At 38.8% G+C, this 144,179-nt stretch overlaps 1 protein-coding gene and 1 pseudogene across 2 annotated transcripts; one reads left to right on the top strand and one right to left on the bottom strand.

Moving 5' to 3' along the window:
- Positions 1–53,553: 53,553 nt before the first annotated feature.
- LOC127667729 (etoposide-induced protein 2.4-like) lies at positions 53,554–54,203 on the bottom strand (annotated as a pseudogene).
- An 18,034-nt stretch (positions 54,204–72,237) lies between these two features.
- On the top strand, positions 72,238–122,007 carry LOC127683380 (probable alcohol sulfotransferase). 2 transcript variants are annotated; one of them, XM_052180580.1, is made up of 6 exons: positions 72,238–72,373; positions 73,413–73,621; positions 77,176–77,298; positions 108,214–108,312; positions 116,981–117,158; positions 121,895–122,007. In XM_052180580.1, the coding sequence occupies exons 1-6, from the start codon at positions 72,238–72,240 to the stop codon at positions 122,005–122,007; spliced, it is 858 nt and encodes a 285-aa protein (XP_052036540.1). The 2 variants fall into 2 exon arrangements, with proteins under 2 accessions (XP_052036540.1, XP_052036548.1); XM_052180588.1 differs by lacking the exons at positions 108,214–108,312; positions 116,981–117,158 and adding an exon at positions 91,591–91,607 and having other exon boundaries at positions 77,176–77,285.
- The last annotated feature ends 22,172 nt before the right edge of the window (positions 122,008–144,179 follow it).

The following is a 144,179-nucleotide window of genomic DNA, read 5'->3' as shown; positions in this document are numbered from 1 at the left end:
CTGGTAAGGACCCAAGTCAGGTAAGACTGATTCTGAATTGTAAATGGGAGGTTAGGGCTTTGATCCTCATTCATTTTAGGTGATGAATAAAGTGTTTGGTATATCATCATTTAAAATGATGAGATTTGTGTGTGTGTTCCATTCAGTCCAAAAAAAGTGGGCAAGGGTTATCATCTATTACACCAGAACAATGATAGTGGACCCTGAGGCAGACTCTGCCATTGATCTCTCTATATTGGTAAGATATAGAAGTGGGAGAGTGGTGAGAATAAACAGAAGAAATAACACCAAGCGATTAAGTCATGTATGTAGAAGAGAGGACAGTGACTGGTAGATCTACCAAGAACCTTGTGAGGAAATTGAGTCTGAAAACTCAAGACACCAAAAAGCAACATCATGGTGGCTTGGGAATGGATATTTCCTGTGTGAAAAAAAGAACTGATCATTGGGTAATTATTAGGTGGCTGACATTAAAAGCACAATGACACAAAAAATCCAAAAGCAGTGGAAATACAGCAAAAAACAACCAGAGAGTAACTCAGAAAAGGAAGCTAGAGAAACATCCATTGACAAATGAGCACACAAACACAAATGCAAGTGTGTGGGGCAAACAACAAAAGGAATTGATTTACCTCAGAAAGAAGTACTCAGTCATACACTACAGTATATATGAATCCCAATAAAAATGAATTAAATTAAATGATGAAGTCTCAGAGGGCAGATGCTATGTTTATATAACTGTAGACTACATCTGTGATATTCAAATTAATTCCACCAGAATATAGAATGATGGTGGCCCAGGGCTGGAGATGATATTCCATTGGCAGGTTGCTGTTTACTGACTACAGGATGTCAGTTTTGCAAAATGAATTCTAGAATATGTTATGTGAATATGCTTTTTATTTATATCACGTGAAATTTTTGAACACCACAAGTCTGTGTGCTTGAAAATGGGCAGCATTCAAAATTGTATAGGCAGTTATTCTACTTGATGCTTTTCCACAAAAACTGTTGAAGGAGTGACAGTCACTTTTCTTTTTCATCCAGGAACAAACTGGCTGATTGAGATTGTCTGCTTGATTCATACCAAGGGAGATCCCAAGTGGATTCAATCTGTGCCCATCTGGGACTGATCACCCTGGCAAGAGACTGAGAATAGATATCCTGTAATAATCAATAAGGAAGGACTATAGCTTATGACCTCTAATCTTCCCATCCAACTTTTCTCCAAGTCTCTCTTCAGTTCAACGGCCAAGGTCAGTGTCCAGTGGTTGTGATTTTCTTTGACCAAATCCTCTTTGAAATTATATTACCCCAACAGTTCTTGGAGATCTTCCGGAAATGTGAAGGTGGGATTCTCATGCACAAATTATGCTGATATTTTCCCACATCAGATTATATTAGAGTATCAGAACATGAAACATCACACATTGATCCTGGGCAGTTTTTTTAACATTCTCTGAAATATTTACTAATTTGTCTTATTGCTTATAGTATACATTATTTCCAATTTAATTTCAAAGGATTCAAATATTTTTTCTGTTTTTGACCTTTTCTTTATTTACTTTTCAAATGTTATCCCCTTTCAATATTCTGCCTCCCCCTGCTCACTAACCCACTCACCCAGCCCCAATGACCTCAAATGACATTTCCGTTCCCTGTGGCAATGAGCCTTCACATGTCCAAGTGCCTCTCTTTTCATTGGTATCTTACCAGATCATTCTCTGCTATACATGTGGCTGGAGCAATGGGTCCATCCACATGCACTCTTTTGTTGGTGGTTAAATCCCTGGAAGATCTAGGGATACTGGTTAGTTCATATTATTTTCTTCCATGGGGCTGGAAATTCCTACATCTTCTTGGGTCCGCTCTCTAGCTCTTCAACTTGGGAGCCTGTACTCAATTCAATGATCGGCTGACAGCATCCCGTTCTGTATTTTTCAGGTACTTCCAGGGCCTCTCAGGAAACAGCTATATCAGGCTCTTGTCAGGTAAAAATTGTTGGAATCTACAATAGTGTCTGGGTTTCCTAACTGTACATTGTAAGGATCCCTAGGTGAGTCATTGTTTTTAATAGATAGGTAGTATTACATTGTGTGAATGTACCACATTTTCTGTATCCATTACTCAGTTGATACTTTCTTTATTTATATTTGAAATGTTATGCCCTTTCTACATTTCTCCACCAAAACGTCCTTATTACATCCCCACTTGCCCTGGTCACTAACCTGCCCATTCCTGCTTCCCTGTCCGAGCATTCTCCAACATTGGGGCAACAAGCCTTCTCAGAGCAATGGCCTCTCCTCCCATTGATATCCAACAAGGCCATCCTCAGCTACACATGCACCTGGATTCATGGGTCCCTCCCTGGGTACTTTTTAGTTAGTGGTTTAGTATGTGGGAAATCTGAGAGTACTAGTTGGGTCATATTGTTCTTCCTCCTATGGGATTACAAACCCATTGAGCTCCTTGGGTCCTTTCCCTAGCTCCCCACTGGGGACCCTGTGCTCAGTCCAATGGCTGAGCATATCCACCTCTGTATTTGTCAGAAACTTTCACAGCCCATCAGGAGACAACGATAACAAGCTCCTGTCAGCAAGAACTTGTTGGCATCCACAATAGGGTCTGGGATTGATAACTACATATGGGGTATATCACCAGGTGGGGTAGTATTTGTATGACCTTTCCTTCAGTCTCTTCTCCACAATTTGTCTCTGTTTCTCTGCCCATGAGAATTTTGTTCCCCATTGTAAGAGAGAATTAAGTATCCACACTTTGGTCTTCCTTCTTTTGAGCTTCATGTGGTCTGTAAACTGTATCTTGGGTATTCCAAGATTCTGAGGTAATATCCAATTTTCAATGAGTGCATATCATGTATGTTCTTTTGTGATTGGTTTACCTCATGAAGCATGAACTATATTCTAGTTCCATCCATTGGCCTTAATATTTTATTTTATTTTATTGAATATAATCTTCATTTATCTTTCAAATGCTAAAACCAGTTTTCCCCCTCCCAGAAAACCCCCAAAGCCCCCTCCCACCCCCAATCTCCAAGTATGTTACCCTCCACCCATCCCACTCCCACCTCCTGACCACTTAAATTGTCCTTTGTTGGGGCATATATTGAGCCTTTACTGGACCAAGGACCACTTCCTCTCACTGATGCCTTACAAGGTATTCCTCTGCTACATTTTTGGCTGGAACCACGTGTACACCTTGGATGACAATTTAGTCCCTGGGAGTCCTCAGGCATCTGGGTGGCTGACAACATTGTTCTTCCCATGGTGTGCAAACACCCTCAGCTCCACTGGACCACCCTCCAACTCCTCCACTTGGGATCACACGCACACTCCAATGTTTGGCTATTACCATCTGCCTCTGTATGTGTAGGGCTCCAGCAGGGCCACTCTGGAAACAACTATGACATGCTCCTTTTGGTATGGACTTCCACGGGAAGCTCAAGAAGAAGGACTGAATTGGGGGGTGCTTTGGTTTCTCTGAGAAAGGGAACAAAATACTCACAGGACCAATAAAGGAGACAAAGTGTGGAACAGAATCTGAAGTAAAGGGCAACCAGATACTGCCCTACCTGGGGACTCATCCTAAAACCAGTTGACTAAGAATTTCATAAATTCATTGTTTGTAATATCTGAGTGAAATGTCATTGGGTAAATGTATCAAATTTTCTGTATCCATAAGTCTGTTGAGGGACATCTGGGTTCTTTCCAGCTTCTAGCTACTATAAATAAGGTTGCTATGAACACAGTGGAACATGTGTCCTTATTACATGTTGGAGCATCTTCTGGGTATATGCCCAGGAGTAGTATAGCTGGGTTATCAAGTAGTATTATGTCCAGTTTTCTGAGGAACCATAAAACTTATTTCCAGAGCGGTTGTACCAGCTTAAAATTCTACCAGCAATGGAGGAGTGCTCCTCTTTCTCCACATCCTCACCAGCATCTACAGTCACCTGAGTTTTTTATCTTAACAATTCTGACTGGTGTGTGGTAAAATCTCAAGGCTGTTTTGATTTGCATTTCCATAGTGACTAAGGATGTTGAACATTTCTTTAGTTGTTTCTCAATCATTTGTTATTCTCCAGCTGTAATTTGTTTAGCCCTTTACCCTAATTTTAATAGGTTTATTTGGATCTCTGGAGTCTAACTTATTGAGTTCTTTGTAGATATTGGATATTAGCCTTCTGTTGGATGAGGGCAATATCTTTGGCAAAGATCTTTTCCCAATCCATTGGTTTCTTCTTTGTTCTATTGACAATGTTCTTTGCCTTACAGAAGCTTTGCAATTTTATGAGGTACCATTAGTTGATCCTTGATGTTTGAGCATAAGCCATTGGTGTTCATTTCAGGAAGTATTCCCCTGTACCCATGTTTTTGAGGTGTTTCCCTACTTTGTCTTCTATTAGACTCAGTATATATGGTTTTATGTGGTGGTCATTGATTCACTTGGACTTGAGCTCTGTACAGGGAGAATACAATGAATCAAGCTGCATTCTACTACATGTTGACTGAGAGTTGAAACATCACCATTTGTTGAAAATGCTGTCTTTTAACCACTGGGTTGTTTTAGCTCCTTTGTCAAAAATCAAGTTATCATAGGTATATCAGTTCATTTCTAGGCCTTAAATTCTATGCCATTGGTCTACCTGCATGTCACTGTACCTATAGCATGCAGTTTTTATCACTGTTGCTCTATAGTACAGCTTGAGATCATGGATGGTGATTCCTCCAGATATTCTTTTATTGATGAGAATAGTTTTCACCATCCTGTGTTTATGTTATTTCAAATGAATATGAGAATTTCTCTTTATAACTACATTGAGAATTGAGTGGAAATTTTGTTGAAACTATAGATTGCTTTGGATGATGGGCATTTTTATTATATTAATCCTGTCAATCCATGAGCATAGGAGATCTTACCATCTTCTGAGATCTTCAGTTTCTTTCCACAGAGACTTGACATTGTAGTACAGACCTTTCACTTGTTTCGTTAGAATCACACCAGGATAATTTATATTGTTTGTGACGATTGTAAAGAGTGCTGTTTCCATGATTTCTCTATCAGCTCATTTATCCATTATCCATTGAGTATAGGAAGGTTCCTGATTTGTTTGGGGTAATTTTATATACAACCACTTTGTGCAAGTTGTTTATCAGTTTTAGGAATTCTCTGGTAGAATTTTTGGGGTCATTTAAGGATACTACCATATCATCTCCAAATTGTGATATTTTGAATTTTTCTCTCAAAGTTGTATCCCTTTGACATCCTTTTGCTGTCTAATTACTCTAGCTAGATAGAACTTCAAGTATTATACAGAATATAAAGGGAGGCAGAGTGTAGCATTTTCTAATCCCTGATTTTAGTGGGACAGTTTTAAGTTTCTCTCCATTAACTTTGATATTGGCTACTGGTTTGCTGTATATTGATTTTACTATGTTTAGTTGTGGGCCTTGAATTCCTGAGCTTTGTTGGAAGTTACTATGTAAATTTGATTTGTCATGGAATATCTTGGTTTCTCCATCTATGATAGTAGAGATTTTTCTGGGTATAGTAGTCTGGACTGGCACTTGTCTTCTCTTTGGGTCTGTATAAGATATGCCTAGGATCTTAAAAAGTCTTTAATATGTTTCTTAATTTCTTCCTTGACCAAGATATTATTGAGTAAAGAATTGTTTAGCTTCTATGTGTATGTGTGTTTTCTGTTGTTTCTGTTGTTATTGAAGACCAGCCTTATCCCTTGTTTATTTGATTCATGTATAGTATTGCTTCAATCTTCCTGATTTTGCTGGGGCCTGTTTTCTTACTGAATATATGGACAATTTTGGAGAACTTGCCATGACTTGTTGAGAAGAAGATATACTCATTTGTTTTAGGAAGAAATGTCCTATTGATATATGTTAACTTCATTTGATTTATAACTTCTGGTAGTTTCACTGTGTCTCTTTAGTTTCTGTGTCCATTTTCTATCCATTGATTAGAGTGGAGTGCAATAGTCTCCCATGATTGCTATGTGAGGTGCAATAAATATTTTGAGGTTTATTCAAGTTTCTTTTATGAATGTGGGTGACCTTGCATTTGGAGCATAGATGTTCAAAATTGAGAATTCATCTTGTCAATTTTTTTTCTTTTATGAGTAGTAAGTCTCCTTATCTTTTTTGATAACTTTTGGTTGAAAGTCAATTTTACTTGGTTTTTTACTGATTATTCCAACTGGATGCTTGGGACAGTGTGCTTGGAAAAATGTTTTCCAACGTTTTACCCTGAGATAGTGCCTGTCTTTGTCACAGAGGTGTGCTTCTTGTAAACAACAAAATGCTGGGTCCTGTTTCTGAATGTCCTGTTTCTGGTTCTAGTATGTTACTCTAGGTCTGTTTGTTGGATAAATGATACCATTGATATTAAGTGATTTTAAGGAATATTCATTGTTGCTTCCTGTTATTTTTGTTGTTAGAGGTAAATAATGCTTATGTGGCTATCTTCTTTTAGTTTTGCTGAGGAATTACTTTCTTAATTTTTCTAGGGTGTAGTTTTCCTCCTTGTGTTGGACTTTTCCATGTATTATACTTTGTAGGGCAGGATTTGGGGGAAATTACTATGTAAATTTGATTTGTCATGGAATATCTTGGTTTCTCCATCTATGATAGTAGAGATTTTTCTGGGTATAGTAGTCTGGACTGGAACTTGTTTTCTCTTTGGGTCTGTATGAAATATGCCTGGGATCTTGTAGCTTTGATGGTCTCTGGAGAGAAGTCTAGTGTAATTCTGATAAGTCTGCCTTTTTGTGTTACTTAACCATTTTCTCTTGCTGCTTTTAATTTTATTTCTTTGCTTGGTGCATTTGATGAAGTTTTCTCTTCAATCTCTTGTATTGTGTTGGTGATGCTTGCATCTATGACTCCTGGTCCCTTTCCTTGGTTTTCTATGTCCAGGGTTGTCTCCCTTTGAGATTTCTTTATTGTTTTGATTTGTAATTTTAGATCCTGGATGGTTTTGTTCAATTGCTTCACCTGTATACCTGTGCTCTCCTGTATTTCTTTAAGGGATTTATTTATGTCCTTCTTAAAGTTCTCTATCATTGTAATGAGATGTGATTTTAAATTATAGTCTTGCTTTTCTGTTGTGATGGGTTATCCACGACTTTCTGTGGTGGTAAACCTTGGTTCTGATGATACCTAGTAGCGTTGGTTACTTTTGCTTATGTTCTTGTCCTTGCCTCCCATCATCTGGATATCTCTGGTGTTAGCTGGTCTTGCAGTTTTTGACTGTGGCTTGTTCCTCCTGTGTGTTAGAACTCCTGAGAGACACCCTCTTACTGGGATAAATTTGGGTATGGATATCTATGGTTCGGAGTCAGCTCAGAGGCACAGACAGAAATTGGAAGGATACTGTTCCTCGTTCTTCCTTGGTTCCTGTGAACTAATAGCTTTGTGAGGATACCTTTGAGCAGAAGTGGTGCTCTCACCTGTGCAATCGGGTGTATCAGCACTCTAGGGAAACCAACTCTCTCCTGGTGAGACTAGGGTGTGAAGAGTTGTACACCGGGGTCAGTTCCTGTCTACAAACTGAAACCAGAAGGGTGACTCATATTTTAAATAATATTTTGAGATAGGAACTCACTGCATAGTATTTAAATACTGCTGAGACGTGTCACTAGTCTCACCTGTGAATTTCAAAGTTGTGTTCTGTCTATCTCTGAGCTACTTCCTGTTCTTCACTAGGGAAAATCTGGCAATTGCTGTTCTGCTTAGCCATGCTCCTCAGGATATCATTAGTATATTCTAGGCAGTTGGTTTTAATTGTGAGACCATTGCATTCACGATATCTTAGCATACATATATTTGTTTTTTGTTTATTTATATTGATTATTATATTTTTTAATTTTAGATATGTTTTATTTTTTTACTTTTAACTTTTGAGGACACAACTCTATTATATTCTTCTCTTTCCTTACTCCAAACTATTGATGTATCAGTCATAAACTCTTTTTAATTCATGGTTTGATTTGTTTTCTTTCATTGGTGAAATGTGTATTATTCTTCAGTACATAAATTGCTCAGACTATATCATATTACTTGTATTAATATTTTGAGTTCTTTGTATACATTGAATATTAGCCTTCTATCAGATATAGGGATGATGAAAATTGTTTCCCAATTTTTTTGGTTGCCGTTTTGTCCTTTTGACAGTGTCCTTTTCCTTACAGAAACTTTGTAATTTATGAGGTCCCATTTGACAATTCTTGATCTTAGAGCATAAGCTATTGGTGTTCTATTCAGGAACTTTTCCCGTGTACCCAATTCCTCAAGAGTCTTTCCCAGTTTCTGTTCTATTAGTTTCAGTGTGTCTGGTTTTACGTGGAGGTCCTTGAACCACTTGGAGTTGAGTTTAGTACAAGGAGATAAGAATGGATCAATTTGCATTCTTCTGTATGTTGACCTCCAGTTGAAGCAGCACCATTTGTTGAAAAGGCTATCTTCTTTCCACTGGATGTTTTCTGCTCCTTCCTCAAAGATCAAGTGTCCATAGGTGTGTGGATTCATTTCTGGGTCTTATTCTATTCTCTTGGTCCACTTGCCTGTCACTGTGCCAATACCATGCAGTTTTTATCACTATCGCTCTGTAGTAAAGTTTAAGGTCTGGGAAACTGATTTCCCCAGAAGTTCTTTTACTGTTGAGAATAGTTTTAACTATCCTGGGTTTTTTGTTATTCTAGATGAATTTGAGAATTGGTCTATCTAATTCTATGAAGAACTGAATTGGGATTTTGATGGGGATTGTGTTGAATCTGTAGATTGCTTTTCGCGAGATCACCATTTTAACTATATTAATCCTGCCAATCGAGGAGCATGGAAATATTTTCCATTTTCTGAGGTCTTCTTCGATTTCCTTCTTCAGAGACCTGAAGTTCTTGTCGTATAGATCTTTCACTTGTTTTGTTAGAGACACACCAAGATACTTTATGTTGTTTGTGGCTATTGTGAAGGGTATCATTTCCCTAATTTCTTTCTCAGTCTGCTTATTCTTTGATTATAGGAAGGCTACTGATTTCCTTGAGTTGATTTTGTAACCAGACACTTTGCTGAAGTTGTTTAACAGTTGTAGGAGCTCTCTGGTAGAGTTTTTTTGTGTGTCACTTAAGTATACTATCATATCATCTGCAAATAGTGATAGTCTAACTTATTTCTTTCCAATTTCTATCCCTTTGACCGCCTAATGTTGTCTAATTGCTCTAGCTAGGATTTCAAGCACTATATTAAAATGATATATGGAGAGGGGGCAGCCTTGTCTAGTCCCTGATTTCAGTGGGATTGCTTCAAGTTTCTCTCCAATTAGCTTGATGTTGGTTACCGATTTGCTGTATATTGCTTTTACCATGTGTAGATATGGACCTTGAATTCCTGTACTTTCCGAGACTTTTAGCATGAAAGGATGCTGAATTTTGTCAAATGCTTTTTCAGCATCTAATGAAATGACCATGTGGTTTTTCCTTTGAATTTGTTTATGTAGTGGATAGCTTTGATGGATTTCCATATATTGAACCATCCCTACATCCCTGGGATGAAGACTACCTGATTATGGTGGATGATCATTTTGGTGTGTGCTTGGATTCAGTGGACAAGAATTTTATTGAGTATTTTTGCATCGATATTCATCGAAATTGATCAGAAGTTCTCTTTCTTTGTTGGATCTTTGTGTACTTTTGGTATCAGTGTAATTGTGGTTTGTAGAATGAGGTGGGTAGTGTTCCTTCTGTTTCTATTTTGTGGAATAGTTTGAAGAGTATTGGTGTTAAGTCTTCTTTGAAGGTCTGATAGAATTCTGCACTAAAACCATCTGGTCCTGTGCTGGTTTTGGTTGGAATGCTTTCTATGACCCCTTCTAATTCTTTAGGGGTTATGAGACTGTTTAGATGATCTATTTGATCCTGACTGAACTTTGGTATTTGGTATCTGTCTAAGAAATTGTCCATTTCCTCCCGATTCTCCAGTTCTGTTGAGTATAGGCTTTTGTAGTAGGATCTAATAATGTTATGAATTTCCTCCGTTTCTGTTGTTATATCTCCCTTTTAATTTCTTTTTTTTTTCAATTTTTTTATTTAACATTTTTATTTTCTATATTCTTTGTTTACATTCCAAATGATTTCCCCTTTCTAAAATCCCCCCTCCCCATATGTCCCATAAACCTTCTTCTCTCCATCCATTCTCCAATTAACTCCCTCCTTTTTCTCTGTCCTTATATTCCCCTCCAATGCTAGATCAATCCTTTCCAGGATCAGGACCCTCTCCATACTTCTTCATGGGAGTCCTTTGTTTTTTTGTTTTGTTTTGTATTAAAACTATTTTTTTTTATTTTTATTGATATATTTTTTATATATATTTCAAATGATTTCCCCTTTTCTGGGTGGGAAATGCAAATCAAAACAACCCTGAGATTTCACCTCACACCAGTCAGAATGGCTAAGGTCAAAAACTCAGGAGACAGCAGGTGCTGGCGAGGATGTGGAGAAAGAGGAACACTCTTCCACTGCTGGTGGGATTGCAAGATGGTGCAACCACTTTGGAAATCAGTATGGCGGTTCCTCAGAAAACTGGGCATGTCACTTCCTGAGGACCCTGTTATACCACTCCTGGGCATATATCCAGAGGATTCTTCAGCATGCAATCAGGACACATGCTCCACTATGTTTATAGCAGCCCTATTTGTAGTAGCCAGAACCTGGAAAGAACCCAGGTGTCCTTCAATGGAGGAATGGATACAAAAAATGTGGTATATTTGCACAATTGTGTACTATTCAGCCATTAGAAACAATGAATTCATGAAATTCTTAGACAAATGGATGGAGCTGGAAAACATCATACTAAGTGAGGTAACCCAATCTCAAAAGATCAATCATGGTATGCACTCACTGATAAGTGGATATTAGCCTAGACACTTTGAATACCCAGGACATAATCCACAAATTAAATGATGTCCAAAAAGAATGTAGGAGTGGCCCCTGGTTCTGGAAAGACTCAGTGCAAGAGTATAGGGGAATTCCAGAACAGGGAAATGGGAAGGGGTGGGTGGAAGAACAGGGGGACGGAAGAGGGCTTATGGGACTTGTGGGGAGTGGGTATCCCTTTTCATTTCTAATTTTGTTAATTTGGATACTGTCCTGTACCCTTTGGTTAGTCTGGCTAAGGGTTTATCTACCTTGTTGATTTTTATCAAAGAACCACATCCTGGTTTTGTTGCTTCTTTGTATGGTTCTTTGTTTCTACTTGATTGATTTCTGCCCTCAGTTTAATGATTTCCTGTCTTCTCCTCCTGGTCGAATTAGTTTCTTTTTGTTTCAGGGCTTTCAGTTGTGCCATTAAATATCTTGTATATGCTCTCTCCATTTTTCTTTTTGGAGGCACTCAGGGCTATGAGTTTTCCTCTTACCAATCCTTTCATTGTGTCCCATAGATTTGGATATGTTGTGCCTTCATTTTCATAAAAGTCTGAAAAGTCTTTGATTTCTTCCTTTATTTCTTCCTTGACCAAGGTATCATTGAGTAGAGTATCATAGAGTTTCCATGTATATTTGGGCTTTCTGTTGTCTTTGCTGCTATTGAAGACAACTTTTAGTCCATAGTGATCTGATAGGAGGTATGGGATTATTTCAATCTTCTTATATTTGTTGAGGTCTGTCTTGTTACCAATAGTATGATCGATTTTGGAGAAGGTACCATGAGGTGCTGGGAAAAACGTTATATTCTTTTGCTTTGGGATGAAATGTTTTATATATATATATATATATATATATATTTAATATATAAATATTAAATCCTATTGGTCCAAAGCTTCAATTAGTTTAACTGTATCCCTGTTTAGTTTGTTTTCCTCATCGGCCCATTGAGGAGAGTGGGGTGTTGAAGTCACCCACCTTTTTGTGTTAGGTGCAATGTTAGCTTTGAGCTTTAGTAAAGTTTCGTTTACGAATGTCTTTGTTTCTCCATCTATGTGATTTTAGTGTTTTGCTCAATATAGTAGTCTTGGCTGGCATTTGTGTTCTCTTAGAGTCTGTATGAGATCTTCCCAGGATCTTCTAGCTTTCATTGTCTCTGGTGAGATGTCTGGTGTAATTCTGATAGGTCTTCCTTTATATGTTACTTGGCCTTTTTATCTTACTGCCTTTAATATTTTTTCTTTGTTTAGTACATTTTGGGTCTTGATTATTATGTAACCAGAGGTATTTCTGTTCTGGTCCAGTCTGTTTGGAGTTCCGTAGGCTTCTTGTATTTTCATAGGCATCTCTCTCTTTAGGTTAGGGAAGTTTTCTTCCATAATTTTGTTGAAGATATTTGCTGGCTCTTTCAGTTGTAAATCTTCACTTTCATATATACCTGTAATCCTTAGGTTTGGTCTTCTCATTGTGTCCTGGATTTCCTGGATTGTTATGGGTTACAAGCTTTTTGCATTTTGCCTTTTTTTTTAACTGTTGCATCCATGGTTTCTATAGTATCTTCAGCATCTGACATTCTTTCTTCTATCTCTTGTATTCTCTTGCTCATATTTGCATCTATGGCCCCTGATTTCTTCCCAAGGTTTTCTATCTCCAAAGTTGTCTCCTCTTGCAATTTCTTAGTTGTTTCTACTTCTGTTTTTAGATCCTGGATGGTTTTCCTTAGCTCCTACACTTGCTTGTTTGCATTTTCCTATAATTCTTTAACAGAATTTTGTGTTTCCTCTTTCAAGACTTCTGCCTGTTGACCAAAGTTCTCCTGTATTTCTTTAAGTGATTTTTGCATTTCTTCCTTATTGGCTTTTTTTTTTTTTTGAGCCATATTCTCCTGTTTTTCTTTAAATGATTTTTGTGTTTCCCTTGTAATAACTTCTAATTTTTGATCTGTTTCTCCTGAATTTCTATAAGAGATTTATTTATATCCTTCATGTGTTCCTCTAACAGCATCATGACCATTGATTTTAAATTCAAATCTTGTTTTTCTGGTGTGCTGGGTTATCCAGGACTTGCTGTTTTTGTAGAATTGGGTTCTGATGCTGCCATATTGCCTTGATTTCTGTTAGTAATGTTCCTATGTTTGCTTTTGCCATCTAGTTCTCACTGGTCTTAGTTGGTCTTGTTGTCACTGGCTGGTGCGTCAACTTCCTGTGAGCCTATAAGGCTTTTTTTGCAACACTGGTTGACTGGGTTTCCCCTGGCACAGACTGCTGATGTGCTTCCCTCCTCTTGTGTGCCTTTGGAGCTCTACTGTGTCCTTTTTTCTTTTAATTTTAAATATTTTTTTTTCTTTTTCTTATTGATATATTTTTATTTACATTTCAAATGATTTCCCCTTTTTTGGGTCCCCACTCCCCACAAGTCACATAAGCCCTCTTCCCTCCCCCTGTTCCTCAATCTACTCCTTCCTTCTTCCCTGTTCTGGAATTCCCCTATACTCTTGCACTGAGTCTTATAGAACCAGGGGCCACTCCTCCATTCTTTTTGGACATCATTTAATTTGTGGATTATGTCTTGGGTATTCAAAGTTTCTAGGCTAATATCCACTTATCAGTGAGTGCATACCATGATTGATCTTTTGAGACTGGGCTACCTCACTTAGTATGATGTTTTCCAGCTCCATCCATTTGTCTAAGAATTTCATGAATTCATTGTTTCTAAGTCTGAATAGTACTCCATTGTGTAAGTATACCACAATTTTTGTATCCATTCCTCCATTGAAGGACACCTGGGTTCTTTCCAGGTTCTGGTTACTACAAATAGGGCTGCTATGAACATAGTGGAACATGTGTCCTTATTGCATGCTGAAGAATCCTCTGGATATATGCCCAGGAGTGGTATAACAGGGTCCTCAGGAAGTGTCATGCCCAGTTTTCTGAGGAACCGCCAAAGTGGTTGCACCATCTTGCAATTCCACCAGCAGTGGAGGAGTATTCCTCTTTCTCCACATCCTCGCCAACACCTGCTGTCTCCTGAGTTTTTGACCTTAGCCATTCTGACTGGTGTGAGGTGAAATCTCAGGGTTCTTTTGATTTGCATTTCCCTAATGATTAATGATGTTGAACATTTCTTAAGGTGTTTCTCGGCCCTCCGAAGTTCTTCATGTGAAAATTCTTTGTTTAGCTCCGTACCCCACTTTTTAATGGGGTTATTTGATCTCTGGGTTCTACCTTCTTGACTTCTTTGTATATATTAGATAATAACCCTCTGTCGGATTTAGGGTTGGTGAAGATCCTTTCCCAATCTGTTCCTCTCCTCTCAATGTCCACCTCCCACACCTCCTTTCTCTACACCCCTCTCCTCTGAGAAGGGGTAGAGGCCACCTAGGTATCTCTCCACCATGATCCATCAATTCTCTGTAGGTCTTGGTGCATCCTCTCATACTCTGGCCAAACAAGGCTGCCCAGGTAGGGGAATGGGATTCAGAAACAGGCAACAGATTCAGGGACAGCCCCAGCTCTAGTTGTTTTGAGACCAGTATAAAGACCAAGCTGCATTTCTGCTACATATGTCCAGGGGTCCTAAGTTGAGCTCATGGTAACTTTTTGGTTGATGGTTCATTCTCTGAGTGTGCCCAAATGTCTAGGTGAATTGATACTGTTATTGTTCATCTGAAGTTCTTATCCACTTTGGGTCACTAGTCCTTCCCCCCAACTCTTCCACAAGACACCCAGAGCTCTATCTAAACTTTGACTGTGAATTTTTACATCTGTTTTAGTCAGCTGATAGGTGGGGCCTCTCAAAGTACACTTGATCTAGGCTCTTGTCTACAAGCATATCAGAATACCGGTAGCAGTGTCATGGGTTGTTTCTTGCCCATGGTGTGTATCTCAATTTAGGCCACTCTTTGATTGTCCATTCTTTCCATCTCGGCTCCATCTTTGTCCCTTCACATCTTGTAAGTAGGACATATTTGTGGCCAAAGGTTTGTGGGTAGTTTGCTGTCATTATCTCTACACTGGAAGGCCTACCTGGCTACATGAGGTGGTACTTCAGACTCCATATCCCCTACTGTTAAGAGTCTGAGTTTCACCCCCATAGCCTCCCTGGAGCCTTCCCCACCTCATGTTGATTCCATCAGAAGTTCCTTTATTGTTGAGAATACTTTTTCCTATCCTGGAATTTTGATATTCCAGATAAAATTGGAAATTGTTCATTCTAACTCTAGGAAGAATTGAGTTGGAATTTTGATAGGGATTGCAGAGAAAGTGTAGATTGCTATAGGCAAGATGGCCATTTCTACTATTTTATCCCTGCCAATCCAACAGCATGGAAGATCATCCCATCTTCTGAGATCTTCAATTTCTATATTCAGTAACATGATGTTCTTGTTATACAGATCTTTCACTTGCTTAGTTAGAGTCACATCAAATTATCTTATATTACTTGTGGCTATTGTGAAGGGTGTCATTTCCCTAATTTCTTTCTCAGCCTCTTTATCCTTTGAGTATAGGAAAACTACTGATTTGCTTGAGTTAATTTTATTTCCACCACATTGCTGAAGTTGTTTACCAGGTTTAGGAGTTCTCTCGTGGAAGTTTTGGGGTACACAACCATACCATGTGTAAATTGTGATAGTTTGACTTCTTCCTTTCTAGTTAGAATCCTTTGACCTCCTTATTTTGTCTAATTTCCCTAGGTATAACTTCAGGTACTATATTGAATGAATAAAGAGTAGGGGCAGCATTACCGAGTCCCTGATTTTAGTGGTATTGCTTCAAGTTTCTCTTTATTTAGTTTAATGTTGGCTACTGGTTTGCTTTCTGTTGCTTTGACAAACCTGGAACCCAAGGACACAAAGGAATATTTCCTAAATAGAACACCAATAATTTATGGTCTAAAATCAAGAATTGAGAAATGGGAGCTCAAAAAGCTGCAAATCTTCTTTAAGACAAAGGACACTGTCAATAGGACAAAACAACAGCAAACAACAGATTGGGAAAAGTTCTTTACCAATACTACATCCAGTAGAGGGCTAATATCTAATATATCCAAAGAACTCATGAAGTTAGACTACAGAGAACCAAAAAAACCTATTAAAAATGGGGTACAGAATTAAACGAAGAATTCTCAACTGAGGAATACCAAATGATTGAGAAACACCTAAAGAAATATTCAACATCCTTAATCATCAAGGAAATGCATATCATAACAACCATGAGGTTCAACCTCACACCAGTCAGAATGGACAGTATCAAAAATCCAGGGGACAGCAAATGCTGGAGAGGATGTGAAGAAAGAGGAAAACTCCTCCATTTCTGGTGTGACTTCAATCTGGTAAAACCACTCTGGAAAACAGTTTGTCAGTTCCTCAGAAAATTGGACATAGCACTAACTGAGGACCTAGCTATACGACCCATGAGCATATACACAGAAGATACTCCAACATGTAATAAGGACACATGCTCCACTATGTCCATAGCAGCCTTATTTATAATAGCCAGAAGCTGGAAAGAACTCAGATGTCCATCAACAGAGGCATAGATACAGAAAATATGATACATTTACACAACAGAGTACTCAGCTATTAAAACTAATGAATCCATGAAATTCTTAAGCAAATGGATGGAAATAGCAAATATCATTCTGATTGAGGTAACCGAGTCACAAAATAAAACACATTGTATGCAATTGATGATAAGTGGTTATTAGACCAAAAGCTCAGAAAAAACAGTATATAACTCACAGACCACATAAAGCTCAAGATGAAGGATGGCCAAACTGTGAATACTTTGATCCTTATTGGAATGTGGAACAAAACACCCATGTCTCATTGCCAACCAATGGAATGAGAATAGGGTCCCCAATGGAGCAGCTCCAGAGAGAAACAAAGGAGCTGAAGAAATTTGCAGCTCTGCAAAAGGAATAATATTATGTACCAACCAGTACCCACAGCAGTCCCAGGGATTAAAGCACCAACCAAAGAGTAGACATGGAGGGACCCATGACTCCAGCTACATATGTAGAAGAGGACCATTTCAGACATCAATGAAGGGAGAGGACACTGGTCTTGTGAAAGTTGGACTCCACAGAATACTGGAATGCAAGTCAGGAAATTGGTGCGGAGAGGAGTGAGAAGCTGGAGGAGAGATGGGATAGGGGTTTTTCGATGGGGTAAAACAGAAATGGGTTGACATTTGAAATGTAAATAAAGCAAATATCTTTTAAAAAATCTCAGTATACTTAGGGACTGTATCAACACACACATGCAAACACATAGCACTATGGAGATGAGGCAGGATCATCTAAAATTCAGGGTCTGTATGTTCTGCAAAGCAATTCTAAGTTTAACATTGGTTTTTTGAGACACTGTCTCTAATCTTTTCTCTTCCACGAAATGAAACACCAGCCTCTGTCTTTTAGGGACCAGAGATCAGCCACATTGCAAGCCCACTCAATATATAAATGTGTGTGAGTATGTCCTCCCTTTGCTCCATTACCTTTTATTTTCCAAACTGCATTCATGCTGTCTCATTTGCTGATGCCTTTTCTACACATTTCTTTTTCTCATCCCCCATCTATAAATCCCTTCTTTGCATCTGTTCTCTCAGAGTTCTAGGCTTATCATCCTCATTTCTGTTTCATCTTCTTTTAGGATGCAAGGGAAACCATAAAGAAGATCTGTGACTTCCTAGGGAAAAATTAGGGCCAGATGAGATGGAACTGGTCCTCAAGCACAGTTCCTTCCAAGTCATGAAAGAAAAGAACAGGTCCAATTTTAGTCTCACCTCAAACGATTTAGTGACTAATGGCTTGAACCTCATGCAAAAAGGTAAAGAGATTGTATGCAACCAGAATATGTCAGACCATGTGAAAGACTTGTTGTGCCAATGAATCTCTAAGAAATTGCTGACAATGTACTGAGAACCACTGTTCATCACTGATAACTTCTCACAGACATTACAGGGGAATGATTTTATAGACAAGATGGGGGCTTCAGATACCCTGAAAAGTATATTTATTCTGAGAGATATTTTGGGATTGGAGATGGTCATATCCAATAACTTTAATGAAAAATTAGGAAAATAGTCATGTTACTATGAGGCATTGTAAAGTTCCCTGTATCATAATCCTCAACTCTAAAATATAAAAATAAGTGTAATGATGAAGAACAAAGATACTTCTCAGATAATAACCATAGATTCACAAAAAATACATTAACAGCAGGGAAAGATGCTGAACTTGTGAAGATTGTTGCCATATAATAGGCCAAGAGTAGACTCCCAAAAGGACTAAAATTTTCTCTAGTTTTAAAATCGTATAATACTTGTTAAGCTATGTTAATATTACTTTTGCTTCATGACTCCTCTCTTCTTTCAGAATTATATCTCCTAGAAGAGAAATTACAGTCCTCTCTATTTCTGTGCCACCTCTCTAATCGGGAAGCAGATTATCTGTGTGGTTTCATAGCTGTACAGTTAAGGATTGACTTTGCCAAAATGAATCAGAACTTGTGCCTCACCCAGATCTGATTAGGTAATGATATGTTAGATGGAACTGAAAGGGTCAGTCATCAGATATTTAACAATGAATAAAAACATGGGTATAAATGAATGCAGTCAAGAGCTATGGGTTTAATATCCTTTTACCCATAATTTAAATGTTTCAGCCTTTACCTTCAGCCCTCCTCAGCTCCAGAATGTGATACTTAAATAGTAACAATATACGGATATCGGGAGTTTTCACAGATGAAATGAAGTTAAGATAGTTACTAGATTGTATTTATTCTAATACTGTTAGTATCCTCATAATAAGAAATTTTGACTCAGATATAAGCATAATGATATGTCACCAATAACAAAAAGAGATTTGGAATCTAGATACTAAAGGCCAAGGCATCTGGAATAATACACTGCTGCTGCCAGATACCCTCAGACTCCTGTACTACAGACTTTGTGGAGAAATATTTCTCTGCCCTAGAAATGAAGGTCTCACCTAAGAAAAATGGTCCATTCTTAGATTTCCTATAATGAATCAGAATTTGGCAGAGGTAAAAAAGTATATAAACATAAAGTATATCATTAAATACGTAAAGGAATGAAGTAGTTCTGTTAATAGCAAAAGGATATGGAATGTGACAAGAAACAGTATTAGCAGAGACACATCAGAGCAGATGGAATAAAATTTAAACAAAATTCTATGAGGACAATTATTGTTTATGCTTTTGCAGTAAGATTGTTATAGAATTAGACCACATTTAGATTGATTCTCCTCAAAATACACATACAATTTGACATGTAGCATACATGATAGGAGGAATACATACATACATACATACATACATGCATACATACATACAGTAATTATAATCTTGTTCTGTCAAAACACTTGATAAGACTTCATTAGAGTTTGTATTTTAATTACCCTACTGATTATATGTAGCATAGGTATTTTGCATTTGAAGAAAATTTTTATTCATGGGGATTGTTTTTCTTATACTAGTATGACACATATCTAGTAAGTCATGTACCTCTGTAAACCAGTTCACTGTTGGAGGACACAAACTTCATTACCCTCTTGCTTCACTACCTCCTTATAAAGGGTGATTAAAGAGATGTCCAGAAACAATTTTTAAAGGAAAAGTATATAAAGACAATATTTGTCTTCTTAATCCCTCTATCAGATTGGTGCCGTTTTTGAATCACAAAGGATGAGAAATTCAAAAATAAATGCTAAAACCAATTTCATTATTTACCATTAGATAACCTAGTACCCTAAATCATAAAACATTAAAAAGCTGTATTAAGTGTTAGACTTGTCTTTAGCCAGGAGGAACCCATTACACCCATTTTCCCATATCCCTTAATGGTTACTATCTTCATACACAAGTAAAATATCTTGTATTGCCCCTAGAGAACTGCTTTGTCAGCTTTACCCCAGAGACACAATCATTCAAGTTGATAAGATGACTCTGGTTTTAACTTCCAAGTAATAATTTTCCAAATGCAATTGCTGTAGTCATTGTAATTCCATAGTTAGACAGCGCAGGAAATGCACACTACAGAGATGTTCACCCTCATTCAGCCACTCTTTGGTTGATAAGATATTTATAAAGGCAATTCCAGAAACTCTGTAACCTTATGAGGTCCCATTTGTCAATTCTTGCTCTTAGAGCATACGCTATTGGTGTTCTGTTCAGAAACTTTCTCCCTGTACCGATGTCCTCAAGGGTCTTCCCCAGTTTCTTTTCTATTAGCTTCAGAGTGTCTGGCTTTATGTGGAGGTCCTTGATCCATTTGGATTTGAGCTTAGTACAAGGAGACAAGGATGGATCAATTCGCATTCTTCTGCATGCTGACCTCCAGTTGAACCAGCACCATTTGTTGAAAAGGCTATCTTTTTTCCATTGGATGTTTTCAGCCTCTTTGTCGAGGATCAAGTGGCCATAGGTGTGTGGGTTCATTTCTGGATCTTCAATCCTGTTCCATTGATCCTCCTGCCTGTCACTGTACCAATACCATGCAGTTTTTAACACTATTGCTCTGTAGTATTGCTTGAGGTCAGGGATACTGATTCCCCCAGATTTTCTTTTGTTGCTGAGAATAGTTTTAGCTATCCTGGGTTTTTTGTTGTTCCAGATGAATTTGATAATTGCTCTTTCTAACTCTGTGAAGAATTGAGTTGGGATTTTGATGGGTATTGCATTGAATCTGTATAGTGCTTTAGGCAAAATGGCCATTTTAACTATATTGATTCTACCGATCCATGAGCATGGGAGGTTTTCCCATTTTTTGAGGTCTTCTTCCATTTCCTTCTTCAGAGTCTTGAAGTTCTTGCCATACAGATCTTTTGCATGTTTGGTAAGAGTCACCCCAAGATACTTTATACTGTTTGTGGCTATTGTGAAGGGGGTCATTTCCCTAATTTCTTTCTCAGCCTGCTTATCCTTTGAGTATAGGAAGGCCACTGATTTGCTTGAGTTGATTTTGTAACCTGCCACTTTGCTGAAGTTGTTTATCAGCTGTAGGAGCTCTCTAGTGGAGTTCTTTGGGTCACTTAGGTAGACGATCATGTCGTCTGCAAATAATGATAGTTTGACTTCCTCCTTTCCAATTTGTATCCCTTTGACCTCCTTATGTTGTCGAATTGCCCGAGCTAGTACCTCAAGTACAATATTGAAAAGATAAGGAGAAAGGGGGCAGCCTTGTCTGGTCCCTGATTTCAGTGGGATTGCTTCAAGTTTCTCTCCGTTTAGTTTGATGCTGGCTACCGGTTTGCTGTATATTGCTTTTACTATGTTTAGGTATGGGCCTTGAATTCCTGTTCTCTCCAAGACTTTAAGCATGAAAGGATGCTGAATTTTGAATCATGGTATGCACTCACTAATAAGTGGTTATTAACCTAGAAAACTGGAATACCCAAAACATAATCCACACATCAAATGAGATACAAGAAGAAAGCAGGAGTGGTCCCTGGTTCTGGAAAGACTCAGTGAAACAGTATTTGGCAAAACCAGAACGGGGAACTGGGAAGGGGTGGGAGGGAGGACAGGGGAAGAGAAGGGGGCTTACGGGACTTTCGGGGAGTGGGGGGGGGCTAGAAAAGGGGAAATCATTTGAAATGTAAATAAATTATATCAAATAAAAAAAAAATAAAAAAAAAAAAGGCAATTCCACAATCAAGACATGTGCAGAAAATATCTTCTGGCAAACCTCAAAAGTCCCAGCCCTCATTATTTCACAGTGTATGTTTACTGGTCACAGTACTTGGGCCATTAATCATTTCCACTGGTATCTTCAGAAGATGTTAATCAGAGGCACAAAGGGAAGATGATCTAAGGACAGAGGAAGAAGCTACCACCTGTAGGCAAAAAAAGCTTACAAAGACCTGGACAACACCCAGGTGTAAGACCTCCAGTCTTAAGAACTATGAGGAAGTTTCTTTTCTTTTTTTAATATTTTTTCTATTTTAATAGTTATTTGCTTTATTGACATTTTTAATCTCTTTTTCCATGTGTCCCCTCTGAAAACCCCCAATCCTGTACCCCTCCCCGTGCCTCTTTCAGGGTTCTCCCCTACCCATTCCTTCCTTCCCACCCTGGCATTCCCATACACTGGGGCATAAAAGCACTATGTTAGGGTTAGCCTGCCCTCTGACACATAAGAGTTTGGAAAGACTTGGAAAGTAGGAATGAAAATAAATGTACTTCTACAAGATGCACAGAATTTTGACATAGGTGAATTAGATCTCCACTTGTGTACCTCCAAAGATGTGGTTTTCTCAGATGGACTGATTTATTTCATTGAGAAGCCATATCGAATTTGTTGAGTTTCTTTTTTTTTATTCGATATATTTTTTATTTACATTTCAAATGATTTCCCCTTTCCTAGCCCCCCCCACTCCCCGAAAGTCCCGTAAGCCCCCTTCTCTCCCCCTGTCCTCCCACCCACCCCTTCCCACTTCCCCGTTCTGGTTTTGCTGAATACTGTTTCACTGAGTCTTTCCAGAACAAGGGGCTTCTCTTCCTTTCTTCTTGTACCTCATTTGATGTGTAGATTATGTTTTGGGTATTCCGGGTTTCTAGGTTAATATCCACTTATTAGTGAGTGCATACCATGATTCACCTTTTGAGTCTGGGTTACCTCACTTAGTATGATGTTCTCTAGCTCCATCCATTTGCCTAAGAATTTCATGAATTCATTGTTTCTAATGGCTCTTGTAGTTCAACCTATATCAAGATCCAGGTATATTGTGGAAAACAATTAGAAAACATGTTATAATTAGGAAGAAAATAAGGAACCTGAGAGTAATAGTGGATATTGATAGGTACCCATATTTTTAGATGACACTTTTATATTTATATCAATTAAAGATATATTATTTGAATATACTGTATCATTGGTTTGCATTTTATGAATTCTTTATATTTTCTTTAATGTAGCCATCAAGGAATTAAAATTAACTTATGTGATGATACAGAAGAAAGTAATGTGATAAAAAAGCATGACTTCTATTGACAATCTCTTTGGATTCAAATACACATTCATCACTATCACACTGGGTAATATCTCAAAGAGTAATTTTTCTCCATCAGCAAAATAACAGCATTGCCTATACCTATCTCATGTATTCACAAATTCATTAAAAATTAACCCACACTCAGTATGTCCTATATGTCTGGCACTCTTTGCAAAATGAACCATTTAGTAATTTCAGAAACACCTTCTTTTCAAATATATTAGATGCAAATTCTGTGTCTATGTTCAATCAGAAATGCATGGAATACATCACAGTGCCACTGCTAGCACATAAAGCAAGGATGGGGCCTGCTGAGAGGTAAAGGGAGGAAAGATATAAAAAGAAGTTTACAGTGTCATTAATAAGGAGACAAGGAAAAAGATTAATTATATGAAATATATTAGCCCTCTGGGGTGAAGGAAGACACAACGCACCATGAACAGTTGGACAATTTTTAAGTCTCAAACTAAAGACCATCAGGAATGGAGTGGTGAAAACCAATGTATGGTCAGAGGAGACAGTGCTAACAAAGGACAGGGGCTAAAATTATACAGATCATCATGCACCACAAAATACCATGCCTGAGTGAAACAAAAATTCTGCAATGTTCTCAGCTGGGAGTGGCTGGATCCCATGTATCTAATGGGAAGATCATGACAACTGAAATGCTGCTCAAACTGTGTGTATCTTCAATCAGATATCTTCAACCTACACACACATAAGTACAATCTATTATAAGATATTAATTAAAAGTTGCTAGCCTGTAGTGAAGAACTTCTAGAACTAAATACTAAAATATAGACAGAACAATTAAAGTCTGTTTGGATCATTGAGATGATGAACATGATTGAGTTGGATAGTTTGATGGGAACATGTTTGTTTGATGGGAAGCAGGAATAATCTGATTATATAAAAAGTCAAGCCAGTGTTGCTGCCGTTAGACTGTCTAGCATAAAGGATGGGAGTCGAAAAGGTATCCCGGCCCATGGGACCTAGTTATTCTTAGACCCGAGGTAACCCAAGCCTGTAAAAGAAACTAGCAGGACAAAGGAGGAGACCAAGCATTAGGAGTTTATGTCAATGTCTGTTTATTAACAGGAAGAAGGCCTAATTTTAAGCCCTCTGTAAGGAGAGATAAGGAGGGGCTTCAGGAGAATGATTTAGGACACCAAAGAAAGGGAGGACATCTGGTGCAGATGATGGCTACAGGCTGGCAGAGGCTGGAGGCATCATCTGCACCAGAACTTGGGAGGTATTGTAGGGGAGGACAATAATATCAGGATCGTTGCCAAAAAGCCTAAGGGCAGTTTCCCTACCAAGGCGCAGGATATGTGCCACCAGCTGGGGAGAGGTGGGCAGCACTCTAGAGGGAGAGGCCGGCAGATGGACCCAAAACAGGGGTTTAAGTTGCCACAGAAGGCCAGTGGGAGAAAAGGGAGTAGGTAAAACAAGAAACTGAAGAGGTAAATCTGGGGAGAAATACCCAATGTTCTGTTCATTTATAGCCTGTTCTACCTTGGCTAATGACATTTTAAATGAGTCTTTTGGGAGAGGATCTTGTTAGGAAACAACTCAAAGCCCCAAAACAAATGAGGGGGTGGATCTGAACCTTTTCGGGGGGGGGGATATTTGGAGTCCTTGACTCTAGAGTGCATTAATGAGTTCCTGACCAGCATAATATAATTGACCCTCATCTGGCCCTGCAATAAGTATATCATCTGTGTAATGTATAATGCATAGATCAGGATAAGATGTCCTGAAGGGATCAATTGTTTGAGCCACATATTTTTGGCAGAGGGTGGGACTGTTGGCCATGCCTTGAGGGAGAACTTTCCACTGAAAACAGGGGGAGGGTCCTATACAATTAACTATGGGAAGGCTAAACACAAAGCGTTTGCAGTCTTCAGGGTGGAGAGGGATAGAAAAGAAGCAATCTTTTAAATCAATGACTAATTTGGCATGTCCCCTGGGAATAGCCACTGGGGAGGGGAGTCCAGATTGTAGGGCCCCATGGGTATCATAGTCTTATTTACTGCTCAAAGATCTTGCAGTACCCCCCACTTGCCATTTCGTTTTCGATTGACAAATATGGGGGTATTCCAGGGCGACATTGAAGGCTCAATATGTCCAGCTGCCAGCTGTTCCTGTACTAACTCCACGGCTGCGGACAATTTTTTAGAAGGGAGGGACCATTGGTCAATCCAGACAGGAGACTCATCTTTCCAGGTGATCTTATCTGCCTGGCATGCAGGGGGATCAATGCCCCTTATGAAAAATGAGTATTGTAACCTAGGCCTGTGTGATCCATTTTGGGAGCGGTAGATACTGGCATGGATCTCCCCTGTCCATTTTTGCCTAATCCCTGTCCAGGGAGAGAGCCCTGGGAGAGCATCTGTTGAGCAATAACTTCATTGGGACCACACATAAGGACTTTCATTTTATAGTGAATGTCTCTTCCCCAGAGGTTAACAGGTAGACCAGAGACCACAAGGGCTGAGTAGAGCCAGTATTTCCCTCATTGTCCTCCCAGGCCAGCAGCTGTGAGCTCTGGAGAGTATTTTTTGATTGTCCAATCCCTTGCAGATGGGTCAGAGAGGCTTGTAAAGGCCAAGCAGGGAGGCCAGGCACTTTGCGAGATTACAGTCGAATCAGTGCCCTCGAAGCTTTTACCACTTATCTTAAGGGTAAGTATAGGATCATCTCTGGTGATTGCCTGGACCCTGGAAAGGTCTGAGGAACCTGGCTGAGAGGGGCCATGTTGTGTGCCTATCACCGGGTCGGAGATATCTAGGGGTAAAGGCAGGTCTTGTACCAGGTGTTGCCCTTGAAAAACTGATACTGGACCCAGAGGGGCACTGACCAAGATCTTTATCTCTCTGGTGTAATCATTATCTACCAGAGAGGGGTGAACTGTAAGTCCCTTTAGTGTGGTAGAGGCATGCCCCAAAATTAGAAAATAAGTATGAGGTGGAGGGGGGCCATAGAGCCCTGTGGAAAGAATTTGAACACTGTCCTCAGGTGTTAATATTGAGTCGGTGGAGGCGTGCAAATCCATTGCTGTGCTTCCTGGGGTTGCTCTGCAAAGGCTAGAGACTGATCTGGCTGCTGGCTGCTCCCTGTGGCTGGAAGGAATGAGGGGGGACCTGGGCTGGCCCCTTAGGGCCCCTGAGGGGGAAGCAGAGAATTCCCTGAGATATCTGTTTGGGATCAGCACGTATTGGCCCAATGTTTGCCCTTTTTACAACATGGGCAGAGGGTATCAGGCTGTGTAGGCTGGGCAGTGGAGCCCGCAGGGGGCTAAGGAATATTAATAGAGGGGGCCACAGTGGGACACTGTCTGGCGAAGTGTCCAAATTGACTGCACTTAAAGCAGCCATTCTGAAGGTTGGTATGTTGGCGGGCTGCACCCACTGCAAGCTGAATAGCTTGTGATACCTTATGAGTGAAATTATCTACATCACATCACGACAAAGACGAATCATTTCATTAAGATCTTTATCTTTAACTTTGCCACGTAACACAGCCTTACATGCCGAATTGGCATTCTCATAAGCCAGCTGCTTAATAAGTTTATTGTCTGTTTCCTCATGACCCAGGGTTCTTTCAGCAGCATCTAGTAGGCGTCTTACACACTCGCTATAATCTTCTTGAGCTCCCTGTATAATTTTGGTCAGGGGTGTAATAACTGAGCCTTTGGCTGGAATGGCCTGCCAGGCACTGAGAGCGGCACTAGCTGTCTGTGCCAGGAGGCCTATGGGAAAGCACGGCTGGCGAGTCTCAGTGTATTTTCCCTGGCCACTAAGTTTCTCAAAAGACCAGGTCACAGAGGGTGATCGAGGGGATTTTTGGTTGAGAGCTGCTGTAGACTGGCAGTGGTCGAGAAAATCAGATTTCTATGATAAGAATTGTCCGCGTGTTAGGACAGATTGAACCACTCATATGCATTCTCCGGGAAGCAAATACCCTCCTCTTGGAATTGACTCAAGAACAGAGAGGGTAAAAGGAGCATTAGGCCCATAGGTCCTACCTGCTATATTGAGTTCTCGTAAGATTTTAAAGTGTAATCTATGGAACTCTCCTTGCTCAGCGGGTGCCCACACCTCCCCTTCAGTTTTGCTCTCTTCCTAGCCCTCCACCTCCTCTTCACTGCCTGATTCAGCAGGAGGTAAATTTCGGAGAACTGCAGCGGCCCCGGCAGGGGGTCCTCCGAAGTGGAGGTGGGAAAATTAGGAGCCCCTACAGAACAGGTGATGACAGGAAAAGCTAGGGTTTTAGATTTCAGGCCCTGAGGAGTTTTCCTTTTAACATTACCCGGAGCTGTGGCTAAGTTTTCATCTTTAAGGCTGCTCCAGACCTCTTTAAAGCCACTTGGGACTGCTGCTGGAGGAGCAAGCAGAGTCTCCTTAAAGGAGACCTGCAATGATGCAAGTTCTGCAGAGAGCTGAGTAAACTGCTTGTGGAGGTGTAAAACTTCTTGTAATTCTGCAACCTGGGATGCAAGTTTGTCCCTGGCCTCCATAAGGGTAGCAACTGACAGGGATGGAGGGGGCAGGGAATGGGTGTGCAGATTTGTGGCATATAAGGGGGTGGGCAACATGGAGGGCCTGGAGCAAATGGCAGTCAGTCGGACTTAATGATAACAAGCTGCTTCCTCCTCCTTGGTGACTGTATTCTCAAGATCTAAAGGCTCTTCATTGTAGGGTCTCTTAAAGACTGGATTAATGAATGGCATATCAGAAGGGGATGGATCCCACAGGAGCAGAGGATAAAGAGAAGTCACAGGACCTCTTGGCGGGGACTCAGACCTGTCTCTAATAGCCAAGGAAGGTTTTGAAGAATTCTTTTTAGCTGAAAGCAAGGTCATTGAAGCTGCCACAGACAAAGGGCAGAGGCAATACTCAGTGACCCACAAAAGTTGTTGTCTGACAGGGTCCTCATTTGCACTCTCTATTACATCACGAATGAGTCCCCAGTAAGAAAAAAATGTGTCAGGAACAGCATCTCAGGGCCCTGCCTCATCAATTTTTCATTAGTTCTCAACCTACTCTTTGTCATTTTTTACAGTGGACCTCTGGTCCATCTATAATAAACCAAGGGCATGCCTGATCTATGAAAATAAAAAAAAAAATTCTCAAATCCTTTTTTTTAAACTCGAACTCCTCTTTCCCTGAGGAAGCTTTCAGGTCTCTAATGAAGACCGCTTCCTTAGACAAAGTATGGCCCATTTCTTACGGGACAGAAATGAAAACTTACTGAAGGAAGCCTTCTCTCATAAGCGGTGAGAGTTCTTTCCTCCCAATGACTTCTTTGCTGTGGCAGCCTTCTCCTTGGAATGTCCATCCCGCGAAGGTCCGTACCTTGAGTACCACGTTGAGGCACCATTTATCCTGGCCCACGGGAACTAGTTATTCTTAGACCCAAGGGGAACCCAAGCCTGTAAAAGAAACGAGCAGGACAAAGGAGGAGACCAAGCATTAGGAGTTTATGTCAAGGTCTGTTTATTAACGGGAAGGTCTAGTTTTAAGCACACTGTAAGGAGAGATAAGGAGGGGCTGCAGGAGAGTGACTTAGGGCACCGAAAAAAGGGAGGACATCTGGTGGGGATGCTGGCGACAGGCTGGCAGAGGCTAGAGGCATCTTATGGCCTTTCTGGAATGCTGGTTCTTCTCTAACAACCTCAGGTGTTTTTCTAAGATAAGAACCAGTTAGTTCTTACAATTATCCTTGTAAAAGAGGCTTCTAACAAGGGATCAGCAAAAGGGGACTCTTAAAGTGGAGGCTGTGAAAAGCCTGGTTTCCCGCAGTTTGGTCTCCTACAAAAAGGTGGGACATAATTTCCACAGAGGGAGAAGTCTATATATATATGATTTCAGGGCTTAAGAAAGTTTATACAGAAAATAAGAAGTTGATTTATTAAGTGTGTGGTATGAGTATATGATGTGAGGAGCTAAAGGAGTGTTATGACCATTATTAATCCACCTATGCACCTGTTTCACATTCTCCAGGCACAACTTGGGACTGGAAGAATCACTTCACAGTGGCCCAAGCTGAAGCCTTCGATAAAATATTTCAGGAGAAAATGGCTGGTTTCCCTCCAGGGATGTTCCCATGGCAATAATTTTTCAAAACTTTTAACTATCATGTGAACACTGATATTTATGTTCTTATTGTTCTATATCTGAACAACTGAATGTGGTCATAGAATAAATCCTGTTGTAGAATTGTGAGGGTGATTTTTTTCAAAGAGTTACTAAGGTGAGTAGCTGCAACAGTAGTGGTGGTAGTGGTTGTGGTGGTGGTGATGTGTATACCTTTCTGTAGTGCCTTCAAAGGCCAGAAGAGTGCATTGATTCTGAGGGACCTGCAGTTTCATGTAGCTGAAAACTTTCTGCTTTGTGTCTTAGGAATTGATCTCAGGTACTCTACTTAAGAAATCCAGTACTACTAATATCTCTCCATCCTTGAGGGTCATCTCTTCAGCCTAGAATCATGTTTTGAGTCATCAAATATTTACTACTTTTATTACTGTTTTGTTATGTTTTATCAGCAAATTTCAATTTACTTCATAAAATTCCAGCTCTAAAACTTTTTATTTTCCTTTAAATTAGTCGTTTATTTAGGAATTTGTTAACTAGGATTGGGCATAACAAAAGTATCTAAATGTGACGCTATGGAAATTAAATAAGTGTTACTCAGTGTTTATGTATTTATCATACTTTGCACGAATAGCAGCTTAATTATTTGTGAAGAAGCATGTATGTATATTCTTTTTATGGATATTTTCTTTTCATTTCAAATGTTTTCCCTTTCCAGGTTCCCCCCTTCAGAATTCCTCTAAGACATGCCCCTCTCCATGCCTCTACACAAGTGCTCCCACACCCACCCACCCACTCCAGTCTTCTGACCCTTGCATTCTCCTACACTGGGACATGGAACACTTTCAGGCCCAATGGCCTCTCTTCCCACTGATGCCAAAAAGATCACCTTATACCACACATGCAGCCTGAGCCATGGTTCCTTCTGTGTGTACCCTTTGGTTGGTGGTCCAGTCCCTGGAAGCTCCAGGGGTTTTTCCTTTTGACACTTTTGCTCCCTCCATGGGGCTTAAACCTCCCCCTCAGCATCTTCAGTGCCTTCTACAATTCCTCCATCTGGGACCCAGTGCTCGGTCCACTGGCTGTCTACAAGCATTCACCTCTTTATGTGGCAGGCTCTGTTAAAGCTTCTCAGAAGACAGCTATATCAGGCTCCGTCAGCATGCACTTTCCTATATCCACAATATCTTCCATTTTGGACACTGTATATGGGATTGCTAATATCCAAGTATCAGTGATTGTATGCCATGTGCATTCTTTTGTGACTGATGTACCTCACTCAGGATAATATTTTCTAGATATATCCAATTGTCTGTCAATTTTATGAAGACATTGTTTTTAATAGATGGGTAGTATTATTAGATTGTGTAAATGTACCACATTTTCTCTATCCATGACTGTTAGTATTTTCTTTATTTACATATCACATGTTATGCCCTTTCCTAATTTTCCCATCAAAACCTCCATATCCCATCCCCACTTGCCCTGGTCACTAACCCAACCACTCCCACTTTCCTGTCCTTACATTCCCCTACCTTAGGGCAACAAGCCTTCACAAACCAAAGGCTTCTCCTCTCATTGATATCCAGTAAGGTCATCCTCTGCTACACATGCAGCTGGAGCCATGGATCCCTCCATAGGTACTCTTTGGTTAGTGGTTTAGTACGTGGGAGCTCTGGGAGTACTTGTTGGGTCATATTTTTGTTCCTCTTATGGTGCTACAAGCCAATTCAGCTCCTTGTTTCCTTTCTCTAGCTCCCCCACTGGGGACTCTATGCTCAGTCCAATTTTGGCTGAGATCATTCACCTCTGTATTTGTCAGGAACTGGCAGAACCTCTCTGGAGACAGCTGTATTAGGCTCCTGTCAGCAAGAACTTGTTGGCATCTACAATAATGTCTGGGATTGCTAACTCTATATGGGATAGATTCGGTGGGCCAGTATCTGTATGGCCTTTCCTTCAATCTCTGCTCCATATTTGTCTCCATTTCTCTGACCATGTGAATTTTGTTCCCCTTTATAAAGAGACGAAAGTAGCCACACTTTGGTCATACTTCTTTTGAGCTTCATGTGGTCTGGGAATTATATCTTGGGTATTCCAAGATTCTGAGCTAATATCCAATTTTCAGTGAGTGCATATCATATGTGTTCTTTTATGATTGAGTTACCTCACTCAGTATGATATTTTTTAGTTACACCCTTAGACTTAAGATTTTTTTATATTATTGAGTATAATCTTCATTTACATTTCAACTGCTAAAACATTTCCCAGTTTCCCCCCTCTTGCAAAACCTGCAACCCCTCCTCCCACCCCTTACCTCTACCCAACCCATATCTACCTCCCCCACCCTTGATTTCCCTTTGTTGGGGCATCTATTGAGCCTTTACTTGACCAAGGACCACTCCTCCAACTGATGCCTGACAAGGCATTTCTCTGCCACATTTTTGGCTAAAACCATGTATACCCTTTGGTTGATGGTTTACTCCCAGGGAGTCCAGGGACATCTGGGTGGCCAACATCTTTGTTCTTACCATGGGGCTATAAACCCTTCAGCTCATTAGGACTATCCCCCAACTCCTCCATTGGGGATCCCATGCCCAGTACAATGGTTGCTTACTACCATCTGCCTCTGTATGTGTAAGGCTCTGGCAGGGCCCCACCAAAGACAACCATAACATGCTCTTTTTGGAATGCACTTCCACAGGAAGCTCAAGGAGAAGGAGGACTGATTTGGGTGTACTTTGGTTCCTCTGAGACAGGGAACAAAATACTCACAGGAGCAATAAAGTAGACAAAGTATGGAGCAGAGACTAAAGTAAAGGCCACCCAGAGACTCTGTGTCCTGGGGATTCATCCTATAAACAGTTGCCTAAGGAATTCATAAATTCTTTGTTTGTAATAGCTGAGTAAAACATCATTATGTAACTGTACCACATTTTCTGTATCCTTGAGTCTGTTGAGGGACATCTGGGTTCTTTCCTGCTTCTATTATAAATAGAAGCTGACCAATATAAATAAGGCTGCTATGAACATACTGGAGCATGTGCCCTTATTACATGTTGGAGCAACTTCTGTGTATATGCCCAGGTATAGTATAGCTAGGTCCTCAGGTAGTATCACTTCCAATTTTCTGGGGAAACACAAAACTTATTTCCAGAGTGGTTGTACCAGCTTGCAATTCTACGAGCAATGGAGGAGTGCTCCTCTTTCTCCACATCCTCACCAGCATCTGCAGTCACCTGAGTTTTTCATCTTAGCTATTCTGACTGGTGTGCAGTAGAATCTAAGGGTGGTTTTGATTTGCATTTCCCTAGTGACTGAGGATGTTGAACAATTCTTCAGGTTTTTTGCAATCATTTGGTATTCCTCAGTTGAGCTTTGTATAGTTCTGTATACCATTTTTGATAGTGTTATTTCGTTCTCTGGAATCTAACTTCTTGAGTTCTTTGTATATATTGGTTATTGGCCATTTGTTGGATGTAGGATTGGCAAAGATATTTTTCCAAACACTTTCTGTTTTGTTCTATTGATAGTGTCCTTTGCCTTATAGAATCTTTGCAATTTTATGAAGTCCCATTAGTTGATTCTTGATGTTTGAGCATAAGCCATTGGTGTTCAGTTCAGAAACTTTTCTCCTTTACCCAAGTTTTTGAGGTATTTCCCAAATTTCTCTTCTATTAGATTCAGTATATATGGTTTTATATAGTGGTCCTTGATTTACTTGGATTTGACATTTATAAAGGGAGACAAGAATGAATCAAATTGGATTCTACTACGTGTTGACTGAGAGTTGAACCAGCACCATTTGTTGAAAATGCTGTGTTTTTTCTACTGGATTCTTTTAACACCTTTGTCAAAGATCAAGTTACTATATGTGAATGGATTCAATTTTGGGCCTTTACTTCTATTCCATTGATATGCTTGCCTATCACAGTACGTATACCATACAGTTTTTATCACTATTTATCACTCTAGTACAGCTTGAGATCTAGGATGGTGATTCCTCCTCCTATGCTATTTTTAATGATTTTTTTATTTTCTATATTCATTGTTTACATTTCAAATGATTTCCCATTTCCTAGATCCCCCCTCCCCATAAGTCCCATAAGCCCTCTTCCCTCTGCCTGTTCCCCAATCAACCCCATCCCACTTCTCTGCCCTGGTAATCCCATACATTGCTGCATGGAGCCATTCCAGAACCAGGGTCATTTTCTTTCTTCTTCTTGGGAATGAATTGATATGTGAATTGTGTCTTGGGTATTCAGAGCTTCTGAACTGGAAAATATTAAGTGAGGTAAACCAATCACAAAAGAACACTCATGGAATGCAGTCAATGATAAGTGGATATTAGTCTAGCTATTCTTTTATTGTTGAGAATAGTTTTTGGTATCCTGGATTTTTGTTATTCCAAAGTAATATGAGAATTTTTCTTTCTAACTCTATGAAGAATTGAGTGGTAATTTTGATAGAGATTGCATTGAATCTGTAGATTGCTTTTGGATGATGGCCACTTTTATTATATTAACCCTGTCAATCCATGAGCATAGAAGATCTTACCATCTTCTGAGATCTTCTTCACTTTCTTCAAGTTGTTCACAACAGGATATTTTATATTGTTTGTAATTATTGTGAAGGGTGTTTGACATCAGTGGGAGAGGATGTACCTAGTCATAAAGAGATTTGATGTACCAGCGGCAGGGGGAATAAACAGGGAACCTCCATTCTCTCAGAGGAGAAAGGGAAAGAGATGCGGGAAGACTGTTGAAAAGGCAACAAGGGAGTGACCAGGATGTAAAGTAAAGTAATTAATTTTAAAAAAGAAAAAATCAACAAAAATTTCATAGCTTCTTTTCATTGTCATTATATATTACATGTGTTCAGGGGGGGAGGGAGGGAGGGAGAGATTCTTAATTACGTGAGTACACTTTGTTCAGTCTATATAATGTCACTTCTATGCTTTAAGGGCTCACCATTTGGTATGGATAATCAATTGGTATGCTTTTCCCTAATGAATATTATTCCTCACGATCTTAGTATTCCTTAGTTGCCTATACGTTTGAGATATCATGAGATTTTCCTTATAAATGCTTGCATGTCTATTGGGCAGCTATGATACTTTAAAGTGCCCAAAAGAATATTAGGCTCACATACAAAATGAAGTGCTGGACAGAAGTATCAGTGCACTGCCTGCTGTTCCAGGGGATCTGGGTTCAGTTTTCAGCATGAACAAGGTGGCTTATCACCCCTCAGTCCCTGGTTCCTCTGTATCTACAAAACACACACAAGGTGCAAAGACATATATCTAGGCAATGCCCACATACATATAAAATAACTAAATCTAATAAAAAATATAGGGGCTGTAGGGATGGGCCAGTATTAAGATTCATTACTACTCTTGCCAAAGACACTACAGGTTTGACTTGCAGAATCTACATAGTGGCTCAAAACCGTGTGTCCCAGGGGATGTTGTGACTTCTTCTGGTGTCTGAGGGCACAGATCAAACACATGGAGTGTAAATATATCACACAGATGCACAGGCAGGCAGGGTGGTAGGGAGGCAGGTAGGCAGGCTTGAAATTGATGAAGGTTATAGGCATTTAAATAGCAAACATTGTGAAGTTAAGTTTGGCAGTGTGAATAAAACTTGTAAGAGATGTCGTCTTTGCTTTTCCTTTCTAAACTTAGATTTTGAATGCAGGGTGCATAAATGCTGTGCTAGTTAAATATGGATGAGACATATCACTGGTCTCACCATTGAATTTCAGACAGGTGTTCTACCTATCTCTGAGCTACTTCTCCTTCTTCACTGGGGGAAATCTGGCAGCTGCTCATCTGCTTAGCCACACTCTTCAGGACCTCATTATAATATTCTAGACAGGTGGTTTTAAACACAGGACCTTTACATTTTCTCTATCTTAACGTATACATATTTGTTTTTGTTTGTTTATATTGGTTATTTTATTTTTTAATTTTAGGTAAGTTTTACTTTTTTAGTTTTAACTTTTGAGAACACATGTGTGCCACTTTCTTCTTTTTCATCAGTCCAAACCCTCTGTGTACTGGTCTTAAACTCTTTCAAATTCCTGGCTTTGTTTTCTTTGATTGTTGAACCATATATATTTTTCCTTAGCACATACTTTGCTCAGTCTCTATCGTGTTACTTGTATTTATATTTTTTCGAGACTGACAATTTGAAATTAGCTAGCCAACTATTTTGATCATTTCCTGGGGGAAAACCACGTCTCCCACTCTCACAATTCCTTCCGTGTCTGGAGTTCTAAGGTTGAAGTCTCATGAGTTTTTACTTTACATGTTAGCATGCCTAATGGTATTTCTTTTGTTTAGTTATATTATTGAGACTTCTTCATGGATGTAGCATCTCTGACATTACTAGGAAATAACAATCCCACAGCAAATTTACTGACCATCTGGACTTTGCCCAATTTCTTCCCCTTTTCACACAATGATACCTGAGCCTTATATGCAGGAGTTGCTGTGTAGATATATGTGTTGGGTCAGGGCAGAGAAACTCTGCATTTTGATTGTTTAGGACTCTCTGTAATGGTATCAGTCTGTGGTAAGAAGTTTCCTTGAAGAATGAACAGTGCACTTATTGGAATAGATAGTGTAGCTAAAGATTATGTCCATTTAGAAAACACAAAAGTGTAAGTTTTTCTCCAAGATCTATGACTTCATGACCACTGGGTAAATGGCTATGTTTTCAGTATAATGCATGGTTTCTCCCTTGAGGTGTAACCCAATTAGAGGGCTGGTGATTCACACCAACTTATACATGCTACTATACCCATAAAGCTACCATGCCAGGCTTATCACTGTCGTAGTTTGTAAGTGTCAAAGCTCAATAGGAGTGTTGCTTACTTCTCTTTTTTGGAAGATCATGTGGCTATGTCTGATATTATAGAAGCTACTCCTTAGGAAAGGTTTTCAAATTAGCTTGTGTCCTCTTGGCCTGTGTCTGTACTGCATGATGTCTTCTAAAATGAGGTTTCACTTTCAAACCTGAGCAAAGTGGTGCCATTAAGGGCAAACAGCTTCAGCAGTTGTAGAATTGGCTTTGAAAACCATGACCAACAATCAACACCTTGCCTGCTGTTAGGATTTTATCAGATTCTCTATGACATTTTAAGGGAGCATTGATCACCAAGATAGGCCATTTTCCTTTTAACTACACACATATATGTGTTATAGGTTGAAAGTTTGCATTGTGTTTCCACAACATATTTAGCTATTCTTATAATCTCTCTTTCTTTAACCATATATATTTTTCACAACTTTTGCCTTCAAAGTAGTCATACCCTGACAAATTTATTAACTTTAATTTAAAAGACGTATAAATACTCATGAAATAATGATACATTTTGACACATTTCCATTGCAGGGAAAATGTTTCTCTGTAATTTTAAATTCTTCTTCTGAGAAAACATATCAGTATTTCTGGAGAGTCTCATAAAATTTAAAAATATCAATATTTTAAACATACTTCCAACATTCCTCATGCTCTGTTCACACAATTAACCTGTTTACGGAATAAAATATAATAAGATTATGCTTAGAGATTAGTACAGAGAAAGCTTAGAGGTTAGTAGTGTTTATTATTCTTCCAGAGGACCCATGTACAATACCTATCACCCAAATTGGGAAGTTCATAAGCATCTGTATCATCTATTAGAAGGGATATGAGGTCGTCTGCCATCTTTGTGCTCCTTCACTCATGTACACATACCTATTTCATATGCCTCTTTTACAATGTTGTGATATTTCAGAAATAGCCAGATCTGGTAGCACATTCCTTTTATCCCAGAACTCAGAAGTCTGATGTAGGATCTCTGTCAGTCCAAGACTGTCTTGCATATTTAAGCCCAATATGCAAACCATATTGGCATATATAAGCATATCAATATATACATATACATAAAATGTAGGGAGAAGAGAATGAGTCAAGTTGCATTCTATTACAGGGCAACTGAGAGTTGAACCAGTTATGAGGTCTAAAAGAATACAAAGATACACAACTATAACATATATGCAGAGGTCCTAGGTCAGAGACATGCAGGTTTCCTGATAGTGGGTTCAATCGTTCAGGCTCCATGAACCCCGAAAAGTCCGGGTTCATTCATTTCATGGGTTTTCTTGTGGGATCCTCTCTCTCTTTAATCCCTTACTCCCTGGCTTCCATGTAAAATTCAACAAGCTGTACCCGATGTTTCCCTGTGGGTTTCTGCATCTGTTTCCATCAGTTGCTGTTCAGAGCCTCTCTGAAGGTGATCAACAAGCATAGCACAATACTGTTTGAAATCATTGTGATGTTGTTTGGTTTTACTCTAGGGCTCTGGGACATCAAGCATCAAGTTATTGGCACTCCAGGAAATTCCAAGAATTGGCTTCCTCTCATGGCATAGGTCTTAAGCTGGTATAGTCATTTTGGCCACTATCAATGTGGCCACTCCTATTCTGTGCCACCTTTAACCTAGCACATCTTACAGACAGGACAAAATTTAAGCCAAAAGTTTTGTGGTTGAGTTGGTGTCCCAATACCTCCAAGGGGAATCTTAGCTGTTTTCGGTCCTGTGTTCCACATTACTAGGAATCTTAATTAGGTTCCCCCTAATAGATTCCTGAGAATTTTCATTGTCCTAGGAGTCTTCTGTTCCCCCAAAATGCCCTAACATTTCAGATATCCCAGCTAGTACTCTCTCCCTATATCCTTCCCCTTCACTCAGATCAATATATGCCCCCAGTCTACCCGGGCTATCTGTTCTACTTTCCCTTCCTGAAAAGATTCACATGTACCTGCCTTGAGCCCTTAGTCTCTCTGGATCTGGGAATTTCCCATGATTCTCTTTTACTTTATGGCTAAAGCATTTCTGGGGCTAGGTTACTTCACTCAGGATGAGTTTCCTAGTTTCACTCATTTGACTGAAATGTTCATATTATGTTTTAACAGCTGAGTAAAACTTCACTATATAAATACACCACATTTTGCTTAACTATTCTTCTAATGAAGGACATCCAAGTTCTTTCCCAGTTCTGGTGATCATGAATAAAGATGCTATGAACATAGATGAGCAAGTGTCCATGTAGTATGGTAGTGAATCATTGTGGTAGGATGGATCATCCTTTAAGTATAAGCCCATACTATATAGAGATTAGGTGCAGCTAGGTCTAAAGGTAGGTAAATTTTCAATTTTCTGAAAAAATGCTATTTTGATTTGCAAAGTAGCTACACAAGTTTGTGCTCCCAATCACCAGCAATGGAGGAATTCTCCTTACTCTACATGCTTGCCAGCATGAGCTGCCACTGGAATTTTTGACCTTAGCAATACTAACAAGTATAAAATGAAGTCTCAGAGTCATATTGATATGCACTTCCCCTATGGCTAAGAATGTTGAAAATTTCTTCAAGTGCTTCTTATTTATTTCAAAATCCACTGTTGAGAATTCTCTGTTTAGGTCTATAAACCATTGTTAAATTAGATTGTTTGGCTTGTTGATGTCTGGTTTCTTGGGTTTTCTATATTGTTTGAAAATCAGTCCTCTGTCACATATGGACTGCCATTTTGTTCTTTTGATGGTATCCTTTTCCTAACATAAGCTTTTAAGTTTCAGAAGATAATATTTATTAATTATTTATCTAAGCACAAGAATTATTGGTGATCTGTTCAGGATGTTGTGTCTGGTGCCAATGCATTCAATGCTATTTCTACTTTCTATTTTATTGGAATTAGTGTGTCTGGTTTTATGTTGAAGTAGCTACATGATTAGACACATTCCCTCCCACTGCAGCAAAACAAGGCATTCCTCAACTACATATGTGCTAGGGGCATCATACCATCCTCTGTATGCAATTCGTTAGTAGCTTAGTCTCTGGGAGCTCCCAGGTGTCAATGTCAGTTGTCATTGCTTTTTTCTATGGGGTGGCAATCCCCTCTGATTCCTTCAGTTCTTCCCATAACTTTTCCATAGAAGTCCCTGAACTCAGACCAATGCTTCCGTTTGTTTGTGTGTGTGTTTCTTTGTGTGTGGGTTTCTTTGTGTATGTGTTTGTTTTTTATAAAAGTCTTTCATTTGCTTTATTAAGTTAACCTCAAGATAAGCTTTGAGGCAATTGTGAAAGATACTATTTCCCCAATTCTTTCTTAGTCCATTTGGACACTTAGGCAAATAGATAGAACTAGAAAATATCATATTGAGTGAGGTAACACACCCACAAAACAATAAAAGAGGATATTCACTCCCTGAGAAGTGGATATTAGCACAGAATATGCAAGGTATAATTCAGAGATCACACAAATCTCAAGGAGAAGCAAGGCCAAAGTGTGGATACTTTGGTCCTTCTTAGAAGCCAGAACAAAGTATCCATGAGAGGAGATACAGACAAAAAGTATGGAACAGAGACTGAAGCAAACACAATCCAGAGACTGACCTACTGGGAATCCATCCCATTTACAGTTACCAAACCCAGACATATTGTGGAAGCCAATAAGTCCTTCCTGACTGGACTCTGATATAGCTGTCTCCTGAGAAGCCCTGCTAGTACCTGACATATACAGAGGGAGATGCTCACAGCCAATGAGTGAACTGAGAAAAGGGTCCCCAATGAAGGACCTAGAGGAAGGACCCAAAGAGCTGAAGGGTTTTGTAGCCCCATAAGAGGAACAACAATATGAACCAACCAGTCCTTCCAGACCTTGGACTTAATCACCAGCCAAAGAGTACACATGGAAGAACCCATGGCTCTAGTCACATGTGTACCAGGGGATGGGCTTATTGGACATCAATGAAAAAAGAGTCCCTTGGATCTGAGAAGGCTCATTGCCCTAGTATAGGGGAATTTCAGGATAGGGAAATGGGAGAGGTTGTTGTAATGAGCACGAAGAGGAGGGGTGGGATAGGGATTTTTCAGAGGAGAAATGAGTGAAGTGGATAATATTTGAATGATAATTTAAGAAAATATCTAATAAAAAAGAAAGGGAAAATCTTTTGTATTTCTGTGTTCCATTTGAACCATTCTAGATTAATGTAAGGGTTTATCAGATTTACATGTTTCCTAGAGAATTTTGAAGGGTTTTCTTTATATGAAGTCATATCATGTGAGCATAAAGACACTTTGACTTCTTTCTTTACTATTTATATTCCCATGCTCTGCATAAGTTATTACTCTAGATAAAAGTTCAAGTATTATAAATAGTAGATATATAGAGTATACAGCCTTGTTTTGTTCCTAATTTTAGTGGAAATGCTTTGACTTTCTCTCCATTAAGGTTGATGTTTGATGTGAGCTTACTGTTAATTTCCATCATTATATTGGTATATGTCCTTTTGTATCCCTCACCTTTCTAGAAATTTTATGAAGGGATGTTGTGTGTTGTCAAAACCCTTACCCAGTTAATGAATTGATCCTTGTGGTTTGTTTGACTTTCAGTCTGTTTACAGAGTGATTTGACAATGTTCATCAATGTATTTTGAACTATCCCTGCATTTCTGGGATGAAGAATCCAGGATCACAGTGGATGACTTTTCATATCTTCTTGAGTTTAGTTTGCAAGTATTTTGTTGAGAATTTTTGCATTTCTGTTAATAAGGAAAATTTATGTCTGACTTTCTATCTTTGTGGCACCTTTATGTTCTTTGTGTATTTGTGTAATTATGGCCTTATAAAAATAAATAGGCCAGATTACTTCAGATTCTATTTTGCAGAATAATTTAAGGAGTATTGGTGTCAATTCTCCTTTGAAAATCTGATATATTTCTGCAAAAATATATCTCTGGCACTGAAGTTTAATATTTACTTGGGATGCTTTTAATTACTGCTTCTTTTTCAGTAGGGGTATATACACAGAGCTATTGTCATGCCAGATAATTATAAGCAGACAGAAGATATCCATTTCCCTCTTTTGTAATTCTCATTTGAAATAATAAGACAAGCCAATGATGTACTTTTAGTGAACGATAGACTTGTACATAATGATTTATCCTAAATTAGGGAGGTGGTATTTTTATGCTTTCCTAGATGGAGATTGAACCCAGCAATTTGTGCTTGCTAAACAAATGCTTATGAAAAAGCTTTCTCTCCAGTATCCCAAATCAGGAGCAGAATTTGGGACAGTAAACTACCCAGTGAAAACACAGCTCTGTACCTATTCACTGTACAGATTGCACTCTCTCTGTAATCATTTCCAGCTTGTGGGGATCTGGGAACACTGACTCACACCAGCTTTCATCCAGACACCTGGATTCAGAGTGACACTGATATAGTTAATTGACACTTCAGGTCATATTTGCATATTCCTGTAGAAACCTCCCTTCAGACTGCCACAGTAGCTATACTCTCACCAGCAAAGAATAAGAGTTCCTTTTCCTTGATGTTTGGATCAGAATTTGTTGTGCTTTGTGTTGACCATCATGACTGGAGTGAGATGGCCTTACAAAGAAGTTTTAATGTGCATCTCTATGACAATTTTATGTGTTACACTGATGGTCTTGTGTCACTTATCTAGGACCACCCTCTAGAAAAGACACAGTGCCTCCTAGGTTTGGTTAAACTTCACTCCACATCCGATGATGTCTGCAGTGTCATCCCATGGACAGACATGTCCAAAACAAAGGGTCATCTGTAGCAATTAGCCTATACTTTCAATAATAGCTTCCCCTGAACTCCCTTTTGGGCCCTAGTCCTATCACATAGTGTCAACATTTACTTGCTCTTGATGACCTCTCCATGCTTTCAAAACCAGTACACATTGGTGACACTTAAACCAAGTTTGACTGCCAACAGGAGATAAAACATTTACTACTTCTGAAACAAAGATTCCATGTGCTAACTTTGAGGAAAAACTTTCCCAAATATTTTATTTTAATGATTCTTGTCTCCTCTTAATAAATGTTAATTATTTCAGCTTCAGTTAACCTGTATCAAATGCTCCAAGAATACAATGTTTTCATATCAATTTTCCTGGTATCTTGCTGAGCCTCTTTTTTTTCCAGAAATATAAATTTATGTATGTATATATGTATGTATGTATGTGTGTATGTATGTATGTATGTATGTATGTATGTATGTATGTATGTATTCACTTTACATCCAGCTCATTGACTGACCCCTGGTCACCATCTCCCAAAACACTTCCTCCATACCCCTCTCTTCAGTGGTGTGGGGCCTCCTGGGTATCATCCCCACTCTTGCATTTCAAGTCTCTGTGAGGATTCACACTTTCCTACGGAGACCAGACAAGTCAACCCTGCTATAAAAATATATCCCATGTAAAAGTAACAGCCTTTGGGATAGCTCCCATTGTAGTTGTTGAGGACCCACATGAAGGTCAAGATGCACATCTGCTACATCTGTGTGGGGAGGCATATATCCAGCCTATGTATGATCTTTGTTTGGTGCATCTAGCAGCCAGAGTTCTCTCAATTCACAGAACGTATAGATAGTATCTATATAATGGTATAATTGATTATGAGGCCTTACAGTCTATAGTACAACTCCCCAGCAATGATCAGCCGTGAAAGGGAAGTCTAAGAATCTAGTACTTGCTCATTTCCATGATGGTAATTGTTTTAGCTGGTCTTCCATAAAGTAGATTCCAACTGATGTGCTACAAGTAGTTCCGGGCAGGTGAACAAGAGTAAATCTTTCTTCTTCCAAAGTCCTTATGTAGGTATCCAGCAGAAGGTGTGTCTCAGATTAAAGGTGTGTACCATGACACCAGAATTTGGGGCTTGATTTGCTCCAGGCTGATATTAAACTCATTGCCCTAATCTCTAAGAATTAAAGGCATGTCTTCTTACCTTGTCTGGGTCTAAGTTTTCAAAGTCATAGTGCCTTAGGTTCTCCAAGATCCATGTCAGAAGCCTGCATCTTCCAGTCTTAAGATCTGGATCATAGGTGAGCCCTTCATTTCTGTATTGTTGTTCAAGTATTTCATTAAGTACCAGATGTACTTAAGTTGACAACCAACAATACCCATTGCAATATACCCTTTGTCTACTTGACACAAATAATAACTCATGTTCACATGAAAGAATTACCAGGTCATGAACACTCCTACCACGATATAAGTGTTCCTTATACAATAACAAACACACTTGTACATTTATAATGGAGCGATGTCCCTTGGGAACATTCTTTTAGTATCTCAACTTAAATATTGATTGATGTTAATGAAATTGGAAGAGAAAACAATTAGATATAGAAATGTGTTCTTAACAAAAAAAAAAAACAGAAACATATTTCCTTATGATCCTTATTTCTGAAACTGGTCAGGTAACCTTAGATGGTATGTATAAATACCTTCCTCTATTTCCCATTCTGTATCTCCTCCAACCTCTGCAAGTACCTCAGCATGTCTTGACTCATTTCCTGGATGGGTGACTCATAATTTCATTCCTGATTGGTCTGTGACCTTAGTCATCCTGTTTGCATCAGGCTGTTGTAGCTTCACATTGACTTTAATCACAGAACATGGCAGTACTAAGAGATGCCCTAAGGGATATTCTGCACTCCAGACATATTAATTCTTATCTCCATTGTGGAGAAGTAATCCAAATTTCCCATGGTAATCTGGATCTATCAGCCCTCCTAACACTGTAATTACTTTCTTAGACTGTTGATTTAGGGGTATTAATATCCCAAAATGACAAGTGGGGAATTCTGAGCTTCCAGGTCAAAGAAGTGAGCATGCCCCCTTTTGGAACCAAAATTTCTAGTCCAACAGAAGCTGTATTATAGGGACAGGAAGCAAAAACTTTCCTAAAAGAACACTAGGATTGATAATGAATGGAATTTTCCCCTTCCCTCCTCTTGAATCCTGGACCTGTGGATCCTGGCTATGTGAGAAACTGTACCATATATCAGATGCTGATTCAAATCATATGCTGTCTTCTGTAGAACTCTATCCCAGCCTTCTATGGTACTCCTGTGGAGGGCAAGGTTCCTTACCAGTAACAGTTCCTCTCTGTGATGAGCTGCTAAAAGCTTAATCTGTAGCCTCCCCTTTAAGAAATAAAGAGATCCTCCTGGATGAAGAGCTGACAAGCTCCTGACCTTTGGTAGCTAGAGAGCTGAGTTTTCTGAGAATATAAACAAAGTATTAATGAACAAACTGACCAAGCTGTTCTGACCAAGACAGGACAAAATAAAAGTAACAGTTCCCTGAAGCACTTTCCTGCCCCTCCCACTACTGGGTCCTGAGGAAAACCACAAACTGTCAACAATATTGCTACCAAGGTTCACTCTTAACCTGTAAATTTAAAAATATATTACTCATAGTAATCCACCCCTCACTTGCAAAGAGAATATAAAAAATGTATGCTTTCTTTGTTCATGGTTGACTCTCCCTGTGAGGAGCAGCAACCTCACATACATAAAACAATAAACCTGATGCTTTTGCATCAATCTTTCATCAAGTTCTGTGCTTAGAGATTGCTTGCCTGTGCACAGACCCTGAAGGGGTCTGTTGAGTTACAACATTTGGTGCATTGACCAGGAATTGTACTCCCTCAGACTCACAATTGGCGAGGAGATTGGTTTCAAGCAGCTTGAGCATATCTATGTTGTGCATTGTTCCCTGTTTCGTTTTCAGTTCTGTTTTATGTTGTCTGCTCATTTCTGTTTTGCATTGTCTGTATTTTTGTTTTTGTTTTTTACTTTATATTTTACTTTATTTTTTATTCAATATATTCTTTGTTTACATTTCAGTGATTTACCCTTTCCAGGGTTCACCTCGCTAAAAATCCCGTATGCCCTCTTCTCTCCCCCTGTTTCCAACTAACCACTTCCCACTTACCTGTCCTGGTATTCCCCTACACTGTAGCATGGATCCTTTCTAGAACCAGGGGCCTCTCTTTCCTTCTTCTTGGGCTGTATTTGTATTTGCTGTTTGTGTTCAATAAAAGGTTATAAGTTTCAAGGGAAATGTGTCTGGTGATCTCAGATGATATCCATCTGGGTGGTCACTGTAAGCACCTTGAAAGGCTTATAGCAGTGTCAGACAATTGTGCAGGTAACATCACACCACAAGAATCTGGAGGTGCTATACACTTGTCTGGGATCTCAGGATAGGTGCATCTGGGTGATAGCTACTGGGTGGTTGGTAATGTGAGCGGCTTACAACCATGATGGGCAGACGTGCCAGGGACATCACAGGCCACAGGAAGCTGGAGAAGACTGCAGCATCCCACTGGGAAGTGGGATCAGAAATGGCCCTTCTCTATCTGGAGGCAGCTAGGGTTCAGCAGCTGCCATTTGGTCCTGGTACTGAGAGTATCAGGTTTCAGTGGAAATCGTGTGTACAACACTCTGTTTTGATTTTGTCTGGCCTATCTGTTCTCTATAGTATTGTTGTGATTTCTGTTTGAATGAGACAATTTTGACCTCCATGACTGTACTGTTGACTATTGGAAGAATGTTAAGGCTAGGGCTTAAAATTTGTCTGTTGCAGTAAAAAAGAGAAAGTGAGAGGCTCTGTGTTCCTTGTAGTGGCTGTCCTTCCAGACTGGATGTCTACCTCAGGGTTCTTTATGATTGGACAAATAGTGGAAATTAAAGACAAGATTAGCCTATATTGTTGTCTAGAAGGACCTGGTCTGTTTTCCCCCTCCATGGTCTCGCCCTTTTGTTTCACTTTCAGATTTAGAACTGCAAAGGGTTTGTGCTGTGAAAACAGAGAAGACTGTTTTGTCTCCTGGGGATACAGACTTCTACTTCTTGAACTCTCCCCCTCCCTATCCATCTGCTTTCATCCAGGTGGCAGCAGGAGCAGCTGGAGCAGTTGCTTCAGAGCCCACAGCACATGTTCTTCCCACAAGTGCTCACAAGGGGCCAGAATCCAGTGTGGTTAGAGAGCAGGGCCCTGCAGCCAGGACAAAGAGTAAGCAGGCTGGGACTTCTGATTCCATCCAAGATCCCGTCATTTTACACCTCCAGGTCCATATCACTAAGAAAATCAAGGAAGCTAGGAAGAATGTGCCCAGACCAGATATGAGTCACTTCCTTCTGTTAATGAGATAGATGCTGGAATCCTCCATCGGATTAGGGAGCACCTGAAGGTCTATTGCTAGGCTCTAATGGTGGGTCACAGAGAAGCAGCACAACAACCCATTATTTTGTCTAAGTTAAGAGAAACAGACCAAAAGGTGACTTAGTCACCCTCAACGTTTCTAGAACTCTTGATGGAGGCGTTCCATCAGTTTACCCCCCACAAGCCCACAGGAGAGAAGCATAAAGCTACTGTTACTGTAGGCTTCCTAGACCCGTCATCCAGAGATATTAAAAGGAAGCTGAAAAAGTTGGAAGAGTTACAGAATCAAATGTTGAGAGAACTAGTACAAGGGGCTGTGAAAGTGTATTATGATAAAGAAACAGAAGAAGAAGAAAAAGAGGAAAGATAGCAAAAAGAGCAGGAAGCTACAAAAGAAAAAAAGACAAGAGGAAGAGGAGGTTAGTAAATTAAGGAGACAAAAGAGACAAGAAAGTAATCTTCATAAGATCTTGGCCACTGTGGTAGAGGAAACTAGGAAGCCATGAGGATTTAATAAGGCAGTACAAGGCAAAAGAGAAGAGTACCTGGCTAAGGATCCGTGTGCTTACCGCAATGAGAGAAGACACTGAAAAAAAAATGAATATTCTAATGTGCCCAAGAAGAGAGTCCCATGCACCAGAGTAACTTCAAAGAGCAGAGATATGGAAAAGATTCTAGAAAGATTCTTAGCTCAAGAATGTTTCTGCTACACATGGCTTTTTGTAGTGAAAATGGTAGATATGTAGAGAGGAATTCACAGATGAAGAAGGAGATAAAGAGTTATATCTTGAACATGAGAGAGACAGAGAGAGAGAGAGAGAGAGAGAGAGAGAGAGAGAGAGAGAGAGAGTTTCAGAAAAGTAGTTGTTTTGTGTCTGGAATGTTATATCAAAAGGAGGAAAATAGTTAAATATTATCTGTTTATCTGCTGGCAGTCCACCTTTGATTTAGATTAACTTATTTAAAAGACAGTCTCAATTTGCACAGCAGAAACAGGTAAGTTAGCCTGTACTGTGGCTTGGAGTCAACTGCAGCATGAGAAGCCCTGCTCAGAGCTGATTATCTACACAAGAAGCTCTAAAAGGGGCCAGCAGCTCTTCAACATCTTTGGTAAGAGAGCGGATGTCTGTTTTTTTCCTAGAAAAACCTCTATGATAGTGTTTTGGGGTTCAGCAAGTAGCAAAGTGCTTTTCTCTTGAAATTACAGTTAAAAATTTAACTCTTATCTGGTTTAAATAAATATTTCACTTTTGCTTCTGACTGGATTTTACAGTATACAAATATCCTGCATGTCTTAGTCATAGAATATTGACTTATAATTTACTGAATATGATTAAATATTTGTGTCATTGGTAATAGAAAGTTAGGGTAAAATTGGAAACTCAGGGCTGGAGTTATTCTCAAGAACAAGTGACATAAGACAACCCAGAAAAACAGGTATGTAAAGACACTTCTAAATTGAGACAATATTTTATGTAATTCTTTTCCTGGAAACTAGACTTATAAAAAATAAAATTTAGAGCAATCTCTCCTTGCTAATACATTAAAAGCTGTATTGTCATTCATTCATATGTTATAACTGGCAGTCAAACTATGTATGTGAAAATAATACTCTTGATAATTGATTTTACAGAAAATAGATTATTTAAAATTAAGTTTTGTTCTTCCAAATTATGGGAATGTTCTAATATTGACGAAGAAACTTAAAAATGTAGTTAAACTGCCAATGTTCCATTAGATGCAGTTAACAAGTCAATCATAAGCTCAAGATTTTAAGTCATCCATATTTCTAATCAAGTGAATCACTTATATCATAGACAAATTGTGGCACAGAAAATACAAATACTTTATTTCCTTTAGATGATTAATGACTCACCTTAAGCTTGCCACAGGAGAATTTAAACCTCTGTTTGATAGTCTCAAGAAAATGTAACTCCTAATCCTCTGGACAATTAACTGATGAGGGATAAAATACCTTTTGCAGAAATGTCAGTCGTTGACTGTTTCACAGCAGTCCTTTGGCAGAAGAGACCACTAATGTAAATCCATCTTTCTTCATCTCCAAGTTAAGTTTTAACACCCTATTATGAGTGTGTGTTTCTATTTTATTCATTGGTCAGGAGAGCAATTACATTGGTTATTGCAGAATGCTGATATTTGGCCTATTACATAGCAAGTGTTTTAGACATGTTTGATGGTCATTTTTCCTAGAACAAGATATTGTAAAACAGACCCATGGAAGTTTAAAACACTATTTTTATGAAATAAAAGAGTAGAGAACCCTATCCCTGTACACCACAAAATTTTTAGAAATTTAATGCCAAGGAACTCTGAGTGTGGGGAAGAGGTTATGCTTGTGTTTTATCTGCAGGATACTGAGGAGTGCGCTAGCTGCCAGAGTGGTTAATGAGATATGCTGATCATTGAATGTTCAGGGTCCTTGACACCTTTACACACCTCCTCCTAATGCTGTCATTACAGACATCTACAGACACAACATTCCTCTGCAAAATTTTCGATATTTTCTGAACATTTCAGAAGAGAGAAATATGCATTCCCTTTGTAGTCTGCCTTTCCCTGACTACCTCTGAGGTGGCAGGTGGATCATTGGGATATTCCATTGTAATCACCAATAAGTTAGCTAAACAATTTCAATTAGCTATAGAGGCTTCCGCTAAAACTTTGGCTTCTCTGCAAGGGCAAATAACTTCACTTGCCCAGGTTGCCTTGCAGAATTGCCATGCCTTAGACCTTCTCACAACAGAGAAGGGTAGAACCTGCCTTTTTCTTATGGAAGAATGTTGCTATTATGATAATGAATCTGGCCTAATAGAATTACAGGTGAATAAACTCCATAAGCTGAGAGATGGTCATCAGAGATAGAAATTTTCTAGAGCTGCTACTGATTGGTGGCATGTTTTCCTTCCTGGTGCTCCTTGTTGGACCTTTGCTTGTGTATAGGATTCATTAGACAACTAGTTGACTTTGTGGTATTGAGAACCATACCGGAACATTATTATCAACTTGATTTGGATGATAGAGGCCTGCCTGAGCCATTCGATGACATTGCCCCCATGTGGATGCATAGAAACTCAGATCTATGCACACTGGTTCAGCATAGCATGAACTCAGTGTGGGCACCTGAAAGGGGTGTAAGGCAAAGCACTGCAAGGGGAGGACCCAATTGTCTGCTTCTGAGTCCCCCGTGAAGCATACCTGATTTACATAGGTGTTGGTGTTGGTCATTGGGTCAATATACACTATGTGGGGGGTCTCCCAAGATAGGCTCTGCCTCCTTTCTCCAAAAGACACCAAGATCCACCTAAGATGTGGGAAGTACAATCCTCTGTTCCCCATGAGACGAATCAGGTCCATGTTCCCCCATCTGGATAAAACACCCTCGTGCATCAACAAGACTTGTAGATATGCACTTGCTCACCAGCCTCACAAAAATTAAAAGAGGAAATGCCAGAAGCCAAACTGACCTTGCTTTCCATTTCACCTCTGCATTTGTAAGGCTCTGGCATGGCCTCTCAGTACAGAGCTATATCAGCCTCCTTTCAGCAAGCATTTCTTAGCATCGGCATTAGTGTTAGAGTTTGGTGACAGTCTCTCAGATGTATTTCCAGGTAGGAGAGTCTCGACAGCCTTTCCTTCAGTCTCTGTTCTGCACTTATTCTCCATATTTGTTCCTGTGAGTATTTTGTTCCATTTTCTAAGAAGGACCAAGGAAGCGAGTTTTATGTGGTCTGTGAATTATATCTTGAGTGTTCAGAACTTCTGGGCTAATATCCAGTTATGAGTGAGTGCATATGATGAGTGTTCATTTGAAATTGGATCTGCACTCACGATGATATTTTCTAGTTCCATCCAATGGCCTAATAATTTCATGAATTCATCGTTTCTTTGATTTTTTATTGAAAAAGGAAGTAAAAACATATTATGATAAAATTGAAGATTTACATGGAAAATATTTCTAACAAAATTGAAAAAACATAAAGGAAAACACATTAAAATTGACAATTTTTATGAAAAATTAAAGAGTAAAATAGTAAATATGTAAACAATTTTAAATGAAAAAGAAAGTAGAAACATTTCATGATAGAATTAGAGATTTGTGTAGAAAATATTTCTGGTAAAATTGTAGAAAAATTAGAATAACCTGTTAAAATTGAAGATTATCATGAAAAATTACACAGACAAGATAGTAGGTATAAAATATATCTAAGTTGATTGAAAGTGGAATTATAAACATTTTCTGATAAAATTGAAGATTTTTTAAGGAAAAGATTTCTGATAAAATTGAAGAAATACTTAAAAAAACTTTAAAATTGACTATTTCATGGAAAAATATACAGTTAACATGGTAGACAAAAATATGTGTAATATTGAAAGTGGAATTGAAAACATCTTATGATAAGATTGAAGATCTATATGGAAAATATTTCTGATAAAATTCAAGAAATATATAGAAAAATTTGTTAAAATTGACAATTTCATGGAAAATAATGCAGATAAAATGGTAGGCATAAAATAATTCTACATTACTTGAAAGTGGAATTATAAGAATTTTGCCTTAGAACTTCATGAATTCATAGAGTTTAATACATGAGTAGTAAATGTTTGTGTAAATGTACCACATTTTTCAGTATCATTTCTGCTATTGAAGGACATCTGGGTTCTTTCCAGGTACAGGCTAATATGAATAAGGCTGGTATGAACATAATGAAGCATGTGTTCTAATTACATGTTGGAACATGTTTGGGGTATAGATCTAGTAGTTGTATAGGTGGATCCTCAGGTAGTAAAATGTCAAATTTTCTGAGGAAGCTCCAGACTGATTTCCAGACCAGTTGTAAAAGCTTGCAATCCCACCAATAGAAGAAGATGGTTCCTCTTTCTCCAAATCCTTGCCAGCATCTGCTGTCACCTGAGTTTTTGATTTTAGCCATTCTGACTGGTGTGAAAAGTAAACTCAGGGTTCTTTTGACTTTCATTTCCCTGATGACTAAGGCTGTTGAACATTTCTTTAGGTGCTTCTCAGAAATTCATTATTCCTCAGTTGAAAATTCTTTTTTTAGCACTGTATCCCATTTTTTTAAATGATAAAATATATTTATTTTCAGTTAAATGCATTTATATAATCACTTTGTGCTTTGTCTGGCAATCGGAAATATACAGCTTTGTTTGTAATTCAATAGCATTCTTTAGCAGTATAAAGCCTTGTGAACACTCTCCTCTAAAGACATCACATCCTTTCCAGTGTATGAAAGGCCATTATTTCTCCAGAACAAAAAAGGCAAATTCATTAGTCTGAGCCTATTACCCTTAAGTTAAACATTTTTCCTCACTTGGATTTCTTGTACGTCCCACATACTTGATATTATCCTGATCTCATGAAAATCAAACTGGTCAGTTGCAGATGCTTGCAATGATTTTGAAATAACAAATAACCAATTTTCAGAAATGTTATAATCTAATTATAATAAATTTGGTTTTTAAAATTTTTTATCTGATATTTTCTTTATTTGTATTTCAAATGTTATCCTATTTCCCGGTTTACACTTTGAAAACACCCTTATTCCATCCCCCTTTCCCTTGCTTCTATGGGGGTGTTACCCCAACCAACCACCCACTCCTGTTTCCCCATCCTGGCATTCCTCTACACTGGAGCATCAAATCTTGAGAGGGCCAATGGCCTCTCTTCCCGTTGATAAGGTCATCCTCTGCTACATATGCGGCTGGAGTTATGGGTCCCACCATGCACTCTTTGATTGGTGATTTAGTCCCTGGGAGCTTGGGGGGGGGGGGTCTGGTTGGTCTATATTGTTGTTCCTCAAAAAATTAGACTCTTAAGAACCAAAAAGCTATTTGGTTCTTAAGAGTCTAATTTTTTGAGTTCTTTGTATTTATTGGATATTAGCCCTTCATCAGATGTAGTCTTGGCAAACATCCTTTCCCAATCTGTTGATTACCATTTTGACCCAGGCACGTATAGGCCTGTGACTCAAACTGAACATGCAGGCCATGAGAACAGGTCACTGATGTGGCAGAATATATAGGTAAACACTTGGCCATAGTGCACCTTTTCCATTTACCAGACTGTTGGCAGTATGTGGGAAGATCCCTTAAAATATACATTCAAAGGTATCGAAGTACACATTGGGGAGTTATTGGATTATTCATACTGGCACCCTGCGGATAATTCACTAACTAAAAATTTCAGTCATGCTAGAGGCCTAAATCTTCATGAATTCCCACTAGCAACAACACAGTAAGTCCCAAAGATACTGTCAAACTTCCCTATCCTAGGCAGAGGTGTTTCTTAAAGGGCTGCAAGAGCTCTAAGAGGGAGGGGAGCAAGAGAAGCCTTCTAGGGGTATGGTCACTCAAGAGTTGGTGTCCTATCTCATATGTCAGCTGGGAGGCTGGTCATAAGGACCATTGGCTGTGAAATGTCCACAACTAAGTTCCCAGAATAAAGCTGGTTATGGTCTATCTGGCAAATTAGAGGACCTACTGCTGACTGGAGAAATTCTTTAACAATCAATATTCCTGTGTGTGTTTATGAGATTCCACAGTCTGGTATTAGGTAATGTGGACCTGAGTGGTTGGCTGGGGTCTGTTTGACTGTGTCAAATGTAACAGACAAGGCCTCTGGCAGGTCACAAGTTGCACGGACCCACTTTTTAGACTGAATTCTGGGTGCACAGCTAAGGAGCAGATCAGGAAGGGCAGTAAGTGAAAAGAAAAAGCAATAAGATACATGATGCATTACAACATGACTTCAGCCAATGCTGAAACTGAAGTAGCTTTAAGTTTTAAATCCTCAAGGACAACACAGTGATAGTTCCAAGCTTAAGAACTCTTTCCTGGGACCATGCAGTAGGGAAGGAATGGTGGCATACCATATCTGATTTAGCAAGTATGGATCTCTTGTGGTAACTGAGGTTGGATGCAAACCCACAGATTTTCTAGATCCAAGTCACAAAGTACAATATGATGTGTTTATAAAAATATAAAGAGGAAAAGAATATGTTATATGGGGTGTGTGGTGAAGTGTGGGGGATGAGGATACCTTAGCAGGCCCTTGCCAAGAGATCCCTTCCTCCTGATGTACCACACACTTGTTGGTATACTATTGAATGCAGTTTATTTAGGGTGTGTGGAGGGGAGTTAAGAGGGTAATATAGGCAGAGAAAGGCAGAGAGAACACAGAATAGAGAAGTAGAGGCCAGCCATGACCACTTAGAGAGAGTGGGGAAGGGAATGGGGAGAAAGGGAAGGAAGGCAGGAACCAAGAAAGAGAAATAAAGTAAGAAGATAAGAGAGAGAGGAGAGGCAGGAAGCCCCTGTTATAGTGGACCAGATCTACCTGCCTGTTACCTGGTAACTGTGGGGACAGGCATACCTGGCTATCTCCAGGTTACTGTGGGTGGAGCTTAGACAGAATCCTTACAGAGAGAGTTCGAAAAGATGGATTGGGAAGAGAGGTACAAACATTCCCTGAATAAGGAACAGTGACTGTAGCAAAAGGCTGAAGAGCATGTCAACAATTATTGTGCTGACACTGTGGATTGGATGAGGTTTCCTCCCTGATACCTCAAATGCCAAGTCCACTATATCGTGAAATCAAATGGCATTCACAACTTTGCCAAGCACAAACAGGGGAAGTGACCAAAGAGCACTTAAAATTGATGTGAGGAAGAATTCCAGCCATGACCAAACATCTTCATGTAGTGATGGATCACCAATAGCATGGGCTGTTACTAATTGTAGCACAGGAATAAACACTCAATAATACTAGAGGGGAGTGGAACAGAATATTCCACCATTCCAAGCAATGACACTGGAAAATTTAAACAATACATGGCTCACTCACTTGCTTCTGCTCTACACTCAGGGGTATCCTATAAGCCAAGAGGCTACTTGCACTTCTTTGAATCTGCTCCTCTCCTGCTGAATCTGAGCTTGTAGCTTTGAGATGTACAGATGCCTCAGATGGATTCTTTGATTTCCCAGTTAAGGACCAGCAGAACGGTTTGACACTGTCAACCATCTCTTCACTTCCCAGACTATCAATTACAGAGAGGAAAATGCCCCCAACTCAGTAATCATGGAGGGACCCCTCTATCCTACTGCCACATATCCAGCCAGGAACTCACACACTGAAGCTCAGTTCACCTGCTCTGTACATGGCTGCCTGTTCTGCCCCTGCACTCAGAGAGCTAGGGCTGCCCCTTTCCTATACTTTTTTAATGGAGTTATTTATGCCCTTCATAAATCTTCTATCAGCATCATGAGATGTTATTTTAAATCCAAATCTTGCTTTTCTGGAGTTTTGGAATATTCAGGTCTTCCTGTAATGTACGAAATGGTTTCTGATGATGCCACATAGCCTTGGTTTCTGTTGGTAGGGTTCTTGTAGTTGCCTTATGCCATCTGGTGTAATTCTGATAGGTTATCTCTAGTGTTAGTGGGTTCAGTTGTTTCAGGTTGGAGCTTGTCCTTCCTGTGAGTCAGCAAGCCTGGGCCAGTACTTTGTTCAATCTTTCACCTGTTTACTGTGTTTTCCTGTATTTTTTAAAGGGATTTTCTTTTTCCTCCTTAAGGGATCCTACCTGTCTACCTGTGAAGCTTGGTATTTCTTTATGTCATTTGTATGCTAATTAAAGGACACTATTATCTTCCTGAAATAGGATTTCAGGTCAGCATCCTGGTTTTTAAGTGTGTTGGTCACGATGGCTTGCTCTGGTGGGAGAAAGGAGTTCTGATAGTGGACTTAGGAATTGGAGGGTGTAAGTAGGATTATTCTTACTTTCTCCAGTCATTTACCAATAGGAGAGCATTGCTTATCCTAATTATTTCTTCATCACTATAGACTGCTGATCTCTAATATTACATAGTAAGAGAATAAGACTAACGCTGGACTTTTACTTCCTAGAAGAGAATGAAATGATAAATTTGGAGATAGACATAAATAAAAGTACCCTAGTTTTGTCTGGATTTTATTTCTCATTTAAAATATTTGACACAACGGGAATATTACTGTATCATTTTATCTTTCTATGTATTTGGAATATTAAAAGAGATATTTATGTTACATTAATGTATTTTGTGACTGGTATCATGGAGGTATGTTTGTGCAGTTCAGAGGACAGCTTGTGGTAGCTGGGTCTTTGCCTTCCATCATGTTGATGCTAATAATGAACTTATTTCCTCAGGTTTGGTGGCAAGTATATTTTTTCATTCTTTTTTATTGAAAAGGGAATTAGAAATATTTTATGATAAAATTGAAGATTTACATGGAAATTTTTTCTGACAAAATTGAAGAAATACAAAGAAAACATCTCAAATTTGGCAATTTTCATGTAAAGTTAAAGAGTAAACTGGTAGACATCAAGACATTGCAAGATTAATTGAAATTGGATGTAGAAACGTTTTATGATAGAATTGAAGAATTACATGGAAAATATTTCTGATAAAATTATAGAATAACATGTTAAAATTGAAAATTAACATGGAAAACTAAAGACAAAATGATAGGCATAAAATATTTCTAAGTTGACTTAAAGTGAAATTATAAGCATTTTCTGGTAAAATTAAAGAACTAAAAGGAAAAATATTTCTGGTAAAATTGAAGAAATACCTAGAAAAACACATTAAAATGGACTATTTCATAGAAAATTATACAGATAGAATGGTAGGCATAAAAATATTTTTAAGTTGATTGAAAGTGGAATTTTAAACATTTTCTGATAAAATTGAAGATTTACATGGAAAATATTTCTGACTAAATTGAAGAAATATATAGAAAAGCATGTTAAAATTGGAAAATATCATGGGAAATTACCTGGATAAAATGGTAGATATAAAAGTATTTTTAGGTTTATTGAAAGTGGAATGATAAACATTTTCTGATAAAATTAAAGATTTATGTTGATTATCTCTGATAAAATTGAAGAAATATATAGAAAACTATGTTAAGATGAGCTACCCAGTACTCCCAGAGCTCACAGAGACAAAAATATCAACCAGACAGTACACATAGTGTTACAAATGGCTCTGGACACATAAGCAGCAGAGGACTGCCTTGTTGGAAATCAAAGGGAGAAGAGGCCCCTGGTCCTGGAAAGGGTCAATGCAGCAGTGTGGGGGAAATACCAGGACAGGGAAGCAGGAGGGGTTTGATTGGGAATTGAGGGAGGTGAGATGGCTTATGTGACGTTTGGTGGCAAGGGGGAGGTACTAGGAAAGGGGAAGTCATTTAAAATGTAAATAAAGAAAATATGTAATAAAAACATTGACTATTTCATGGATAAATTATACAGATAATGGTAAGCATAAAAACATTTCTATGATTGAAAGTGGAATTATAACTATTTCCTGATAAAAATGAAGACTACATAGAAAATATTTATGATAAAATTGAACAAATATGTAGCAAAACATATTAAAATTGAAGATTATCATGGAAAAGAATACAGATAAAATGGTAGACATAAAAATTACTAAATAAATTGAAAGTAGAATTACAAACATTTTCTGATAAAATTGAAGATTTACGTTAAAATTTTTTCTGTTAGTCTATGTCTTTTTATTGGGAATTGAGTCCATTGATGTTAAGTGATATTAAGGAATTGTTGCTTTATATTATGTTTGATGCTATTTTTAAGTTGATGTGGTTACTTTCTTTTGGGTTTGTGGGAAGATTACCTTCTAGCTTTTTCTAGGGTATAGTATGTCTCCTTGTTTTGCACGTTTTCCATCTATTATCCATTGTAGGTCTGGATTTGTGGACCAATAGTGTGTAAATTTGGATTTATCATGAAATATCTTGGTTTCTCCATCTATGGTGAGAGAGAGTTTTGCTGGTTATAGTAGTCTTGGCTAGCATTTGTGTTTTCTTAGGGTCTGTATGAGATCTTCCCAGGATCTTCTAGCTTTCATTGTTTCAGGTAAGAAGTCTGGTGTACTTCTGATAGGTCTGTCATTATAAGTTACTTGCCATTTTTCTCTTACCGCTTTTAATATTCTTTGTACGATTAGTGTTTGGTGTTTTGATTTTTATATGCTGGGGGGAGTTTCTGGTCTGTCCCAATTTGTTTAGAGTTCTTTAGGCTTCTTTTATGTACATGGACATCTCTCTCTCTTTTTCTTTTTAGATGAGATTAGGAAAGTTTTCTTCTATAATTTTGTTGAAGATATTTACTGGTTTGTTAAGTTGGAAATCCTCACTCTCTTCTATATCTATCATCCTTAAGATTGACACATTTTACCTTAAAGGATGGACCCTCATTCAGAAAATGCCTCCATAAGATATGGCTGCAGGGCATTTTCTTTCTTTTTCTTTAATTTTTCTTTATTTTTTATTTTTTATTATTAACTTAATTTTTTTAGCAGTACAGTCATTATCCCCTTCTAAGTCCATGCTCCCACAATTCCTCATTCCATTTTTCCTCTCACTTCTCCAAGAAGATGTCCCCAATTCCCCAACTTCTGTGTCACCACCAAACCTACCAACTTGGTGGTGGTATCCCTCATCCCTGGGACCTCAAGTTTCTTGTGTGTTACATGAATCTTCTCTACTGAAGCCAGACTAGTCAGTCCTCTGTTGTATATTTATGTGTTGGGGTCCACATACTAGCTAGTGTATGCTGCCTGGTTTGTGGCTCACTATCTGAGACATCTCAGGGATCTGGGATAGTGGAGATGGTTGGTATTACTATGGGGTTGCCAGCCTGATCAGCTACTTCCAGCCTTTCCCTAATTCAACCCCAGGGCTCTCCAACCTCAGTCTATTGGTTGAGTGTAAGTATCTACACTCATCTCAGTCAGCTGCTTGTTGGGCCTTTCAGGGGCCATGTTAGGCTCCTGTTTATAAGGACACGATTCCATCAGTAATATTATCAGGCCTTGGGGCCTCCCCTTGAAATGGATCCAAAGGTTGTCCAGTCACTTCCTTCAGTCTTTTCTGCATTTTAGTGCCTGAATTTCTTTTAGAAAGTAACAATTCTGGATCAGAGTTGTGACTGTGGGATTGAAAGCCTATCCTTCAATTTGATGCCCTGTCTTTCAACTGGAAGTGGACTCTACAAGTTCCCTGTTTGCATTGTTGGGCATTTCATCTAAGGTTCCTCTTTCTGAATACCTGAATAGTATCCCATTGTGTAAATGAGCCAAAATTTTCCAAATCCACTCTTCTCTTGTGGGTACATCTGCGTTATTTCCAGCTTCTGACTGTCACAATAAGGATGCTGTGAACAAAGGGCACATGCCCTTTTGGCATGGTAGAGCATCTTTTGGGTATATGTCCAAGAGTGGTATAACTGGATATTCAAATAGCTCTATTTCAAATTATCTGAGGAACTGTCAGATTAGTTGCCAGAGTGGTTGTACCAGCATGGAGGAGTAGTTCTCTTTCTCCACATCCATGCCAACAGGTAATTTCACCTGAGTTTTAGATTGTAGCCATTCTTTTAGGAGTAAGGTGGAATCACAGGGTCAGTTATTTTCATAGGCTTTCCTCATTTCAGGTCTTTCCTTTGGAATTCCCTTCAACCATTCCCCCTCCCTCTTCCTCTATGAGGCTGCTCCCCAGCCACCCACTCTTATCTTCCCTCTCTGGTATTACCCATCATTGTGGCATCAAATAGGCCCACGAGTCTCTCCTCCCACTGATGTTCAAGAATGTCCTCTGCCAAATATATGAGTAGCACCATGGGTTCCTCCATGTGTATTCTTTGGTTGGTGTTCCAGTCCCTGGGAGCCCCAGGGAATCTAGACTGCTGATACTGTTGCTCCCTCCATGGGCCTACAAACCCCCTCAGCTCTTTTGGTACTTTCTCCAACTCAACTGGGAACCCAGTTTAATTAACTCTATTTAATGCTTGGCTTTGAGCATCTGCATCTGTATTGAAAGCATTGGCAGAGCCTATCAGGAGAAAGCTGTATCAGGCTTCGATCGGTTACCATTTCCCAGTATCCATGGTAGGATCCAGTTTGGTGGCAGTATAGAAGATGGATCCATAGGTGGGGCAGTCTCTGGATGGGTTTTCCTTCAGTCTCTACTCCATACTTTGTCTCTATATTTCTTCCTGTTCACCCTTTTCTTTTTGTTACTGTTTCTAAGAAGCACTGAAGGATCCACATTTTGGTCTTCCTAATTCTTAGACTTCGTATAATCTGGGAATTGAATTTGGGTATTCTGAACTTTTGGACCAAAAAGGGTGAAGAGGATGGATCAGTTATCAGTGACTACATACCATGTGTGTTCTTTTGTGTCTGAATTACCTCACTAAGGGAGATATTTTCAACTCCCATCCATTTTCCTGAAAATTAAATGAAATCATTATTTTTAATAGATCAGTTGTATACCATTGTGTAAATGTACCATATTTTCTGTATCCATTCCTCTGTGGAGGGACATATGTGTTATTTCCAGTTTCTGGCTTTTATAAATATGGCTGCTATGAATTTAGTGGAGCATGTGTCCTTATTACATGTTGGAACTTCTTTTATATGCCTAGCAGTGGTATAGCTGAGTCCTCAGATAGTACTATTTCCAATTTTCTGAGGAAACACCAGACTGATTTCCAGAGTAGTTGTTCCAGCTTGCAATCCCACCAGCAATTGAGGAGTGCTTCTCATTCTCTACATTCTTGCCAGCATCTGCTGTTACCTGAGGTTTTTTTATATTAGTCATTCTTCCTGTTGCGAGTTGGAATCTCAGGATCTCAGGATCATTTTGATTTTTATTTGTGTGGTGACTAAGACTTTGAACAATTCTTTAACTGCTTTTGTCCATTTGAGATTCCTTTGTTGTAAATTCTTCGTGTAGATCTACAATCCATTTTTTCTTTAGATTGATGGTTTTTGTGAGGTTAGCTTCTTGAGTTCTTTTATGTTTAGGATATTAGCCCTCCGTCAGATGTGGTGCTAGTGAACATTTTCCCAATCTGTAGTTTGCCCGTTTGTTCTATAGATTATTTCCTTGGCCTTAGAGAAGCTTTTCAGTTTCATGAGGTCCCATTTATCAATTCTTGATTTTCAGGAGCCCCACTGGTGTAATCTAATATGAATCAGGTCAGGAATGGATGTAAAAACATCTTGAAAGCAAATTGTCCCAAGAAACAGGCTGGATTTGACATTCTATATCCAATTAATTTGCCTTTTAACTGTAAGTTATCAAGTGAGATTGGGAATGACGCTTCATATTCATCAAAGGAAATATCCACCAAGATAAACTCTCAAGCCTGATCTTCTATGACCCTAAGTTAATAGACATAGACCTCTTCCTGGGATTGTCTGGTTCAGATTTTTATATGATCTACTACAGGTTTTCCTTTATTGGGCAAGACCTTTAAGGAATTCACTTTAGGAAATATTCCTGCTATTAATAGTCTTTTCCTGTTACTATTAAACATATATAGCAATCATTAATGAATAGCACACCTCTTTGGAGAAGATCTCTGCAAATCCGCGATGTACTATCTTACAGTAATGCTGTAAGAAAAATAGATGATTTCTTAAGTCTTAATGATGATCCTAAAAGAATTCCTAAACTATATCTGTGATTATTTAGATTTTTTTGTAGTGAGACTGCTATTAGGTTCTTTCCTGATATTCAAAACTGTAAAGAGAAAACTTCCCTAATATAAAGAAAGAGATGCCCATAAACATAAAAAACCCTAATGAATTCCAAATAGATTATACCTGAAAAGAAATTCCTTCTGTCACATAATAAACAAAACACCAAGTGCACAAAACATAGAAGGAATATTAAAAGCAGTAAGGGAAAAAGGTGAAGTAACATATAAGGGCAGACCTATCAGAATTACACCAGACTTCTGAACATAGACTATAAAAGCTAGAAGATCCTGGGAAGATGTCATACAGACCCTACAAAAACACAAATGCCAGCCAAGGATATCCAGCAAAACTCTCAATTACCATAGATGGAGAAACAAAGATATTCCATGAAAAAAAATTGACACAATATCTTTCCACAAATCCATCCCTACAAAGCATAGGCCTCAGCAATTTGAGGCATATAGGAAATATACTCAGTGTCAAAGACACATACTACCTCAGAGCCAAGGGCTGGAGAACAGATTTCCAAGCGAATGTTCCCAAGAAACAAGCTGGAGTAGCCATTCTAATATCAACAAAAATCAAATTTCAACAGAGTTATCAAAAGGATATGTAAGCACACTTCATACTCCTCAAGAAAGAAATTTACCTTGAAGAGTTCTCAATTCTGAACATTTAGACTCCAAATGAAATGGCACCCACTATCATTAAAAAAATTACTAAAGCTCAAAGAAAACATTGCACCTCACACAAAAATAGTAGGAGACATCAACACCCCACTCTCATCAGTGAACAGATCATGTAAACACAAAGTAAAGAGGGACACAGTGAAACTAACAGAAGTTATGGACCAAATAGTTTTAATAGATATCTAAAGGAAATTTCAACATAAAATAACCTTCTTCTCAACACATCAGGGCACATTTTACACAATTGAACATATAATTGGTAACAAAACAGGCCTCAACAGATAAAAGAAGATTGAAATAATCCCATGAATGCTTTCAGACCACTATGGAATAAGGTTTGTCTTCAATGCAAAAAAAAAAAAAAAAAACAAAAACAAAAAAAAAAAAACAAAAAAAAACAAAAAGAAAAAAAACAGAAAGTCAACATAGGAAGGATAGAAGAAAGAAAGAAATCAAAGAAAGAAAGAAATCAGAGAAAGAAAGAAAGAAAGAAAGAAAGAAAGAAAGAAAGAAAGAAAGAAAGAAAGAAAGAAAGAAAGAAAGAAAGAAAGTAGAGGAAGATAACTTTTTAGAATTTTATAAAAATTAAGGAACAACATGCCTAAAAATTTGGGATACAATGAAAACAGTGCTAAGAGGAAAACTCATAGCTATAAGTGCCTCCAAAAAGAAACTGGAGAGAGCAGATGGCACAGAGACAAAATCTAAATTAACAACATCAGAAATGGAAAAAGAGATACAATAGCAAAAACTTTGGAAATTCAAAAATATATTACATAAAATAGAAAAAGAAGGAACACTAGCCAATTCACTCTGGGAAGCCACAGTTACTTTGGTAACAAAACCATAGAAAGACCAAAGAAAAAAGAGAACTTTAGACCAATTGCCCTTATGAATATTGATGTAAAAATAATCAATGAACTTTTCAAAAACCGAACCCAAGCACACATCAAAACGATCTTGGTAGGCTTCATGCCAGAGTTGAAGAGATGGTTCAATACAGGGAAATCCAACAATGTAATTTGCTTTAAACGTAAACAAAAGAACATCCACATGAATGTTTCACTAGATGCTGAAAAAGCATTTGAAAATATTCAGCATCCCATGATGAAAAAGTCTTGGAATGATCAGGAGCTCAAGGCTTATAATAAACATATTAAATGCAATGCACAGCAATCCAGTAGCCAACATCAAAATAAATGAAGAAAACTTGAAGCAATCCCACTAAAATCAGAGACTAGACAAGACTGTCCACTCTCTCCCTACCTATTTCATATAGTATTTGAAGTTTTTGCTTGAGCAACTAGACAACAAAAGGAAGTCCAAAAGATACACGTTGGAAAAGAAGAAGTCAAAATATCACTATTTTCACACGACATGATAGTATATTTAAGTGACCTCAAAAATTCCACCACAGAACGTTTTTTCTTAAGTTTTTGTATGTACCCAATGCATACAAAAACTTAAGAAAGAATCTAGAGAATCAAATAACATTATTAAGAAATGGAGAACAGAGCTAAACAGAGAATTTTAAACTGAGAAAACAAATGGTTGAGAAGCACTGAAAGAAATGTTCATCATCCTTATTCATCAGGGAATTGCAAATAAAAACAACCCTGAGATTCCACATCACATCATCATAATGGCTAATATTAAAATCTCAAGTGACAGCAGATATTGGCAAGGATGTAGAGAAAGAGGAACACTCCTCCATTGATTGTACCACAATTATGGTAATCAGCCTGGTATTTCCTCAGAAATCTGGGGGTAGAACTACCTGAGGAACAAACTATACCATTCCTGGGCTTATAACCAGAAGAGTCTCTAACTTGTTATAAGGACACATTTTCCACTATTTCCATAGAAGCCATATCAATAATAGCCAGAATCTGGAAAAAAAACAACAACAACAACAAAAAAAAAACAAAACAAAAAAAAAAAAACAGATGTCTCTCTTTATTGGAATGGGTACAGAAAATGTGGTACATTTACAGAATGGAATACTACTCATCTATTAAAACAATGACTTCATGAAATTTACAGGCAAATGAATGGAACATGAAAATACCATCTTGAATGATGTAACTCATTTAGAAATGCATACATAAGTTATGCACTCTAACTAGATTCGGGGTGGCGGCAGTGGCAGCGGTGGTGGCAGTGGCAGTGGCCATGGCAGCTGGTCCAGCGGAAGGGCCATCAGCAGTGGAACCAAGGTGACAGGGTCCAGGCAGGCCTTGCACCCGCTACCACTGACTCTCACTGGCCACCCGGGCTGCAAGAGGAGGCAGATTTACAGAGCCTTTCACCCCACAGAAGCCACATCAGAACTCTGCCTCCCGCCAGTCAGTTATGAGAGTCTCTCAGCCATCTTGGATCTCAAGCACCAGAGAAATCAGACAGACTGAGGTACGCAAATATAACCCAAGGCCAACATCGCGAGGGTCTAAGCCCCACTGGTGTTGGACTGCATGTAGGCCCAGGTTTGTTCGGGGGCGATCGGTGTGCAAACCCAGCCAGGAGGTTGTTTCCCCGGCAGGCATGCACTCCACTATGGGACACCAGAGAGTTCTAGCAGGCAAAGTCAGCTAAGATTCATAGCCCTAGGCTAACATAGCAGGGGGATAAGACCGACGGGCCTTGGACTGCCCCCAGGCCCTGGGCTGCTCAGTGGGCCATCTGTGTGCTAACCCAGCCAGGAGATTGTTAGCCTAGCAGACTCTCCCCACACTTTCAGGAAGCACGTGCAAGCTACCATCCTGGCCACCTGACAGAACCAATTAACAGTCAAAGCGGGGAACATTGCTCAGGCCTTAGCCTGCCAGGCTTTTGCCTAGACTCAGGGCCTCAGCAGCTAGGCTATCCCTGTGTGCACCAACCTGGTTGGGAGATAGGCTGCCCAGCAGAGTGACCAGCACTCAGAAAAGGTCCTGAAGCAGCCTAGACCATCAACACTCACTGAAGGAGCAAGCGGGCACCGCCTGGTTCACACAGACAACCTGGGGCAAAGTGCGCTAGGGTTGCAAGGACACCCAAGAGGAGGGCAGCGCATTAGCAATCTGTAACAGGGGAAACCCAGCAATCCAGTGTTACAGAAATAGCAATATAGCCTCACAGGAGGCACAAATACCAGCCAGAGACAAGACCAACTAACGTCAGAAATAACAAGATGGCAAAGGGCAAATGCAGGAACGCTACTAACAAAAACCTAGGCAATATAGCAGCATCTGAACCAAACTCTCCAACATCAGCAAGTCCTGATTATGCAAACACACCAGAAACACCGGATTTGGATTTAAAATCACTGTTCATGATGCTGCTAGAAGAAGACAAAAAGGACATAAATGAATCTCTTAAAGACATACAGGGGAAAATGAATAACTTAGAAACCTGTATAATGGAAACACAAAAATCACTTAAAGAAATTCAGGAGAATAAGCCTCAGGAGATAGAAGCCAATAAAGAAGAAACAAACAAACAAACAAAAAAAAAAACAAAACAAAAAAAACAAAACATAAACAAAACAAAAAAAAAAAAAAAAAACTTAAGGCTTCCGGGCGGCCAGCGGGGAGAAGTCAGTGTGCTGTGGTGAATCCAGCGGGCCCCGGCAGGAGCCTCCAGGTGTCTGCTTTGGGATCTGAACAGCCTGGGTCACTGCACTAGGTCTCCAGGAAGTGCGGGAGACCTGGTGTGCACCCAGAGGCAGTCTGAAATAGCACAGAGCTTGCTCTGGTGGTACAGAGGTTAGGTTCCAGTCCTGAGACCTCTGGTAGGAGCCCTCAAATCTCTCTGCTTCCGGATCCAGATCAGCCTGGGCAGCAACACCACACCTCCAGGTCCTGCAAGAGGCAAGAGGGGCTTCGGGGCGGCCAGCGGGGAGAAGTCAGTGTGCACTGGTGAATCCAGCGGGCCCCTGCAGGAGCCTCTAGGTGTCTGCTTTGGGATCTGAACAGCCTGGGCCACAGCACACTGTCTCCAGGTAGTGCAGAAGGTAAGCTGTGCACCAGAGGCCACCTGGGAAGGGGTAGCTTGCACTGGTGAGTCCAGCTTTGACAAGACCACCAAACACCAGTGAGATCTAGCTGGCAAAAGGCAAACGCAGGAACGTCACTAACAGAAATCAAGGCAATATGGCAACATCTGAACCCAATTCTCCTTTACCAGCATGTCCTGGATACCCCATCACACCAGTAAAACAAGATTTGGATTTAAAATCACTGGTCATGATGCTGGTACAGGAACACATGAAGGACATACTTAAAGAAATTCAGGAGAAAATGGATCAAAAGTTAGAAGCCCTTGCAAGGGAAACACAAAAATCATTGAAAGAAATCCAGAAGAATACAAAAGCCAATAAGGAGGAAATGCAATAAAACACTTAAAGAAATACAGGAGAACTTTGGTCAACAGGCTGAAGTCATGAAAGAGGAAACACAAAAATCTCTTAAAGAATTACAGGAAAGCACAAACAAGCAAGTAAAGGAGCTAAGCAAAACCATCCAGGATCTAAAATCAGAAGTAGAAACAACTAAGAAAACACAAAGGGAGATAACTTTGGAGATAGAAAGCCTTGGGAAGAAATCAGGGGACATAGATGCAAATATCAACAACAGAATACAAGAGATAGAAGAAAGAATCTCAGATGCTGAAGATACCATAGAAACCATGGACTCAACAGTTAAAGAAAATGCAAAATGCAAAACGCTTGTAACCCAAAATATCCAGGAAATCCAGGACACAATGAGAAGACCAAACCTAAGGATTATAGGCATAGATGAGAGTGAAGATTTACAACTTAAAGGGCCAGCAAATATTTTCAATAAAATTATGGAAAAAAACTTCCCTAACCTAAAGAGAGAGATGCCCATGAATATACAAGAAGCCTACAGAACTCCAAACAGACTGGACCAGAGCAGAAATACTTCCCGTCACATAATAATCAAAACACCAAATGTACTAAACAAAGAAAGAATAGTAAAGGCAGTAAGAGAAAAAGGCCAACTAACATATAAAGGAAGACCTATCAGAATCACAGCAGATTTTTCACCTGAGATTATGAACGCTAGAAGATCCTGGGCAGATCTCATGCAGAATCTAAGAGAACACAAATGCCAGCCAAAACTACTATATCCAGCAAAACTCTCAATCACCATAGATGGATAAACTAAGATATTCCATTACAAAACCAAGTTCACCCAATATCTATTCACAAACCCAGCCCTACAAAGGATAATAGGAGGAAAACACCAATACAAGGAGGGAAATGTCACCCTGGAAAAAGCAAGATAGTAACCTTTCATCAAACCCAAAAGAAGTTAACCAATCGAATTTAAAAAATAACGTCAAAAATGATAGGAAGTAACAATCACTATTCCTTAATATCTCTTAACATCAATGGACTCAATGCCCCAATAAAAAGACAGACTAACCGACTGTAAACAGGACCCTACATTTTGCTGCTTACAGGAAACACACATCAGGGTCAAAGACAAACACTATCTTAGAGTAAAAGACTGGAAGACAGTTTTACAAGCAAATGGTCTCAGGAAACAAGCTGGAGTAGCCATTTTAATATCAGATAAAATTGACTTTCAACCCAAAGTCATCAAAAGAGACTCTAAGGGACACAACATACTGGTCAAAGGAAAAATACAAGAAGAACTCTCAATCCTGATCATCTATGCTCCAAATGCAAAAGCACCCTCATTCATAAAAGAAACTTTATTAAAGCTCAAAGCACACATTGCACCTAACACAATAATTGTGGGTGACTTCAACAGTGCACTTTCCTCAATGGACCGATCAGGAAAACAGAAACTAAACAGGGACACAATGAAACTAACTGAAGCTTTGGACCAATTAGATTTAACATATATACATAGAACAGTCTATCCTAAACTAAAAGAATATACCTTTTCCCAGCACCTCATGGTACCTTCTCCAAAATCGACCATATAATTGGTCACAAGACAGACCTCAAGAAATATAAGAAGATCGAACAAATCCCATGCCTCCTATCAGATCACTCTGGAGAAAAAGTGGTCTTCAATAGAGACAAAAACAACAGAAAACCCACATACACTGGAAACTGAACAATATTCTACTCAATGATACTTTGGTCAAGGAAGAAATAAAGAAAGAAATTAAAGACTTTTTAGAACACAATGAAAATGAAGATACAATATACCCAAATCAATGGGACACAATGAAAGCAGTGCTAAGACGAAAACTCATAGCCCTGAGTGCCTCCAAAAGAAAATGGAGTGAGCATACACTAACAGCTTAATGACACACCTGAAAGCCCTGGAACAAAGAGAAGCTATTTCACCCAGGAGGAGTAGAAGGCAGGAAATCATCAAACTCAGGACTGAAATCAATGAAGTACAAACAAAGAGAACCATACAAAGAATCAACAAAACCAGGAGCTGGTTCTTTGAGAAAATCAACAAGATAGATAAACCCTTAGCCAGACTAACCAAAGGGCACAGAGACAGTATCCAGATTAACAAACTCAGAAATGAAAAGGGAGATATAACAACAGAAAATGAGGAAATTCAAAAATCATTAGATCCTACTACAAAAGCCTATACTCAACACAACTGGAGAATCTGGAGGAAATGGACAGTTTCCTAGACAGATATCTGACACCAAAACTAAATCAGGATCAAATAGATCAACTAAACAGTCCCATAACACCTGAAGAAATATAAAGGGTCATAGAAAGTCTCCCAACCAAAAAAAGCACAGGACCAGATGGCTTCAGTGCAGAGTTCTATCAGACCTTCATAGAAGACCTAACACCAATACTCTTCAAACTATTCCACAAAACAGAAACAGAAGGAACTCTACCCAACTCATTCTATGAAGCCACAGTTACGCTGATACCAAAAACATACAAAGATCCAACAAAGAGAACTTCAGGCCAATTTCTCTTATGAATATTGATGCAAAAATACTTAATAAAATTCTTGCCAACCAAATCCAAGTACACATGAAAACGCTCATCCACCATGATCAAGTAGGCTTCATCCCAGGTATGCAGGAATGGTTCAATATAAGGAAATCCATCAATGCTATGCACAACATAAACAAACTCAAAGAAAAAAAAAACCATATGATCATCTCATTAGATGCAGAAAAAGCATTTGACAAAATCCAGCATCCTTTCAGGCTAAAAGTATTGGAAAGAACAGGAATTCAAGGCACATCCCTAAACATCGTTAAAGCAATATACAGCAAACCAGTAGCCAACATCAAACTAAATGGAGAGAAATTTGAAGCAATCCCACTAAAATCAGGGACTAGACAAGGCTGTCCTCTCTCTCCATATCTTTTCAATATAGTACTTGAAGTTCTAGCTAGAGCAATTAGACAACATAAGGAGGTCAAGGGGATACAAATTGGAAAGGAAGAAGTCAAATTATCACTATTTGCAGATGACATGATAGTCTACTTAAGTGACCCGAAAACCTCCACCGGAGAACTCCTACAGCTGATAAACAACTTCAGCAATTTGGCTGGTTATAAAATCAACTCAAGCAAATCAGTTGCCTTCCTATACTCAAAGGATAAGCAGGCTGAGAAAGAAGTTAGGGAAAGGACACCCTTCAAAATAGCCACAAACAATATAAAGTATCTTGGTGTGACTCTAATCAAACAAGTGAAAGATCTATATGACAAGAACTTCAGGTCTCTGAAGAAGGAAATCAAAGAAGACCCCAGAAAATGGAAAAATCTGCCATGCTCCTGGATTGGCAGGATTAATATAGTTAAAATGGCCATCTTGCCAAAAGCGATCTACAGATTCAATGCAATCCCCATCAAAATCCCAACTCAGTTCTTCACAGAGTTAGAAAAAGCAATTCTCCAATTCATCTGGAATAACAAAAAACTCAGGATAGCTAGAACTATTCTCAACAACAAAAGAAATTCTGGGGGAATCAGTATCCCTGACTTCAAGCAATACTACAGAGCAATAGTGTTAAAAACTGCATAGTATTGGCACAGTGACAGACAAGTGGACCAATGGAATAGAATTGAAGATCCAGAAATGAATCCACACACCTATGGTCACTTGATCTTCAACAAAGGAGCCAAAAACATCCAGTGGAAAAAAAGATAGCCTTTTCAACAAATGGTGCTGGATCAATTGGAGGTCAGCATGCAGAAGAATGGGAATTGATCCATTCTTATCTCCATGTACTAAACTTCACTCCAAGTGGATCAAGGACCTCACTGTAAAACCAGACACACTGAAACTAATAGAAAAGAAACTGGGGAAGACCCTTGAGGACATGGGCACAGGGAAAAAGTTCCTAAACAGATCACCAATAGCTTATGCTTTAAGATCAAGAAATGACAAATGGGACCTCATAAAATTACAAAGTTTCTGTAAGGCAAAGTATACTGTTAAAAGAACAAAACAGCAACCATTAAATTGGGAAAGGATATTCACCAACCCCACACCTGATAGAGGGCTAATATCCATTATATACAAAGAACTCAAGAAATTAGACCCCAGGGAAACAAATAACCCTATTAAAAATGGGGTACAGATCTTAACAAAGAATTTTCACCTGAAGAAATTCAGATGGCAGAGAGGCACCTTAAGAAGTGCTCAACATCATTAGTCATTAGGGAAATGCACATCAAAACAACCCTGAGATTTCACCTTACACCAGTCAGAATGGCTAAGGTCAAAAACTCAGGAGACAGCAGGTGTTGGCGAGGATGTGGAGAAAGAGGAACACTCCTCCACTGCTGGTGGGGCTGTAAGATGGTACAACCACTGTGGAAATCAGTCTGGAGGTTCCTCAGAAAACTGGACATGAGACTTCCACAGGACACTGCTATACCTCTCCTGGGCATATGCCCAAATGATTCCCCAGCATGCAATAAAGACACATGCTCCATTATGTTCATAGTAGCCTTATTTATAATAGCCAGAAGCTGGAAAGAACCCAGATGCCCCTCAAAGGAGCAATGGATACAGAAAATGTGGTATATTTACACAATGGAATACTACTCAGCAATTAAAAACAATGAATTCAGAAAATTATTAGGCAAATGGTTTGATCTGGAAAATATCATCCTAAGTGAGGTAGGCCAATCACAAAAGAATACACATGGCATGCAATCTCTAAGTGGATATTAATTAGCCCAGAAGCTCTGAATACCCAAGGCATAAATTGCATGACAAATTACTCCCATGAAGAAGTATGGAGAGGGTCCTGATCCTGGAAAGGATTGATCTAGGATGGGAAGGGAATATAAGGACAGAGAAAAAGGAGGGAGGTGATTGGAGAAGGGATGGAGAGAAGAAGGTTTATGGGACATATGGGGAGCGGGGATCCGGGAAAGGGGAAATCATTTGGAATGTAAACAAAGAATATAGAAAATAAAAATATTAAAAAAAGAAATATTTTCCATATGTATCTTCAATTTTATCATAAAATGCTGTTACTTCCTTTTTCAATAAAAGAACATGCTTTTAAAAAAAGAACAAAATAGGTAAGATGTACCTTGTTAATTAGTCAAAATTTTAGCAATTAAGGAAATAAAAACTATACTATTTTGAAAATTAATCTAATCTAGTCAGAAATACTATGACCAAGCAAATGACTGACAACAAATGCTGGTGAGATAGATGCTTGTAAAAATTTGGGAAACGTGTGACCCTCACTCCCTTAGTAGCGTTGCAGATGGATGCAGTCCCTCTGAAAATCAGTGTAAAAAATGTATCATGTGGCACAGATACAAGATTCCTTTGCCTATGCTGAAAGGGTTTGATATCTTACACCTTAAAGACTTTGTCATTCACTTTTATTATTGTTCTAGTCATAATAACAAGAGAACAAAAAGAAAGTAAAAGTCCTTGACCCAATGAATAACTAAAGAATATGTGGTGCATATGTACAATTAAATTCTACTTGCTGTGAAGATAAATGAAATAATGAAAATTTTAAGCAAACAGGTGAACTAGAAAAGATTATAATACAGAAGTTAACCCAGATCCAGAAATATAAGTGTGAAATGTTCTCTCCTTTTTCTCTCTGTTTGTATTAGATATTTTCTGTATTCATATTTCAAATGTTATCCCCTTTCCTAGTTTCCACTCTGAAAACCAATTACCCCATTCCCTCTGCCCCTGCTCACCACCCTACCCACTCTCACTTCCCTATCTTGACATTCCCCAATACTGGGGCATCTAGCCTTCTCAGAAGAAAGGGCCACTCTTGCCTTTGATATCCAACAAGGCCACCTTGTTCTACACATTCAAATGGACCTCAGGAAACATCACATATTATTACAGGTGAATGGACTGAGTTCTTGACTTTGCATGTGTGCACATATAAATAGCAACAAATATTAAGGAAGAAATCATAAATATTGGAAAGGGAGGGAAGGCTTTGAATTTAAGAATACTGGCAGTTAATATACTATGAGTTCCTCAAAATCAACACAATTTAAAAAAAAAGAATTTCCAAGCAAACTTTCTGTGTGATTTCAGTCATTTTTCTGCACATTTAAAATCATTCTGAAAGCTAAATATTATTAGAAAACATTTTAAATTAACCTCCATTTCTATGTCTTATTATATCTTACTGAGTTTCTGGTTAGGAGTCATGAACTCAGGCTCACAAATGCTGCAGAATGTACTTTGTAAGAGTTCAAAATTGCACAATAAAGTAACCTTGGACTATGGGTTACATTATTTATTTCTAATCAGTAGCTAGTTTCACAACAAACTAAAGAATGTTAATGATTCTTTGCCTGCACTATAAATCTTACCACACAGCATTTGCTATAAGCTGAAGAGGTAGCCAGAACTGGAATCCCAAGAGCACCTACAAGGTTGATGATGTCAGAATATACTTGGTTTGAAGGAATAGCTTTTTCTACCAAAGTGATTAAAAAAGAAACTTTGGAAAATATCCGTAATAAGTTTGTGGTGAAAGAAGAAGACTTGATCATATTGACGTACCCCAAGTCAGGTAAGTGCCATCAGTAACACTGATTCTGAATTATGGAAGGGAGGTTACCCGTTTGATCCTCATTTATTTTGTGTGATGAGTAAACTGCTCTCTTTCCAAACATGTAAAATGAGAGATTTGTGTGTGTTCCATTCAGTTCAACATAAGTGGACAAAGGTTATCATCTTTTACACCAGAACAATGATAGTGGACCCTGAGGCAGAATCTACTATTGGTGTCCCTATGTGGGTAAGATATAAAAGAGGGAGAGAGATGAGAATAAACAGAGGAAATAACACCAAGAGTTAAAGTCATATGTGTCACGATATGCAGAGCAGAGGAGAGTACCAGGTAGAAATGCCATGGCTCTTGTCTAGGAAATGGATTCTGAAAACTCAAGACACCAAAAAAAGAACATCATGGTGGTTCGGGAATGGGTTGTGGAAAGAAGCACTGAACATTGGGTAAGTATTAGGCTGTTGACACTGAAAGCACAATGACACAAAATTCCAAAAGTAGTGGAAATGCAAGAAAAAACAACCAGATTGTAACTCAGAAAAGGAAACTAGAGAAGCATTTGTTGACAAATGAACACATAAACACAAATGCAAGTATATAGTATAAATGTTCCCAAGGGTATTTATTCACCTCAAAAAGAAGTACTCAATAATACACTACAGCATATATGCATCTCAATAAAAATGAATTAAATTAAATGATGAAGTCTCAGAGGGCATATGCTAGAGCACTGTAGAATATATCTCTGATAGTCAAATTCATTCCACCAGAATATAGAATGATGGTGTCCTAGGGCTGGAAAAGTTATTCCATTGGCAGGTTGCTGTTTACTGACTATAGGATATCAGTTTTGCAAAATGAAATCTAGAATAGGTTATGTGAATATGCTTTGTACTTATATCATGTGAGCATTATGAACACCACAAGTCTGTGTGCTTGAAAATGGGCAGCACTCAAAATTGTATGGGCAGTTATTTCACTTGATGCCTTTTCACAAGAACTGTTGAAATGAGCAAAAAAGTCACTTTTCCTTTTCATCCAGGAACAAACTGGCTGGTTGAGATTGTCTGCTTGATTCAGACCAAGGGAGATCCCAAGTGGATTCAATCTGTGCCCATCTGGGACCGCTCACCTTGGCTAGAGGCTGACTATGGATATCCTTTAATAATCAACAAGGAAGGACCACGGCTCTTCAGCTCCCATCTTCCCATCCATCTTTTCTCCAAGTCTCTCTTCAGTTCCAAGGCCAAGGTCAGTGTTCAGTGGTCGAGATTTTCTTTTGACAAATCTTCTTTGAACTTAGTTTACCCTAACAAGTCTTGGAGCTCTTGCAGAAATATGAAGGTGGGATTTTCAAGCACAAGGTGATGCTGATGTTTTCCCTTATCAGACTGCATTAGAATACCAGGATGTGAGACATAACATAGTGATCCTGGGCAGTTTTTTTTTTTTTTTTTACATTCCCTTTGAAATATTTCCTAATTTGTTTTATTGGTTATAGACTACATGATTCCCAAATTAATTTCAAAGCATTCAAATATTTTATCTGTATTAGATTTTTTATTTTCTTCTCAAATGTTATCCCCTTTCAATATTCTGTGTCTCCATGCTCATTAACCCACCATCCCAAGCCCAATGACCTCAACTGGCATTCCCCTTCCCTGGAGCAATGACCCTTCACATGTCCACGTGCCTCTCCTCTCATTGATGTCCTACGAGGCCATTCTTTGCTATACATATGGCTGGAGCCATTGGTCCATTCATATGTACAATTTGGTTGGTGGTTAAGTCCCTGGGAGCTCTGGGGCTACTGGCTAGTTTATGTTGTTGTTCTTCCATGGGTGTGGAAATTCCTTAAGCTCCTTGGGTCTTTTCTCTAGCTCCTACATTGGGGAGCCTGTATCCAGTTCAATGGTTGGCTGAGAGCATCCCCTTCTGTATATTTCAGGTAATATCAGGGCCTCTCAGGAAACAGCTATATCAGGCTCCTGTCAGGTAGAAATTGTTGGAACCCACAACAGTGTCTGGGTTTCCTAACTGTATATGGTAAGGATCCCCAGGTCGGACAGTCTCTGGATGATCTTTCCTTCAGTCTCATTTCCACACTTTGTATTTCCTCCCATGGGTATTTTGTACCCCATACAAGAAGGACCAAAATCCACACCTTGGTCTTCTTTCTTCTTGAGCTTCATGTTGTCTTTGGAATACATGTTGAATGTTCTAAGCTTCTGTGCTTATACCGCTTATCAGTGAGTATACACAACGTGTGTTCTTTTGTGACTGGGTTATCTCACTCAGGATGATATTTTCTAGCTCCATCCATTTCCTTAAGAATTTCATGAAGTCATTGTTTTTTCAATATAGCTGAGTAATACTCCATTTTGTAAAAATGTCAAATTTTCTGTATTCATTCTTCTGTACAGGGACATCTGGGTCCTTTCTAGCTTCTGTCTATTATAAATAACGCTGCTATGAACATAGTGGGGAACATGTCCTTATTACATGTTGGAGAATCTTCTGGGTATATACCTGGGAGTGCTATGCTATAGCTGGATGCTCAGGTAGTAGTATAATAAATTTTCTAAAGAGTCACCAAACGGATTTCCAAAATGTTTATACCAACTTGCAATCCCAACAACACTGGAGCAGTATTCCTCTTTCTCCACATTCTCAACTCCATCCACTGTCACTTGCGTTTTTTATCTTAGTCATTCTGACTGTTGTGAGGTGTAATCTGAATGTTGTTCTGATATGAATTTCCTTTATGACTAAGGATGTTGAACATTTTTTAATTGCTTCTAGTCGATTCACTATTTCTCAGTTAAGAATTCTTTGCTTAACTCTATGACTATTTTTCAATAGTTTTATTTGGTTCTCTGGAGTCTAACCTCTTGGATTTTTAATGTAAATTTTGTATATTAGTTCTCTGTTAATTGGTAAATATATTTCCAGATTTGTTAGTTGAAGTTTTGTCCTCTTGACAGTCTCCTTTGCCTTACAGAAGCTTTGTAATTCTATGAGGTCCCATTTGTCAATCCTTGATCTTAGAGCATAAGCTATTGGTGTTCTGTTCAGGAAATTTTCCTCTGTGTCCATGTGCTCGAAGCTCTTTCCCACTTTCTTTTCTATTAGTTTCAGCATATGTGGTTTTACGTGGAGGTCCTTGATATACTTGGACTTGAGTTTTGTACAAGGAAATAAAAATTGATAGATTTGCATTCTTCTACATGCTGACCACCAATTCAGCCAGCACCATTTGTTGAAAATGTTGTCTTTTTTCCACTGGATGGTTTTAGCTCATTTGCCAAAGATCAAGTGAACATAGGTGTGTGAGTTCATTACTGGGTCTTCAGTCCTATTCCATTGATCTACTTACCTGTCATTGTACTAGATTCTGTCACTATTTCTCTGTAGTAGAGCATGAGGTCAGGGATATTGATTCCCCCAGAACTTATTTTACTGTTGAGAATAATTTTCGCTGTTCTGGATAGGCACAATTGGATTGATGGGTCAGTGGACACCCTCACAGAAGCAGGGGAAATGGGAATGGAAGGGGGGTTTACCAGGAGGAGACAGGAAACCAGAAAGGTGGATAATATTTGAAATGTAAATAAAAATATCCAACAAAAAATTAGAAAAACTCTAATAGTATATCATGAGGTGGCTCAGGAGTTACTCCTAAGTACAGGATGCTCTTACAAATGACCCAAGGTCAGTTCCCAACATCTACATGGTGGCTCACAACTGTCTCAACTCTAGTCATTGGGCAAGCAACCCCCTTTTTTACATCTGGTGGTTTCTGTCCACATGTGGTGCATGGACATGAACGTGTTCACTCAGTCACACATGAATAAATATTTTTGAGTGCAAAAAAAAAAGAGTTGAGTTCTAGGATAATTGGTACAAAATATAAAGTTCATTTTATTAAGAATAATTACTTTTGGGGCTAGAGGGAAGGCTCAGTAGTTAAGAGAAGTAACTGCTCATCCAGAGGTATTGAGTTCAAATCCCAGTTTTCATATCATGGCTTATGTCCAAATGTAATGGGATCCGATGCCTTCTGGTGTCTGAATATAGCGACAATGAACTCATTTAAAATAAATACATCTTTTTGAAAATAAATGTATTTTACTTATTTTGTGTTTTGAAATTTCAACAAAACATATAATTATGTATATTATTCCCCCCTTCCCTTTTCTCCCTCCAAACCCATTGGTATATCGCTCTTTTCTCTCTCTCAAATTTAGTGTTTCTTTTTCATTAATTAAGGTTGCATACGTACACACACACACACACACACACACACACACACATATTTATGTAATATATATATTGCTAAATATATTCATATGTTTATGTATGCCTATATAGATATATTTACATGTTTCTAATGTATACAATATATATTCCTAATTAAATAAACAATCAATGTATTCCTAAATACTTCAGTACATCCTTCTCAGTCAGTACAATGTTACTTGTATGTATATTTTACAGGCTGGGCGTTTGGTGTTGGATAACAAATTATTATTTTCATCTTTAGAACTGTCTAGTCAGTCTGTTTTGGGTTTATTTTTACGGTATTAATGAACCAGTCATTTTCCTGTTCCATTTTTGTAAATCAAACAAAATTAGAAAAGGGGAATTATGACTATAGATTTTTACAGTTGTGTATATATTTTGTCCAAATAAAAATAATAAATGTATTTACAAACCTGTGGATAAATGATGATATCATGTAAATTATGCAAGTTAAATGGGAAGAAATAATAGTTGACCTTCATTTACATTTTTTTCCATTTAAGGTGATCTATCTCATCAGAAATCCCAGGGATGTTCTTGTGTCTGCATACTTTTTCTGGGGTAAGACAAACCTTGTAAGGAATCCAGGGTCACTGGAAACTTATTTTGAATGGTTCACTGGAAACATAGGAGACGTGGGAAACTCAGAGATAATTATTTCATTAATTTATTTATTTATTCATGTTATATCCCGTTATCCAACATCCCTCTCCTCTCAATGTCCCCTTCCCACAGCTCGTTTCCCCATTCCCCTCTCCTCTGAGAAAGGGTAGGGGCCCACAACGTATCTCCCAACCGTGACACATCAGATATCTGCAGGACTTGGTGCATCCTTTCCCACTAAGGCAGACAAGGCTTCCCAGGTAGGGGAATGGAATCTACAAATAGGAAACAGATTCAGGGACATCCCCAGCTCTAGTTGTTGGGAGACTTTCCTGAAGACCAAGCTGCACATCTGCTACATCGGTCCAGGGGTCCTAAGCGGAGCTCATGATAGCTTTTTGGTTGGCGTTTCAGTTTCTGACAGTGCCCAAAAGTCCTTATTAGTTAACTCTGTTGGTCTTCATCCGGGGTTCTTAACCTGTTTGTGTCCTTCAATCCTTTCCCCAACTCTTCCCCAAGACTCTCAGAACTCTATCTAATGATGGAATGTGTATTTCTATATCTGTTTTACTCAGTTGCTGTATAGGGCCTCTCAGAGCATAGTTATTCTAGTCTCTTGTCTGCAACAGTAACAGTAACAGTGTCATGGATTGTTTCTTATCCATGGTGTGTATTTCAAGTTAGGGCAGTAATTGACTGTCCATTCTCTCTGTTTCTGCTCTGTCTTAGTCCATGCATATCTTGTATGTAGGACACATTTGTGCCCAAAGCTTTTGTGCTATCCTTATCCCTACACTGGGAGACCTACCAGGCTACATGAGGTGGTACTTTGGGCTGCATATCCCCTACTGTTATCAGTTTCAAATAGAATCATTTCCATAGGCTTCCTGGAAGCACCAAGTCTTAGAGACTTTAAAATAACAAACAAAGTTAGATGCAGATTAGGTTAACCTTGACCTCTCTATATAACCAGGGATGACCTCAAGCATGGTTCCTCCTTCTGGTACCTCTTGAGTTCTAGGATTATAAGCACCATAATCTCTACTACTGTATATTCTACTTATTTTGTGCTGGGGCTAAAACCCACAATTGCATGTGTGTTGCCTAAATTGCCTACATCTCTAGCCCTTTAATATATTCTTTAGGCTCCATTTTGTCTCTCTACATTCAACCAATCTTTGGGTCCAGGGCTCATCACTGTTTCAAACCTGGTTGTAAAGGCTTTCTCTATTCACACACTAACACAGAACAGGACACAGCCACATATTGCCCCATGATATACCATTTTAGCAACATTTTGAGTATCTAGTCTTTCCAGACCCAATATAGATTCTGGCATTTGTTGTCATTTGAGTAAGAAATGGACCCCACAGACTCCCAAATTTCAGCACTTAGCTCCCAGTTGGTGGGAGGTTTCCAGAGTGTTTATGAGACACAGCCTGGTTGGAGGAAGTATTCTATTCAAGGTGGGCTTTGAGAAGGTAAACCCTTAATCCATTTCCAATGCACTCCCTCTGATTCCTACTTGTAGTTGAAGAAATGAAATCCCAGCTTTCCAATCCAACAGTTATGCCTGATACAAACATCCTCTCTCTTCTGAGGTTGCTTTGTTCATGGTACTTTATCACAGCAACTGAAAAATAATAAATGCTATTTTCTTCCTACCATTCTTCTCTTTTGTGGATTTTCTTAGTCTTTTTTGGAATGGTTTCTTTTCCATCTTATACATTAATCTGATCATCCACCATTTAGTTAAAAGTTATCTTTCTAAATATTGTTAGTCTTCATCTCCTCTTTATGTCAAAAATATTTTCAGAGGTGGGGTAAGTGATTATTGATATTGTGATTTAATTAAATTCTTATTGAATCATATTAGTCATATATAATAAAGGGTTTTATTATGATATTTTCATTTATGTGTACAGGAATTATGACCACAACAATAGCCCGCATAATTTTCTTACCTTTTTGCCATTCTTGCTGATCCAGTTCCTGTGTAGAACTGGCTCTCCTTTCTACTTTCGTACTCCTTTCCTGCCTGTTTGTGGTATTGCTCCAGTGAGTTCCATTGGGACTGCTTAATGGAGCAAAGGCAAGGAGTCATTTTTATGAACATGGGTACTCTATCAGTAGTTACTCTATGGAAAAAAAATTCCCTCCATGAGAAACCACTAACATCTTATAGATCCTGGAAGGATGGGGGGTCTCATGAGTCCTAAGCCTAGCTACTGTTAATTTTGTATAAATCCTCAAAAATTGGATAGATTTTGGGAGCACCTTCTTTCACCTTGATAGAATATTGAAGGGCCCCAAGTTTTGGAGGTCTTGAACAGTAATCACAGATACTGTGAGTTCAGGAGTGCTGTGGCCATGTCACATCTAGAAGATAATATTCCACATCATTCTTCATCATCTTTAGGCTCTTACATCATTCTCATACCTTCTTCCTTGATGTTTCCTGAATCGATATGTGGGCTATAGATGTCTCATTTATGGTGACTACTGAAAGGACACTAATTCTCAGTACTTTGGCTAGTTTTCAGTCTCTGAAATTACCACTGCCTACTGCAAGAAGCATCTTTCGATCAAGATGAGAGTAGAGATATTTTTTATTCGATATATTTTTATATACATTTCAAATGATTTCCCCTTTTCTAGACCCCTACTCCCCAAAAGTCCCATCAGTCCCCTTCCCTCCCCCTGTTTTCCCACAACCCTTCCCACTTCCCTGTTCTGGTTTTGCCCTAGACTGCTTCACTGAGTTTTTCCAGAACCAGTGGCCACTCCTCCATTCTTCTTGTACCTCATTTGATGTGTGGATTATGTTTTGAATATTCCAGTTTTCTAGGTTAATATCCACTTATTAGTGAGTGCATACCATGATCCATCTTTTGAGTCTGGGTTACCTCACTTAGTATGATGTTCTCCAGCTCCATCCATTTGCCTTAGAATTTCATAAATTCATTGTTTCTAATGGCTGAACAGTACTCCATTGTGTATATATACCACATGTTTTGCATCCACTCTTCTGTTGAGGGATACCTGGGTTCTTTCCAGCTTCTGGCAATTATAAATAGGGCTGCTATGAACATAGTGGAACATGTATCCTTATTACATTCTGGGGAATCTTCTGGATATATGCCCAGGAGTAGTATAGCAGGATCTTCTGGAAGTGAGGTGCCCAGTTTTCAGAGGAACCGCCAGACTGATTTCCAGAGTGGTTGTAGCAATTTGCAACCCCACCAGCAGTGGAGGAGTGTTCCTCTTTCTCCACATCCTCGCCAACACCTGCTGGCAGGTTATAAAATCAACTCAAGCAAATGATTGGCCTTCCTAAGCAGACTGAGAAAGAAATTAGGGAAATGACCCCCTTCATAATAGCCACAAACAGTATAAAGTACCTTGGGGAGACTCTTACAGAACATGTGAAAGATCTGTATAACAAGAACTTCAAGACTGTGAAGAAGTTAATGAAAGAAGACCTCAAAAAATGGAAAAACCAAGTATTTTCCGGGCGGTGGCGGCGGCGGCGGCGGCAGTGCAGCAGTGGCTGGTCCAGCAGAAGGGACATCAGCAGTGGAACCAAGGCGACACAGGGTCCATTTAGGCCCTGCGCCCACGACCACTGACCTTCGCTGACCAGCCGGGCGGCAAGCAGCTGCGGTTGTGCGGCGGCTTTCCTGCACGGAAGCCACTTCAGAACTTGGCTTCCCACCAGTCAGGAGAGGTGCATCCATCTTGGTTTCGGACTCCAGGGATCGGACAGACTGAGGTACACAAACATAATCCAAGGCCAACACCGCGGTGGTCTGAGCCCGACGGGCATTGGCCTGCACCCAGGCCCTGGGCTGGTCGGGGGGCCATCAGGGTGCCAACCCAGCCAGGAGGTTTTTTGCCCAGCCCTGCACGCGCGCCGCCATTTTGCCTGCAGGAAGACAGAGAGCTCTGGCAGGCAGACCTGTAACAGGCATAGCCTGAGGCTAACAAAGCGGGGGTCTAGGCCCCAAAAGGCACAGGACTGACCCCAAGAACTGGGCGGCTTGGTAGGCCATCTGTGAGTCAACCCGCCCAGGAGGTTGTTAGCACAGCAGACTCTCCCGGCGCTTTCAGGGAGCGCGGGCGTGCACGCCCACCACCCTAGTCACCTGGCAGACCCAATTAACAGTCATAGCCCTAGGGGAACTTTGCTCAGACCTTGGCCTCCCAGGCTTTTGCCTGGACTCAGGGCCTGGGCGTCCAGGCTAACCTTGTGTGTGCCAGCCCGGTTGGGGGATCGGATGCCCAGCAGAGTGAGCTGAACACAGGAGAGGTCAGAGCAGCATACACCGTCGACACTCGCTGGGGGTGCACACGGGCTCCATCTGGTCCACAGACACAATCTGGGGCAAGGCCTCAGGCGGAAGCCCTCAGCTCAACTCTCTCCGCTTCCGGATCCAGATCAACCTGGGCGGCTGCACCTCCTGCAAGAGGCTAGCCGGGCTTCCGGGCGGCCAGCTGGGAGAAGTCAGTGTGCTCCAGTGAATCCAGCGGGCCCCAGCGGGAGCCTTCGGGTGCCTGCTTTGGGATCTGAACAGCCTGGGCAGCAGCACCCTGTCTACAAGCAGTGCAGGAGGTAAGCTGTACACCAGAGGCCAACTGGGAAGGGGCAGCTTGCACTGCTGAGTCCAGCACTGACAAGACAAACTAACACCAGTGAGAACTAGATGGCGAAAGGCAAACGCAGGAACGACATTAACAGAAATCAAGGCAATATGGCAACATCTGAACCCAATTCTCCTCTACCAACATGTCCTGGATACCCCATCACACCAGTAAAACAAGATTTGGATTTAAAATCACTGGTCATGATGCTGGTACAGGAACACATGAAGGACATACTTAAAGAAATTCAGGAGAAAATGGATCAAAAGTTAGAAGCCCTTGCAAGGGAAACACAAAAATCATTGAAAGAAATCCAGGAGAATACAAAAGCCAACAAGGAGGAAATGCAAAAAACACTTAAAGAAATACAGGAGAACTTTGGTCAACAGGTTGAAGTCTTGAAAGACGAAACACAAAAATCTCTTAAAGAAATACAGGAGAACTTTGGTCAACAGGCTGAGGTCATGAAAGAGGAAACACAAAAATCTCTTAAAGAATTACAGGAAAGCACAAACAAGCAAGTGAAGGAGCTAAGCAAAACCATCCAGGATCTAAAATCAGAAGTAGAAACAACTAAGAAAACTCAAAGGGAGACAACTTTGGAGATAGAAAGCCTTGGGAAGAAAACAGGGGACAGAGATGCAAATATCAACAACAGAATACAAGAGATAGAAGAAAGAATCTCAGATGCTGAAGATTCCATAGAAGCCATGGACACAACAGTTAAAGATAATGCAAAATGCAAAAAGCTTGTAACCCAAAATATCCAGGAAATCCAGGACATAATGAGAAGACCAAACCTAAGGATTATAGGCATAGATGAGAGTGAAGATTTACAACTTAAAGGGCCAGCAAATATCTTCAATAAAATTATGGAAGAAAACTTCCCTAACATAAAGAGAGAGATGCCCATGAATATACAAGAAGCCTACAGAACTCCAAACAGACTGGACCAGAACAGAAATAGTTCCCGTCACATAATAATCAAAACATCAAATGTTCTAAACAAAGAAAGAATACTAAAGGCAGTAAGAGAAAAAGGCCAAGTAACATATAAAGGAAGACCTATCAGAATCACAGCAGACTTTTCACCTGAGACTATGAAGGCTAGAAGGTCCTGGGCAGATCTCATGCAGACTCTAAGAGAACACAAATGACAACCCAAACTACTATATCCAGCAAAACTCTCAATCACCATAGATGGAGAAACTAAGATATTTCATGACAAAACCAAGTTTACCCAATATCTATCCACAAACCCAGCCCTAAAAAGGATAATAGGAGGACAACACCAATACAAGGAGGGAAACTTCACCCTGGAAAAAGCAAGATAGTAACCTTTCATCAAACCCAAAAGAAGTTAAGCATTCAAATTTAAAAAATAACGTCAAAAATGAGAGGAAGTAACAATCACTATTCCTTAATATCTCTTAACATCAATGGACTCAATGCCCCAATAAAAAGACACAGACTAACTGAATGGATATGTAAACAGGACCCTACATTTTGCTGCTTACAGGAAATACACGCAGGGTCAAAGACAAACACTACCTTAGAGTAAAAGGCTGGAAGACAATTTTACAAGCAAATGGTCTCAGGAAACAAGCTGGAGTAGCCATTTTAATATCAGATAAAATTGACTTTCAGCCCAAAGTCATCAAAAGAGACCCTGAGGGACACTTCTTGCAGGTCAAAGGAAAAATACAAAAAGAAGAACTCTCAATCCTGAACATCTATGCCCCAAATGCAAGGGCACCCTCTTTCGTAAAAGAAACTTTATTAAAACTAAAAGCACACATTGCACCTAGCACAATAATTGTGGGTGACTTCAACACTGCACTTTCCTCAATGGACCGATCAGGAAAACAGAAACTAAACAAGGACACAATGAAACTAATTGAAGCTTTGGACCAATTAGATTTAATAGATATATATAGAACATTCTATCCTAAAACAAAAGAATATACCTTTTTCTCAGCACCTCATGGTACCTTCTCCAAAATCGACCATATAATTGGTCACAAGACAGACCTCAACAAATATAAGAAGATAGAACTAACCCCATGCCTCCTATCTGATCACTATGGAGTAAAACTGGTCTTCAATAGCAACAGAAACAACAGAAAACCCACATAAACGTGGAAACTGAAAAATACTCAATGATACCTTGGTCAAGGAAGTAATAAAGAAAGAAATTAAAGACTTTTTAGAACACAACGAAAATTAAAACACAACATACCCAAATCTATGGGACACAATGAAAGCAGTGCTAAGAGGAAAACTCATAGACCTGAGTGCCTCCAAAAAGAAAATGGAGAGAGCTTAATGACACACCTGAAAGCACTAGAACAAAAAGAAGCTATTTCGCCCGGGAGGAGTAGAAGGCAGGAAATCATCAAACTCAGGGCCGAAATCAATCAAGTAGAAACAAAGAGAACCATACAAAAAATCAACAAAACCAAGAGCTGGTTCTTTGAGAAAATCAACAAGATAGATAAACCCTTAGCCAGAATGACCAAAGGGCACAGAGAAAGTATCCAAATTAACAAAATTAGAAATGAAAAGGGAGATATAACAACGGAAACTGAGGAAATCCAAAAAATCATCAGATCCTACTACAAGAGCCTGTACTCAACACAACTGGAGAATCTGGAGGAAATGGACAATTTCCTTGACAGATACCAAATACCAAAATTAAATCAGGACCAACTAGACCATCTAAACAGTCCCATAATGCCTAAAGAAATAGAAGGAGTCATAGAAAGTCTTCCAACCAAAAAAAGCACAGGACCAGATGGCTTCAGTGCAGAATTCTACCAGACCTTCAAAGAAGAGTTAACACCAATACTCTTCAAACTATTCCACAAACTAGAAACAGAAGGAACACTACCCAATTCCTTCTACGAAGCCACAATTACGCTGATACCAAAGCCACAAAAAGATCCAACAAAGAAAGAGAACTTCAGACCAATTTCCCTTATGAACATCGATGCAAAAATACTCAATAAAATTCTTGCCAACCGAATCCAAGAACACATCAAAATGATCATCCACCATGATCAAGTAGGCTTTATCCCGGGAATGCAGGGTTGGTTCAATATACGGAAATCCATCAATACAATCCACTACATAAACAAACTCAAAGAACAAAACCACATGGTCATTTCATTGGATGCTGAAAAAGCATTTGACAAAATTCAGCATCCTTTCATGCTTAAAGTCTTGGAGAGAACAGGAATTCAAGGCCCATACCTCAACATAGTAAAAGCAATATACAGCAAACCGGTAGCCAGCTTCAAACTAAATGGAGAGAAACTTGAAGCAATCCCACTGAAATCAGGGACCAGACAAGGCTGCCCCCTTTCTCCTTATCTTTTCAATATTGTACTTGAGGTACTAGCTCGGGCAATTCGACAACATAAGGAGGTCAAAGGGATACAAATTGGAAAGGAAGAAATCAAACTATCATTATTTGCAGACGACATGATCGTCTACCTAAGTGACCCAAAAAACTCCACTAGAGAGCTCCTACAGCTGACAAACAACTTCAGCAAAATGGCAGGTTATAAAATCAACTCAAGCAAATCAGTGGCCTTCCTATACTCAAAGGATAAGCAGGCTGAGAAAGAAATTAGGGAAATGACCCCCTTCACAATAGCCACAAACAGTATAAAGTATCTTGGGGTGACTCTTACCAAACATGTGAAAGATCTGTATGACAAGAACTTCAAGACTCTGAAGAAGGAAATGGAAGAAGACCTCAAAAAATGGGAAAACCTCTCATGCTCATGGATCGGTAGAATCAATATAGTTAAAATGGCCATTTTGCCTAAAGCACTATATAAATTCAATGCAATACCCATCAAAATCCCAACTCAATTCTTCACAGAGTTAGAAAGAGCAATTATAAAATTCATCTGGAACAACAAAAAACCCAGGATAGCTAAAACTATTCTCAGCAACAAAAGAAAATCTGGGGGAATCAGTATCCCTGACCTCAAGCAATACTACAGAGCAATAGTGTTAAAATCTACATGGTATTGGTACAGTGACAGGCAGGAGGATCAATGGAACAGGATTGAAGATCCAGAAATGAACCCACACACCTATGGCCACTTGATCCTCGACAAAGAGGCTAAAAACATCCAATGGAAAAAGGATAGCCTTTTCAACAAATGGTGCTGATTCAACTGGAGGTCAGCATGCAGAAGAATGCGAATTGATCCATCCTTGTCTCCTTGTACTAAGCTCAAATCCAAATGGATCAACGACCTCCACATAAAGCCAGACACTCTGAAGCTAATAGAAAATAAACTGGGGAAGACCCTTGAGGATATCGGTACAGGGAGAAAGTTTCTGAACAGAACACCAATAGCTTATGCTCTAAGAGCAAGAATTGACAAATGGGACCTCATAAAATTACAAAGTTTCTGTAAGGCAAAGGACACCATCAAGAGGACAGATCGGCAACCAGCAAATTGGGAAAAGATCTTCACCAATCCTACATCAGATAGAGGGCTAATATCCAATATATATAAAGAACTCAAGAAGTTAGACTCCAGAAAACCGAACAACCCTATTAAAAAATGGGGTACAGAGTTAAACAAAGAATTCTCACCTGAAGAACTTCGGATGGCGGAGAAGCATCTTAAAACATGCTCAACTTCATTAGTCATTAGGGAAATGCAAATCAAAACAACCCTAAGATTTCATCTTACACCAGTCAGAATGGCTAAGATTAAAAATTCAGGAGACAGCAGGTGTTAGAGAGGGTGTGGAGAAAGAGGAACACTCCTCCACTGCTGGTGGGGTTGCAAATTGGTACAACCACTCTGGAAAGCAGTCTGGCGGTTCCTCCGAAAACTGGGCACCTCACTTCCAGAAGATCCTGCTATACCACTCCTGGGCATATACCCAGAAGACTCCCCACCATGTAATTAGGATACATGCTCTACTATGTTCATAGCAGCCCTATTTATAATTGCCAGATGCTGGAAAGAACCCAGGTATCCCTCAACAGAAGAGTGGATGCAAAAAATGTGGTATATCTACACAATGGAGTACTATTCAGCCATTAGAAACTATGAATTCATGAAATTCTTAGGCAAATGGATGGAGGTAGAGAATATCATACTAAGTGAGGTAACCCAGACTCAAAAGGTGAATCATGGTATGCACTCTCTAATAAGTGGATATTAACCTAGAAAACTGGAATACCCAAAACATAATCCACACATCAAATGAGGTACAAGAAGAAAGGAGGAGTGGCCCCTGGTTCTGGAAAGACTCAGTGAAATAGTATTTGGCAAAACCAGAATGGGGAAGTGGGAAGGGGTGGGTGGGAGGACAGGGGAAGAGAAGGGGGCTTACGGGACTTTCGGGGAGTGGGGGGGGGCTAGAAAAGGGAAATCATTTGAAATGTAAATAAATTATATCGAATAAAAAAATTAAAAAAAATGGAAAAACCTCCCATGCTCATATATCGGCAGGATTAATATAGTTAAAATGGCCATTTTGCCAAAAGCAATATACAGATTCAATGCAATACCCATCAAAATCTCAACTCAATTCTTCACAGAGTTAGAAAGAGCAATCCTCAAATTCATCTGGAATAACAAAAAACCCAGGATAGCTAATACTATTCTCAACAATAAAATAAATTCTGGGGGAATCAGTACCCCTGACCTTAAGCAATACTACAGAGCAATAGTGTTAAAAACTGCATGTTATTGGTACAGTGACAGGCAGGAAGATCAAACAGGATTGAAGATCCAGAAATGAACCCACACACCTGTGACCACTTGATCCTCGACAAAGGGGCTGAAAACATCCAATGGAAAAAAGATAGCCTTTTCAACAAATGGTGCTGGTTCAACTGGAGGTCAGCATGCAGAAGAATGCAAATTGATCCATCCTTGTCTCCTTGTACTAAGCTCAACTCCAAATGGATCAAGGACCTCCACATAAAGCCATACACTCTGAAGCTAATAGAAAAGAAACTGGAGAATACCCTTGAGTACATCGGTACAGGGGGAAATTTTCTGAACAGATCACCAATAGCGTATGCTCTAATATCAAGAATTGACAAATGGGACCTCATAAAATTACAATGTTTTTGTAAAGCAAAGGAAACCATCAAAAGGACAAATCGGCAACCAATAAATTGGGAAAAGATCTTCACCAACCCTACATCAGATATTTTTATAGCTCACTGAAATTTTATTTTGCACACACATCTCAATTTTATTATCTATTTTTCAGTTGATGGACATATAGCCTGAACCTGTTTCCTAGCTATTGTGTGTAGAGGTGTAATGAGCACAGATGTTCAACTACTTATTAGTAGTCCATATCTATATATGTAGGAATATATACATAACTACATAGTGGTGTACACCTAAGTATGTGGTATCATACACCTAAGAACATCGTGTGCACTTAAATATATACTAGTATACACCTAGGTATAAAGGAGTATTCATCTAAGTATTTAGCAGGATACACCAAAGTACAAAGTAATATACTCCTAGATTTATAGTAGTATATACCTAAGAAGCTTGAGTATATACTTTATATTTGACAACTGGGTCACATGGAAATCTGTTTTCAGCTTTTTGAGTAAACTACGCAGTGATTTCAATATTGACTGTGTGAGTGTGCACTACCACTAATGTTTCTCTTTTCCCCCATTTTCTTCTTAAATTTTTGAAAAACAAAATGTTAGTATAATTTTTTACCGTTTTTAAATTTATTATAAAGAAATTTCAAATTAATAAATTAAATACACCAAAACTAATGATAATCAAATTCTATACAACTTAATAAATTTATACAGTTAGAGATGGTATTCAAGAAGAAGCTGTGAAGCTTTACATTAAATGTTGCTCTTTCAATATCACCTCAATTCAATCAATAATCCACCACCATAACCAAAACACCATGACAGAAATAAAACTAAAACAACAATTAGCCATATATTCTGTTTCAACATTATTACTAATTACCTATATTTACTACTTTCTCATCCCTTTATATTTAGATTTTCTTTCCCTACGGCTTCATACATATGTTGCCTTTTTTTTTTTTTTTAACAATGACCATTCTTACTGGAAAAAGACAAGCACTCAAAATAGTTTTTATTTGCATTTCCCTGATGGCTAATAATGTTGAAGTGTTTGAAAATTGAGTTCCATGACACCGATTTTGCTCCAGTTTCTTTTCTTGATGGTGATTTTTTTTTAAATTCTTTGTCGACTCTAGACACACATAGCCTGCACATCTGTAACTGGCAAAGGTTTTCACGGATCCTGTAGCCCGCATCTTTACAAGACTATTGAGTTCCACTGGGTTATAGAAGCCTCTTAATTTAGCAAGGTTCTACTTTTCTATTATTGTCCTCGCTTACTGAGTGGGATGAGTCCTATTCAGGAAATCCTCAGCTTTGGCTATGTACTAGTTTCTCCTTTAGCAGTTTCATAGATTTGATTCTTCTGTTGAGGTTCTTTATCAATTTGGGATTGCTCTCTCTCTCTCTCTCTCTCTCTCTCTCTCTCTCTCTCTCTCTCTCTCTCTCTCTGTGTGTGTGTGTGTGTGTGTGTGTGTGTGTGTGTGTGTGTGTCTGTCTGTCTCTCTGTCTCTCTGTCCTTCTGGCTGACTGTCTGGCTGACTGTCTGTATATTTGAGAAAATAAGATCTAAACTCACTCTTCTACATATAGCAATCCAGTTTCCAAAGCACCACTTACTAAAGAACTTTTCTTTCTGAAATGTATAATCTTGTCATTTTCTCAAACATAATGTGCCTTCACTTGTGTTAACATATTGTCTTGGTTTTCTAGTCCATTAATCTCTGTCTGTTTTGTAACCGGGCAATGCTCTTTTTAATTACTATATCTCTACAGTATAACTTAAAATACGGTACTGCTTTTTCCAATTAGTATATCTGAAGGATTTTTTGCTTTCATACAAATTTATTATTGAATTAATTTTTTTGAAAATTTCATGCATGTATGCATTACATTCTGATTACTGAAAACCTTCATGCTCTTTAATCTCCCTCTGTCTTTTTAACCTCCATTCCCTACAGAACTCTTTTAAAATATTCTTATCTCTTTATTTATGACTGATTAGTATAACCACTATTAGGACTTTCTGTGAGACTGTGGGGGTTAAAATATCCATTAAGACCTAGTAGGGATCTCAGTTTGTAAACAAATGAAGACAGTGACTTCCTATTACCAACAATCCTTCAGTATCTAATACTTCAGCAGGTATTAGTGATGTTCCATGAGTCTTCTCCCCAGATACCATAGAAAATATTGATTCAACAGTCAAAGAAAATGAAAAATGCATGAAGCTAGAAAACCTCCAGGAACTCCAGGACACAAGGAGAAGACCAAACCTAAGGAGTATAGGTATAGAGGAGAGTGATGATTTATATCTTAAAGGTCCAGTAAATATCTTCAACAAATTTGTAGAAGAAAACTTCCATAATCTAGAGAAAGAAATGCCCATGAACATGCAAGAAGCCTTGAGGACTCCAAACAGACTGGACGAGAACAGAAAGTTTTCCCAGCACATAATAAACAAGGCAGAAAATTCACTAAACAAATAAAGAATATTAAAAGCAGTAAGGGAAAATGGGCAAGTAACTCATAAGGAAGACCTATGAAAATCACACCAGACTTCTCACCAGAGACAATAAAAGCTAGAAGATCCTAAGTAGACCTCATACAGACCCTAAGAGAAAACAAATGCCACCCTAGGATACCCAGCAAAATTCTCAATCATCATAGCATAATACCTGCCCACAAATCCAGCCCTACAAAGGAAAATTGATGGAAAATGCCAACACAAGGAGGAAAACTACACCATAGAAAAAGCAAAAATCTTCCAACAAACCCAAAAGAAGATACCAACACAAACATAAAAATAACAGTAAATAGCAATGACTATTCCCTAATCTCCCTCCCTCCCTCCCTCCCTCCCTCGCCCCCCCCCCTCTCTCTCTCTCTCTCTCTCTCTCTCTCTCTCTCTCTCACTCGCTCTCGCTCTCTCTTGCTCTCTCTCTTGATGGGCGGGAGGACAGGGTTTCTCTGTGTAGCCCTGGCTGTCCTGGAACTCACTCTGTAAATGAGGCTGGCCTTGAACGCAGAAATCCACATGCCTCTGCCTCCCAAGTGCTGGGATTAAAGGTATGTGCCACCATCGCCCGGCTCCCTACTATCTCTCTTTTTTTTATTGATATTTTTTTATTTACATTTCAAATGATTTCCCCTTTTCTGGGTCCCTACTCCCCGCATGCCCCATAAGCCCTCTTCTGTCCCCCTGTTCTTCCATCCACCCCTTCCCACTTCCCTGTTCTGGAATTCCCCTATACTCTTGCACTGAGTCTTTCCAGAACCACGGGCCACTCCTCCATTCTTTTTGGACATCATTTAATTTGTGGATTATGTCCTGGGTATTCAAAGTTTCTAGGCTAATATCCACTTATCAGTGAGTGCATACCATGATTGATCTTTTGAGACTGTGTTACCTCACTTAGTATGATGTTCTCCAGCTCCATCCATTTGTCTAAGAATTTCATGAATTCATTGTTTCTAATGGCTGAATAGTACTTCATTGTGTAAATATACCACATTTTTTGTATCCATTCCTCGGTTAAAGGACACCTAGGTTCTTACCAGCTTCTGGCTACTACAAATAGGGCTGCTATGAACATAGTGGGGCATGTGTCCTTATTGCATGCTGAAGAATCCTCTGGATATATGCCCAGGAGTGGTATAACAGGGTCCTCAGGAAGTGACATGCCCAGTTTTCTGAGGAACCACCAGACTGATTTCCAAAGTGGTTGCACCATCTTGCAATCCCACCAGCAGTGGAGGATTGTTCCTCTTTCTCCACATCCTAGACAATGCCTGCTGTCTCCTGAGTTTTTGATCTTAGCCATTCTAACTGGTGTGAGGTGAAATCTCAGGTTTGTGGTTGATTTGCATTTCCCTAATGATTAATGATGTTGAACATTTCTTAAGGTGTTTCTCAGCTCTCTGAAGTTCTTCATGTGAAAATTCTTTGTTTAGCTCCGTACCCCACTTTTTAATGGGGTTATTTGATTATCTGGGTTCTACTTTCTTGAGTTCTATTTATATATTAGATAATAGCCCTCTGTTGGATTTAGGGTTTGTGAAGATCCTTTCCCAGTCTGTTGGTTGACGTTTTGTCCTTTTGACGGTGTCTTTTGCCTTACAGAATCTTTGTAGTTTTATGAGGTCCCATTTGTCAATTCTTGATCTTAGAGCATAAGCTATTGGTGTGCTATTCAGGAACTTTTCCCCTAAGCCCATGTCCTCCAGGGTCTTCCCCAGTTTCTTTTCGATTAGTTTCAGTGTGTCAGGTTTTATGTGGAGGTCCTTGATCCATTTGGAGTTGAGCTTGGTACAAGGAGATAAGAATGGATCAATGTGCATTCTTCTGAATGCTGACCTCTAATTGAAACAGCACCATTTGTTGAAAAGACTATCTTTTTTCCACTGGATGCTTTCAGCTCCTTTGTCGAAGACCAAGTGACCATAAGTGTGTTGGTTCATTTCTGGGTCGTCAATCCTATTCCACTGATCCACTTGCCTGATATTGCACCAATGCCATGCAGTTTTTTATCACTATTGCTCTGTAGTAGAATTTAAAGTCTGGGATACTGAATCCCCCTGAAGTTCTTTTACTGTTGAGAATAGTTTTAGCTATCCTGGGTTTTTTTGTTAATCCAAATGAATTTGAGAATTGCTCTTTCTAGCTCTATGAAGAAGTGGGTTGGGATTTTTATGGGAATAGCATTGAATCTGTAGATTTCCTTTGGCAAGATGGGCATTTTAACTATATTAATCCTGCCAATCCACGAGCATGGAAGATTTTTCCATTTTCTGAGATCTTCTTCGATTTCCTTCTTCAGATATCTGAAGTTCTTGTCATATAGGTCTTTCACTTGTTTGGTTAGAGTCACCCCAAGATACTTTATGCTGTTTGTAGCTATTGTGAAGTGGGTCATTTCCCTAATTTCTTTCTCAATCTGCTTTTCCTTTGAATATATAAAGGCTACTGATTTGCTTGCATTGATTTTGTAGCCAGCCACTTTGCTGAAGTTGTTTATCAGCTGTAGGAGTTCTCTAGTAGAGTTTTTAGAGTCACTTAAGTATACAATCATATCATCTGCAAATAGTGATAGTTTGTCTTCTTCCTTTCCAATTTGTATCCCTTTGACTTCCTTATGTTGTCTAATTGCTCTAGCTAGGACTTCAAGAACTATATTGAAAAGATATGGAGAGAGGGGGCAGCCTTGTCTAGTCCCTGATTTTAGTGGGATTGTTTCAAGTTTCTCTCCATTTAGTTTGATGGTGGCTACAGGTTTTCTGTATATTGCTTTTACTATGTTTAGGTATGGGCCTTGAATTCCTGTCCTTTCCAAGACTTTTAGCATGAAAGGATGCTGAATTTTGTCAAATGCTTTTTCAGCATCTAATGAAATGATCATGTGGTTTTTTTCTTTGAGTTTGTTTATGTAGTGGATAGCATTTATGGATTTCCTTATATTGAACCATCCCTGTATTCCTGGGACGAAGCCTACTTGATCATGGTGAATGATCATTTTGATGTGTTCTTGGATTCGGTGGGCAAGAATTTTATTTAGTATTTTTGCATATATATTCATAAGGGAAATTGGCCTGAAATTCTCTTTCTTAGTTGGATCTTTGTGTTGTATTGGTATCAGCATAATAGTGGCTTCGAAGAAGGAGTTGGGTAGTGTTCCTTCTGTTTCTATTTGGTGGAAAAGTTGGAAGAGTGTTGGTATTAAGTCTTCTTTGAAGTTCTGATAGAATTCTGCACTGAAACAATCTGGTCCTGTGCTTTTTTTGGTCGGAAGCCTATCTATGACCCCTTCTATTTCTTTAGGGGTTATGGGTCTGTTTCGATGGTCTATTTAATCCTGGTTTAATTTTGTTTAATTGGTATCTATCTAAGAAAATGTCCATTTCCTCCAGATTCTCCAGTTGTGTTGCGTACAGGTTTTGTAGTAGGATCTGGTGATTTTTTGAATTTCCTCAGTTTCTGTTGTAATATCTCTGTTTTCATTTCTAATTTTGTTAATTTGGATACTTTCTCTGTGCCCTTTGGTTAGTCTGGCTAAGGGTTTATCTATCTTGTTGATTTTTTCAAAGAACCAGCTTTTGGTCTTGTTGATTCTTTGTACGGTTCTCTTGGTTTCTACTTGATTGATTTCAGCCCTGAGTTTGATGATTTCCTGTCTTCTTCTCCTCCTGGGTGAATTAACTTCTTCTTGTTCCAGGGCTTTCAGTTGTTCTGTTAATCTTCTAGTGTATGCTCTCTCGAATTTCTTTTTGGAGGCACTCAAAGCTACGAGTTTTTCTCTTAGCACAGTTTTCATTGTGTCCCATAGATTTGTGTATGTTGTGCCTTCATTTTCATTAAATTCTAAGAAATCTTTGATTTCTTTCTTTATTTCTTCCTTGACCAAGGTACCATTGAGTAGAGTATTGTTCAATTTCCATGTGTATGTGGGCTTTCTGTTGTTTTTATTGTTACTAAAGACCACTTTTACTCCATAGTGATCTGATAGGAGGCATGGGATTATTTCAATCTTCTTATATTTGTTGAGGTCTGTCTTGTGACCAACTATATGAGCTATTTTGGAGAAGGTACCATGAGGTGCTGAGAAAAAGTTATATTCTTTTGCTTTGGGATGAAAAGTTCTATATATATCTGTTAACTCCAATTGGTTCAAAGCTTCAGTTAGTTTCATTGTCTCCCTCTTTAGTTTCTGTTTTCCTGATCGGTCCATTGGTGAGAGTGGAGTGTTGAAGTCATCCACAATTATTGTGTTAGGTGCAATGTGTACTTTGATCTTTAGTAAAGTTTCTTTTATGAATGAGGGCGTCCTTGTATTTGGGGCATAGATGTTCAGGATTGAGAGCTCTTCTTGTTGGATTTTTCCTTTGACCAGCAAGTAGTGACCTTCCATGTCTCTTTTGATGACATTAGGTTGAAAGTCAATTTTATCTGAAATTAGAATAGAAACTCCGGCTTGTTTCCTGGGACCATTTGCTTGTAGAATTGTCTTCCAGCCTTTTACTCTAAGGTAGTTTTTGTCTTTGACACTGAGGTGTGTTTCCTGTATGCAGCAAAATGTAGGGTCCTGTTTACATAACCAGTGTGTTAGTCTATGTCTTTTTATTGGGGAATTGAGTCCATTGATGTTAAGAGATATCAAGGAGTAGTGGTTATTGCCTATCATTTTTTATTTTAATTTTATATGTGTAATTTTATATCTTCAGCATCTGAGATTCTTTCTTCTTTCTTCTTTGGGTTTGATGAAAGAAGCTTAATATCCTGCTCTTTCCAGGATATAGTTTCCCTCGTTGTAATGGTGTTTTCCCCCTATTATCCTTTGTAGTGCTGGGTTTGTAGAAAGATATTGTGTAAATTTGGTTTGTCATGAAATATTGTAGTTTCTCCACCTATAGTAATCGAGAGTTTCGCTGGGTATAGTAGTCTTGGCTGGCATTTGTGTTCTCTTAGAGTCTGCATGAGCTCCACTAAGGATCTTCTAGCTTTCATGATCTCTGGTGAGAAATCTGGTGTAATTTTGATAGGTCTTCCTTTATATGTTACTTGCCCTTTTTCTCTTACTGCCCTAAGTATTCTTTCTTTGTTTAGTACATTTGGGGTTTTGATTATTATGTGACGGGAGGTATTTCTGTTCTGATCCAGTCTGTTTGGAGTTCGGTAGGCTTCTTGTATATTCATGGGCATCTCTCTCTTTAGGTTAGGGAAGTTTTCTTCCATAATTTTGTTGAAAATATTTGCTGGCCCTTTCAGTTGTAAATCTTCACTCTCATCAATGCCTATAATCCTTAGATTTGGCTTTCTCATTGTGTCCTGGATTTCCTGGATATTTTGGGTTACAAGCTTTTTGCATGGACTGTTGAGTCCATGGTTTCTATGGTATCTTCAGCATCTGAGATTCTTTCTTCTATCTCTTGTATTCTGTTGTTGATATTTGCATCTATGGTCCCTGATTTCTTCCCAAGGTTTTCTATCTCCAAAGTTGTCTCCCTTTGTGCTTTCTTAGTCGTTTCTACTTCTGTTTTTAGGTCCTGGAAGTTTTTGCTCTGTTCTGTCATTTGCTTGTTTGTGTTTTCCTCTAATTCTTTAAGAGATTTTTGTGTTTCCTCTTTCATGACTTCTGCCTGTTGATCAAGGTTCTCCTGTATTTCTTTAAGTGATTTTTGCATTTCCTCCTTATTGGCTTTTGTATTCTCCTGAATTTCTTTCAATGATTTTTGTGTTTCCCTTGTAAGGGCTTCTAATTTTTTGATCCACTTTCTCCTGAATTTCTTTAAGTATGAGCTTCATGTGTTCATGTACCAGCATCATGACCAGTGATTTTAAATCCAAATCTTGTTTTTCTGATGTGTTGGGGTATCCAGGACTTGCTAATGTTGGATAATTGGGTTCAGATGCTGCCATAATGCCTTGGTTTCTGTTAGTAACATTCCTACATTTTCCTTTAGCCATCTGGTTCTCCCAGGTGTTAGATGGTCTTATTGTCACTAGCTGGTGTTTCAACATACTGTGGATCTTTAAGGTTATCTCTGCAACACTGGATGACTGGGTTTCTTCTGGCACAGATTATTGATATGCTGCCTTCCTCTTTAGAGCCTTTGGAGCCCTAATCAGTCTTGCCTCAAGCAATATTATACTTAGGTTGTCAAGGTCAACCAGTTGTTCTCTGTCCTAATATCTCTTAACAACAATGGATTCATCTCCCCAATAAAATGACATAGACTAATGAAATATTTTTCATGTAAATCTTCAATTTTATAAGAAAATTTTTGTAATTCTCCTTTTAAGTAATTCAGTAATGTTTTATGTCTACAATTTTATCTGCATTATTTTTCATGATAATCTTCAACTTTAATGTCTTTCTAAATACTTCCTCTATTTTATCAGAGAATTTTTCAATGCAAATCTTTGATTTTATCAGAAATGCTTCTAATTCTACCTTCAATTAATTTAGAAAGAGTTTTTATTTTTAACATTTCATATGTTACATTTTCATGAAATAGTCAATTTTAACATGTTTGTCTATTTCTGTAATATTACCACTATTATTTTCCATGTAAATCTTCAATATTATCTGAAAATGTTTATAATTACATCTTCAATCAACTTAGAATTATCTTTATGCCTACCATTTTATCTATATAATTTCCTTGATAGTCCTCAATTCTAACATGTTTTTCTACATTTTTCTACAATTTTATCAGAACTATTTCTCATGTAAATCTTCAATTCTATCATAAAATGTTTCTATCTTATATTTCAATTAATTTAGCAATGTTCTATATGTCCACCACTTTACTCTTTAATTTTCCATGAAAAATGTCAATCTTAAGTGTTTATCTGAAATACTTTCCAAGTAAATCTTTAATTTTGTCATACAGTGTTTTAACTTCTTTTACTTCCATTTTCAATAAATAAAACAAAAATTAAAAAATATATGTGATCATGTGGGCAGTGAGTGGTAGCACATGCCTGTAATCCCAGCAATCTGAGAGGCAGAGGCAGGCAGATTTCTGAGTTCTTGGCCATCATGGTCTACAGAGTGAGTTCCAGGACAGCCAGGGCTATACAGAGAAACCCTGTCGAAAAAAAAAAATCCAAAAAAAAAAAAAAGCCCCAAAAAATTATAAACAAGTAACCTGCAAACAATGGTACTCTGACTTCTTCCTTTCCAATTTGTATCCCTTTGGAATTCTTTTGTTGTCAATTGATCTGGCTAGGACTTTAAGTACTGTATTAAATAGATAGAATGTAAGCAGCCTTGTCTAGTCTATGATTTTAGTGGGATTGCTTCAACTTCCTTTCCATTTAGTTTGATATTGGCTACTGATTTGCTGTATATTTCTTTACTATATTTAGGTATGGGCCTTGAATTCCTGTTCTTTCCAAGACTTTTAACATGAAGGGCTGTTGAATTTTGTTATAGATACACTAACCAACTATTGAGAAAATCATGCCATTTTTTTCTTTCAGTTTGGTTATTTAGGGATTTATATTGACGGATTTCCACATATTGTACCATCCCTGCATCCATGAGATTAAGCCTGCTTGATTGTGATAGATGATCATTTTGACATGTTCTTGGATTCAGATTTTGATAATTTTACTGTATATTTTGCATCAATATTCATAAGGGAAATTGGTCTGAATATTCTTTATTTAGTCATTGTCTGGTTAAGGTATTGGAGTAATTGTGGCTTCATAGAATGAATTGGGCAGCATTTTTTCCATATTTTGTATAATAGTTTGAAGAGTATTGGCATTAGTTCTTGTTTGATGACCTGAAAGAACTCTACACTAAATCCAACTGGTCCTGGGCACTTTATGGTGGGAGTCTACCAATGACTACTAGGGGTTATGGGACTGTTTACATGGTTTACCTGATCCTAATATAACTTTGGTACCTGGAATCTGTCTAGAAAATAATTTATTTCATCTAGGTTTTCCAGTTTTGTTGATTATAGTCTTTTGTAGTAGGATCTGATTATATTTTTGGAATTCCTTGGTTTCTGTTGTTGTATCTCCCTTTTCATTTCTGATTTTGTTAACTTGGATACTGTCTCTTTGCCCTCTGGTTAGACTGACTTAGGATTTATGTGTCTCTTTGATTTTCCCAAGGTAGTCGCTCCTGATTTTCCTGATTCTTCATATAGTTCTTTCTGTTTCTATGTGGTTGATTTCAGTCCTGAATTTGATCATTTCTTCCTGTCTCCTTCTCTTTATAGTACTTACTTATTTTTGTTCTAAAGCTTTCAGATGTGCTGACAAGATTCTAGTGTATGATCTCTCCAGTTCTGTTTTGGAGGCACTCGGAGCGTTAATGCTTCATCTTGGCACTGCTTTCATTGTGTTTCATAGGCTTGGGTATGTTCTCCCTTTATTTTCATAAAATTCTAAAAAGTACTTATTTGCTTTATTTCTTCATTGGCCCAGTTATCATTGAGTGGGCTGTTGTTCAGCTTCCATGTGAAGGTGTGCTTTCTGGGTTCCTTTTTGGCTGGCATTGAAGACAAACCTTAGTATGTAGTGATCTGACAGGATGCATGGGATTATTTGAATCTTTTCATATCTGTTGAGGCCTTTTCTATGATTGACTATATGGCCAATTTTGGAAAGGTCCTGTAAGGTGCTGAGAAGATGGTATTTTCTTTTGTTGTAGTATAAACTGTGTTTGTTTAGTATAAAATATATATATGTTAAGTTCATAACTTCTCTTAGTTGCACTGTTTCTCCGTTTAGTTTCTGTTTCCATGATATTTCCATTGATGAGAGTGATATATTGAGGTCTCCTACTATTATTGTGTGAGTTGCAATTTGTGCTTTGAGGCTTAGTAAAGTTTATTTTATGAATGTGGGTGCCTTTGCACTTGGAGCAAAGATGTTCAAAATTGAGAGTTCTTCTTTGAAGCATTTTCCGTTGAGGAGTATGAAGTGTACTAAAAGTATCTTATTACTTTTTTGGTAACTTTAGGTTGAAATTTGATTTGATTCAATACTAGAATGGCTGCTCTAGCTTGTTTCTTGGGAACATTTGATTGGAAAATTATTTTCCTTCCTTTTACTTTGGGATAATATCTGTCTTTTTCACCGAGGTGGGTTTCTTGTATGCAGCCAAATGTTCATTCCTGTTTTATATCCAGTGTGTTATAATCTTTGTATTTGTATTGGAGAATTAAATCTATTGATATGAAGAGATGTTAAGGAAAAGGGATTTTTGCTTCCTGATATTTTGTTGTTAGAGGTGGAAATATGCTTATGTGTCTATGTCCTTTTTGTTTTTTTAAAGAAGATTTATTTCTTGCTTTTTCTAGGATGAAGTTTGCCTCTTTTGTTGCAGTTTCCAATTTATTATCCTTTGTACAGCTGGATTTCTAGAAAGTTACTGTGTAAATTTGTTTTTGTCATGGAATATCTTGGTTTCTCAATCTATGGTAATTGAGGATGTTGTTGGGTACAGTAGCCTCGGGTAACATATTTCTTCTCATAAAATCTCTAAAACATATGCCCAGGATTCTGCCATATATAATCACTGGCAAGAAGTTTGGTCTAATTCTGAGAGGTATGCCATGATAAGTTACATTACCCTTTTCCCTTACTGATTTTAATATTATTTCTTTGTTTTATGCATTTACTGCTTTCATTATTATGTGAAGACAGGAATTTATTTCTGGTGAATATTTGGAATTTTATATGCTTCTTGTATGTCCAAGAGTATCTCTTTTTTTAGTCAATATATTATTTATTTACATTTCAAGTGATTTTCCCTTTCCTGGATCTTCCCCTCCCCGAAAGTCCCATAAGCCCTCTTCCCTCCCCCTGCTCCAGAATCCAACCCTTCCCATTTCTCTGTCCTGTTATTCCCCTAAACTGCTGCACTGAGCCTTTACTGGTCCAGGGGCCATTCCTTCCTTCTTCTTTGGAATCATTTGATATGTGCATTGTGTCTTGGGTATTCAAAGATTCTAGGCTAATATCCATTTATCAGGGAGTGCATACCATGAGTGATCTTTTGAGACTGGGTTAGCTCACTTAGGATGACGTTCTCCAGTTCCATCCATTTGTCTAAGAATTTCATGAATTTATTGTTTCTAATGGCTGAATAGTACTCCATTATGTATATGTACCATATTTTCTGCATCCAATCCTCTGTTGAGGGACATCTGTGTTCTTTCCAGCTTCTGGCTATTATAAATAGGGCTGCTATGAGCATAGAGCATGTAGCCTTATTACATGCTGGGGAATCCTCTGGGTATAAGCCCAGGAGTGGTATACTGGGGTCCTCTGGAAGTATCATTTCCAGTTTTCTGAGGAACTGCCATGCTGACTTACACAGCGATAGTACCAGCTTGCAAACCTACCAGCAGTGGAGGACTGTTCCTCTTTCTCCACATCCTTTCCACCACCTGTTTTCTCCTAAATGTTTGATCTTAGTCATTCTTACTGGTATGAGGTGAAATCTCAGGGATGTTTTGATTTGCTTTTCCCTGATGACTAAAGATGTTGAACATTTATTTAGGTGCTTCTCAGCCAATAAATATTCCTCATGTAAAAATTCTTTGTTTTTCTCTGTACCCCACGTTTTAAGGGGGATATTTGGATCTCTGGAATCTACCTTTTGAGTTCTTTGTATGTCTTGCATATAAGCCTTCTGTCAGATTTAGGGTTGGTGAATATCGTTTCTCAATCTTTTGATTGACGTTTTGTCCTTTTGACAGTGTCCTTTGCCTTACAGAAACTTTGTAATTTTATGAGGTCCCATTTCTCAATTCTTGATCTTAGAGCATAAGCTATTGGTGTTCTGTTCAGAAACATTTCCCATGTGCCCATGTCCTCAAGCGTCTTCCTCAGTTTCTTTTCTATTAGTTTCAGTGTGTCAGGTTTTATGTGTAGGTTCTTGATCTACTTGGAGTTGAGCTTGGTACAAGGAGATAAGAATGGATCAATTCACATTCTTCTGCATGCTTACCTCCAATTGAAACAGCACCATTTGTTGAAAAGGCTATCTTTTTTCCACTGGATGTTTTCAGATCCTTTGTCAAAGATTAAGTAACTATAGGTATGTGGGTTCATTTTGGCGTCTTCAATTCAATTCCATTAATCTATTTGCCTGCCAATGTACCAATACCAAGCAGGTTTTAGCCAATTGCTCTGTAGTACTGCTTGAGGTCAGGCATACTGATTCCCCCAGAAGTTCTATTACTGTTGAGAATAGCTTTAGCTACCCTGAGTTTTTTGTTATTCCAGCTGAATTTGAGAATTGCTCTTTCTAATTCTATGAAAAAAAGGAGTTGGGATTTTGATGAGGATTACATTGAATCTGTAGGTGGCTTTTAGCCATTTTACTATATTAATCCTGCCAATTCAGGAACATGGAAGATGTTTCCATCTTCTGAGGTCTTCTTTGATTTCTGTCTTCAATGACTTGAAGTTCCTGTCGTATAGATATTTCACTTGTTTGGTTAGAGTCACCCAAGATACTTTATATTGTTTGTGGCTATTGTGAAGGGTGTCATTTCCCTAATTTCTTTCTCAGCCTGTTTATCCTTTGAGTATAGGAAGGCCACTGATGTCTTTGAATAAATTTTGTAACCAGCCACTTTGCTGAAGGTGTTTATCAGCTGTAGGATTTCTCTGGTGGAGTTTTTGGGTCACTTAACTATACTATCATATCATCTGCAAATAGTGATAGTTTGATTTCCTCCTTTTCAATTTGTATTCCTTTGACCTCCTTGTCTTGTCTAATTGCTCTAGCTAGAACTTCAAGTACTATATTGTATAAAAATGGAGAGAGAGGGCAGCCTAAATTAGTCCCTGATTTTAGCGGGAGTGCTTGAGTTTTCTCTCCATTTACTTTGATGTTGGCTACTGGTTTGCTGTATATTGCTTTTACTATGTTTAGCTATGGGCCTGGAATTCCTGTTCTTTCCAAAACCTTTAACATGAAAGGATGCTGAATTTTGTCAAGTGCTTTTTCAGCATCTAATGAAATGGCCATGTGGTATTTTTCTTTGAATTTGTTTATGTAGTGGATTACATTGATGGATTTCCGTATATTGAACTATCTCTGCATCACTGGTTTGAAGCCTACTTGATTATGGCGAATGATTGCTTTGATGTGTTCTTGTATTCAGTGGACAAGAATTTTATTGAATATTTTTACATCGATATTCATAAGGGAAATTGGTCTAAGGATCTCTTTTTTGTTGGATCTTTGTGTGGTTTCGGTATCAGTGAAATTGTGGCTTCATAGATTAAGTTGGGTAATGTTCCTTCTGTTTCTATTTTGTGGAATAGTTTGAGGAGTATTGACATTAGGGCTCCTTTGAATGTCTGATAGAATTCTGCACTAAAGCCATCTCTGGTCCTGTGCTTTTTTTGGTTGGGAGACTGTCAATGAACACTTCTATTTCTTTAGAGGTTATGGGACCATTTAGATGGTCAATCTGATCCTGATTAAATTTTGGTAATTAATATCTCCCTAGTAAATTATCCATTTCATCCAAATTTTCCAATATTGTTGAGTATAGGCTTTCATAGTAAGACATGATATTTTTTTGGATTCCCTCTGTTTCTGTTGTTATTTCAGCCTTTGCATTTTTGATTTTGTTAATTTGGGTACTGTCTCTGTACCCTCTGGTTAGTCTGGCTAAAGGCTTATCTATCTTGCTGATTTTCTCAAAGAACCAGCTCCTAATTTTGTTGATTCTTTGTATAGTTCTTTTTGTTTCAACTTAGTTGATTTTAGCCCTGAGTTTCATGATTTCCTGCCGTCTACTCCTCTTGGGTGTGTTTGCTTCTTTTTGTTCTAAAACTTTCAGGTGTTCTGTTAAACTGCTAGGGTATGGTCTCCCCAACTTCTTTTTGCAGGCACTCAGAGCTATGAGTTTTCCTCTTAGCACTATTTTCATTGTGTCCCATAATTTGGGGTATGTTGTGCCTTCATTTTGACTAAATTCTTAAAGGTCTTTGATCTCTTTCCTTATTTCTCCCTTGAACAAGCTATCATTAAGTAGAGAATTGTTCAGCTTCCATGTGTATGTGGGTTTTTTGTTGTTTTTGTTGCTATTGAAGACGACCCTCAGTCCATAGTGATCTGATAGGAAGTATGGTATTAGTTTGATGGTCTTATATCTGTTGAGATCTGTTTTGTGGTCAGTTTTATCAATTATATGGTCAATTTTGGAGAAGGTATCATGAGGTGCTGAAAAGAAGATATAATCTTTTCATTTAGGATGAAATGTTCTACAGATATCTATTAAGTCCATTTGGTCCAAGAATTCTGTTAGTGTCACTGTGACTCCATTTAGTTTGTGTATCCATTGAAGAGAGTAGGGTGTTTATCTCCCCCACAATTATTGTATGGGGTGCAATGTATGCTTTAAGCTTTAGTAAGATTTCCTTTACAAATTCAGGTGCCCCTGTATTTGGGACATATATATTCAAAATTGAGAGTTCTTCCTGAAAGATATTTCCTTTGATGAGTATAAAGTGGCCTTCTGTATCTTTTTTGATAACTTTTGGTTGAAAGTCTATCTGATATTAGAATGGCTACTCCAGCTTGTTTTCTGGGACCATTTACTTCGAGAACTATTTTCCAGCCTTTTACTCTTAGGTTGTATTTGTCTTTGGCACTGAAATGCATTTCCTGTATACAGCAAAATGTTGGGTCTTGTTTAAGAATTCAGTCTGCTAGTCTATGTCTTTTTATTGGGGAATTGAGTCCATTGATGTTAAGACATATTAAGGAATAGTGATTGTTGCTTTCTGCTGTTTTTGATGCAATTTTTATGTTTGTGTGGTTATCCTCTTTTGGGTTTGTTGAAAGGAAATTACTTGCTTGCTTTTTCTTGTGTGTAGTTTCCCCCGATTTGATGGAGTTTTCCATTCATTATCCTTTGAAGTGCTGGATTTGTGGAAAGATACTGTGTAAATTTGTTTTTGTCATGAAAAACCTTGGTTTGTCTATTTTTGGTAACTGAGATATTTGTTGGATATAGTAGTTTGGGTTGGCACTTGTTTTCTTTTAGGGTCTGCCTGACTTCTGCCCAGGCTCTTCTGGCTTTCATGGACTCTGGTAAGAAATGCAGTGTACCTCTGTTATGGCTGTACCACCCTGAACAAGCCCGATCTTGTCTGACCTCAGAAGCTAAGCATGGTTGGGCCTGGTTAGAACTTGGTTGGTAGTATCTCTTTCTTTAGGTTAAGGAAGTTTTCTTCTATGATTTTGTTGAAGATATTTGCTGGTAATTTATATTGGGAATCTGCTTTCTTCTGTACCTATTACTTTAGATTTGATCTTCTCCTGAAGTACTAAGTTTCCTGGATATGTTTTCAGTTAGGATTTTTTGGCATTTCACATTTTCTTTGACAGTTGTGTCAATAATTTTTATGGTATCTTCTCTACCTTAGATTCTCTCTTCTATTTCTTGCATATTTTTAGTGATGCTTGCATCTATGACTAATGATCTTTATTAGGTTTTCTATCTCCAGAGTTGTCTCCCTTTATGATTTCTGTATTATTTCTATTTCCATTTTTAGATCCTGGATGGTTTTGTTCAATTCCTTCATCTGTTTGGTTGTGTTTTCCTGTAATTCTTTAAGGAGTTTTGTGTTTCCTATTCAATGTCTTCTACCTGATTACCTGTATTCTGCTGTATTTCTTTAAGGGAGTTATTTATATCCTTCTTAAGTCCTCTATCAGCATCATGAGATGTGATTTTTAAATCCACATGTTGGTTTTCTGGTGTGTTGTGTTATCGAGAACTTGCTGTGATGGGAGCACTGGGTTCTTCTGATCATGCTAAGTAGCCTTGGTTTCTGTTGGTAAAGCTCTTTTTCTTCCTTTTCACTATCTGGTTATCTCTGGTCTTAATTGGTCTTGCTATCTCTGGCTTGAGCTTGTTCTTCCTGTGGGCATGTGAGCCTGTTTTAGAACTCCTGGAGGACCAGCTTACTCCTGGCACGTCCTGTGTACAACAAGCTGTTGAATAGCCCCAGTTCCTGGATATAGATGCTGACCAGTGGGATCCTCGTCCAGCTGCTTCACTGTTCCCATGTCCTGTGAGCTCCTCTGTGGTCTTGCTCAGGACAGTTATTGTAGAGAATGTGGAAAGCTCACCTCCAAGCCTGGGAGTGAAAACTCTCCAGTGAGAGCATCAATCTCCTTGCAGGAGCCATGCTCAGAAATTTATCACATTTTAAAAGCATCCATTCCTATTGATGCTGCCTATACATTCTGGGGGGCATGAATATTCAGTGTAGTTGGCTAAACACTCATAAAGTAGTCTGACTCTATTCAGGAAGCTAAGAGTCACTAATAGTTCCTCAAACTTGGCACAATATGACCAACCTCTTGCTCCATGCTGGGAGTTAGTCTGGCTTAAATTTGTATAGATCTTGCACATAGTGTCGCAAGTGCTGAGTTCATAATTCCAACTGCCATGAAGTGTCCAGAAAACATTGTTTGGTAAAGTCATCAACTACCACTGCCTCTATAACATGTCCTATCAACATATCCTATCCACATCCAAAAAATAAAATCCATGAAATTTGGAGAAAAAGGTTTAATATAGAAGTCCCATTTAGTGCTCACCACTCCAGAGTCCCTTATTGTGTGCACCTTTAAGAGCTGTGGCTCTTTGAATTAATCACTGTTCACTACATAGAAAAGCTTTTCTGATGTTGGGTGACATCGAGAAACCACTCAAGGACTTTTTAAAAACTCTTGAAATAAATAGGACTTAGGTTTTGATACTGGGGACTTCAGAATTAAAGTGGATTAGCACCACATATTAATTAGTTCTTCCTAAAATATCTTCTTTGAGAATTTAATTTAGAAAAGCATTAGATCTTCCTATGTCATTTGTTTGTGCTTGATTTATTTTTATAATTTTGTGTATTTTATGTAATATTTCCATTCTTTGATACTGTAAAAACTAAATATAGTATGACATGTTGTTCTAGATTTGCAAATGTGTACTCAAACACACTATACACTGCACAATATATAGATAACCCAACTTAACCTTTTTGAAAATAAATACAATCCTTTGGGGCTATTTTGTGATGCTCCTATGTGCATGGAATTGGGGACATCCATGCAGCCATTAGAAACCTAAGAGTGGTACTAAACCAAAAGGTGTGGAAGCTTTTCTCATCTAGCTGTGATCAACTGCAAATATATCTTCAATGAGGAATAGGGACTCAGGATAACTTCCCCATTCATCCTGAAATGTTAACAGGCATTATGCAGTTTTTCTACAGGCAGCGATTGATGATATGAAAACACTTGTACAACTGCTAAATCATGTTCAGAGGACAATATTCATAGAGGACAATTTCAAAGCACTTCACCAATACTCTAGCCTTTCCTTTCTACTTCCTGTTCCATGATATTCCCTGAGCCTTCAGTAGGGGATGATAGAAATCATATCAATGACTGAGCTCTCACAGTAAGGCTGCACATTTTGATCACCTATGAGTCTGAATTAACTAAAGCCAGCTGCAAAAAATAATATCCAACAAAGGTTAAATAAGGGCACAGATTCATGGGTGTGAATACAAATATTTAGAAGGTAGTTTGACAATATGACTATTAAGTAAAATTATGGTAGGAAACCTAGTTTGGAAATATCACAACCCCAACCATGGGTTTATTACCAGGATTATAGTACCAGGCATGAATTACCTCCAAAGGATCAAGCCTCAAGTCTAATCAGATAAGATTTAAGTAACCATGTAACAATTGTGTCATTATTGTACTACAAGAAACGTCTGGTACGGAAATCTGTACAGTAACATGTGAGATCAATGCAGGATAAAAGCATTACATGCAAAAATCAGGGACTGAAATTTGAAAAAATAAGAAAAGAATACCCCACATAGAATTGCAGGCATATGTATGCAAAGTAGAGTGATCTAGTTCAAATTCCTCTGCCTCTTATATTTCACACTTGGAAGGGCCCTCATAATAAACAGATCTACTTCCAATAAATATAAGGTTATTCTAAAACCTCACAAACTCTCTCTCTCTCTCTCTCTCTCTCTCTCTCTCTCTCTCTCTCTCTCTCTCTCTCTCTCACACACACACACACACACACACACACACACACACACACACACTTAAACACATTCACACACACAAGGGCATTATTCCACTCACTCAATTTGTTGGTATTATCATTATTGATATCACATATTCTTGATTCATACCTCCATTAGATTTCAGCCGATAGTTTGCTGTATTGAAGGGAATCTTTCAACCCAATACCACACAAAATACTATTTCCCATATCTGTCATCAAATATTTCTGATTTCCTAGTACACCTTAGCATGAGGCTCATACTTAAAGAAATCCCCCCCCCCGGATTCCCATATTGGTGTGATAGATTTCCCCCCAGCACATATCTCTGTCCTTGAAACTTGGTTGTAGGATCTCCTCATGGTATCAGTGGTAATTCTGTGTGGTAGTGAATTTGTTAATGAGCTTGATTTAATCAATTCTCTATTTGTATATTTGCCTCAAACATCATATTTAATGCTATGAATACAGACTAGTTAGACGTTTCTGAGTGAAGTTTTCTGATGCTGCTTTCAGAAAGTGAAGAATTTTATGCAGACCCTGTGTTAGTGCTTTGTAATTGATACTTCACTTCTCCCTGCACACAGTCGTATACGGATCATGGTTTGAGCACGTCCGTGGCTGGCTGTCCATGAGAGAATGTGACAACTTTTTGGTACTGTACTATGAAGACATGAAAAAGGTGAGCATCACTCTTACAGTCACCACTCAGTCAAGAATTGAACCCTGGAATTGAGGAATGTTACTGAGGACTGTAAATTTTTTTCTTGTTTGTTTTGGTTCTCTTTTTTTGGCTTTTTTTAAAAATTCGATATATTTTTATTTACATTTCAAATGATTTCCCCTTTCTGGTCCCCCACTCCCTGAAAGTCACATAAGCCCCCTTTCCTCCCCTTGTTCTCCCATCCACCCCTTCCCACTTCCCTGTTCTGGTATTGCCCTATACTGCTGCACTGAGTCTTTCCAAAACCAGGGGCCACTCCTCCATTCTCCTTGTACCTCATTTGATGTGTGGATTATGTTTTGGGTATTCCAATTTTCCAGGGTAATATCCACTTATTAGTGAGTGCATTGATCTTTTGAGACTGTGTTACCTCACTTAGTATGATGTTCTCCAGCTCCATCCATTTGTCTAAGAATTTCATTAATTCATTGTTTCTAATGGCTGAATAGTACTCCATTGTGTATATATACCAAATTTTTTGCATCCATTAACTAAAATACTTTCTAATGTGAATGTATATTGATCATATTCACCCTCTCTTTGAGGCCTACCAGAACTTCTATGCTTCCTTACTCACCAAACTTGGAAGTTTTTCCTCAAAAATAATATAATCCCATAACATGCCTCCCAAATCAAGGAAAGAAAATAGAATGGAATGCAATATAAAATAATGTGCTGGATAGTTGTGTGTCAACCTGTAACAAGCTAGAATCACTTGAGTGGAGGGAACTTTAATTATGGAAATGCCTCCATAAAGTCAGGCTGTACGGAAACTTGCAAGGCACTTTCTTAATCATTGATTCATGGTAGAGGAAACATTTCCTTATGGGAATTGCCATCCTTGACTTCTATAAGGAAGCAGGCTGCATTTTTACATGGAGAACAAGACAGTAAGCAGCATGCCTCTATTTCCACAGCATCAGCACTAGCCACTATGTTCCTGTGCTATTTAACTTCTCCTGACTTCCTCAAAGTGTGAACAATGCTGTATAAGTGTAAGCCAAATAATGTGTGAGAAAGCAAAAATTATCACATCAAAGTTAGACGAGTCAAACGAACAAAAGGAAAAGAATCCAACTGAAAGCCTGAGGAGCATAACTCACTCACTCACTCATGAATCTCATGACAACACTAAACTGGAGGCATTGATATAGACGCAGAGGATATGACAAATAACCACGCAAGCTCTGATCATGCTGCTTCATTTTCTGAGGGTTCATATCAGCTGGTGCTCTCAGTTACCTCTTGCTTTTAATGTCCTTCAGCCGCTTCTTCGGCAGGGTACACTGAGCTCTGAAAGGAGTGATTTGATGGAGACATCCATTAAGTATAGTACATCTCTATAATATATGGCTGAAAGTTTCTACATTTGTCCCCATCTGCTGCAAGAGGAAGATTCTCTGATGATGTGTAAACATTGCACTGTTCTCTGCATGTAGCAGAATATAATTAGGAGTCATTTTACCACTATTTTTTTCTTTGTATGCCAATTATTTGGTTTCCCCATAGGCACCCGAGCTATTAAGTCTCAGGTCCTTGTTTACCAAAGCAGTTTAAGATGTTGGCTTCATCTCATGCAATAGGACTTAAGTCAAATAATTTATTGGATTATTATTCCCATAAGCTTTGAGCAGCCAGTGACCTAATTTATCTCACAAATAGTAAACCACTATAAACAGAAAGACTTGTGTCTAGCTTGCTGTTTACATTTCTCTTTGTGGTACATGCAGAGTGCCTTTCTGTAATAAGGCACTAGGATGCATGCATGTAGGTTCTCTGTAGGGACCAGCTTGTCATCTTCACATTCAGTAATTTGTATAGGTATTGCCTTCAGCAATGGGTGCTTGCTGTCAGTTTGTGGAGAACAACTTATACTCTTAGGAAGAGTCTGAGTTATTTGATAGGGATACTCATGTGGTCCATTTGGCCAACTCAATTAAATGTAATCTAATCCTAGTACTGGAATTTTTCATTTTTTCTTTGTGACATGAGATACCCATTATTTGGTGATTTCACTTTGATCACCTCCATATATGAAAAAAATGGAAGTTTCTGTTGTACTAGCTTTCAATACTACTTCTCACCTACGTCTTAATTTCACCTGTCTTTCCCTGTACTCCCTTCAATAACCCCCCTCCCTTCCCCTTTCCTACTTGATTCCCCAATCCTAGAGCTTGGACATCCTTTCATAATTTGTCCTATAGATTTAATGTTTTGATTATTATGTGCTCAGAGGACTTTTTTTTCTGTTTCAAACTACTTTGTGTTCTATATGCTTCATGAACTTTGATAGGCATATCTTTTTATGTTAGTATTTTTCTATGATTTTTTTAAAAATATTTTCGGTGTTTTGACCTGGGTTTCCTCTTTTTCTTCTATGCCTATTATTCATTGACCTGGCCCTTTCATTCTTGTGACCCCGATTTTCTGAATTTTATGGGCCAAAGTTTTTTCTATAAAGTTTTCTTTTATTTATTTATTTCTTCTATCATATCTTCAACAACTAAAGGTTTATAAATATTTTACTTGTTGGTGAATTTTACTTCTGAGATACCTTTTTGAGTTCCTAAAATTTTCCATTTGAGATTTCCTTCAATTTGTATTTCTAAATTTAGAATCAACTATAAATTGATTCTATTTTTACTCAGATGTAAGTCCGTTTAATTCATTTCTTTCCACTGTTTCTTTGTGATCTCATACATTTGTTTAAGCGAAATATTCATTTCCGTTAAAATAAAACTATCATATTCATACAAGCTGTATTCAGGATTTTTTCCTTGTGCCTCAGCTATTGTGAAATATGCAGGACCTGCAGTATCATGATTGCTGAGCTGTAGTGGTGACATATTTTATTTGTGTTTTTACATTGGCATTTAGACATCTTAGATTAGGAAGATAATAATTCTAGGTGGGTGCTGATATTTGGTCTTGTCTTTATTGGGTGGGAGTTTTGTTCCAAGGCTTCTGTTTCACTCTGGTTATTAGAAGAATGAGGTGGCTCTATGTAGCCTGTAAGAATTACATTGGGGTACCTGGTAAGATGTGTTTATGGTTTGAGGACCTGAGAGTCAAGAATAGAGAGTGGCCTCAGCAGAGGGATTTCACAAGAAGGAGGAAATCAGGATGTTCCACCCAGATCTACTTAGTCAATCTCCTGGAAATGGGGCCAGATCGTAAAGAGAGGCCACATCAGAATTATTAATAAAAAGGTGGGGTGAGACTTATGGATTGTATTTGAAGAATGGAGGGAGAGATAAAGATCTGATGGTGTAACAAAATTGATTCTTCTCATAATGTGCTGTGGCTTCCTCATGAATGCATTCTGGAATTAATGGCTGGGAAAAAGCAACACACCCCACAAAGTTTGGTGTCCTGATATAGAGATATGTATAAGACTTGGATTTTGAGACACATTGGGAAAGGTGAACATCTATCTGCTATTACTCTATATGTTTCCCTGGACAGAGTAGTCTGTGAGTTCCCATGGACTGCTGAATGTGGGATCTGGGATAATAAAATAAGTGGAGGTAGAAATTTAAGAAGGGAAAGATCTTTGAATCCATTAGAGAAGGGAAGTGCTGACATGGGTTTGTACTGCAGAGAAAAGGATGAGACTTGATTATGGGATCTGGAAAAGCAGAGGGAAAGGTGATGATCTGCTATTAATGTACTGCTGACCTTAAGGGATGGAGAAAAATACTTATTTGTAAAATTAAAGTGCAACTAAACAAAAACTGAAAGATGACATTATTTATAAAACATTTGAGCTCTTAACGTTTTATCTCAGTAAATAGAACATGTAAAAAAAACTTTCATCACATTCTTTTTCCCCTACATACAATCTTTACTTAGTCATCATGAAATTCAGTTTTCCCTAGAAAGGGTCACTAATTAATTATCTGCTGCATGTTAGTGCAGACTCCCATAATTCTTCTTTCTGAGCATTTAACCCATTCTTTTCTGTTATTGACATGATTCTTTACCTTCATATGAAATATTAATTAGAACTGTGATAAATATGCAAAAGAATGTTTTAAACCCATAAAATCTCATGGCCCCAGGTGAATGACTAGGATTTAAAGCACAATTTTTGATGATCTAAGATTGTGCATTTAATGACTATCTTCTAAGATTAAACTAACAGTGGTAGTAAAAAGATATTATTGCAACAGTTGGAGATCTGAGACAGAAAAAAATATGAATGTGATACCCAGTTAAGCTGCAACCTGAGATGCTTACTCAAAACAAAATCTCTCAGAAGTACCACCATGTAATAAATAGTGACAGCATTTTTATGAAACTGTCAGAAAGCTGTATTGTTCTCAAAAAGGCTAAATAAACAGTATTATCTAGCACAAAAATTAATATGTTGAGGTCTTTGTGCACATTCCTTCATTCTCCTTGATCATTGTCTAGCAGAATTGCTATAAGTTTCTTTAAACATCACAGGGCACATTAGGAGTGGTTGTACATACTTTCAATGACAGCACTTGTAAGGAAAAAGCCAGATAGATGGATCTTGGATCTCTGTGAGCTTGAGGTATATTGGTCTCCAAAGCAACTTCCATCAACAAAGACAAAACTCCATAGTGAGGCAAAGTTTTAACACATTAATCTTCAATTCTATCATAAAATGTTTCTATATCATTTTTCAATTAATTTAGCAGTTTTCTTTCTTTTATTTTTTGGTTTTTTTGGATTTTGGTTTTTTTTTTCGAGACAGGGTTTCTCTGTATAGCCCTGACTGTCCTGGAACTCACTCTGTAGACCAGGCTGGCCTTGAACTCAGAAATCTTCCTGTCTCTGCCTCCCAGAGTGCTGGGATTACAGGCGTGTGCCACCACTGCTAGGCCTCAGCAGTTTGCTTAATGTCTACCACTTTACTCATTCATTGTTCATGAATTGTGAATTGTACCATGTTTTTATATATCTCTTCTATTTTATCAGAAGTATTATCCATGTAAATATTCAATTTAATCATAAAATATTTTTACTTCCTTTTTAAATAAAAAAACATAATTTTCAAAAAAGAAAAGAAAAAAGAAAAAATCTATTAAATTCAGTGTATCTTGTTTTATGTGGAAGTCATTGATCTACTTGGACTTTAGCTTTGTATAGGGAGATAAGAATGGATCAATTTGAATCCTTCTACATTTTGACTGCCAGTTGACTCGGCACCATTTGTCGAAAATGCTGTCTTTTTTCCACTGGATGGTTTTAGCTCCTTTGTCAAAGATCAAGTGACCATATGTGGGAGGGTTCATTTCGTGGTCTTCAATTCTATTCCATTGTTCTACCTGCCAGTCCCTGTGGCAACATCATGCAGTTTTTTATCACTATTGCTCTGTAGTATAGCTTGAGGTCAGGGATGTTGATTCCACAAGAAGTTCTTTTATTATTACGTATACATTTTGCTATCCTGGGTTTTTTGTTATTATAGATAAATTTGGAAATTGCTCATTCTGACTCTATGAAGAATTGAGTTCAAATTTTGATAGGGATTGCAGTGAATCTCTAGATTACTTTAGGCAAGATGGTCATTTTTACTATATTTTCCCTACCAATCTATGGGCATGAGAGAACTTTTCATCTTCTGAAATCTTTTTTTTTTTCAGAGACAGGGTTTCTTTGTACAGCCCTGGCTGTCCTGGGACTCACTTTAAGACCAAGATGTCTCAGACTCAGAAATCTGCCTGCATTTCCCTCCCAAGTGCTGGAATTAAAAGTATGCACCACCACCACCCGGCTTTCTGAGATCTTCTTTAATTTCTTTCTTCAGAAACTTCAAATTCTTTTTTTTAACATTCACAACATCTGTTTATTATGTGAGATGCTTTTGCTCAGAGGATTCTTTCACAGCCAAAGAGTTACAAGTTAGAACAACAAAAATAACCACAAAAGCATTATCAACAATAATTTTGTTGCTGGACAGAATCTATGTTCTCTTTTGAAGGAATGTGGAAATTATCAGACATTTGAGATGGCAAAAGTCATAGAGAGCTGTTCCTGGAGTTTAATTGGTTGTTCTCATAGTACTTGGGAGATTGACATGTTGACAGTTTGCAGTCAGAGGAAATTGAGATCATAGCATTTCAGAGGAAATTAAACCCTGGCTAAATTTAACGGGAGGTCATTTGTGTGATATTGTGGCCAAAAATCTTTTCTCCTTGGCTTTCACCCCGAAATATTAAGTGGGGTAAAATTTAAAAATAATGATCTGATTTCAATATTTTACTTGTATTTATAAGTATTTCTTCATTTTCCCCACTTGTTTATTTATTATTTAATTTTTTCATTTAATTTACACTTTGTCCCATCTCTCCATTCCACCATACACCGTCCTTCATCCATAACTCTTTTTATCTCTACAAGGAGCGTGGGTTCCACAGGAGTATCAAACAACCACGGCATTTCAACTTTCTGCATGGTTAGGCATATCTCTCTTACTGAGGTCAGAAAGGGAAATTCTTGTCATACAGATCTTTCACTTGCTTGATTAGAGTCACATCGAGGTTTTTATATTATTCGTGGCTATTGTGAAGGATGTCATTTCACTAAATTCTTTCTCAGCCTTTTTATACTTTAAGAATAGCAAGGCTACTTATTTGTTTGAGTTCATTTTTATATCCATCCACTTTGCTGAACTTGTTTATCAGGTTTATGAGTTTTCTGGTGGAATTTTTAGGGGTATTTAAGTATACTATCATATCAAATAGTGAAAATAGTGATAGTTTGACTTCTTCCTTTCCAATTAGAAACCTTTGACCTTCTATTATTGCCTAATTGTTCTGGCTAGGACATTGAGTACTATATTCAACAGGTAGGGAGAGAGTAGACAGCCTTATCTAGTCCCTGATTTCAGTGGAATTGCTTCAAGTTTCTCTCCATTTAGTTTGATGTTGGTTACTGGTTTGCTTTATATTGCTTTTATGAACCTGGAGCACATGGACCCAGGGGAAATTTTGCTAAATAGAACACCAATATCTTTTGCTCTAAGATTAAGAATTGACAAATGGGACCTCACAAAATTGCAAAGTTTTGTAAGGTAAAGGACACTGCTAATAGGATAAAACACCCACCAACAGATTGTGAAAAGATCTTTACCAATGCTACTTCCAGTAGAGGGCTAATATTCAATATATAGAAAGAACTCCAGAAGTTAGACTCCAGAGAACCAAATAACCCTATTAAAAATGGGTACAGAGCTAAACAAAAAATTCTCAACTGAGGAGTAACGGATGGTTCAGAAACACCTAAAGAAATGTTCAACTTTCTTAATAATCAGGGAAATGTAAATCAAAACAAGCCTGATATTCTACCTCACACCAGTCAGAATGGCCAAGATCAAAACATGAGGGAACAGCCGGGCAGTGGTGGCACATGCCTTTAATCCCAGCACTTGGGAGGCAGAAGCAGGCAGATTTCTGAGCTGGTCTACAGAGTGAGTTCACACACATAAACCCTGTCTTGAAAAACCAAAATTAATTAATTAACTAATTAATTAATTAATTAACTCAGGGGATAGCAAATTCTGGAAAGGATGTGAAAAAAGATGAACACTCTTCCATTGCTGGTGGGACTGCAAGCTGGTAAAACCATTCTGGCAATCATTTTGGGGAGTTCCTCAGAAAATTGGATATAGCACTACCTGAGTACCCAGCTATACCACTCCTGGGCATATACCCAGAAGATACTCCAACATGTAATAAAGACACATGCTCCACTATGTTCAAAGCAGCTTTATTTATAATAGCTAGAAGCAGGAATGAAACCAGAAGTTACTCAACAGATGCATGGATACAGAAAATTTGGTACATTTACACAAGGAGTACTATTCAGCCATTAAAAAACAATGAATTCATGAAACTCTTAAGCAAATGGATGGAGCTAGAAACTATCATCCTGAGAGAGGTAACCCAATCACAAAAGAAAACACGTGGTATGCAATTGCTGATAAGTGGATATTAGCCTAAAAGCTCAGGATACCAAAGATACAACCCACAGACCACATGAAGTCCAAGATGAAGACAAAAGTGTGGATACTTTGATCCTTATTGGGAAGTGGATTAAAACATCCATGGCTCACAGCCAACCAATAGAATGAGAATAGGTTCTCCAGTGGAGCAGCTCAAGAGAGGACCCAAATTGCTGAAGAGGTTTGCAGCTCTGCAGAAGGAACAATAATACATACCAACCAGTACCTACACCAGTCATAGGGACTTAACCATGAACCAAAGAGTAAACATGGAGGGACCCACTGATAAAGCTAAATATATAGAAGATAACCATTTCAGACATCAATGAGAGGAGATGGTACTGTGAAGGCTCGAATCTATGATACACTGTCTCTAATATTTTCTCCACCCTGAAATGAAGCCACAGACTCTGTCTTTTCAGGACCAGAGATCAGTCATATGGCAAGCCCAAACAATATATAAATGTATGTGTGAGCCCTTGCACCATTGTTCTATTGCCTTTTCTTGTCCAAACCCCATCATTCTCTCTTGTTTTCTGGTGCCTTTTCTGCATATCCCTTTCCTCATCCCCGATCTACAAATCCCTTCTTTGTTCTGTTCTCTCAGAGATCTAGGTTTATCATCCTCACTTCTGTTTCATCTTCTTTTAGGATACAAAGGGAACCATAAAGAAGATCTGTGACTTCCTAGGAAAAAAATTAGGGCCAGATGAAATGGAACTGGTACTCAAGTACAGCTCCTTCCAAGCCATGAAAGAAAACGACATGTCCAATTTTAGTCTCGTCAAGAATGATTTCATTACTAATGGCTTGAACCTTATGAGAAAAGGTAAAGAGATTGTCTACCTCCAGAATATGTCAGAACATGTGAAAGAGTTGTGGTGCCAATGAATCTCTAAGAGGTTGTTGGCAATACAGTGAGACTCAGTGTTCATCACTGATAGTGTCTCACAGACGTTAGAGGGGAAACTTTTTATGGACAAGATGTGGGCTTCAGACACTCTGAAAAGTTGATTTATTCTGAGAGATATTTTGGTATTTGAGATGGTCATATCCAATAACTTCAATGAAAAAAATGGGAAAATAGTCATGTTACTATAAGGCATAGTAAAGTTCCCTGTAACATAATCGTCAACTCTAAAATATAAAAAAGTGTATTGCAGTAGTATCAAAGATATATCTTCGATGATAACCATACAACCATAAAAATTACATTAACATCTGGGAAAGATGCTGAACAGGCCAAGAGTAGACCGCCAAAAGGACTAGAAAATTCTCTAGGTTTAAAATCAGATGATACTTGTCAAGGTAAAAAAGTATGTGCACATAAATCTATGTCATTAAATATTTAAAGAAATGAAGTAGCTCTGTTAATAGCAAAAGAATAAGGACATGACAAGGAACAGTTTTAGCAGAAACATATCAAAGCAGATGGAATAGAATTTAAACAAAATTCTATAAGGACAATTATTATTTCGGCTTTTGCAGTTAGATTATTCTAGTACGAGACCACATTTAGTTTGAATCTCTTCCAAATATACATACTATTTGTCATGTTTATGTTACTTTAGTTTCATGACCCCTCTCTTCTTTCAGAATTATAGCTCCTAGAAGAGGAGTTTTGATCCTCTCCATTCCAGTGTCACCTCTCTAATCTGGAATCAGATTGTCTGTGTGGTTTCATGAATGTACAGTTAAGGAATGACTTTGCCAAAATGAATCAGACCTTGTACCTCACACAGATCTGATTAGGTAATGATATGTTAGATGGAACGTAGAGGGGAAGAAAAAAGGTGTCAGTCATCAGATATTTAACAATTACTAAAAACATAGATATAAATGAATGAAATCAAGATTTATGGGTTTAATTTCCTTTTACAAATAATTAAAACGTTTCACACTTATGTTCCTACCTCCTCAGCTCCAGAGTGTGAGATTTAGATAGTAACAATATAAAGATATCAGGAGTTTTCACAGATGAAATGAAGTCAAAGTAGTTACCAGATTGCATTTAATCCAATACTCTTAGTATCCTCATAATAGGAAATTTTGACACAGATATAAGCATGATATGTCACCAATCACCAAAAGAAATTTGGTATTTATACACTAAAGATCAAGGCATCTGGAATAATTTACTGCGGTTTCCAGATGCCCTCAGACTCTTGCTCTCCAGATTCTGTTTGGAGACTTATTTCTCTGCACTAGAAATGAAGGTCTCACATAAGAAAAGTGGTCTGTTCTTAGATTTCCTATAATGAATTAGAATTTGGCAGAGGCAAAAAAGTATGTGAACATAAAAGTATGTCATTAAATACTTAAAGGAATGAAGTAGCCCTGTTAATAGCAAAAGAATAATGACATGACAAGCAACAGTTTTAGCAGAAAGTTATCAGAGCAGATGCAATAGAATTTAAACAAAATTCTATGAGGACAACTGTTTCTGCTTTTGCAGTAAGATTATTCGAGTATGAGACCACATTTATCTTGCATCCCTTCCAAATACATATACTAGTTGTCATGTAGCATAAATAATAGGAGAAATACCTACTTACATACTTACACACATACATACAGTAATTATATTCTAATTCTGTCATAATACTTGATCAGACTTCATTAGTCTTTTATAATTTAATTATCCAACTGATTATATGTAGCATATGGTTTTTGCATTTGAAGATAACATTCAGTCATGGGGATTATTTTTGTTATATGAGTATGGCACATATCTAGTAAGTCATGTGACTCTGGAAACCTGATCACTGTGGGGCAACACCAACTTCATTACCCACTTGCTTCACTACTTCATTATAGAGGGTGATAAAATGGATATGTGTGGAAACAATTTTGAAAGGAAAAGTATATGAAGATAATATTTTTCTTCTCAATTCCTCTATCAGATTGGTGACATTTTTAATTATAAATGATAAGAAAATCAAAGAAAAAGGCTAAAACCAATTTCATTATTTACCAATAAATAACTGAATTTCCCAAATCATAAAGCTTAAAAAGCTATATTAAGTGTTAGGCTTGCCTTATCCAGGAGGAATTCATTACACCTATTTTCCCATATCCTTTAATGGTTCTTCTCTTGAAACACAAGTAAAATATCTTTTACTGCCCCTGGAGAACTGCTCTGTCAGCTTTACCCCAGAGACACAATCAGTCCAATCGGTAAGATGACTCTGGATTTAACCTCCAAGTAATAGTTTTCCAAATGCAATTGTAGTCATTTGTAATTCCACAGTTAGATACTGCAGGAAATGTATCTGTTCACCCCCATTCAGCCACTGTTTGGTTGACAGGAAATTTATAAATGCAATTCCACAATCAAGACATGTGTAGAAAATATCTTCTGGCAAACCTCAAAAGTCCCAGCCCTCATTACTTCACAGTGTATGTTTACTGGTCACAGTACTTGGGTCATTAATCATTTTAACTGGTATTTTCAGAAGATATTAATCAGAGACACAAAGGGGAAATGACCTAAGGACAGAGGAAGAAGCGGGCCATCTGCAGGCCAAAAAACAAACAGAGAGAGAGAGAGAGAGAGAGAGAGAGAGAGAGAGAGAGAGAGAGAGAGAGAGAGAGAGAGAGAGAGAGAGAAAAGAAAAGGAAAAAAAACAGAAAAAAAAATCTAGACAACTCCCTGGTGTGAGACCTCCAGTATTAAGAACTATGAGGAAGTTCCTTTTCTTTCTTTTTTTAATTTTTTTCTATTTTGATGGTTGTTTTCTATATTTACATTCCAAATCTTATGCTATTTCCAGGTCTCCCCACAGAAAACCCCTAATTCTATCCCCCCTCTCCTGCCTCCTGGAGGGTTCTCCCCCACCCTCCCCTGACTTCCAACTCTGGCATTCCCATACACTCCCATATAAACACCACTTGTTAAGGTTATCATACCATCTGACACACAAGAGATTGGAAAGACTTTTGGAAAGTAGGAATGAAAATAAATGTACTTCTACAAGGTGCACAGAATTTTGGCAAAGATGAATTAGAACTCCATTTCTATACTTCCAAAGATGTGGTTTTCTCAGAAGTACTGATTTATTTCATTGATAAGACATTTCAAATTTGTTGAGTATCTTATAGTACAAGCTCTATCTTTTTTTGCTTATCAGGATCCAGGTTTGCTGTGTAAAACAATAAGAAAACATGTTCCAATAATGAAGAAAATAAGGAACCTGAGAGTAGCAATGGATATTAATAGATACCCATATTATTAGACACTTTTATATTTATATCAATTAATGTTGTATTATTTGAATATACCGTATCAGTGGTTTATATTTTTATGAATTCTCAAAATTTTCTTTAATGTAGACCTGGTGGAATTAAAATTAACTCATGTGATGGTATAGAAAGTACGTTATGTGATTTTAAAAAAGCATGACTTCTATTGACAATCTTTTCGGATTCAAATACACATCCATCACTATCACACTGGGTAACATCTCAAAGACTAATTTTTCACCATCAGCAAAATAGAAGTCATGCCTCTACATTTCTCACATATTCATTCACAAATACTTAAGAAAATATCCAACACTCAGTATACCCTACAAGTCTCGCACTCTTTGCAAAATGAAACATTTAGTAAATTCAGAAACACTTTCTTTTTAAATATTTTAGATGCATATTCTGTGTGTATATTCAAAGCAGAAATGCATGGAACACTTGGCAATGCCACAGCTAGGACATAAAGCAAGGATGGCACCAGATGAGAGGTAAATGGAGGAAAGATATAAAGAGAAGTTTACAGTGTCATTAATAAGGAGACAAAGAGCAAGATGTAATTATATGAAAAATATTATTCCTCTCCCGTGTAGGAAGACACAACACACCATGAACAGTTGGACAATTTCTAAGGCTCAAACTAAAGACAATCTGGAATGGAGTGGTGAAAACCAATGTATGGTCAGAGGATACAGTGCTACAAAGGACAGGAGCTGATATTATATAGATCTTCATTCATCACAAAACACTATGACTGAGTGAAAGAGAAGTCCTGCAATGTTCTCAGCTGGGAGTGATTGGTTCCCTTATATCTACTGGGAAGATCAAGACACTTGAAATGCTGCTCATAACTGGTATATCTGCAGCACTCAAGTGAACCCACATATAAACATAAGAAAAAACTATTTTAAGATACAATTAAAAGTTGCTAGCCTACTGGGAAGAACTTCTATAAGTAAACACTAAAATGTAGACAGAACAATTGAAGTTTGTTTGGATCATTGCTATTGATAAACACTGTTGACTTGGTTAGCATGATGGGAACAGGTTTGATGGAAAGCAGCAATAATCTAGATATATAAAAAGTCAAGCCAGTGTTGCTGCTGTCAGACTGTGTCATATAGGTAGAGAGAGGAAAAGATGGGACATAATTTCCACAGAGGGAGAAGTCTGTATATAAAATTTCAGGGCTTAATGAGGTTTATGCACAAAGTGGTAGTTTGATTTACTAACTGTGTTCTAAGAGCATTTGATGACATGAGCTAGAGCAGTGTTATGACCATTATTAAGTCACCTATGTAGCTGCTTCACGTTTTCTAGGTACTACTGGGGACTGGAAGAATCACTTCACGGTGGCCCAAGCTGAACTCTTTGATAAAGTATTCCAGGAAAAAATGGCTGGTGTCCCTCCAGGGATGTTCCCATGGGAATAAGTTTTCAAACCTTTTAAATATATGAATTCTGATGTTTATTGTTCCTATTTTTCAGTATCTGTGTAACTGAGTGTGGTTATAGAACAAATCCTATTGTAGAATTGTGATGGTGATTTTTTAAAAACATAGTGTTACTCAGGTGGTGGTTGTGGTAGTGGTGGTGGTGTGTATACATTTCTGTTTGTAGTGCCTTCAGAGGGCTGAAGAGTGTATTGATTCTGATGTATATGCATTTGCATGTAGCTGTAAACTTTCTGCCTTGGGTCCTAGGAACTGATCTTAGGACCTCTACCTAATCAATGCAGCACTATTAATCTCTCCAATTTTAGAGTCATTCAGCCTAGAATCATGGAGTCCTGAGTCATCAAATATTTGCTGCTTTTATAACTGTTTTGTTGTGTATTGTCAGCAAATTCCAATTTACTTAAAAGAATTCCAGCTTTAAAACATTTTATTTTCATTTAAATTAGTTGTTTATTTTGGGGATTTCATTAACTGAGATTGGACATGGCAAAAGTTTCTGAATTTAATGCCATGGAAATAAATATTACTCAGTAGTTTTGTACTCATCATACTTTGCAAGAATACCAGCTTGATTATTTGCTGAAGAAGCATGGATGTATATGCTTTTAATGGATAATTTCTTAATTTGCATTTCAAATGTTTCCCCTTTCCAGGTGTCCCCTTTAGAATTCCTCTAATCCATACCTCTCCCCATGCCTCTACAAGGGTGCTCCCACACCCACACACCCACACCTCTCTCCCTGCCCTGGCATTCCACTACCTTGGTGCATGGAACACTTTCAGGCCTAAGGGCCTATCATCCTACTGATTCCAACAAGGCCATCTTCTGCCACATATGGAACTTGAGCCATGGGTCCTTCTGTGTGTACTCTTTGGTTGGTGGTCCAGTCCCCAGGAGCTCCAGGGGTGTCTTTCCTGTTGACTCTTTGGCTCCCTACATGGAGCCGAAAACCACCCTCAGCATTTACAGTGCCTTCTAGAATTCCTCCATCAGGGACCCATATACACTCACTGAAAATTGGATATTAGCTCATAATCTTGAAATACGCCTTGTAGTGGCATGGGGAGAGGTATAGATTAGAGGGATTTTAAGGGGACACCTGGAAGGGGAACTGAGCCAGTGCTCAGTCCAATGGCTGACTGCAAGCATCTGCCTCTGTATTTGTCACACTCTGTTGAAGCCTTTCAGAAGACCGCCATATCAGACTCCTGTCAGCAAGCACTTTCCTACATCCACAATAGTTCCTGGTTTGGAGACTGTATATGGGATGACTAATATCCACTGATCAGTGAGTTCATACCATGTGTATTCTTTTGTGACTGACTTATCTCACTCAGGATGATATTTTCTAGATACATTCATTTGTTCATGAATTTCATGAAGCCATTGTTTTTAATAGATGTGTAGTATTAAATTGTGAAAATGTACCACATATTCAGTATCCATGACTCTCTTGATATTTTCTATATTTACATTTGAAATGTTATGCTCTTTCCTCATTTCCCCATCATAACCTCCCTATCCCATCCCCCCCCACCCATGTCACTATCCCACCCACTCCCACTACACTGTCCTGGTATTCTCCTACATTCGGGCAACAAGCCTTCACAGACCAAGGGTGTCTCCTCCCATTGATATCCAACAAGGCCATCCTCTGCTACATATGCAGCTGGACCCATGGTTACTCTTTGGTTAGTAGTTTAACACTTGGGAGCTCTGGAGGTACTTGTTGCTTCATATTGTTATTCGTCCTATGGGGCTGCAAACCCATTAAGCTCCTTGGGTCCTTTCTCTAGCTCCCCCATTGCGGACTCTGTGCTCAGTCCAATTGTTGGTTGAGATCATCCACCTCTGTATTTGTCAGGAACTGGCAGAGCCTTTCAGGAGACAGCTATATCAGGTTCCTGTCAGCAAGAACTTCGTGGCACCCACAATAGTGTCTGGAATTGCTAACTCTATATAGGATATATTCCCAGGTTGGGCCGTATCTATACTGCCTTTCCTTCAGTCCCTGCTCCATACTTTCTCTCTGTTTCACTGACCATTAGAATTTTGTTTCGCCATATAAGAAGAACCAAAGTATCCACAATTTGTTCTTCCTTGTTCTTGAGCTTCATGTGAATTATATCCTGGGTATACCAAGATTCTGAGCTAATATCCAATTTTCAGTGAGTGTATATCATGTGTGTTCTTCTATGTTTAGATTATGTCATTCAGCATGATATTTTCTAGTTCCAGCCATTTTCCCTAGAATTTCATGAATTCATCAGGTTTTTTAAATTGGAATTTTTTTATTGAAAAATGAAGTAAAAACATTTTATGATAAAATTGAAGATGTACATGTAAAATGTTTTTGACAAAATTGGAAAAACATAATGAAAAACATGTTAAAATTGACAATTTTCATGACAATTAAAGAGTAAAATGGTATATATGAAAATATTGCTAAATTAATTGAAAAGGGAAGTAGAATCATGTTGTTATAGAATTAAAGATTTATGTGGAATATTTCTGATAAAATTGTAGAAAAATATAGAATAATATGTTAAAATAAAGATTATCATGGAAAATTACACAGATTAAATGGTAGGTATAAAACATTTCTAAGTTGATTGACAGTGGAATTATAAAAGTTTTCTCAGAAAATTGAAGATTTACATGGAAATATTCCAGATAAAATTGGGGAAATATATAAAAAAATGTTGAAATTGACTATTTTATGGAAAATTATACAGATAAAATGGTAAGCATAAAATATTTCTAAGTTGATTGAAAGTAGAATTATAAACATTTTCTAATAAACTAGCAATTTGCCTAAGAATTTCATGAATTGGTAGTATTTAATAGATGAGTAGTAATTGTTTGTGTAAATGTGCCACATTTTTCAGTATCCATTCCACTTTTGTAGGACATCTAGGATCTTTCCAGCTTCTGGCTATTATAAATAAGGCTGCTATGAATATAGTGGAGCATGTGTTCTAATTACATGTTGGAGCATGTTTTGTGTACATGTCCAGTAGTTATATAGGTGTATCCTTAGGTAGTGCTATGTCAAATTTTCTGAGGAACCTCCAGACTGATTTCCAGACCTGTTGTAAAAGTTTATAATCCCACCAATAGACAAGGAGGGTTCCTCTTTCTGACATCCTCACCAGCATCTGCTGACACCTGAGTTTTTGTGCTTAGCCATTGTGACTGGTATGAGGTGGAAACTCAGGATTGTTTTGATTTGCATTTCCATGACGACTAAGGATGTGGAACATTTTTTCAGGTGCTTCTCAGCCATTTGGTATTCCTCAGTTGAGAATTCTTCATTTAGCATTGTATCCCACCTTTTTTTTGTCTTTTTTTTTATTCGATATATTTTTTATTTAGATTTCAAATGATTTCCCCGTTTCTAGCCCCCCACTCCCCGAAAGTCCCATAAGCCCCCTTTTCTCCCCCTTTCCTCCCACCCACCCTTTCCCACTTCCCCGTTCTGGTTTTGCCCTATACTTCTTCACTGAGTCTTTCTAGAATAAGGGGCCACTCCTCCTTTCTTCCTGTACCTCATTTGATGTATGAATTATGTATGGGGTATTCCAGTTTTCTAGGTTAATATCCACTTATTAGTGAGTGCATACCATGATTCACCTTTTGAGTCTGGGTTACCTCACTTAGTATGATGTTTTCTAGCTCCATCCATTTGCCTAAGAATTTCATGAATTCATTGTTTCTAATGGCTGAATAGTACTCCATTGTGTAGATATACCACATTTTTTGAATCCACTCTTCTGTTGAGGGATACCTGGGTTCTTTCCAGCATCTGGCAATTATAAATAGGGCTGCTATGAACATAGTAGAGCATGTATCCTTATTACATGGTGGGGAATCCTCTGGGTATATGCCCAGGAGTGGTATAGCAGGATCTTCTGGAAGTGAGGTGCCCAGTTTTCGGAGGAACCGCCAGACTGATTTCCAGAGTGGTTGTACCAATTTGCAACCCCACCAGCAGTGGAGGAGTGTTCCTCTTTCTCCACATCCTCTCCAACACCTGCTGTCTCCTGAATTTTTAATCTTAGCCATTCTGACCGGTGTAAGGTGAAATCTCAGGGTTGTATTGATTTGCATTTCCATAATGACTAATGAAGTTGAGCATTTTTTAAGATGCTTCTCCACCATCCGAAGTTCTTCAGGTGAGAATTCCCTGTTTAACTCTGTACCCCATTTTTAATAGGGTTGTTTGGTTTTCTGGAGTCTAACTTATTAAGTTCTTTATATATATTGGATATTAGCCCTCTATCTGATGTAGGATTGGTGAAGATCTTTTCCCAATTTGTTGGTTGCCGATTTGTCCTTTTGATGGTGTCCTTTGCCGTACAGAAACTTTGTAATTTTATGAGGTCCCATTTCTCAATTCTTGATCTTAGAGCATACGCTATTGGTGTTCTGTTCAGAAATTTTCTCCCTGTACCAATGTCCTCAAGGGTCTTCCCCAGTTTCTTTTCTATTAGCTTCAGAGTGTCTGGCTTTATGTGGAGGTCCTTGATCCATTTGGATTTGAGCTTAGTACAAGGCGATAAAGATGGATCAATTCACATTCTTCTGCATGCTGACCTCCAGTTGAACCAGCTCCATTTGTTGAAAAGGCTATCTTTTTTCCATTGGATGTTTTCAGGCCCTTTGTCGAGGATCAAGTGGCCATAGGTGTGTGGATTCATTTCTGGATCTTCAGTTCTGGTCCATTGATCCGCCTGCCTGTCACTGTACCAATACCATGCAGTTTTTAACACTATTGCTCTGTAGTATTGCTTGAGGTCAGGGATACTGATTTCCCCAAAATTTCTTTTGTTGCTGAGAATAGTTTTAGCTATCCTGGGTTTTTTGTTATTCCAGATGAATTTGTTAATTGCTTTTTCTAACTCTGTGAAGAATTGAGTTGGTATTTTGATGGGTATTGCATTGAATCTCTATATTGCTTTTGGCAAAATGGCCATTTTAACTATATTGATTCTGGCGATCCATGAGCATGGGAGGTTTTCCCATTTTTTGAGGTCTTCTTCCATTTCCTTCTTCATAGTCTTGAAGTTCTTGTCGTACAGATCTTTCACATGTTTGGTAAGAGTCACCCCAAGATACTTTATACTGTTTGTGGCTATTTTGAAGGGGGTCATTTCCCTAATTTCTTTCTCAGCCTGCTTATCCTTTGAGTATAGGAAGGCCACTGATTTGCTTGAATTGATTTTATAACCTGCCACTTTGCTGAAGTTGTTTATCAGCTGTAGGAGTTCTCTAGTGGAGTTTATTGGGTCACTTAGGTAGACTATCATGTCATCTGCAAATAATGATAGTTTGACTTCTTCCTTTCCAATTTGTATCCCTTTGACCTCCTTATGTTGTCGAACTGCCCGAGCTAGTACCTCAAGTACAATATTGAAAAGATAAGGAGAGAGGGGTCAGCCCTTTCTAGTCTCTGATTTTAGTGGGATTGCTTCAAGTTTCTCGCCATTTAGTTTGATGCTGGCTACAGGTTTGCTGTATATTGCTTTTACTATGTTTAGGTATGGGCCTTGAATTCCCGTTCTTTCCAAGACTTTAAGCATGAAAGGATGCTGAATTTTGTCAAATGCTTTTTCAGCATCCAATGAAAAGACCATGTGGTTTTTTTCTTTGAGTTTGTTTATGTAGTGGATTGCATTGATGGATTTCCGTATATTAAACCAACCCTGCATTCCCGGGATAAAGCCTACTTGATCATGGTGGATGATCGTTTTGATGTGTTCTTGGATTCGGTTGGCAAGAATTTTATTGAGTATTTTTGCATCGATATTCATAAGGGAAATTGGTCTGAAGTTCTCTTTCTTTGTTGGATCTTTGTGTGGCTTTGGTATCAGCGGAATTGTGGCTTCGTAGAAGGAATTGGGTAGTGTTCCTTCTGTTTCTATTTTGTGAAATAGTTTGAAGAGTATTGGTGTTAACTCTTCTTTGAAGGTCTGGTAGAATTCTGCACTGAAACCATCTGGTCCTGTGCTTTTTTTGGTTGGAAGACTTTCTATGACTCCTTCTATTTCTTTAGGCGTTATGGGACTGTTTAGATGATCTATTTGGTCCTGATTTAATTTTGGTATTTGGTATCTGTCAAGGAAATTGTCCATTTCCTCCAGATTCTCCAGTTGTGTTGAGTACAGGCTCTTGTAGTAGGATCTGATGATTTTTTTGGATTTCCTCAGTTTCCGTTGTTATATCTCCCTTTTCATTTCTAACTTTGTTAATTTGGATACTTTCTCTGTGCCCTTTGGTCAGTCTGGTTAAGGGTTTATCTATCTTGTTGATTTTCTCAAAGAACCAGCTCCTGGATTCGTTAATTCTTTGTACGGTTCGCTTTGTTTCCAATTGATTGATTTCAGCCCTGAGTTTGATGATTTCCTGCCTTCTACTCCTCCTGGGTGAATTGGCTTCTTTTTGTTCCAGGATTTTCAGGTGTGTCATTAAGCTGCTAGTGTATGCTCTCTCCATTTTCTTTTTGGAGGCACTCTGGGCTATGAGTTTACCTCTTAGCACTGCTTTCATTGTGTCCCAAAGATTTGGGTATGTTGTGCCTTGATTTTCATTAAATTCTAAAAAGTCTCTGATTTCTTTCTTTATTTCTTCTTTGGTCAAGGTGTCATTGAGTAGAGTATTATTCAGCCTCCATGTGTATGTGGGCTTTCTGTTGTTTTTGTTGCTATTGAAAATCACTCTTACACCATAGTGATCTGATAGGAGGCATGGGATTAGTTCGATCATCTTATATTTGTTAAGGTCTACCTTGTGTCCAATTATATGGTCGATTTTGGAGAAGGTACCATGAGGTGCTGAGAAAAAGGTATATTCTTTTGCTTTAGGGTGAAATGTTCTATAAATATCAGTCAAATCCAATTGGTCCAAAGCTTCAATTAGTTTTACTGTGTCTCTGTTTAGTTTCTGTTTTTCCGATCGGTCCATTGAGGAAAGTGGAGTGTTGAAGTCCCCCACAATTATTGTCTTAGGTGCAATGTGTGCTTTGAGCTTTAGTAAAGTTTCTTTTACGAATGAGGGTGCCTTTGCATTTGGCACATAGATGTTCAGAATTGAAAGTTCTTCTTGGTGGATTTTTCCTTTGACCAGCAAGAAGTGTCCTTCTGTGTCTCTTTTGATGACTTTAGGTTGAAAGTCAATTTTATCTGATATTAGAATGGCTACTCCTGCTCGTTTCCTGTGACCATTGGCTTGTAAGATTGTCTTCCAGCCTTTTACTCTAAGGTAGCTTTTATCTTTGACACTGAGGTGTGTCTCCTGTATACAGCAAATTGTAGGGTCCTGTTTCCTTATCCAGTCTGTTAGTCTATGTCTTTTTATTGGGGAATTGAGTCCATTAATGTTAAGAGATATTAGGGAATAGTGATTATTACTTCCTGTCATTTTTGATGTTCTTTTTATATTTGAGTGGTTATCTTCTTTTGGGTTTGATGAAGGAAGGTAACTATCTTGCTATTTCCAGGGTGTATTTCCCTCCTTGTATTGGAGTTTTCCTCCTATTATTCTTTGTAGAGCTGGGTTTGTGGAAAGATATTGTGTAAATTTGGTTTTGTCATGGAATATCTTGGTTTCTCCATCTATGGTGAATGAGAGTTTTGCTGGATATAGTAGTCTTGGCTGACATTTGTGTTCTCTTAGAGTCTGCATGAGATCTGCCCAGGATCTTCTAGCTTTCATGGTCTCTGGTGAGAAGTCTGGTGTGATTCTGATAGGTCTTCCTTTATATGTTACTTGGCCTTTCTCTCTTACTGCCTTTAATATTCTTTGTTTAGTGCATTTGGGGTTTTGATTATTACGTGACGGGAGGTATTTCTGCTCAGGTCCAGTCTGTTTGGAGTTCTGTAGGCTTCTTGTATATTCATAGGCATCTCTCTCTTTAAGTTAGGAAAGTTTTCTTCCATAATTTTGTTGAAGATATTTGCTGGCCCTTTCTGTTGTAAATCTTCACTCTCATCTATACCTATAATCCTTAGGTTTGGTCTTCTCATTGTATCCTGGATTTCCTGGATGTTCTGGGATACAAGCTTTTTGCGTTTTGTATTTTCTTTGACAGTTGAGTCAATGGTTTCTATGGTATCTTCGGCATCTGAGATTCTTTCTTCCATCTCTTGTATTCTGTTGTTTATATTTGCATCTATGGCCCCTGATTTCTTCTCAAGGTTTTCTATCTCCAAAGTTGTCTCCCTTTGTGATTTCTTAGTTGTTTCTACTTCTGTTTTTAGGTCCAGGATGGTTTCGCTCAGTTCCATCATGTTTTTGTCTGTGTTTTCCTGTAATTCTTTAAGAGATTTTTGTGTTTCCTCTTTCATGACTTCTGCCTGTTGACTCAAGTTCTCCTGCATTTCTTTAAGTTTTTTTTTTTTTTTTTTTTTTTTTTTTGCCTTTCTTCTTTATTGGCTTCTATCTCTTGGGCCTTATTCTCCTGCATTTCTTTAAGTGTTTTTTGTGTTTACATTATACGGGTTTCTAGCTTATTCATGTTCCTCTGCATTTCTTTAAGAGATTCATTCATGTCCTTTTTGTGTTCTTCTAGCAGCATCATGAACAGTGATTTTAAATCCAAATCTTGTTTCTCTGGTGTGTTGGCATAACCAGGACTTGCTGATGTTGGAGAGTTTGGTTCAGATGCTGCCATATTGCCTAGATTTCTGTTAAGAGCATTCCTGCGTTTGCCCTTTGCCATCTTCTTCTCTGGAGCTAATTGGTCTTGTCTCTGGCTGGTGTTTCAGCCTCCTGAGAGGCTCTAGGGCTATTTCTGCACCACTGGAGGGCAGGGTTTCCCCTGTTGCAGATTGCTAATGTGCTTTCCTCCTCTTGGGTGCCCTTGCAGCCCTGATGTTCTTTGCCCCAGATTGTGTCTGTGAGCCAGAAGGTGCCCGTTTGCTCCTTCAGGGAGTGCTGAGGCTGTATGCTGTAGGGACCTTTTCTGTGTGCTGATCTCTCTGTTGGGCAGCAGAACTCCCAACCGGGTTGGTGCACACAAGGCTAGCCTAGCTGCTCAGGCCCTGAGTCCAGGCAAAAGCCTGGCAGGCCAATGTCTGAGCAAAGTTCCCCTCAGCTGTGAGTGTTAATTGGGTCTGTCAGGTGGCTAGGATGGTGGCATGTGCGCGCTCCCTGAGAGTGCTGGGAGAGTCTGCTGGGCTAACAACCTCCTGGCTGGGTCAGCACACAGATGGCCCACTGAGCAGCCCAGGGCCTGGGGGCAGTCCAGGGCCTGATCATCTGAGACCCCTGCTATGTCCGCCTCGGGCTATGCCTGTTAGCTGGTTTGGTTTTGCCTGCTAGGTCTCTCTGGCTTCCCTTAGGCAAAATGGTGGTGGTGCGCGCCGGCGGGGGCAGGGGGTAACCTCCTGGCCAGGTTTGCACCCTGGTGCCCCCCCCCCCCCGATCAGCCCAGGGCCACGCCCGTCGGGCTTAGACCCCCGCGATGTTGGTCTTGGGTTATATTTGCGTACTTCAGTCTGATTTCTCTGGCGACCGAGAACCAATATGGAGGCCTCGTATCTGACTGGCAGGAGGTAGAGGTCTGGTGTGGCTTCTGTGTGGTGAAAGGCACCATAAATCCTCCCCTGCTCGCAGCCTGGCTGGCCAGCGATGGCCAGTGGTCGTGGGCGCAGGGTCTGCCTGGACCCTGTCCGCTTGGTTCTACTGCTGATGGCCCTTCCTCTGGACCAGCCGCTGCTGCTGCTGCTGCTGCCCCTGCTGCCGCCACTCCTGTTGTATCCCAATTTTAATAGGGTTATTTGGTTCTCAAGAGTCTAACTTTTTGAGTTCTTTGTATATATTAGATATTAGTCCTCCATCAGATGTAGCCTTGGCAAAGATCCTTTCCCAATCTATTGGTTATCATTTTGTTCCAGGCAGGTTTAGATGACTCAAACTGAGCATGCAGGCCAAGAGAAAAGGCCAGGGGTGTGGAATCATGGATAGATAAATGTTTGGCCCTAAGGGGCCTTTTCCTTTAACCAAACAGTAGGCAGTATGTGAAAAGGTCCCTTAAAATCTACATTCAAAGACATCGAAGTACACATTAGGGGGTTATTGGATTATTCATACTGGCACCCCAAGAATAATTCAATATCCAAAAATTTCTGACAGGTTAGAGACCTAAGTCTTCATGAAAGCCCACTACTAGCTACACAGTAAGTCTCAGACTTACTGTCAAAGCTTCCTTATCAGAGGCCTAGGGGGTTCTTAAAGAGCTGCAAGAGCCTGGAGGGGGAGGGGAGCGAGAGAAGCCTTCTAGGAGTATGGTCACCTAAGAGTAGAAGTCCTATCTCATATGTCAGCTAGGGGGCTAGTCATAAGAACCATTGGCTGTGAAATGTCCACAATTTAGTCCCCAGAATAAAGCTGGCTAAGCCCTATTTGGGAAATTAGAGGACCTTCTGTTGGCTGGACAAATTCTTTATCAATTAATATGCCCATTGTGTGATTGTGAGATTCCACACTCAGGTATCAGGTAATATGGAACTGAGTGGTTGGCTTGGGCCCGTTTGACTGTGTCAAATGTAAGAGACAAGGCCTCTGGCAAGTCACAAGGGTCATGGACCCAGTAATTTGGGTGAAAAAAGGGAGTAAAGCTAAGGAGTAGATCAGGAAGTGCAGCAAGTGAAAAGAAAAAAAGAGTAAGATAAGCATTATAACAGGACTACAGCCAGTGCTGAAGCTGAAGTAGCTTTAATTTTACCATCCTCGAGGACAACATAGTGGAAGCTCCAATCTCAAGAACTCTCCCCTGGGACCATGTAGAAGTGAAGCAATGGGGGCTTACCATATCTGAGCTACCACTTGTTGGTAGCTGAGGTGGAATGCAAAACTGCAGAGTTTCTGGATCCAAGTCACAAGGCACAAATGAGTTTATAAAAAGATAAAGAGAAAAAATATGTTATATGGGGTATGTGGTAAGGTGTGGGGGATGAGGACACCTCAGTAGGTGCATGCCAAGACATTCCTTCTCCCTGAGGTACCACACAATTGCTGGTATACTATAGAATGGAGTTTATTCCGGGCATGTGGAGGGGAGTTAATGGGGTAGTAGAGGCAGAGAAAAGAGAGAAAAAGACAGAGTAAAGAAGTAGAGGCCAGCCATGACTACTTGGAGAGAGAGGAGAAGGGAATGGTTAGGGAAGAGAGTACAAGAGGCCAAGAGCCGAGAGAGAGAGAGAGAGAGAGAGAGAGAGAGAGAGAGAGAGAGAGAGAGAGAGAGAGAGAAGTGAAAGAAGATAAGAGAGAGAGAGAGAGAGGAGGGGTGAGAAGCCCGTTATAGTGGGCCTGCTCTACGTGCCTGTTATCAGGTAACTGTGGGGATGGGCATACCTGGCTATCTCCAGGTAACTGAGGGGTGGAGTTTAGACAGAATCGAAATAGAGAGAGGAAAAAATTTTTATGTAATTCTTTAAGGGGTTTTGTGTTTCTACTTTGAGAGCTTCTACCTGTTTACCTGTATTCGGTACTCCTTTTTTTTAATGGGAAAACAGCTTACATTTAATTGTGTTATTTCAAAATTGTGCAAGTTTTTTTTTTTACATCAGTCCTCTCACCCCATGTTTTGACTCTTAAAATGACAGTAAAGCATCACCAATCATAGATCTGATGGCTTAGAAAGTTTATCCCTTCAGTTCCTATATGAAACACCAGTATTCCCTAAAACACCACTCTGAACTGGCAGTTGCCAACAATAAATTTCATGTTCAGAGTTAAGAAGTTCAGGTTCTCTGAGCACACTATGATGCAGTGACACTTGTTCAGAACTGGTGCCATTCTGTAGCTGGGGAACTTTAAATGTACCAGTGAAAATGTACTGTGTGGCTGAGGTCTATCTGTCCCAACACTTCGGCTCCATTTCCCGCACCACTTTCTTTCCTTTTATGTAGCAGAGCAATAGAGAACAAAAACGGGGGCAGTCGGGCTGCAGCGTCGGCGTCGGCGGCAGCAGTGCAGCAGTGGCTGGTCCAGCTGAAGGTCCATCAGCAGAGGAACCAAGGCAACACAGGGTCCAGTTAGGCCCTGCGCCCACGACCACTGACCTTCACTGACCAGCCGGGTGGCAAGCAGCTGCGGTTGTGCGGTGCCTTTCGCTGCACGGAAGTCACTTCAGAACGCAGCCTCCCACCAGTCAGGAGAGACTCACCTCCATCTTGATTTCGGACTCCAGAGATCGGACAGACTGAGGTACACAAACATAATCCGAGGCCAACACCGCAGGGGTCTGAGCCCGACGGGCGTTGGCCTGCACCCAGGCCCTGGGCTGTTCGGGTGGCCATCAGGACGCCAACCCAGCCAGGAGGTTTTTTTGCCCTGGCCGGGCGCACGCGCCGCCATTTTGCCTACAGGACCCAGAGTGCTCGGGAGGGCAGAGACAGCTAACAAGTGTAGCCTGAGGCTAACAAAGCAGGGGTCTAGGCCCCAAAAGGCACAGGAATGATCCCAAAAACTGGGCGGCTTGGTGGGCCATCTGTGTGTCACCCCGCCCAGGAGGTTGATAGCACAGCAGACTGTCCTGGTGCTTTTGAGGAGCGTGGATGCGCACGCCGGCCATCTGGGTCACCTGGCGGACACAATTAACAGTCATAGCCCTAGGGGAACTTTGCTCGGACCTTGGCCTCCCAAGCTTTTGCCTGGACTCAGGGCCTGGGCGACCAGGCTAACATTGTGTGCGCCAGCCCGGATGGGGAATCGGCTGCCCAGCGGAGTGAGCGGAACACAGGGGAGGTCACAGCAGCATACACCGTCAGTGCTCCCTGGGGGTACACACAGGCTCCATCTGGTCCACAGACACAATCTGGGGCAAGGCCTCAGGCAGAAGCCCTCAGTTCAACTCTCTCCCCTTCAGATCAGCCGCACCACATCTCCAGGTCCCTCAAGAGACTAGCGGGGGCTTCTGGGCGGCCAGCTGGGAGAAGTCGGTGTGCTCCGGTAAATCCTGCGGGCCCCAGCGGGAGCCTTCAGGTGCCTGCTTCAGGGTCTGAACAGCCTGGACAGCAGCACCCTGTCTACAGGCAGTGCAGGGTGTAAGCTGTGCACCAGAGGAAAACTAGGAAGGGGCAGCTTGCACTGGTGAGACCAGCACTGACAAGACCAAGTAACATCAGTGAGAACTAGATGGCAAATGGCAAACGCAGGAACGTCACTAACAGAAATCAAGGCAATATGGCAACATCTGAACCCAATTCTCCTCTACCAGCATGTCCTGGATACCCCATTACACCAGTAATACAAGATTTGGATTTAAAATCACTGGTCATGATGCTGGTACAGGAACACATGAAGGACATACTTAAAGAAATTCAGGAGAAAATGGATCAAAAGTTAGAAGCCCTTGCAAGGGAAACACAAAAATCATTGAAATAAATCCAAGAGAATATAAAAGCCAACAAGGAGGAAACACAAAAATCACTTAAAGAAATACAGGAGAACTTTGGTCCACAGGCTAAGGTCATGAAAGAGGAAACATAAAAATCTCTTAAAGAATTACAGGAAAGCACAAACAAGCAAGTGAAGGAGCTAAGCAAAACCATCCAGGATCTAAAATCAGAAGTAGAAACAACTAAGAAAACTCAAAGGGAGACAACTTTGGAGATAGAAAGACTTGGGAAGAAATCAGGGGACAGAGATGCAAATATCAACAACAGAATACAAGAGATAGAAGAAAGAATCTCAGATGCTGAAGATTCCATAGAAACCATGGACTCAACAGTTAAAGAAAATGCAAAATGCAAAAAGCTTGTAACCCAAAATATCCAGGAAATCCAGGACACAATGAGAAGACCAAACCTAAGGATTATAGGCATAGATGAGAGTGAAGATTTACAACTTAAAGGGCCAGCAAATATCTTCAATAAAATTATGGAAGAAAACTTCTCTAACCTAAAGAGAGAGATGCTCATGAATATACAAGAAGCCTACAGAACTCCAAACAGACTGGACCAGAACAGAAATACTTCCCATCACATAATAATCAAAACACCAAATGTTCGAAACAAAGAAAGAATACTAAAGGCAGTAAGAGAAAAAGGCCAAGTAACATATAAAGGAAGACCTATCAGAATCACAGCAGACTTTTCACCTGAGACTATGAAGGCTAGAAGGTCCTGGGCAGATCTCATGCAGACTCTAAGAGAACACAAATGCCAACCAAAACTACTATATCCAGCAAAACTCTCAATCACCATAGATGGAGAAACTAAGATATTTCATGACAAAACCAAGTTTACCCAATATCTATCCACAAACCCAGCCCTTAAAAGGATAATAGGAGGAAAATACAAATACAAGGAGGGAAACTTCACCCTGGAAAAAGCAAGATAGTACCATTTCATCAAACACAAAAGAAGTTAAGCATTCAAATTTAAAAAATAACGTCAAAAATGATAGGAAGTAACAATAACTATTCCTTAATATCTCTTAACATCAATGGACTTAATGCCCCAATAAAAAGACACAGACGAACTGAATGGATATGTAAACAGGACCCTACATTTTGCTGCTTACAGGAAACACACCTCAGGGTCAAAGACAAACACTACCTTAGAGTAAAAGGCTGGAAGACAATTTTACAAGCAAATGGTCTCAGGAAACAAGCTGGAGTAGCCATTTTAATATCAGATAAAATTGACTTTCAACCCAAAGTCATCAAAAGAGACCCTGAGGCACACTTCTTGCTGGTCAAAGGAAAAATACAAAAAGAAGAACTGTCAATCCTGAACATCTATGCCCCAAATGCAAGGGTACCCTCTTTCGTAAAAGAAACTTTATTAAAACTAAAAGCACACATTGCACCTAACACAATAATTGTGGGTGACTTCAACACTGCACTTTCCTCAATGGACCGATCAGGAAAACAGAAACTAAACAGGGACACAATGAAACTAATTGAAGGTTTGGACCAATTAGATTTAACAGATATATATAGAACATTCTATCCTAAAACAAAAGAATATACCTTTTTCTCAGCACCTCATGGTTCCTTCTCCAAAATCGACCATATAATTGGTCACAAGACAGACCTCAACAAATATAAGAAGATAGAACTTATCCCATGCCTCCTATTTGATCACTATGGAGTAAAAGTGGTCTTCAATAGCAACAGAAACAACAGAAAACCCACATACACGTGGAAACTGAACAATACTCTACTCAATGATACCTTAGTCAAGGAAGAAATAAAGAAAGAAATTAAAGACTTTTTAGAACACAATGAAAATGAAAGCACAACATACCCAAATCTATGGGACACAATGAAAGCAGTGCTAAGAGGAAAACTCATAGCCCTGAGTGCCTCCAAAAAGAAAATGGAGAGAGCATACATTACCAGCTTAATGACACACCTGAAAGCCCTAGAACAAAAAGAAGCTATTTCACCCAGGAGGAGTAGAAGGCAGGAAATCATCAAACTCAGGGCCAAAATCAATGAAGTAGAAACAAAGAGAACCATACAAAAAATCAACAAAACCAGGAGCCGGTTCTTTGAGAAAATCAACAAGATAGATAAACCCTTAGCCAGACTGATCAAAGGGCACAGAGAAAGTATCCAAATTAACAAACTTAGAAATGAAAAGGGAGATATAACAACGGAAACTGAGGAAATCAAAAAAATCATCAGATCCTACTACAAGAGCCTGTACTCAACACAACTGGAGAATCTGGAGGAAATGGACAATTTTCTTGACAGATACCAAATACAAAAATTAAATCAGGACCAACTAGACCATCTAAACAGTCCCATAATGCCTAAAGAAATAGAAGGAGTCATAGAAAGTCTTCCAACCAAAAAAAGCACAGGACCAGATGGCTTCAGTGCAGAATTCTACCAGACCTTCAAAGAAGAGTTAACACCAATACTCTTCAAACTATTCCACAAAATAGAAACAGAAGGAACACTACCCAATTCCTTCTACGAAGCCACAATTCCGCTGATACCAAAGCCACAAAAAGATCCAACAAAGAAAGAGAACTTCAGACCAATTTCCCTTATGAACATCGATGCAAAAATACTCAATAAAATTCTTGCCAACCGAATCCAAGAACACATCAAAACGATCATCCACCATGATCAAGTAGGCTTTATCCCGGGAATGCAGGGTTGGTTCAATATACGGAAATCCATCAATACAATCCACTACATAAACAAACTCAAAGAACAAAACCACATGGTCATTTCATTGGATGCTGAAAAAGCATTTGACAAAATTCAGCATCCTTACATGCTTAAAGTCTTGGAGAGAACAGAAATTCAAGGCCCATACCTCAACATAGTAAAAGCAATATACAGCAAACCGGTAGCCAGCTTCAAACTAAATGGAGAGAAACTTGAAGCAATCCCACTGAAATCAGGAACCAGACAAGGCTGCCCCCTTTCTCCTTATCTTTTCAATATTGTACTTGAGGTACTAGCTCGGGCAATTCGACAACATAAGGAGGTCAAAGGGATACAAATTGGAAAGGAAGAAATCAAACTATCATTATTTGCAGACGACATGATCGTCTACCTAAGTGACCCAAAAAACTCCACTAGAGAGCTCCTACAGCTGACAAACAACTTCAGCAAAGTGGAAGGTTATAAAATCAACTAAAGCAAATCAATGGCCTTCCTATACTCAAAGGATAAGCAGGCTGAGAAAGAAATTAGGGAAATGACCCCCTTCACAATAGCCACAAACAGTATAAAGTATCTTGGGTGACTCTTACCAAACATGTGAAAGATCTGTATGACAAGAACTTCAAGACTCTGAAGAAGGAAATGGAAGAAGACCTCAAAAAATGGGAAAACCTCCCATGCTCATGGATGGGTAGAATCAATATAGTTAAAATGGCCATTTTGCCTAAAGCACTATACAGATTCAATGCACTACCCATCAAAATCCCAACTCAATTGTTCACAGAGTTAGAAAGAGCAATTATCAAATTCATCTGGAACAACAAAAAACCCACGATAGATAAACTATTCTCAGCAACAAAAGTAAATCTGGGGGAATCAGTATCCCTGACCTCAAGCAATACTACAGAGCAATAGTGTTAAAAACTGCATTACAGTGTACAGTGACAGGCAGGAGGACCAATGGAACAGGATTGAAGATCCACAAATGAAACCACACACCTATGGCCACTTGATCCTCGACAAAGAGGCTGAAAACATCCAATGGAAAAAAGATAGCCTTTTCAACAAATGGTGCTGGTTCAACTGGAGGTCAGCATGCAGAAGAATGCGAATTGATCCATCCTTGTCTCCTTGTACTAAGCTCAAATCCAAATGGATCAAGGACCTCCACATAAAGCCAGACACTCTGAAGCTAATAGAAAAGAAACTGGGGAAGACCCTTGAGGACATCGGTACAGGGAGAAAGTTTCTGAACAGAATACCAATAGCGTATGCTCTAAGAGCAAGAATTGACAAATGGGACCTCATAAAATTACAAAGTTTCTGTAAGGCAAAGGACACCATCAAGAGGACAAATCGGCAACCAACAAATTGGGAAAAGGTCTTCACCAATCCTACATCAGATAGAGGGCTAATACCCAATATATATAAAGAACTCAAGAAGTTAGACTCCAGAAAACCAAACAACCCTATTAAAAATGGGGTACAGAGTTAAACAAAGAATTCTCACCTGAAGAACTTCGGATGGCGGAGAAGCATCTTAAAAAATGCTCAGCTTCATTAGTCATTAGGGAAATGCAAATCAAAACAACCCTAAGATTTCATCTTACACCATTCAGAATGGCTAAGATTAAAAATTCAGAAGACAACAGGTGTTGGAGAGGGTGTGGAGAAAGAGGAACACTCCTCCACTGCTGGTGGGGTTCCAAATTGGTACATCCACTCTGGAAAGCAGTCTGGCGGTTCCTCTGAAAACTGGGCACCTCATTTACAGAAGATCCTGCTATACCACTCCTGGGCATATACCCAGAAGACTCCCCACCATGTAATAAGGATACATGGTCTAATATGTTCATAACAGCCCAATTTATAATTGCCAGATGCTGGAAAGAACCCAGGTATCCCTCAACAGAAGAGTGGATGCAAAAAATGTGGTATATCTACACAATGGAGTACTATTCAGCCATTAGAAACAATGAATTCATGAAATTCTTAGGCAAATGGATGGAGCTAGAGAATATCATACTAAGTGAGGTAACCCAGACTCAAAATGTGAATCATGGTATGCACTCACTAATAAGTGGATATTAACCTAGAAACCTGGAATAACCAAAACATAATCCACACATCAAATGAGGTACAAGAAGAAAGGATGTGTGGCCCCTAGTTCTGGAAAGGCTCAGTGAAACAGTATTCGGCAAAACCAGAACGGGGAAGTGGGAAGGGGTGGGTGGGAGGACAGGGGAAGAGAAGGGGGCTTATGGGACTTTCGGGGCGTGGGGGGGCTAGGAAAGGGAAATCATTTGAAATGTAAATAAATTATATCAAATAAAAATAAATAAATAAATAAATGGGGTACAGAGTTAAACAAAGAATTCTCACCTGAAGAACTTCTGATGGTGGAGAAGCATCTTAAAAAATGCTCAACTTCATTAGTCATTAGGGAAATGCAAATCAAAACAACCCTTAGATTTCATCTTACACCAGTCAGAATGGCTAAGACTAAAAATTCAGGAGACAGCAGGTGTTGGAGAGGGTGTGGAGAAAGAGGAACACTCCTCCACTGCTGGTGGGGTTGCAAATTGGTACAACCACTCTGGAAAGCAGTCTGGCGGTTCCTCCGAAAACTGGGCACTTCACTTCCAGAAGATCCTGCTATACCACTCCTGGGCATATACCCAGAGGATTCCCCACCATGTAATAAGGATACATGCTCTACTATGTTCATAGCAGCCCTATTTATAATTGCCAGATGCTGGAAAGAACCCAGGTATCCCTCAACAGAAGAGTGGATGCAAAAAATGAGGCATATCTACACAATGGAGTACTATTCAGCCATTAGAAACAATGAATTCATGAAATTCTTAGGCAAATGGATGGAGCTAGAGAATATCATACTAAGTCAGGTAACCCAGACTCAAAAGGTGAATCATGGTATGCACTCACTAATAAGTGGATATTAACCTAGAAAACTGGAATACCCAAAACATAATCCACACATCAAATGAGGTACAAGAAGAAAGGGGGAGTGGCCCCTGGTTCTGGAAAGACTCAGTGAAACAATATTCGGCAAAACCAGAACGGGGTAGTGGGAAGGGGTGGGTGGGAGGACAGGGGAAGAGAAGGGGGCTTACGGGACTTTCGGGGAGTGGGGGGGCTAGAAAAGGGAAATCATTTGAAATGTAAATAAATTATATCGAATAAAAAAAAAAGAAATATTTTCCATGTAAATCTTCAACCTTATCAGAAAACATATATAATTCCACTTTCAATCAACTTAGGGAAACTTTCATGCCTACCATTATTATATCTATATAAAATTTTCTGTGATAATCGTCAATTTTAACATGTTTTTCTATTAATTTCTATAATTTTATCAGAAATATTTTACTTAAATCTTCAGTTCAATAATAAAATGGTTCAACTTCCTTTTTTAATTAATTTAGCAAAGTTTTTATATCTACCACTTTGCTCGTTAATTACCAGGAAAATTGTCAATTTTACTGTGATTTTCTATATATCTCTTCTATTTTATCAGAAACAGTTTCCATGTGTATCTCCAATTTTATCATAAAATGTTGTTATTTCCTTTTTCAACAAAAGAACATGTTTTTAAAAAAGAAAAAAGAAAGGAAAAAAGAAAAATAGCTAAGATGTACCTTGTTAATTGGTCAAAATTTTAACAAATAAAGAAATAAAAGCTATACTATTTTGAGAATTAATCTAAGTTAATCAGAAATACTATGACCAATCAAATGGCTGACACCAAATGCTGGTGAGATAGATGATTGTAAAAATTTGGGAAAAGTGTGACCCTCACTCCTTTAGTAGCATTGCAGATGGATGCAGTCCCTCTGAAAATCAGTGTAAAAAATTTATCATGTAGCACAGATACAAGATTCCTTTGCCTATGCTTAAAGGGCTTGATATCTTACACCTTAAATACTTTCTCACTCACTTTTATTATTGTTCTAGTCATAATAACAAGAGAACAAAAAGAACTTAAATGTCCTTGAGTCAATGAATAACTAAAGCATATGTGGAGCATATGTAAAATTAAATTCTTCTTAGCTCTGGAGATAAATGAAATAACGAAAATTTTAAGCAAACAGGTGAACTAGAAAAGATTATAGTAACCCAGATCCAGAAATAGAACTGTGAAATGTTCTCTCCTTTTTTTTCTTTTTTTATTAGATATTTTCTGTATTTGCATTTCAATTGTTATCCCCTTTCCTAGTTTCCCCTCTGAAAACCAATTACCCCATTCCCTCTGCCCCTGCTTACCACCCTACCCACTCTCAATTCCCTGTTATGACATACCCCAATGCTGGAGCATCTAGCCTTCTCAGAAGCAAGGGCCACTCCTACCTTTGATATCCAACAGTCCATCTTGTCCTATACATGCAACTGGAGCAATGGATCGTCCCATGTGTACTCTTGGGTAGGTGAGTTCTGGGGCTACTTGTTGGTTTACACTGTAATTCCTCCTATGGGTCTGCAAGCACCTTCAGCTCCTTTTATACATTCTCTAGCTCATCCATTCCAGGACCTTGAGCTCAGTCCAAAGGTTGGATGAGAGCATCCACCTCTGTATTTGTCAATTACTGGCTTTGAATCTATAGATGTGTGTTTATAACATGGATTAACGTCAGCAACCAGAAAAGTAAAAAGGGATAATTTGGGAGAGGAACTCTACATACTGAAACAGCACACAGGTGCTACAAAGGGAGAAATAGGAAAAAATGGGGTGTGCATTTTGGAGTCAGGACAGAGATCTAATACACAGTGACAGAAGAGAAGAAGGGATAAATAAGACCAAGAATGTTTGAAAAGACATAGAGAATCATATTATTCAACATTTATCTAAAATCACATATAATATACACATATGTGTGAAACATTAATATGTAGTTTAAAGATATTGTGCCGTTTGGAATGATAATGACCTCCCCAAGGACTATGGACTATATAACAAAACCCCAGTATCATGCATGAGAAAGTTTCTCTTAAGTATTTGGTCAGAAGAATCTGAGAATGTCCCCAAAACAAAATCAGCTATTGATGTCCTTGTTGTCTCCAGAACTTGAAAGTAAAATTGTGTTGCTGAAGCCACAATGAACTTCAGGTACAGAATTTGAGGAATTGAGCTAAAATAACCTGGATATCTTATCTCAGTGAAGCAATTTTCATAAAGTAAGATGTTACTCAATCTGCCAAGGGAGAGGAACTCAAACTCTACAGGTATGAAGCCTATGAGACACAAGAATCACTTGACAGTGAAGACATCCATGGGGCCTCAATGGTGGCACTTTTATCTTGGGGAAATCAAAGGCTATATAATTAGACCTATGTCCTACTCAAAAAGAGGGAAGACATGTCTGATTCTGTAAACATATAAAACCCACCTGAGACAGGAAAAAACACAATCCCAAGAGTCTCACTTCTGACAGTTCTGTAAAGCAGAGTAATTTCCAGCTGCTTTCCAAATACCTGCCCTTACATCCACAGGCAAATGCAGATATCACTTCTTGTCATAGATACTTCTTTTTTCAACACATGGAGACTCTCATAAATTTCCACAAAGGGCAAAAATTTAGAAAATAACAATAAGGTCCCCAACCCCAACTGATATACCTGCAATAAATCCTTTCACCCTAACTCTCAGGGAAAAAAATCACAGAAGAGCATAGAGAAATCCCCCATTGTTCCAAGATTCTGGCTGATAGAATATGTCTCTCTTAGACACATGACCATTTAAGAGGATAGTTAACCAAGCAAGCCACCATAATGGCACTACTAGACAGAACAAAGAGGCTTGAGGAAATTCTATATGCTTTTACTCTAGAAGAAGAAATACTTCTATGAATCAATGGCTGCTAAGAGATGGAGAAAAAGCTGTATTTGAAGGTGAAATCACACACTGATTTCCAATCTCAAATCCCACCTCAGGAAACATCACATATTAGTACAAGTGAATGGACTCATTCCTTGACTATGCATGTGTGCACATAT

Source organism: Apodemus sylvaticus, chromosome 1, assembly GCF_947179515.1.
Source record: "Apodemus sylvaticus chromosome 1, mApoSyl1.1, whole genome shotgun sequence".
In the NCBI taxonomy this organism is placed as follows: Eukaryota; Metazoa; Chordata; class Mammalia; order Rodentia; family Muridae; genus Apodemus; species Apodemus sylvaticus.
Note: the sequence above shows the minus strand (reverse complement) of the source record. Positions and strands in the feature narration are given on the sequence as shown.

What these genes read in the sequence shown, in the direction of transcription:
- LOC127683380 (XM_052180580.1), top strand. Translation starts at nt 72,238, where the DNA reads ATGATGTCAGAATATACTTGGTTTGAAGGAATAGCTTTTTCTACCAAA. An exon ending in TCTTCAGTTCCAAGGCCAAG is followed by an intron (nt 73,622 to 77,175) that starts GTCAGTGTTCAG and finishes TTTCCATTTAAG; the next exon opens with GTGATCTATCTCATCAGAAA. An exon ending in CTTGAACCTTATGAGAAAAG is followed by an intron (nt 117,159 to 121,894) that starts GTAAAGAGATTG and finishes CACGTTTTCTAG; the next exon opens with GTACTACTGGGGACTGGAAG.